The sequence below is a fragment of the Molossus molossus genome, unplaced genomic scaffold (genome assembly GCF_014108415.1).
Source record: "Molossus molossus isolate mMolMol1 unplaced genomic scaffold, mMolMol1.p scaffold_m16_p_4, whole genome shotgun sequence".
Lineage (NCBI taxonomy): Eukaryota > Metazoa > Chordata > Mammalia > Chiroptera > Molossidae > Molossus > Molossus molossus.
Genome location: NW_023425377.1, coordinates 31398553 through 31512812, shown reverse-complemented (window position 1 = coordinate 31512812; position 114260 = coordinate 31398553). Strand labels below are relative to the sequence as shown.

Genomic DNA, 114260 nt, shown 5'->3' with positions numbered 1-114260 from the left:
AGTCCTGACGGTCAGCTCTTTCTACTAGCAACCCCGCCAGTTCTGGGAATCTTGACTCACAAACATGATCCTTAGAAACTCTGGGGGCAACTGTTCTTAATTCTGTCATGTTCAAGTTATTGCAAACTTGAGCTTTTAAGGGAAGGTTTATGGCTTTATAATAGATGATTTTCTCTGTTTAAAAAATATGAAGTAGAGAAGAATACTGAATCATGGCATCAAAGCGAAGGCAACACAAAAGAAATGATTGATATGATCACATGAAAATTAAAAACTTCAGAAGAGAAAAACAAATCAAAAGATGAAAGTTAGAGGGGAATATTTGCAATATATGACAGACAAGAACTAAACTCTTAGTATAAAATACTCTTCCAAATTAGTTTTTAAAAAAAAAGACTTTGAAACATGTCCCAGGAGTATGTCTCCTCTCCTGGGTAACTGGATTGTAAATGGGCAAGGAGAGGATTGTGTCTCAAATGTCTTTGTACTGCCCACAGAACATTCCACATTGTCAGTACTCAGATTGAATCTGTTGATTTCAGCTCTTTATTTCAGTTCCAAAACTGTCTGCACCTCTTTCTGTTCCTCACCCTTAAGAATTCTCCCTTACTCAGAAATCTCATTAAGATGCTTCCTGTGCAGTTTGTGACTCACAGCTAGATTGGGCCAAACAGTGCTGATTTCAGCAAGAATCCTCCCCAAGGCATAGACTGGGTTCCTGCAATGCCCAAGGAGTGAATCCAAACTGGAGAGTGTTGGCATCCTCCTTCTTATGTCCTTACTATGTATCTGGAGCCATACTCTAAAAAAATATGTTTTTATTTATTTTTTAGAGAGCGAGGAAGGGAGAAGGAGAGAGAGAAATATCTGTGTGAGGGAGAAGCATCGATCAACTGCCTCCTGCACGCCCCCTTCTGGGAATCGAGCCTGTAACCCGGGCATGTGGCCTGACCAGGAATCGAACCAGTGACCTCTTAGTGCATGAAATGATGCTCAATCCACTGAGCCACACCGGCTGAGCTGGAGCCATATTTTTATTTTTTAATTTTTTTTCTTTATTGATTTTAGAGAGGAAGGGAGAGAGAGATAGAAACATCGATGAGAGAGAACATCGACTGGCCACCTCCTGCATGCCCCCCACTGGGGATCGGACCCACAACCTGGGCAAGTGCCCTGACTGGGAATCAAACCAGCAACTTATTGGTGCGTGGGTCGACGCTCAACTGAGCCACACCAGCCGGGCCATATATTTTTGATCAAAGTTTGTACTCACAAGGGAGAGTACAGACCAGAGGCCTGGTCAAGAGGAAAGGGCATGCACGGGCCGGGAGATCTGTATTTAGTGCCAGCCCTGCCTCTTATCTGCATGACCAGACTGACCCCTGCCAGCTCTGGGCCTCACTCAGTAGCTCCCTCTGTAACTGAGGGGGGCGACCAGGAGGTGCTACAGGCTCCTCCTGCTCTAACATCTGACGATTCGGCTCATTTTCCTCTTTCTAATGTGTGGGCTCTAATAGCTGTTTGTTTAACCTTATTTGAGAAGTTTTGAAAGTCCCTTGAGAGTCCTTCTCAGATTTTGGAACCCACTGAAAGTAAAATAGAAAATGCTTTCAATTACTGAGGCTGTTTCTCCATTTTCTGAAAAGATTCAGTTCCACTCATTTGGAAAAAGTCAACTTGCACAGAGTGAAATGACTAAGGAGGCCGTCATCAGGTTAGGCGGGGGGTCTGCCTGGTCCCCACGTGTGCTGCAGTGACTGCCCAGTACTGTCAGGTGCCTGCTGCTTTAACAGGGACTCGCCATCTTCTGTTATCCCAGGAAACTGCCCAGAGCTGCTGGCTCCCGACTCAGCCAGAGTATGCTGTGGGGTCCTATCAGGTCTCTCCAGCCCCACAGTGTCCTGTGTGTCTGCTGTGATGTCGGAAATTCCTAACACTAGAGCTTCCCCTTTGAATTAAGGTCTTTGGCAGGGATTGCTGTAGTTTCGGTTGCCCAGCGTGTTCCTCCCACTCCCTCGCCGTGTACATCCATTTCCTTCTACTGATCTAGCCACAGATGTGGGTGTGGGAGCCAGTGTGGGCCAACCGGCAGACGGCATGGCAAACCTGATGCTGGGGCAGAGAGGGTTCCTGTCCCTAGATCTCAGCTGCTAAGCTGGGAGGATGTCAGTCTGAGCTGCTGGCAGCCCTATTCTTGCACTTGGAAAGAACCCGACGTGGAATGAGGCCAAGTGGAGGCTACAGAGACAAGAGGTGCCGAGAGGAGGGGGCACCAAGGAAACAAGAAACAAGAGGGAGATTCAGAAAGGTGGGGGTGGGGAGAGTGAGAGGGGGACAGATTCACCTTGAAGCCTTGGCTCCCATAACTCCCCTTAGATCTGTAAGCACCCCACTATCTTCCCATAAGTAAATAAATCTTCTTTTTGCTTTAAACAGTTTGAATTTGAAAGTGTCCTGAATAATGTATTAGTATCTCTCCAAGAAGCTGTTCTTAAATTGTGAATGTGTTATCCAGAGGAATGATACATGAAACTAGTCATGCAGATTAGCTGTGAATAGTACATAGAACAGATACATTTTGACAAGATAAAGCAAGGGTATTGCTCGAGGAAGGAGATACTGCTAGAAAAGGGCAGGACCTGGTGCACTGCTGGTGTGAATGTAAAATAGTGCAGCCACTGTAGGAAACAGTTGGACACTTCTTAAATAATTGAACAGAGTTACCTTACAGCTCAGCAATTCTACTCCTAGGTATATCCTTGGAAAACAGAAAACAAATGTCCACACAAAACCTGTACACGAATGTTCATGGCAGTGTCAACAGAAGAAACATTCAAACCTGTGAAAACTGTCAGCAATTGCTAGGAAGCAAAATCTCAGCGGACTGAGATAATGCTCTAGAGAATGGCAATTTTGCATCTTATTTTATACATTACAATCAAAAGAGAAGACTCGAGTGAATTACATGAAATCCACTGGTGATAGATTAGGGAGGTGGGAGAAAGCAAAGTGGGGAAACCTCTGGGATTGGATGAGAAGTAAAGTGATAGACACACACATCTTTTACATATGTGGGTACAGGATAGTTAACTGTCAGCAATTAACTCAATAACAATGAGGGGATTTGTGGTCTCTGCAGAGCTGTGTTTGTGCTTTGAGGAGTCTGGAAAAAGGAAAATCACTTTGACATTCCAAAGATATGTTATCGTAGATGCAAAAAGACAATAGACAGGCTCAGGTAAGGTAAAGATTAACCTTTGTCAGGGAAGATGCTGGCTTAGGACATGACTACCTGCCATAAACTGTTTAAGTTAAAAAGTTTTCATTTCAGCCCTGGCCGGTTTGGCTCAGCAGTTAGAACATCAGCCCGAGGACCCAAAAGTCACAGGTTCAATTCTAGTCAAGGGCATGTACCTTGGTTGCGTTTCAGTCCCCGGCCCTGGTTGGGGTTATGCAGGAGGCAGCCAGTCAATATGTCTCTCTCACGTCAATGTTTCTCTTTCTCTCTCCCTTCCTCCCTCCCAATCTATTTGAAGATAAATAGAAAAATATCCTCGGGTGAAGATTAAAAAAAATTTTTTTTTTAATTTCAGACCATCCTTTGTGGTTACTTTAGGTCCCTGAGTCTGCAAGGCGGTCATGCTGCCTTTCCTGAGCTTGTCAAGTTAGCATGTGGCCCCTTTTTGTCCACAGCAGCATTATTTATAATAGCCAAAAAAGGGAAATAGTCCAATTTCCACTAACTGATGAATGAATCAGCAAAATATGATGTATCCATACAATGGAATATTATTCAACAATAGAAGGGAATGCCATTCCATTCATGCCACAACATGGATGAACTCTGAAAATATGATGCTAAGTTAAAGAAGCTAGTCACAAAAGGCAACATATTGCATAATTCTGTAATATAAAATGCCAATAAAAGGCAAACAGAAGTAGATTAATGGTTGCCAGAGGCTGGGGGAAAATGATCTGTATACAGTTAAAGGGATGACTTTTTGGTATGGGATACACCACTATTTTTTTTTAAACTATGTTTTTATTGATTTTTTTTAATTAATTAATTTTTTAATTACAGATATCCCTTCTTTTTCCCCCATTGACACCCTCATCCCAACTCCCCCTCCCCCATTTTTATTGATTTGAGAGAGAGAGAGGAAGGGAGAGGGAGAGAGAGATAGAAACATCGATGAGAGAGAAACACCAGTCAGCTGCCTCCCACATGCCCCCCCACGAGGGGTGGAGCCTGCAACACAGGCATCTGCTCTGACCAGGAATTGAACCAATAACATCCGGGTGGGTGTGTGGGATGATGCTCAACCAACTGAGCCACGCTGGTCGGGCTACATCTCAATTTTTTAAAAAAGATTACTCTTATTATCCTGGTCATTCTCATCTTTATATTGTACCATCCTGAGTACATTTTGTGGTTTGACTTTGATTCTCCCCCAGATATCCATCCTCTAGCCTTGACTCCTCCACAATATTTAGAATATTGCACAGTAGCTGACCTCCCTTTCCAAGGAGGTAGATTCTTTTTTGCTTGCTCAGTTATTTTTCTGGAGTAAAGGACCAATCTTATCAACTCAAAGGGGATAGACAGCAGTGGACTGAAACTAATTCACAATTTTGTTTAAATTTACTTTTCAAGGGCAGAAATATTCAATTTAATGCATACTCCCAATTCTCTGCACTGGGAGCAGATTTCCAGGAAGCAATTATGTAGAACAAAATGTAATGGGTAACAGGGGGTGCCTTGTGAATTATTCATAATCCAATAATGATTTAACCCATTTTTAACATGACTTGCTATTGGTGTTAGCTTCTGGAAAGTTCCCAAAGTAAGCAACAGAGGCTTCCTTTAGTTATGCTTATATAACCATAAACCTCCTGCCTTTCCCCAAACCACCTGAATAATTAAAATCAAAAGAGGCCTGGGATGTCTTTTCCTCCCCAAGCCTACAAAGCAAAGGTAAATGCTGCCTCACAGACTTCATTCCCTCACCCATCACTTCTCAGAGAGGTGGTGTGGCAGGAGGCCCAGCAGAGGGCCTGGCGCCCTGGGTGGGGCTCCCAGAAGACACACAATTCCTATTTGTTTGTGATGGTTTCAATGAACGAAGAAAGGAAGGAAGAGAGGGAGGGAGGAAATGAATGTATGGTGGCAAGAATGAGACATTTGTAGTAAAGAAGACTTGTGCTAAGGGCTTTGCTACCTCCCAGCTGTCTGATTTGGGCAAGTGTCTTACTCTCAGTTTTTTGTTGTTGTTTTTTAATCTGTAAAATGGAGAAAATAATACCTGCTTTGCTGAGTTATTGGAAGAATGGGAGAACAGAATAAATGTTCAATGAGCAATAACTGTTGTATGGTCTTTCTTTCTAGTAGCAGCCTCATAATTTTCTCAAGTATGGTAAACTGTGGAGAGTCAGCCAAAGCTCTCTTAGGAACCAGGGGTTCCCCAACCTGGCCTTGTGTCAGAAGCACTTGGGGATTTTTTTTTTCTTTTTAATTTTTTTTGGTACGTGCCCCTAGCTGGAACCGAACCCGGGACTCTCTGGTCCACAGGCCGACGCTCTAACCACTGAGCCAAACCGGCCAAGGCTACTTGGGGATTTTTTAAAAATACAATTTTCAGATTCTACCACTGGAGATTCTGATTCAGTGGGAATGGAGTGGGGCCAGAGGATATAGTTTTTAGTTTTGTTTTTTAAATTTAGGCAAAATTAATGTACAGTGCAATGGTCACAGATCTCTACAATAAAATTGGGTGGATTTTGACAAATGTATACAGATAGAACGTTTCCATGGCCTCAGAAAGTTAAATCAATTTCCACCCTGTGAAAACAACCTCTGTTCTGATTTCTGTCACCACAGATGAGTTTTGCCTGTTCCATCATTGGAATCATACAGTATGTATTTTTTTTGTATCTGGTTACTTTTGCTTCTTATAATGTCTTTTTGATTCATCTGTGTCGTTGCCTGTATCGTGTAACACTTAACTCCTTTCTTTTCTTTTTTTATCCTCACCTGAGGACATTGTTGCATTTATCTTCAGATAGAGTGGAAGGGAGAGAGGGAGGGAGAGAGAGAAAGAAACCTCGATGTGAGAGAGACACAGTGATTGGCTGCCATCTGCACAACTCCAACCGGGGCCAGGGACGAACTGCAACCGAGGTACGTGCGTGCCCTTAGCGGGAACTGAACCCGGATCTCTCTGGTCCACGGGCCGACGCTCTAACCACTGAGCCAAAATGGCCAGGGCTTAACTCCTTTCTTTACTGAGTAGTATTCCACCACATGGCTACACCTCAGTTTGTTTCTCTCTTCACCTACTGAGGGGACTTTTAGGAATGTTTTGGCTATTATGGATATAGTTGATATAGATGTATTTTTGTTTATCATGGGGGAAAAAAGAGTGAAAATGTTACATAATAGCATAGGAATATTTTAAAGTTTATTTCTTTGTTTAATTCACTGGGATGACATTGGTTAATAACATAATAAAGGTTTCAAGTGTACAATTCTATAATACACCTTCTGTATCTTGCATTGTGTGCTTACCACCCAAAGTCTGGTTCCTTTCTGTCACCACATATTTGACCCACTTTATCCTCTTCATCTTTCCCCTACCCCATTCCCCTCTGGTAACTACCATGCTGTTATCTGGGTCTATATGTTTGTTTGTTTGTTTGTTTGTTTGTTTGTTTGTTGCTTTCTGTTTTATATTCCACATGTGAGTGAAATCGTATGATTCTTGTCCTTTTCCATCTAACTTATTTTGCTTAGCATGATACTCTCAAGATTCATCCATGTTGTCACAAATGGCAGTATTCATTCTTTCTTATGGCTGAGTAGTATTCTATTGTACATATGTGCCACATGTTTACATTTATTTTTTAAAACCCTTCAAATGATACTGATGGTCAGCCAGATTTGAGACTCCCTGAAGTAGTGAAAGATCAACCCCGATAATCCAACTGGTGTTTTGTTTAGTGTTGGTTTCGTTGTACAGGGGTCGCTCTTTAACCAGGGAAATGCCTTCTGTTTTCCCTCTCCCAGCTGAGAAGCCCAGCTTGCTTCTCTCTTGCCGTCTCTCAGCCTGCGGATCGGTGCAACACAATGAAACTACAAGCACACGCTGCTTGGAGTGAGAGGGAGCTTTGCAAGAGAGCAAATGCTCCAGATCTTTGGACGCAATCCCATTTATTTACAGATTGGTTCCCCCAGGTTACAAGTGGATTTATGTAAATTATTTCCTTGAGATGGTGTCTCTGCAAACCATACAGCCTAGCTTTATCTCTTGCTTTTTATGGTGGAAAGAGACTTTGAAACTAAAAAATAACAAACACAGACATTCTTGAGTCCTGGGACCCATTAGTCCACCCATGCAAACCTTATCTTATTCACATGCAAATGAAGCAGTCAGTTGCACCTGGGCTGGCCAGATAGTGAGAAAGCATTAACACAAGGTTACAAATCGTTCATCTTCCAACCCCCAAGCCCCACACTCTCTTGCTTGCCAATTTCTTACCAGAGAAGAGAGTTCCCAGCCAAGGATCCCCATGAGTCTCTTTGATTGTGTCATCCAAACAGTTCCAGGAAGCAGTCTGAGGTGAAGGGAACCAGAGCTGCCAACCCAAAAGAGACTTGCTCTGACCTTGGGATTGTTGCTGAGGATGAAACACCAACCTTCCAGTCACTCAGGTGTGGGAGGGGCCAGCACCTTCCCATTAGGCTCCAGCTATCCCACACCTGATACAGGGGCAGGCCTGGGGTAATTTGGGACTGAGGCCTTTGGTAGACCACGTGAAACTCTGAGGTGCTTCTGAGGGAACAGCCAAGGGCAGGGCCACTGAGCCAGCTCCTCAGGCTCAGGACATTGGAGTCAGAGTTGGATCTGGAAGCTGGGATAGAAGAGAAAAAGTCAAAACACAATCATTTTGTTTCAAGGGTCATGCTAGCTGTTGGCTCAGGCAATTATATATGTATATATTTATCTGAAATTACTTTTCCTTTTTGGGATTATTAGAATTCCATAATAGGGGTGAAGACATATTTGGGAGCTGAAGTGATGGCCAATCCAGTGTTTCCCAAAGGGTGGTACATATGTATGGTACTGAGGATGGTTTTAGGAGTCATACAGATGAGTATGATTAAAAATAAATATTTGGCCTGGCCGGTGTGGTTTAGTGGATTGAGCATCGTCCCATGGACTAAGAGGTCCTGGTCAGGGCACATGCCCAGGTTGCAGGCTTGATCCCCAGTAGGGAGTGTACAGGAGGCAACTGGTCAATATTTCTCTCTCAAATAGATGTTTCTATCTCTCTGTCCCTTCTTCTCTTTCTAAAAAAAAGTCAATGAAAACATATTTTTATAAAAATAATTATTTGTTTTAGCAAATAGCAGAAAAAATAAACCTAGCACATTAAATACGTGATTTCATAGATATATTGCTTAGCATAAAGCCAATTTTAAAGGGCAATTTTATTTTATTTTTTAAAAACATGCCCAGCCGGTGTGGCTCAGTGGTTGAACATCGACCCATGCATCAAAAGGTTGCCAGTTTGATTCCTGGTCAGAGCACGTGCCCAGATTGTGGGCTAAATCCCCAGTGGGGGGCATGTAGGAGGCAGCCAATCAATGTTCCTTCTCATCGATGTTCCTTCTCATCAATGTTTCTATCTTTCTCTCCCTCTCCCTTCCTCTCTTTCTAAAATCAATAAAGAAAAAAATATTAAAACAAACAAAACCATTATATAACAGTACAGGTGGGACACAGGTGGGACAAAGCATATGGTAGAGATGAGTGATGGGTTAGGAAACTGCCCATCAGACAATACATCTAACAGATAAGAAAAGCAAGGCCCTGAGATGTGAGTGATTTGCTCAGGGTCAGACTTCATCGAAGTGAGGACTAGATACCCGAAGTTACCTGCTTCCTGGCCCCTTCTCATGTCCCTAAACCAGTTATGTCCAGCTTTTAAGAAGGGGAAGTGATCTCAAAGACCATGTAGCCCAGCCCCTAGATTCAAAGTCAAATGCATTTTCAGAAACAGCCTGCAGTTTACTCAGACCACAAAGTCAGAAGGAGTCCATTAATAAGTCTAGACTCCAGGAACCCTGAGTTAATGAGAAGGAACCAGACTTCTAAGGAATGAGCATCAAGATAATGGTAATTCTGCCCTGGCCGGTGTGGCTCAGTTGGTTGGGCATCGTCCCATGCACCAAAAGGCCACCGGTTTGATTCCCGGTCAGGGCACATGCCCAAGTTTTGGGCTTGATCCACAGTGAGGGGTGTGTGGGAGGCAACAGATCGATGTTTTTCTCTCCCTCTCTTTAAACGTCAATTTAAAAACATATGTTTTTAAAAAAGAGTTTGGTAATTTTCCTCATATGAAATCTTTGGGGGAAAAGAGGACAGAAGCAGAATGGGCAGCTTTTCTCTCCCACCTCTGCCTCCCATCCCTGCGGGAAATTTAAAAGGCCTTTGTGACAAGATGCTGGAAGTGTGCATGAGTGCCCTATGTGGGCAGGTTTTTCAAGGCCACAGAGAAGACTGTGGTTGCTCACAGAAATAGCTTCAGGCAGCTGGAAATGTGTAAGGGTACAGCTTTCCAGATGACTGTCAACCTTGACTCTTCACCAACCCAACAGGGGGATTCAGAGGGAACAACTTGGTTAGCATTCTAGCATTTGCTGATCCCCACAACACTGAGAGTAAAAAGGGCAGGCATTGGCAACGAGAGCATGGATTTGAACTTTTTCAGCTGGAAAATATAACTGACAGTGGGAGAGAGGGTTCCTGTTACTCTTTTTCTTCTCTGAAATAAATTTTGTGCCCCTTACTGAGGCATCCATGACCTCTACAGTCTGGTAGCTGTTCATTCTTCCTCTGTGTCACCCTCAGAGTGTTGGGCTAGTGTGAGACTTGCTGAGCCCATCCTTCAAAGGAGGCCAAGGGATCCGAGCATGCAACCCCCTCTAACTTCAAAGGCAACATAGTGGGATGTACCTTATGTATATTTTCCCAGTCATCCTTGCAAATGCTCAGCATTGAGGCAGACAGCACTTTATCCTGCGGCCAAAGCAGCGTCTGTGCATGAACCACTCCACCCCTGCCTCCTAGCCCTGAGAATTCGACAATGAATAAGTTAAATCAGTCACTTCAGTTCCAAAGCTTCTCCCGTCCTTTGAAGAGTCTTTGGTTTAGCAAAGCACCTTAATGTGTTTTCAGGATATGCCAGGGTAGACTCAGCACTCTGATTTGAGTGGAGGCAGAAAGCTGAATACCTCTTCACTGAAAAGAAACAGGGAGCCCTGGCCAGTTTGGCTCAGCGGTTAGAGCGTCGGCCTGCGGTCCGGAGAGACCCGGGTTCGGTTCCCGCTAAGGGCACGTACTTCGGTTGCAGTTTGTCCCCGGCCCTGGTTGGTCGTGTGGGTGGCAGCCACTCGATGTGTCCCTTCACATCGATGTTTCTATCTCTCTCTCCCTTCCCCTCTCTCCCTCCCACTCTGTCTGTACAAAAAGTGGAAAAATGTCCTCGGGTGAGGATAAAAAAAAAAAAAAGAGAGAAACAGGGATTTTGGGGTGCCTGCTGTGAGTGACCAAGGAGGAAAGGAAATAGTGTAATATCCGTAGTCTGAGCACTAAGGATTGAAAACAGTGAGAATCAATTCTATGGGTGGAGTTTTGAGCTACAGGGTCTTCCCTATCATTCACCTCCAAACCTTCAGAAAAAACTGCAGTACACAATGGCCAGGATTAGTGGTGACATGGGGTCATGCACAGAGTAGGTGGGATGACACATGAGGGTGCCTCAGGTGAGGCAGGAAGAGAAACCCCCAGAGCAGAAAGTGATCTTAAGAACTGGAACTAAGCCCTGGCCTGTTTGTCTCAGCGGTTGGAGCGTTGGCCTGCGGACCAGAGTCCCGGGTTTGGTTCCCACTAGGAGCACGTACCAAAAAAAAAAAAAGAATTGGGACTAACCTGGAGAACCAGCCACAAAGCTGCCTCTCAGGAACAGAATGGAGACCATAAAGGTGGGAAAGCAAGAAAAGGGGTGGGGTGAATGTGAGGGAGTGAGGGGCACACACCTGGGTGGGGTGGTCTGGGCTCTGGGATACCTACCTTCCTAACCACAGGGAGCTAACTGGGTAGGGAGTGTTCTTGTTAGAGCACTGACCCACCCTTGGCCCTCATTCATTAGTCCAGGCCTGGGAACCTCTGATCGTGGCCAATGCATCTCTTCCCTTGGAGTTTTGGTCTTAGAATGGAGGAATGCTTGAGGTCAGGCTGTCTTCCATGACTGAGTCTGTGGAAAGTAAAACTCGCAAGGTCTGTCAGCAGCCACACTTTCCATCTTGTGGGAAAAGCCACAGCAAGGAGAGAAGCAAGGAAGCTGATGGCTTGAGAGAGGGAGGAGATGGTGATGGAGTCCTGATGACTCCAGGCCTCCATCCCAGCTACATCACTGCCTAAAGGACCCTTTCCCCTAAGTTTGGTCTCTGCCATTTGCATCCAAGAGTGCCCCCTGGCCACCACGTGCCATCTGCTCATCCCGTCATCTGTATACCCTCCCTCTGGAAGTGGGAAGCTGAGATGAGGACAGAGGAAAAGTCTATCCTGAGGCTCGGAGCTTCTCAGCTCCTTAATCTTCACACTTACCACTATCCAAAATTATATGTATCTGTTGACCTGTTTACTTTTGTTTATATGTTTTTATAGATTTTTTTAGAAAGAGAGGAAGGGAGAGAAAGATAGAAACATTGATGTGAGAGAGACATGGATTGGCTGCCTCCTGCATGCCCCCTACTGGGGATTGAGCCTGCAACCTGGACATGTGCCCTGAGGGGGAATCAAATCGGGACTTCTCAGTCCATGGGACAATGCTCAGCTGAGCCACACCAGCTGGGCATTGACCTGTTTATTTTTATCACCCCTCTTCCTCAGGGAAACGCAAAGTTCTACTCTCTTATTTACTGTGGTATCCCTAGAGCCTAGAGCATAGCAGGTGCTCATGAATGAATGAATGAATGAATGAATGAATGAATGAATGAATGAATCAGGCTCGAAATCAGGGCACTGTAGACCCCCTACAAGGTCACAATTGCAGCAGAAAGATCACGGTGCCAGATACTAAGACCAGAATGTTCAAAATTTGTGTGTCCAAGCTATCTGCCCACCGGGGTGCACATGTATACTGGGGGCAAGCCTGGATACACAATTACTGCTTCAGAAAACACAGATAAAGAGCGAGGGTCCTGGTGTGACAAATGGGAGGAGAAGTTCAATGCAGATGACAAAGGTTTCAGGCAGGGCCAGGGAACTGGAAAGCAGCTGTGATTAGAAGGCACAGGCATTCAAAGCTGCCTGGAGGTCAGAGGGGCTGGGTTGGCAGGCTGGGGCACTTGGGCAGGAAATGGACACAGAGGCACTGCGGTCTGGGCTGATATAATTGGACAGAAATCAGCAGCCAGTTGCCATGGTAGCAGCCAATCCGAGGGGCTGCTTATGCAGCAAGGAGTCAAGGTTTCTAAAAAAGGGGCTAAAAGAGATGGTTTTGTTCCCTCTCTGAGTGAGTTGCTGTCAGATCCCTGTGGGGATGATGCGGCATGGGACCAGAGCCAACTGCCAGCCACCGTGCCCTGGAAGGGACCACACGAGGACCCAAAGGGCTGGCTGGGGTTGGGGAAGTGAAAGATGTCATTCCCTGTAGCTGTTTGTGCCTCCCAATGTAGAGCAGTGGCCACGGCTTGGGTCTCCAAGTCCGAGAGTGCAGCGTCCAGATGGCAGCGCAGCCTCTTAGCGGCTCTGCAACCCAGGAACAATGGAGCCTGCTCCTTACATGGAAAGAGGGACTACGAATATGTTTTTTCCAGGCGGTTGTAAAGATTGTGAGAAGTGATGCATGCCACACATTCGCTCAGTGAGTGCTAGATACTATTGCCATTGTTTTGACAAATAACACAAACTGTTTCCTGGCAGCTCTTAGCTTCTGGGGAGTAAAACTAAATTTAGGGGGATGAAAAAGCAGTCAACAGAGACTCCAAAACTCCAGGAGGTGATCAGTTAGACTAACAAAGTGGTATTCAGAAAGAGAACATGTGTAAGGCAGTCAGGCAAGCTGTGAGCCATCAGAGAATCCTTCCCCTTTGTTCTTCTGGCCAATCTGTGGGCCTGGACAGGATACAAAGATGAGGCCATCGGCCCCTCTCCTTCCACAGCAGGAGAGAGAAAACAGAGGAGAAGACTCTGAAGGGAGTGCTTCTCCTTCAGATGTTCAGTGAGGCAGGAGCACCAGAGGAGGGTGCTCTGCTGAAGAGAGCAGGACAGGCCAGGGGCAGACAGAGCGAGGTCACAACTACGGACAGACCCCCTCCTGCCCTTTGCCCTCTCCAGACGTGCTGGGAGATACCGATGTCCCTATTTGGACTCTGGTGCAGTCCTTTGTTGCTATAGCAACTCGGTGGGCTCTCTGGTAGGAGGAAGAAGGCATCGGCTGCGTGGAAATCAGCATTGGAGGCAGCAGCTCTGCCCTTTTGCTGCAGCGGTCAAGGCATTTCTGAGTGAAGAGGAGACATTCCTTCTGCCATCTCAGGAGGCCATGGGAGGCCCTGGGACTTCCGGGCTGTCACTCCTGGCTCCGATCTACTCCTGTCTCACCATGAGGTAGCTCCCTTGGGACTCTTTCCCTGGAGTGTCACCTTCAATCACACAAGTTCCCTTGGGGGTTTCCTCTTCATTTTTCTCATTGATGTATTGATTTGTTTGTTCATTTTTCAACAGGTATATACTGTGTACCTACTGTGCAAGGCGCAGGGGCAGAACAGGAAATAAGACAGACAAAGCGCCTGCCCACATGGAGCTCACTGCTTTGAGGGGAGCAGACAGTGCACACATGAACAGAGAGCCTGGGAAGGTGATAGCCCGGGCAGTGTGGTCTAGAGACAGTGGAGGGGATGGCCGATGCAAGCGAGTGGCAGGGAAGGCGTTTCTGCGCTGAGATTGGCAAGCTGAGAAGGAATCACTGGAGTTGCTCTGGGTGTGAGGACTGTTCCAGCGAAGAGCCAGGCACAGGCTCAGGGGGGTGGGGCATGGCATTTAGGGGAGGAGAAAGGAGAGCTGTGAGGGCAGCGGAGGATGGACCCGCAGAAGCAGCAGGGAATCCGACAGAGCCCGGCCAGCCTTGCCAGGGAGCCTGGGTGCTGCTCTGAAGGCCACAGGAAACACTGACAGGTTTTAAGCAGGAGAGGAAAGTGATCTGATTTATGTTCTTATATGACTTTGCTAGTCTGGTGGACGATGGACTGTAGGGAAGTGAGAATGGAAGCAGGGGATCAGCAAGGAGACTGCTGCAGTGACCCAGGTGGGAGCTGATGGTGGCTTGGCCTGGGGAGGTGGCGGTGCAGGTAGAGAATTTGCAGGTAAACCCAGAAAGGTTTGCTGGGGACTGAGAGCCGGGGATAAGGGAAAGGATGACTCCGAGGTGCGAAGGGAAGCGATTGTATTAAATCTCAGCTCCGTGACCTGGGTGGAGCTCATTTATATTGTCCCAGAGTTTCTTGTCATTTTCATCGTGAAGCCCCTGAGAATTAAAGCATTTCATAAGCAACACTTCTGAGGAGTTAGGCTGAAAGGATACTTTCTTACAACACACTCGTGGGGAAGAAAATAATTGCTTTAAAAGCCAACTGCTGGGTGTCCTAGGGTGGTGGCAGAACTCAGGGCAATATCTGCTCTTTTGAGAGGTAAACACCTTGGGGGTCATTTCCTGGCATGAAAGATGATATCCCCATGGACATGACAGGAACTAATGTACCAGTGCTGCGCTAAATGCTTTAAACACATTCTAATGTAACCCCTGCTACATATTAAGAAACTGAAGCTCAGGGAGGTTAAGTAACTTGCCAAAGATCACACAGCAAACATGTAGCAGAGCCTGGATTTGAACAGATGGAGACTGTTAACCACTCTGCAAGAGAGTTAAATTGCTGGCACAAATAAGAATAAAGCAATAGGAACTGAGGACTGTTCCCTGGACAGGGGAATAGGAAGAGATTTGGGAGATGGCAGAGGGCCCTTGGGAGAGAGGAGGTGACCTGGAGAATTGCCATGAGAAGCTCAGCCAGCAGCCCCGGCCAGGATACAGTGGTCAAGGAGTTTTCCGGAAAAGTGTTGCTTGTTATTTGTTGCAATGTTTCTTGTTCCGCACTCTATGACCCCTCTCCTTTACCCACAACCCTCAGTAAAATCGTTGGTATTTGGGAGAATAACGGTGATGATGAGCATGTGCAGAGGTGAGAACAGAGAGGCCGACAGCATGTTCAAGAACAGGACGTGATCAGGAGAACCTAAGCTACCCTGGAATCTGCAGAAATCCTAGGGAGGGAGCTGGCCTTGCCATCAGCTGTGAAATGGGGAAAGGAGCCATTTTATTTGGATGTTGAAGGAAAGGGTAATGAGTGAAGGCTGGAGAACTTGAGTAAATCAGACCACTCATGATTTCATTACATCACAATCTGAGGAGCAGAGCATCTCCACAAAGAGGCCCGGTGAAATGAAAAATTCTGTCTGCGTCAGTACAATTAGCCATTAGCAGTTTGCTCAAAGGGTCTGCTGACGGCAGCCTCCCTCCTGAGGCCTGTGTTCGAGCAAATATTCATCATGCTCTGCATCACTCCACCTGAAGCCCTGGCTGTCTGCCTTCCGTGTTTCCGTACTGCTCTACTGAACCAGAGAGCGGGGGAAGAGGAGCGGGGCCTGGAGAGGGAAAGAGTGAGGGGGCTGCTGTCCCAACAAGTCCTTTCTGCTGGCTGTTCTCTGCCCCCAGCCCTTGATGACAGTGCAGGTGGTGCTTTATTTATTCCGAGTGGATTTGCGTGCCTCTGTTTGCTTGTGGACACTGCATCAGTTTCAGATCACCATCTCCAAGGGTAAAACAACCATCTTGTCCAGCTCACTGTGTCACTGCCTAGAGGGGACCCTGAACTTCCTTTCTGGAGGGTAATCTGGGAGTATTTGAACATTAAAAAAATTTTTTTCCCTTTATTGATTTTAGAGAGAAAGGAAGGGAGAGGGAGAGAGAGACAGAAACATCAATGAGAGAGAACATCAATTGGCCGCCTCCTGCATGCCCCCCACTGGGTAACGGGCCCACAACCTGGGCATGTGCCCTAACTGGGAATTGAACTAGTGACCTCTTGGTGCATGGGTTGATGTTCAACCACTGAGCCACACCGGCCGGGCATTAAATGTGCATACCCCTCACTTCCAAAATTCTTCTTCTCTATCTTAGAGAAATTATTTGACCTATGCATAGTTGTCACATACAGCACTGGGTGTAACAACAAAAAATTAGGAACAACCTGAATGTCCATCAAGTGGCAATCCTCACATAAGCGATGTTACCTCCCTACGATGGACTCATAAGTGGTGGTTTGAAGCACGATAGGTCTGCATACTCTGACATGGAAGTAAGGCCAAGACAAAATGTTAAATGAGAAAAGCAGGTTGTGGAGTACATTGAGCATGCCTCTGTGCAGGAAAACAAAACAAAAACAACCTTCCCCATAAAACAAAAGGCTCAGAACACACAGAACACCACGTTGGCTCCAGTGGATACTTCTGGGTATAGTGGAGGTGGTTTGGAAGTCAAATGGGCTTTTACTTCAACTGTATTGTTTGACCTTTTTTCCCCCAGTGGGAATATATTCGGGTATTTTCTGTGTCATTAAAAATGATTTAAAAGCTCTAAAAATAAGTGTGCCCCTGAGTGATGTGCAGAGGGAGGCTCTGGCTGATTACCTGGCCCCAGGTCAGCCCGCCCTGCCCCGTGGGCCCCAGAACTGCCCTTCTCCAGGTGATGAGCTCCAAGGTCAGCCTGAATAACTACGGGCCCAGCTCCCCAGCCCCAAGTTTCAGTTTAGCTGCAGCCAAGTCTCTCATGCCCATGAAGAATCACCAGCACACGGCCCCAGCACAGCTCCCGACAGTCACGTGTAGTGAAGCTGGGTCTCAAGATAAACTGTTGACTAAAAAAGCGAGGTGGGGGGGAAAGCAAGGCACAGGATATTGTGAATAGAATTCCACTATTTGAATGAAAATAAAAACTGTGAACATGCAGACAGGTGTATGCATAAACTATTTCTAGAAACGAGAGCGGTGACTGCTTCTGGAGAGGCAACAGGGTGGCTGACAGATAGGGGTGGGAAGGAGCCTTTATGACAGGCACACTGTACCTTTGGAATTTTGAAATGTGTGTTGCTTAATTAATTAATTACTTTTTTTTCTTTTTTTTATCCTCACCCGAGGACATTTTCGCATTTATCTTCAGACAGAGCAGCAGGGAGAGAAGGAGGAAGAGAGAGAGAGAAAGAAACATCAACGTGAGAGAGACACATGGAGTGGTCACTACCCACAAGACCCTAACTGGGGCCAAGGACAAACTGCAACCGAGGTACAAGCCCTTAGCGGGTACTGAACCCAGGACTCTCCCGTCCACAGGCCAATGCTCTAACCGCTGAGCAAAACCAGCCACTGCTCTGTTGCTTCATTTAAAATAAGTACTTTTAAAAAAATTAAATTGGGCCACCATGAAAAAACTATTAGAAAGGGCCCTTTTCTAAATTCTAACATGGTTGGGAAATGTCCCTTGACCTAGGGACCTAGGCACCACTGCTAACACGATATTGATATATAGGCTACTGTCTTGGGTGATGACTCAGTTTCTCCTAAGGCCCCTTGGAATACCCTTTTGATCCAGAAATCATCCTGGTGCTATCACAGAGCACCCCTGCAGGCATCTCATCCCTTAGCGTCCTTTTGGGGGGTTTAGGATAATAAAACACTCATTTATCATTATTTTATACTGTAGTTGGTTCATACCACAGATTGAAGTTTCCAGAACGTAGCTGAGAAAGTTTCCTGTTGTTGCCTTCCCAGAAAACATATTGTATCTACACAGCCACTTCAATTACTTTGTGGAGCGAGGCAGAACCTAAATAAATAAATATAAATAAATAAATAAGCCTTTCTGCATATCAAATGGAGCCTGTACTAACATCACGTGCCAGTTTAAATATCGTAAACCCTCCTTTGCGAGAGTGTACGCATGCACGCTCCTGCACACACACGCACACACACACACACTTTCTCACAAGTGAGTGCTCTTCCCACAAGTACTAAGGACATCGGGAAGCTATTGGAGGTTTTAAGCAGAGGAGTAACGCGATCGGATATGCATTATTAAAAGATTTCTGGCTGCAGTGTGGAAAATGGAAGGGACCGCGGTGAGGCCCGAGTGGACGAGGAGGGCAGAGGTGGGAAGGGAGGCAGCCGCTGTGGTTCAGGCTACAAGTGGCGGTGGTGATGATGAGCGTGGTGGGCGTGGTGGAAAAAACAGATGTGCTTTGTGATTTAAATTCCTTACTCCTTTATGCAGGGACTCAAGGTGACCACCCTGTGACAGCCCTTTGCAGCTCCACCCCGAGCTGCAGTCCAGGCAGAGGTGACAGGCTCTCCTTATATGTAGCTGAGCAGGGGGATGCTCAGGTTGCCACGGCTCATGAAGTGAGAGGGGAACCGGAGTTGGGGCAGGAGCCCTGAGCTGCTCAGGATTGCAGCCTCTAACGTGTCACTGACAAAGGGCTTGCGGAAATGAAACGTAGGTGAAGGCAGAGTGAGGCGGAGTTTCAGACAGAGGCAGGACACCCCCTTTTTCCTTGAGTTTATTTCAGTGTACCTCGGCTCTCTTCTCTGGAAGTCCTGTGTTCAGTGCCGGACAAACTCTGAGAGAGCTGCTGACTTAGAGGCATGTGACACCCACGCAAGAGGGAGGAGGCCTGGCTTCTGGTTCTGACCTCATCACACACCATCTGTCATGAACCTGGGGCTCAGCCCTTCACTTCTTTGGACTTCCGTTCCTGCACCTGTAAAACTGTGCTTATCATCCTCTTGCGGAATTTAATATGAACAAATCATTAAATGTTGTTGTTCTTGCAATACAGCCACAGTCTCAAAGCAGCGATGTTCGGGCTGTGCTCCAGGTGTCTCGCGATGAGTGAGGAGGAGGGTCTGTGGGTGGGACTTTAGACCTCTCACTTCTTTGTTTTAACAAGGACAGCTCCACTCTTTATTTTTTTTACTTTATAAATATTTTTACTGATTTTTAGAGAGAGGGAGAGAAAGAGACATCAATGTGAGAGTGAAACTCTGATTGGCTGCCTCCTGCATGCCCCACACTGGGCATCGAGCCTGAAACCTGGGCATATGCCCTGACCAGGAATCTAAGTGGCAACCTTTCTGTGCACAGGATGACACCCAGTTTCAAAAGCTCTGTGATGGAGCATTCCTCACTCTGCAGTTCAGAGCTATCTGACCTGAACGCAGGAATGGCAAATAAATCACCCACCACTTTTGAATCCTGTGCCTGTGGCAGACATCTCTAATCGTCCCTGGCCCTTTCCTGCTGAACCTTAATGCAGCCTCAGAATGATCTGCAACCCAACACTTCTAGCAGCCAGCTCCACAGTGGGCACGGGAGACGAAACGAATTTTCCACTCTTTTGATTTTTCGCTGTAGGTTGACCTTGAGTGTTCAGTAGAATTGAAGATGATAGCTGCTCTAAAACTCCATTTAGATAGAAAAGTTTTAAAGTGAGTTGAAGTCTTTGCTTTTATCTTAGGTCGTTTGGGTTGCAGAACAAGATACCACAGACTGGGTGGCTTAAACAACATTTATTTCTTACAGTTCCAAAGGCTGAAGGTCCAAGAAGAGGGTTCTGATGAGAACCTTTTTCTCAGTTTATAAACGGTGTCCTTGCCCTGACCGGTTTGGCTCAGCGGTTGGAGTGTCGGCCTGCGGACCAGAGAGTCCCGGGTTCGGTTCCTGCTAAGGGCACATACCAAAAAAAGAAAAAGAAATAGATGGTGCCCTTTGCTGTATCCTCACATTGTAGAGAGACAAATCTCTCTCATGGCCCTTTATAAGGGCACCAATCCCAATATGAGGGCTCCACCCTCTTATTACTTCCCAGAGGCCCCACCTGCAAATACCATCTCACTGGGGATCAGAGCTTCAACATATGAATATTGGGGAAACACAGTCCTAAGCAGCTTTTATAACCTTGTTTTACCAACACATATATTAGAAAATAAGATTAGTTACTTTTGATCAGTTACAGACTGTTCATCATCCTAGTATGCCCCGCCCGCCTCTCATTTTACATATGCAAATCATACTCAGTCCTTTATTTTATCATTTTTTTTAAAGGTGGGTTTAAAAGTTTTTTTCTTTATTGATTTTAGAGAGAGAGAAAGGGGAGGGAGAGATAGAAACATCGATGAGAGAGAAAATCGATTGGCCACCTCCTACATGTCACCCACTGGGGATCGTGCCCACAACCTGGGCATGTGCCCTGACCAGGATCCAACTGGCAACCTCTTGGTGCACAGGTTGATGCTCAACCACTGAGCCACACCAGCCGGGCCATACTCAGTCCTTTAAATCCCAATTCAAATGCCACCTGTTACCTCCTTCATGAAGCTCAACTTTCACAGCATTTTATTTGCCTTGCTCGTGGCATTTAATGCCTTGCAGTATTGTTTTTTCCTACAAATCCTTTGTTTCCAACTACACAACAAGTTCCATGAAAGCATGATCCCCATTTCCCAGTAGTTATTCAGTAAACATTTGCTGAGAGATGAATCAACACAGGAAAATCTGAGTACTAGCCCAAAAGGCTATTTTATTTTGTTAAACTACCAACTGAAGTGTACTGGGGTTCTTTCTCATGGCGAAATGAAAGTAGTTGCTAAAATGTAAAATCTAGGAGGACAGGTGGTCTTTATTTGGCTCATGCTTCACTGCTGCCTAGAACAGTGCCTGGCATACAGTAGGCCCCGGATTTATTTAAGTGGAATAAATAAAAGAATGAATGAATAAATATGGTTTGAGAAAATATCACAGCCTGGCAATGACTTCTCTTGTGTGTATCTCGCGTGAGGTAAGGCATTAAACGATTATCAGGGTCTAGGCACTTTTGAAACCAGCTGAACAGTGGCTTTATTTCTCCAGGAACTTGCACGTTTCACATTTTCTCAAACAGTTAAGCATTACTGGGGTGTTATGTGGTTGAGGTGTGACTTTCACCTCTAAATAATAATTTACTTACTCTTGCCTTGTGGAAATATGACTATATTTCCTATACAGGATGAAAATAGTCTACATATTTTAAAATGTATATTTGTGATCAGAATAGCTCCTGAGAATTATGCTATTTATGCTGTGCATGGCAAATGAAGATTCCAGTCTTTCAGGGCCACCCTGCCAAGAGAGGTATTGTTGGGTTTTCGGTGTCTCCTTGGTAGGAGAAAGTGTTTGGTAATTTGCTATCTAACAGGATTAGTTAAAAGTTTGCTTTACTGCTGGCCTCTAGGAAAAATACTGACATCAGACAGGTGGCTTTTTAAAGTCCAATATTTGTAATCCACTGTCTGGCACAGGTACTTGGAGTAAATGTTGAATTCTTACATTTAGTCATTTGACAAATAATATATCCAATGCCTGTCCTCCACCTGAGGTTGCCAACATTAAATTCAGATTCTAAGAACATTATTGGTGTTGCCTCTCAGAGTCAAGTTGGCTAATTAATGTGGGTACGCTCTTATTTTCTTATCTGGCCTAGTACTGCCAAATGGCTCAATTAAAGCAATAAAACTGAAGAGGGCTTGATCTTCCTTTAACATTTATCATTAACAGGGACTCAGTTCTGTGTTAAAAAGGCCCTGATAGAGATTTTATTGTGTCCTTTGCCTACTCAGAAACGACTATATAACCATTAACTAGTTAATCCATATAGGTCCTCAGGGAGGCCTGGCAGAGCCATTATCTTTACATCACTGAAAGCCAGGCGGCTTGTTCAAGGCCGAGGAGTAAGGTCAGAGCTGGTTCATAACGGTTGCAGACCGGAGTCCAGCCCTTCTTTTCCAGGATTGATCAGCTGCCCCTTCCCCCGGCATTTGCACACCTGTCTCTATTTTTCCCACATGAGAGGAGCTCCGTTTAGCCATCTTCTAGCTGCCCACCCGTGACCTCGTTCTGACTGTCTTCTCTTCTCAGACATCCTGTTCCAAGGAGCCCTCTGGTGAAAGTGCTGGTCCCTGGAAGCGAGTCCTGATGGCCTTCCATTTCAGAAATTATGCCAAATGGCTGTGCAGACATCAAATAAAGCTTTGGAGGCTGGCAGCTTGAGTTCAAATCTTGGTTTTGTTGCTTAGTGGCCATATGACTTCAGGCAAGTCATTTAACCTTTCTCAAACCTCAGTTTCCTCCTCTATAAAATGGGGGTGTTAACAATAGTACTCACCTATAGCATTATTGCAAAAATTAAATGACGTAATGTCTATAAGCACTTAGCACATTGCCTGGCACATAAGTGCTTGATGTATAGTAGCTATCAAATTACTAGCCAACGCCCTGGCCGGTTTGGCTCAGCGGTTGGAGCGTCGGCCTGTGGACCAGAGAGTCCTGGACTCGGTTCCCGCTAAGGGCATGTACCTTGGTTGCAGTTTGTCCCCGGCCCCGGTTGGGGTCATGTGGGTGGCAACCACTCGATGTGTGTCTCTCACGTCACTGTTTCTCTCTCTCTCTCTTTCTCCCTCTCTCCCTCCTGCTCTATCTGAAGACAGATGTAAAAATGTCCTCGGGTGAGGATAAAAAATAAATAAATAAATAAATAAAAATAAAAAAATTACTAGGCAACCATTACACATTGCCTCCAGACAGAAAAATAAGAGACTTCCAAACCAGTCAGATGTATCTGATCTTTCCAACAAAGCTCCCCTGAAAAATCTGTAGAATAGAAACCAGGCTCTCAAAGTGAGATGGAGCAGATCTGACCCGTATACATCCGTGTTGGCTGAAACTTGGGGGGGAAATATGCATGTAGTGAAAAAGGAGTATGCCTTGTAGAACTTATTTACCTGGATGCAGCAAACTGAAGAGAAAGCAGACACACTTTGGAGAGATGCACTTATTACCTTTGAGAGGCTGAGCTGAAGTGCAGCTGAGTAACCAGTATTTTGACATTTATCTGTTTTCTTGATGCTTTATGGGCTCTATATAAAACCAGCCTAGTGACCTTCCTATCAAGGCTGAACGATTTGCTGATAGAGCTGCAGGTTTCTGTGGGCCTTCGGTGTGTGTGAGAGTGAGTGGCTTTAATTTCATTTCTGGAATAAAGGAAGTGCAAAGACATTAACTCGGAATCCATCAAAGAAAGAACTCTGTAATGGCAATCTGGCAACAAATGTGCTTGGGCTGTGTGCACTCTGAAAGCTAGGGATGATTAATCCTGCACATTTATCTGAGCCCAAGAACAGACACGCAGCTGCATCAGGCAAGAGAACGTCGTGTTTGATCCCTGCAGACCTAGGCCTGCTGTGACGTACATGAGCAGGATAAGATCAATCAGATCTCAGCCCAGAAATCTACACCTGTGCATCCACTATAGTAGCCATTAGGCCCACGTGGCTACTGAGCACCTGAAATGTGTTGAGCCTAAACTGAGATGTGCTTGAAGTGTAAAACACACACTGGATCTCGAAGACTTCGTGTGTAAAAGAGAATGTAAAGTATTTTTGTGTTGAGTACATGTCAAAGTCATCATATTTTGTATATATTGGGCAACATGAAATATATTATTAAAATTAATCTCATCTGCTTCTTTGTACTTTTTTACTGTGTCCGCAAGAAATTTTTCAGTGACATGTGGCTCACATTTGTGTCTCACATTAAGTTTCTGTTGGACAATGCTGCTCTGCAGTTGGACTAACAGGCGAGGCAGACACTTCTTGGGTTTGCTCCCTGGCCCCAAGGATGGACACCTGACTCAAGTCTGTCAATCAGAGGGCTTCCTTGGGATATTGGATTGGGAACTGGTCGTTGGAGCTATAACACATAAACCAGAGTGCTCCGAGTAGCCAGGGTGTTCTGCTCCATGGGTCAGAAAAGCAGATGGAGCTGATCTTCAAAGAGAAAGATAAGAACAAAGCACATGTGTAGGTTTAGAAAGAAAGAGATGAAGCGTGGGGAGCCCTGCTGATGTTTGCGTCTCTGGCTGCAATACGCATTCAGCCCGCTGGATTCTCATCCTTGGGTCCTGTGAGATGTCCTGAATCTTTATCATAAATGTCAACTTTTTTCACTTCACCTAACTTAGATGGGTTTCTGGCTACCAAAAGAGTCTGAGTAATTCATACTTGAAACCTGCTTTTCTTTCTTACCTCAGGTCTAAACATGAATAAGTTTTCTATGAAGTTTATGATGCTGAAGCTTCAGAGCCTCTCATTTGCAAAGTCCTCTTCCAAAACGTCATTTTGTATTTGTACTTTTGTATTATTTTTCTTAAAGAGTGTCTCCCAAATTTTATAAGAACTGCATATGCATTTCTTTCTGTGGTTGCAAATGCAAACACAAACCTTTGGTGATTTCTGGAAGACTGACTGTTCCTCTATAACACCAAACTCATACCTATCTTAGGGCTTTTGACAAGCCTCCCTCTGCCTGCCTGCAATGTTCTTCCTGCAGACCTTTGCAGAGTTGGCTCCTTATAGATCAGGCCTTACCTTCAGTGTCACCACCCCCAAGAGACCTTCCCTGAATACCCCACCCATGGAGCTCTGGTGTCTCTATCACACCATTCTCTTTTATTTTCATGACAATTTCTTGTTTATTTGTCTATTTGCTTATTGTTCATCATCTCCTGCTCTTTCTAAAATGAAAGTACCGTGAAAGCGCGAACACTGTCATGTTCATTGCTGTATTTCCAGCATCTGGAACAGTATTGTAGGCATTAAAAAACATTTGTTAGGATTATATCTATTTATCAAACACTTATACAGTGCTTCTTGTGTGTCAGGCATGATTTGAAGAACTTTACAAATGAATGAATCAAGTGTCTAACTTTCTATTATAGTCCATGCTCTGTGACAGATTTTCAATTCCTAATCCCTCTTACTGGGAAGAAGTCTGGATCTCATCGACAACTGTGTGTTAAGTTATACCTATGTTCCAGGCACAAGCCATCTTTTCATGATAGGTTTTCACAGTAATAGCATCTACCATTGAGCACTTCCGGTGTGTGATTTTCTTTATATGCATTATTTGATTTTGAAAATGGCATTATGTCTTTTAAAAAAATTATTCCTAATCATTGTAAAAAAAAAATTTTTTTTTCTTTTTTTTATCCTCACCCGAGGACATTTTTCCATTTTTTGCTCAGGTAGAGTGGGAGGGAGAGAGAGGAACAGAGAGAGAGAGAAACATCGATGTGAAAGGGACACATCGAGTGGCTGCCACCCGCACAACCGACCAGGGCCGGGGACAAACTGCAACCGAGGTACGTGCCCTTAGCGGGAACCAAACCCGGGTCTCTCAGGACCGCAGGCCGACGCTCTAACCGCTGAGCCAAACCGGCCAGGGCAAAAAAAAAAAAAAAAATTTAATCCCCAAAACTCAAGCAGTAGGAGAAAAAAAAACTAAAAACAAAAAAACTCTAGAAATTCCACCCCCAGAGAAAACCAAGGTTAACATTTTGGTAAACATCTTTCCAGACATCTCTCTTTGTAGATTAACATAGTAGATATGTGTTTAAAAACACAAGTGGGATCATACCATATGTTTTCCTGTAGAGGTCAGTTGTCCCAGCTAAGCATCCCAACAACCTTGTGGGGTAGGCATCATTTTATAGGCTTAGAATGGTAAGGTAACATGCCAAAGGGCACACAGTTAACAAGTGGTTATGTGAGGCTAGTTTCATTTTTACCTGAACTGATCACCCTGATTCCCTAGCAGAATTAGAATCGGACGAAGCAAAGGTCTCTTCCTCTGGAGAATTTAAAAATATGTATCTAAAGATGGTCCTACTATCAAGGTACCTTGGTGATAAGAAAGCGTGGCTGATTTAGTGGACTCAGCAGCTGTAGTGAATACACCCATTATGACTAAATTAAAGCCTTTGCAGTGCTGTAAGCCCTCTGAGATAGTGGTAATCCGAAGACTGCTGAAGCAATGCTGCGCTGACATCACCCAGGGCAGTGCCACCTGGCCCCATCACGTGACTGAGTCTTTGCATACTGTCAGTGTTTGCCGTTCATGATCTTCGCAAGTGACCTTCATTCTGGTACACTGCAAATGACTTTTCATCCCCCCCCCCCCAAGCTCTGCGGATGCTTTGCTTTGTGCTTGTATTTGCCAGATGTTGTGGACCAAGCTGACTAATTTTTGCAGCTGCAAGATTTTGAATGAATGAATGAACTAGGAGCCCCTTCTCTCTTATGGATGAATAGCATATCAACTACCAAGATGCACACTGAAGTCTTTAAAGATGTTTTGCCATTAATAGGATACTGGTTAAATAAATTATGACACATCCATATGTTGGGAAACCATGAGCTGATAAAATAAGGTGGATCAGGAAAGGATGCCGAGATGTATTATTTACTAAGAAAAAAGCACATTGTAGAACATAAAGTAGAGCACAATAGAATATATATATTTACACAAACATATATATGTGTATAAACACATAAATATACATATATACATAAATATATCCTTTTTCTGGAAGGACCCATAACAAACTATTACTAATTAATAATTGTTACCATTAGGAGGGACAGGAACAGAAGTCATCATTTGTTATTGTATACTTTAATGTTTAAAATTTCAAAATGTTTACATGTATTTATATGAACATGGCTGCTTCACTGGGCTCAGCAACTGTAATGACTATACAATTAATGTTATAATTATTGTATAATATCGACAGGAGTGGTCTGGGCAATGAGAACATGGACCATTAAATGTTTTATTTTCTGTACTTCTCCACACTTAAAAAACATTCACTTGTCCTGGCCAGGATTTGGCTCAGCAGTTAGAGCGTCAGCATGCGGACCAGAGAGACCCGGGTTCGGTTCCCGCTAAGGGCACGTACCTCAGTTGCAGTTTGTCCCCGGCCCTGGTTGGGTCATGCATGCGGGAGGCAGCCACTCGATGTGTCTCTCTCATATCAATGTTTCTCTCTCTCTCTTTCTCCCTCTCCCCCTCCCACTCTATCTGAAGATAGGTGCAAAAATGTCCTTGGGTGAGGATTAAAAAAAAAAAAGTTGACTTGTTAAAAAGATATTTTAAAATTGATTTTAGAGATAGAGGAAGGGAGAGGGAGAGAAACATTGATGTGAGAGAGAAACATCAGTCGGTTTCCTCCCATATGTACCCCAAACCTGAAACCTAGGTATGTGCCCTGATTAGGAATTGAACTGACAACCTCTCAGGGCACAGGACAACGCTCAACAAAATGAGCCCCACAAACCAGAAAAAAACTTATTTTTAAAAGTCTTTAAAAGATGTTTTCAGAGCGATTTCCCTCCTCTTTAAAGGATCCAGGGGCCCTCTCACTTCACAGACTTTCCATGTTGGGAAAATTCATAAAATGGTACTATATGTACAGGAACACCATCCAAGCAACAGTGCAAAACTGAATCCAGTTGGGGGGACAGATTTCTTTTTCTTTTTCAATTTCTGTACTAAATCAAGCAGGACTGCCAAATAGCACCCATTAAGTTCAGTTGGTGGTGGTTGCCTGAGAAGAAGCCAGAGGCCTTTTCCAGGCTTAGCAGTGGCTGAAGAGTTTGGGGAGCAAGCTTCGGGGCGTGGGGAGGTCACCAAGGGACAAGGTCTCTCCAGGTTAGTTGTGGCCTGCATGCCAGCACATCACAATGTGCTCCCCATAATGTCCCCACACCCCAGAGGGGGAAACAAGGTCTAATGGAAACATGAGAACAGGAAACCTGATGGTGCATGAAATTAGCAATGACCACTGGGAGACAGTTCTGTTTGTTCTGGGACAGGGTGAAAATCACAATCATTCCATCAGAATAACTAAAACTAGAGAAAATCTGAGTACCAGGTAATCAAAAGGACCACCACCACCCTTGCAGAGCCTCTGCGACTAAGAGGGAAGCAGGACTAGGGCTCTGTGCCGGCTGACACCAACAATAATTTAATCTTTAGAGTCTCAAGGGCTTTGTGACATGCCCAGGTAGAACCCTCTGAGGTGACAGCGAAGCTGATTACCAAGTACGTAGTACAAAAGGAGCCAGCCACTCACATCCACAACCCCTGCTTTCTGGTCAAGGCTGAGTCTTCTGTGGGATTTTTCAGGCACTTACTGGTGGAACATGCCACTTCTGCCTGACATGTCTGCCAAGGTCTAGCTAACAAGGGGCAAACAGGCCTCCTCCCAAAAGGGGCTTTTTGGACCTCCCTGTGGTTTGTCTTCTGGGTCTGGGGAGTAAGTACATGGCTGTGTGGTCCGTGGAGGTGCTTCTAGCACAAACCCGGTGTCTGCTGCCAGCAGCCAGAACAGGCAGACTCGGTGCTAAAATAGCAGCATTGAACGGTTGGCTTATTGTTTCTCCCAGAGCTGCAATGAGACAACACTGAGGGGTCGGGAGCCCCGGGAGGAGGGTGAGAAGTTTACAGTGCTGCATCTGCCCCCCTACAGCCACTTTTGGGGTTTGGTCAAGTCAATTTGATTTTGTATTTAAACTCTGTTTTTGTTTCTTGGTACAAACTGTAACCTAGAAGAAATTGTTTGTTTGTTTGTTTGTTTGTTTGTTTTTCCATAAATGGCAGATGAAGGACAGGAATAAATAGGATCATTTGGTTTCTGCTATTGACGCTATCCCCTCCTATCCCCAAAACACTACAGACAACCTTCCAACTACACCTGCCTTAGATAGATCACGATTTGAGAATCTCCCATCTTGTCTCTTAGAACTGGTGAGGCTGGGTGGGGTCTGTGGGGGAGCATAAACAATGGGATGGGAGGGGGTGGGTGGGACAATGGCTAGAATTTTTTTTTTAGTCCTCACCCAAGGATATTTTTCTATTGATTTTCAGATGAGGGTGGGGAGGGGGGAGAGAGAAAGAGAGAGAGAGACACACACACACACACACACACACACACACACACACGTCGATGTGACGTTTGGTTGCCTCACTCACAACCCCAACAGGGCTGGGGATTGAATCACAACTGAGGCACGTGCCTTTGACTAGAATTGAACCCTTTGGTCCACAGGCCTACACTCTAACTGCTGAGCCAAACCGGCCAGGGCTAGATTTATTTATTTATTTATTTTTTAATTTAACAAATAAATTACCCATATAGTCTGCCTACCACAAACAAGGTCCAGTCCTTATTCTCAAGAACTTAGAGTCTGGTAGGGGGAGGTAGAAGAGGGTAAAAGGAGTATAAATGGAAACAGAAGGAGACTCGATTTGGGGTGGTGAGCACACAATACAATATACAGGTGATGTATTATAGAATTGTACACCTGAAACCTATATAATTTTATTAACCAATGTTACCCCAATAAATTCAATAAATTTTTTTTTTAAAAAGAACTTAAGAGTCTAGTGGGGGAGTCAGGCCTGTTTTAAAAAACTACCTTTATTTTGTTTCTTTGATTTCTTTCTTTGAAACTTGTCTGTGGCAATCCTGTTAATGGCAGGATTTATAGGCAAAACCTATTAAATGTTTAAGCTAGTTTAAGAATGGAACCTCTAGCCCATAAGCAAATGGATGAAATGATCAGAATCTTATTCTTGCAAAGAAAATAACTTAATAAGTGTAATTAGAGAGTTTGTACTTCATTGTACTTAATCACTACCTTCATCATTATCGTTGGATCCTTCTGAGCGCCTACCTACTAGTGACTTTCACCACACTGCAGTTTTTCTTAATTACTTTCTTAATTGACTTTACTTCATAGCAGTTCAAATTAGCATAGACTGATTGGATTAAGGTCTCCACAAATAAAATTACATTTGTCTTTAAAAAAACAAGGCTTTGCCCTGGCCAGTTTGGCTCAGCGGTTAGAGCATCAGCCCACGGACCAGCGAGACCCAGGTTCGGTTCGCACTAAGGGCACCTACCTCGGTTTCGGCTTGTCCCCGGCCCTGGTTGGGGTCATGTGGGTGGTAGCCAGTGCATGTGTCTCTTTCTCATTGATGTTTCTCTCTCTTCTTCCCTCTCTCCCTCTCTATCTGAAGATAAATGCAAAAATGTCCTCTGGTGAGGAAAAGGAAAAAATGAGAGAAAGCGAGAGAGAAAGGGGGGCGGAGAGGAAGGAAGGAAGGAAGGAAGGAAGGAAGGAAGGAAGGAAGGAAGGAAGGAAGGAAGGAAGGAAGGAAGGAAGGAAGGAAGGAAGGAAGGGAGAAAGGAAGGAAGGAGGCTTCTAGCTGGGCGGGTGTGGTTTAGTGGTTGAGCGTTGACTCATGCACCAAGAGGTCGCCAGTTCAATTCCTGGTCAGAGCACATGCCCAGGTTGTGGGCCCAATCCCCAGTGGGGGGCATGCAGGAGGCGGCCAGTCAATGTTCTTTCTCATCTATGTTACTATCTCTCTCTCCCTCTCCTTTCCTCTCTCCCTAAAATCAATAAAGAAAAAAGAAAAGAAAAGAAACAAGGCTTCGAGCAAATAAACTTTGTAATCATCCTGAAAAGATAGTTCAGAGGACTGGTATTACAAAGTATATGACAATGCAAAATATAACGCTCCTTTTAAAAGAAGTGTAAAGTTCACAAAACGTGCACATGAAGGAACGTTCATCACAGTGTTATTCATAATAGCCAGAAAATCGAAATGACTAAACTGTCCATCTACTGATGAATGGATAAACAAGGTGTAGCATATGCATTCCATACAATATTCAACAATAAAAAGAAACGAACTATAGATGCACATGCTCTAAATAGGGATAAACTTTGAAAACATTATGCTAAGTGAAAGAAACCAGACTCAAATGGTCACATGTTATATGATTCTATTTATATGAAATGTCCAGCACAGGCAAATCCATAGAGACGGAAGTTGATTAGTGGGGCTGTGGGTGGTAGAGAAATAAGAATAACTGCTTAATGAGTTTGGGGTTTCCATTTGGGGTCATGAAAATGTTTTAGAACTAGATAGAGGTGCTGGTTGCACCGAATAATAAAGTACTAATTGCCACCGAACTGTACACTTTATATATATGTATATATATGTTTTTATTGTTTTTAAAGGGAGAGGGAGAGAGAAATATCCCATGAGAAAGAAACATCAGTAGGCTGCTTCCTGCACGCCCCCTACTGGAGATGGAGCCTGAAACCCCGGCGGGGAATCAAACTTGCAACCTCTCAGTGCATGGGAGGATGCTCAACCAGTTGAGCCACACCAGCCAGAGCCAAACTGTACACTTCTACATTGTTAATTTCATGTTATATGAATCTTATCTCAATTTTAAAAAAGAAAGAACATACAAATACATGTTAAATTATGGATGAACTTTGAAAACATTATGCTAAATTAAAGAAGCCAGATACAAAAGGCCACATATTGTATGATTTCATTTATATGAAATGTCCAGAATAGGCAACTCTATAGAGTCAAAAAGTAGATTAGTGTGTGCCCGGGGCTGGGGGGATTGGAAGGAAGGGAAGGGACTGCTGATGAATATGGGGTTTCTTTTAGGAGTGATGCAAGTGTTCTAAATTGACTGTGGTGAAGGTTGCGCATTGCAAATATACTGAAAACCACTGAATTGTACATATTAAATCGATTAATTGTGTGGCATGAGAATTATGTGCCAATAAAGCTGTTATTTAAAAAATCTGTATATCCCTGGCCAGTTTGGCTCAGTGGTTGAGTGTCAGCCTGCGGACCAGAGAGTCCTGGGTTCGGTTCCCGCTAGGGGCACGTACCACAAGAAAAAAATAAATAAATAAAAATCTAGCCCTGGCCGGTTTGGTTCAGCGGTTAGAGCGTCGGCCTGCGGTCCTGAGAGGCCCGGGTTCGGTTCCCGCTAAGGGCGCGTACCTCGGTTGCAGTTTGTCCCCGGCCCTGGTCGGTTGTGCGGGTGGCAGCCACTCAATGTGTTCCTTTCACATCAATGTTTCTCTCTCTCTCTGTTCCTCTCTCTCCCTCCCACTCTACCTGAACAAAAAATGGAAAAATGTCCTCGGGTGAGGATAAAAAAATAAATAAAAAAAATCTATATAATTTAAGCTTTTAAAAATGTACTCACTTCAGGGGTAATCAGAGCAGCTTGCTATCTGCAGCCTAAAGAATTCTAACTCTTTAGTCTATCTAATTTGTGAATTCAGTTTTCTAAAAAGCAGGACTCCAGCTGGGCCAGTGTGGCTCAGTGGTTGAGTGTCGACCCATGCACCAAGAGGTGGCTGGTTCGATTCCCAGTCAGGGCACGTGCCCAGGTTGTAGACCAAATCCCCAGTGGCGGGCAGGCAGGAGGCAGCCAATCAATGTTCTCTCTCATCGATGTTTCTCTTTCTCGTTCTCCCTTTCTCTCTCTCTAAAAAGTAAATAAATAAATAAATAAATAAATAAATAAATAGCAGGACTCCCAATAATATGTATGATCAGAGGCATGAAAAAGAATCAGGGATCTAGAAATAGGCACAAGTGTATATGAAGATTTTGTACGTGATAAAAGAGACTTAAAATGATTATTCAACAAATGGTATGAGATTTAGCTAGCCCTTTTTTTTTTTTTTAAAGCTGGACTCCTACCATATTCCTTACCACAAAATAAATTGCAATTTGATCAAATATATTCATGTACAAAAGAAAACTATAAAAGTATTAGTAGAAAATATAGGCAAATGTTTTTTCATGATCTTGGGGGTGAGGAACACCTCCCTAAATGAAAGCCAAGACGTCATTAAAAAAAGAGAATGAAACATAGATTTGACTACCTATTTTTTTTTTTTTAATCCTCACCCAAGGTTATCTTCCTATTTATCTACAGACAGAGTCGGAAGGAAAGAGAGGGAGAAACATCGACGTGAGAGGGACACATCCACTGGTTGCCACCTGCATGACCCCGACCAGGGCCGGGGATGAATCATAACTGAGGTACGTGCCTGTGACTGGAATCGAACCTGAGACTCATTGGTCTGTGGGCCGACGCTCTACCGCTGAGCCAAACTGGCCAGGGCTTGACTACCTATTTTAAAAATGCAAAAAAGTGCCCTGGCTGGTGTGTTCAGTGGTTAGAGCACCAGTACTCACACCAGGAGGTCTCTGGTTCTTCCAGGTCCAGGAGTGCCCTGGTTTCCTGCCCGACCCCCCAGTATGGGCCGTGCAGGAGGCAGCCAATTGATGTTTTCTCATTGATGTTTCCCTCTTTCCCTGTCCCTTCCTCTCTCTCTAAGAAAAAAACAATCAATAAAAAAAAAAAAGTTTTGCCCTGGCCGGTTTGGCTCAGCGGTTAGAGCGTCGGCCTGCGGTCTGGAGAGACCCAGGTTCGGTTCCCGCTAAGGGCACGTACTTCGGTTGCAGTTTGTCCCCAGCCCTGGTTGGTCGTGCGGGTGGCAGCCACTCGATGTGTCCCTTCACGTCGATGTTTCTCTCTCTCTCTCCCTTGCTCTCTCTCCCTCCCACTCTATCTGTACAAAAGATGGAAAAGTACCCTTGGGTGAGGATAAAAAAAAAAAAAGTTTCTTTTTAAATCAATGAAAAAAAAAAATCCTTGGGTGAGAATTAACAACAACAACAACAAAATTTTTCCAAAAAAGCTTCACCACAGCAAATACTATTCTCCCATTCTCCCTCCCTCCTCTTCTCTATTTACCAGCTCTATCCACATTTGATCAATCCTTCAGGATACTGCTAAAATTATCCTCCCCTGTGGCATCTTTCCCAACCACTCCAGCACATATGGCCGTTTCTTCCTTTTCTGAACTGTTGAACTTGGTAAAAAAAAAAATACGTGGATGGAAAGAAGAGATGGATGGATTGTGTTTTACCTGCCAGCTCCAGACAACTGGCCGCGACTGCTCAGGCACTGTGTTGAGAAGGATTCCTCGGGACACCTGCTCCTGGTGGGAGTGCTGTGCTCAATGACTACGGTCTGTCCTGGGCATGGATAGGTACGATGGGTTATATGTATGTCCCCTGTCTTTGGGCATTAACTATGTCGTGTAACCCCCAGGCACGTCTTACAGTTGTTGCTCTTAATGATGCCTGTGTGTTTGGGTTGTTGTTATTGCTATTGCTTTTATATTTCCTCAGAATCTCTCATGGACTAAGCATTAGAGTACGCAATAAATACTATAATAATAGTGTAAAAAATACTATAAAAAGAGTACAATGGCATTCTGAAAACAGTGCTTTCCAGGAACACAATGGTTCCCAGGAATAGAAAATATCCCAAAAGTGCGTTCTAGTTTATGGTGAAAGTCAAGGAGGGTGGCAGGGAATTGATGAAATGGAAATAGGGACATCTTATTTCTTGTATTTGAGCTAGACCTGTTTACCTTCAAGCTATACTCATGGTGTGTGGGCTTTGTATGTGGGCAGAAAATGGAGTGTTTTAAACAGAGAAGGCTGCCCATGGAGTAAGAATTAAATATCGATGTACTGAAATGGATGAATGCATGAATAAAATAAAAGAACTGAACACACCTCTAACACAACAAAGTGTTCCATGGAGCTCAAGCATTACCTGCCCCTGGCAAGAAGTTAGCAAACGTGTCTTTGTCTTGAGAGTAACTCCAGGTTAACACAGTGGCAGAGACTCAACTGGGAGGTCCTCCCATTGGCTGAACACGGCTCTCTTCCTGTCTTCTCAATTTGTTGGCTGATTGAAACTCATTCTGACTCATTCTAGCATCAACACCCCATTTTAGCTGACATGAGCCCAGCCTCAGAACTGCTTTTTTGCAGTGGTCCTAATCTCATCTCGGCACACAGGGAGTTACCCACGGAAAGCCCAGGCCAGGAAAACTCCCTGGGTCTCTGCGGCTGGAAAATCTGCGTTACCCAAGGTATCACAAGACAAGTCATCCTTTCTTGGAGCTGCTATTTTGAAGACGCAGGAACATGTGCAGAGGCACGTGATAGTTCCTGGTATTTGCAATTTACAAGGCACTTTTACATACATTGTCCCATTTAGTTGATCTTGAGGTAAAACACTAGGTCGGAGTCCCACACCTTCTTCCTTGAAGTCAGTTGGCTTTAGAAGAGCAATTTTTGCCAAAGTTCATAAGAAAGATTTTTCTTTTCTGCTGTCAAGAGATACTTCTCTTCCTTCTCAAGAAGGAAGTCTAGTCTCCAGGTGGGTAAAAGATTTATCCTTAGGCAGCTGCTGGGTTGGGAAGGAAGGGCTTCACTCCAGGAAGTAATATCTGTGTTTTGGAAAGGAGAAGGGAGTGACTTTTTTTTTTTTATCCTCACCTGAGGACATTTTTCCATTTTTTGTTCAGGTAGAGTGGGAGGGAGAGAGGGAAAGAGAGAGAAACATCTGTGTGAGAGAGACACATTGACTGGTTGCCTCCCGCACAACCCTAACCAGGGCCGGGGACAAACCGCAACCGTGGTATGTGCCCTTGACTGGAATCAAACCCGAGACTCATCAGTGTGCAGGCCGACGCTCTAACCTCTGAGCCAAACCTGCCGGGGCGGGCGTGACATTTTTAGGCTGCAAACCTCTTCTGGGAAAGCTGGGGACAGACCTATTTTTAGATGCATTCTCTGCTACCCACAAAAAACCCAAAAGGTAACCAAGTACCTGGCAGGTTTCCTGTGGGGAAAGTTATAAGGGCCAGAGAACTTCTGTGTGTTCTGAGTCATGAAGTTTGACATCATCATCAATCTGGTGCAGAGAGAGCAGGATACCCCTCCCCCCCCAACACACTTGAATCATAGTTTGGTTGTGTGATGACAGCAGACTTGGGGATGGCACACATCCTCAAATCATAAACGACTAGACCACGAACTCAGACAGCAGAAAGCCAGGGTGATGTGTGTGTAACCCAAAGTGGTTAATTGTATGGTTCAAGGATGAAATGAACCTTATTTTAGGTATCAGCTTAGCTTCTTCCTGGCTGTGTGATCATGGGCACATGACTTAACATCTCTGAGCTGTTTCCTTATCTATAAGGTGAAGAATCATCAAATGATTTCTAAAGGCCTTTTAGCCCTAATTTTCTATGACACATTGGCACAGCCAAGATAATTAGCCTCCATGTGACCTGTTCCCTCATCCATAGAATAGATATTCATATATTTATTGTAAGGGGTCAAGAAGATAACAAAAATAAATTGCTTGGCATAGTCCCTGGCATAAAGTAAGTACTCAATACATGGTAGTTATTAAAGCAGTGTTCTTGGGGCCAGCGACATTAGAGCATCTTTGTTAGGGCAATGAACAACAACAAATGTGCCTTAAGCCTTTTTTAAAAACATGTTTTTATTGATTTTTTTAGAGTGAGAGGAAGGGAGAGAGAAATGTCAATGTGAGAAAGGAACATCGATTGGCCACCTCCTGCGGGACCCCCACTGGGGATCGAGTCCACAACGTGGGCATGTACCCTGACCAGGAATAGAACCAGGACCTCTCAGTCCATGGGACTACGCTCAATCCACTGAGCCACACTGGCCAGGCCTTAAAACTTTTTATGGTAAAAAACATCAGTGGGAGTTTAAGCTGGTGTTCTGGATGTTTTGCAGACTAGTGTATTGACCATGATTGCTTGTGGAGTGACACTGGCTGAACAGGAAATGGAAGGACCAGGCAAGAGGCTGGTGTTTCAAAAGCCCAGATCAGCTTCCATTCAGCCACTTAGCAGGGGTCCTATTATACCATTTAAAATTGAAATCTGAATTTTTGTCACCTACTTTATCACACTCAACTCTGGAAAGGCTTTGTTCCCAGGGTGCCCTCCCACCTTGTACCATTACCCTATTATAGCCTCCAGGGGAGGAATTTGGCCAAGGAGGGGACTTGTCTTCCCATCTGTGTGCCTAGTTACTGAAGATGTGATGGGGGAGAGCCATACAGGATAATGTTAGAGACGAGTTCTTGAATCATTGGCCAGGAGTTCTACTTAAAAACGAAGGTATTATTTATTTCCTGGTCCTCATGTAATCTTCTTTAGAACTGGAGATTCTCTTTTGTACTTTGCCTGAGGCTGGCTCTTAGTCACCGGGTGGAGTTCCCTGAAGACCTGCAGGAACCAGCCTTCAAGCTGAGTTGAAGCCAACATCTGCTTCTGCCAGTGTCTCCCCTCCCACCCCCCACCCAGCCCCTTCTGGGGTGGGTGGCCTCTCTTCTGTGTCATAATTAGCATATGTTGTTTGTCCCTTGACACACTACCTGCAGTGCAGAGCTCCCAGCTTTAGTATTTCCCTTGTGTAATTGTGTTTCCTATAATAGTCCCTAAACACAGGAAGGAAACTACCATCCTGGGAAATGTGAGAAACCCTTTTCTTACCTCAAAATCCACCTGAGGGTTTAAGAGTGAAGAGCTTTCTCTACTCACCTTGTTCTTTTTTTCAAGGCACTTAGTTATCACAGTTGGTTGGTACATTGTGGCCAAAGATGAGGATCAGACACTTGATTTCCTTAAAGACACTTAGCTGTTCCTCTTTCTCCAGGACAGATCACATGCTAGGGCATAAAACAAACTTCAGTAAGTGTAAAATGATTAAAATAATATAACATGTTCTCCAACCATAATGAAGTGAAATTAGAGCTCAATAATAAGAAATTTGGGAAATGCACAGATATGTGGAAATTAAAACACACACTGCTAAATAACCAGTCAAAGAAGAAATCACAAGGGAAATTAGAAAATACTTTGAGATGAATGAAAATAAAGACGAAGCATACCAAAACTTGTGATGTGCAACTAAAATAAGTAAATAACCACCTTTAGCATTTCTTAATTTTATTTTGGAGAATAAACAAGAAACTATTATTTTATAGCTTCAGCTTCCAGGCAATATTTGTTGAATGAATGAATGAATGTGGCAAGAATCTGTAGTCCATGTTGAATTCCTACTCAGTTAACCTTTATCCTTGCACTTACATGTTTGCACAAGCTGTGTATGTTTTAAAATCTTTTATACATTCTCATCTTTTTTCCTTCCCTCTCCTGTAGGCCTTCTGCATTACCTTGTGGTTTAAACTTCCTACTCAAGTTCTTAGCACATGAACGTTTTGCCCTGTTAATAAGCTAAGAGGTTGGCAGGCTACTGCCTGGGAGCCAAATCCAGTCCACTGCCTGTTTTTGTATGATCTGAGAGTTAAGAATAATTTTTACATTTTTAAATAGTTGGAAAAAAAATCGAAAGAAAAATATTTCATGACGTGAAAACAATAGGAAATCCAAATTTCAGTTCCCATAAATAAAGTTTTATTGGAACACAATGCCAGTTTGTTTGGTATTGTCTATAGTTGTGTTTATTATAAAATGGCAAAGTGGAGTAATTGTGATAGAAAGCTTGTGGCTCATGGAGTGAAAAAAAATTGACTATCCCTTTACCTAAAAGTTTGCTGAGCCTTGTTCTGTTTTTATACAAGCATACTCCTGGCTTGGTTATGCCTTCCCTTTTCCCCATCCCAACAAAGCCTTTTCTCATTTAAAGTCCTTTCTCCTCAATTCTTATCTAATCATCCCTCCTGGTCACATAATACTCTACACTTTCTGCATTGGTCAGTAGAGTTCAACACAGCTGTGATTAACTTGTAATTTTCATATTAAAAATGCCTTGAGTATTAAAAAAATAAAAGAATAAAAATGTCTGAGCATGTGTTTACTATCTTCTCTATTTCACCAAGAAGACCTCAAGGGGGTGGACCTGGTCCTTTGATGTCCTGTATTTCCCTCCACACCCAGAGCAGTGCTCAAGATTTGCAGTCAAACATATCTCAGTTTGAACTGCGGTTTTACCACTCACCAGCTGAGCAAGGGATATACATTTCCTTAGCCTCTTCATCTGCAGCATGGATTTGTCATGAGGATTAAGGAGATAATATATTGAAGGGTCGAAGACACAGGAGGTACTCCACACACAGTAGTAATCATCAGTGGACAATTTCTTTATTTGTAATATGAAGATATTTCCTTTTGCCCTTAATGAAACTTGTAGTAATGTAGCGAGAATGAAAAGAGGTAGAAAGTTAGTAGAAATGGAACTCCATGGTTCAGTTGGAGCCCTGGAAAGATTAGTTGGAGACATTAAGGCTTGAAATGAGATATTAGACCAGTGAGGCTTTGTTTAAAATTTAACAAACCCTTCTTGGTTACTCACTGAGCTCAGTGCTGTGTGGGACTCAGGTGGATGTGAAAGACAGAAGACCTCATCTATCCTGGAGGAAATTTTTTATATAAACTGCAGAATAAAGAAAAACAAACATGAGCTATGCTCTTACTTGTCCATAATATTTTTCTTCTCTCTCAGGATGGATGATTCAGAGTCAGCAATTCACATAAAAAGTATTGCACATGGAAATTATTACTGTTATTCTGTGGGGAAATAAATTTCTAAGTGCAGCAATCTGAAATGAATAACTTTCTCTGTGGAAACTCTCTTGACAACATCTCAAGATGAAGCCAAAGAGTGCAGTTTTTACAGCCTTGGATTATCTTCTCTGTCTGCTTGGCTTGCAGCGGGCATGGATCCAGGAGTCGGAGATTCAGAGTTTTCCCCTTCCCTGTATACAATTTGCTTGTCAGCTGGAGACCTTATGCAGTGAAGACTCAATTTCTCAATCTCCCAATATATCCATCCATTGAATCAACACAAATCATCTCAATTTACTTAGTAAAGGCTTTGGGGAAAACTCAAAGAAAAAAAAGGAGTTAGTCTTTACTGTTAACACAAAACATTTTGGTTCAGGACATCAGAAAAGGAATACGAGAGAGAGATTGGAAACTGGAGATCAATTTTTTTCTTTCGAGAGAAAATATTTCTGTAAGAAAGCCCCGTATTTATGTTGTGATAAATATTTATGTCCATATGCAGGGAGTGTATATAGCTATTGAGGGAGAAAGTAGTTTAGGAAAGAAGTAGATGGGAAGGGTAGTAACTTTTCCACAAAAGCCACAGTGTGGCAGAGATGGCAGCAGCTAAAGTTCCAGTAGCCACATGTGGCAGCACAGAGAGCTTCTTTTTTTTTTTTTTTAGTGTAAGTTGAGAATATTTGAGCAAAAAAGTCTGGATTTCTACTTTCTATTGATGAGATTTAAAATTTTTTTCAAATTAGAGTTGTTTTCTCCTTTATATAACCCCACAAGGTAAGATGTTTTGGTTGGGATGATTCACTGTGCCTTATTTCAGTCAAAGTTTTATTTATTTATTTTTTCTGGATTAAAAACAACTGAGGGACAGAGTAAGAAACGTACCACTTTGAGACTCTCAGATCAGCATGTTGTTGGAAACAGGGACAGACAAGTAGGAGTTTGGATACTAGCAGAGAACTCAAAGTGAGGAAGATAAATATCTAGGATTTTTATTGATTACAATTGGCTCCTACGTACAGAAACAGGGTAGTTTCTTTTTTTGGGGGGGGGGGTTCAAATTAAGAGAGCTTTATTAGCCATGCTGCGACTGTCCCATCCTACACAGAGGAGAGAGCAGCCGAAACAGGGTAGTTTCTAAACATATTTTAAAATATGTGGTTAAGCCTGGCTAGTGTGGCTCAGTAGTTGAGCATTGACCCATGTCCCAAGAGGTCGCCAGTTCAAGGCACATGCCCAGGTTGTAGGCCAAATCCCCATTGGGGGGCATGAAGGAGGCAGTCGATCAATGTTCTCTCTCATCAATATTTCTATCTCTCTCTCTCTCCCCTTTCCTCTCTCTCTAAAATCAATAAAGAAAAAAATATGTAGTTGACTAAACTTGAAAATTAGAAGCTAAACCAAGAATCATATTAATGCCAAGCCTAGACTACCAACATGGAAAGGCAATCAAGAAGAAATTGTCACAAGCCTCAAGGATTAGGTTTTCTTCAGTGTTGGACATGTGGGTGGAAGCAATCCCAGATGGCTGGGTGTAATAGAAAGAAACAAGATACCTCAAATGCCTGCTAGATAAGCTGTACTGTGCTACATGCCATGGGAGATATCAATATGTAAAAAAGCAAACACTCTTGTTCACAAAGTTTATGATTTAGCGGCATGATAATGATTTAAAAAGCAGGCTTAACAGGGTTTACATTCCAGATTTACCCCTTACTAGTTCTGTGTTATTGGGTCAAATATTTAATATCTTCGGGCATAGTTTCCTTATCTGTGAAACAGTAATAATTATCTCCTGTAGGGCAGATATGCCTGCTTCCTTTCAGCTCTTCCACAAGGCAAGCTCTCACTTCCCTCACCACCTCTGCACACGGTCCTGCTACCTGGAAAGCTCCTGGCTGGCTCCCTCTTTGAAGTTTTGCCTTTCAAGTCAGCTCCTCAGACAGCTTTGGTTCAGGAGAGATTGTGTCTGTGTCCACGAATGAGGCTGTTAAAACACTTAAAGAACTGCATAGAAATGAGGATGCTATTATCACCACCCATCCTAAATAGGCTTTGCGATCTAAGATGTTTTCGAAGGTTTAGGGTCAATGTTAAGGGTCTAATAGCAAGTAATTTAGGATTTGTGGGTCATACTAAACGAATGGGAGCAGCTGTGTTCCGATAACACCTAATTTATGGACACTGAAACATGCACATCATTTCTTTTCCGCGGTCACTGGAACGGATTTGGCCTCTCCCCTGCAGTTAACTGACCCTTGACCTAGGAGGATGGCAGACAGGAAGGGAGTGGGTAGGAGCCGAGATTCTGCAGCCAGACACCAGGATCAGGGAGCCGCAGTGTAAGGCTGTCAACCCCCCGGGAGTAACGACCTCCGTCTCCTGGGGCCGCGCCCCTGAGTGTGATGAGGGCTAGTGAGAACACGCGCGCGGAGCTCAGTGCTGGGGACGAGGTGCTCTCCACCAGCGTGGCCCTGTCGGTGGTGGCCACTGAGCAATTCGTCTTCAGTGGCCTCGAATCCGACGCTTCAGCCCGGGAGACGCTGAAACAGGGGCGGACCCCACCCGACGGCAGCACCGCGGGGCGAGGGCGGCGGCGCGAGAGGAGGCCGGGCCGGGCCGGGCCGCGCCGCGCGAGTCGGGGGCGGGGCGACGGCGCAGCGTCGTCGTCGTCGTCCCCGCCTCCTCCCCAGGGGCCGTGTCCGAGCCTCCGCCGCGGCGGCGCTCACAGCCCGAGGAGAGCGGCTTGCCTGGAAGCGGCGGCCATCGCGACCCACCCGAGGCGCGACCCCTCGGCCTCCCAGCGCTCTCCGGCCGCGGCGCCCGCGTCCCTTCAGCTCGCTCGTCCTCCCTCTTCCCTGCGGCCGGCTGCGCCATGGCGTTGGCGTTGGCGGCTCTGGCTGCGGTGGAGCCGGCCTGCGGCAGCCGGTACCAGCAGGTGAGCAGCGCCGAGTCCCGCCCCGGGCCCGGGCCCCGGGCTCGGGACCCCGGCCCTGCCCTCCCCGCTGGCCGCTACAGGCCTTTCCAGCCCGGCCCGTGGCCAACTCGACGCCGCGGCTTGCAGGCCGCGCTGGGCCTGGGCGGCCAGTCGGGCCCCGGGCTCGGATTCGAGGCCGCCGCGGGCCGGGCCGGGCCGGGCCGGTCCCTCCGCGACCTCGGGCAGGACTCGGGCGGTGGGAAAACCTCTGTCCCGCCGCGTTCCCTGCCTTTCCCACGGCGGGCGGGTCCCCGGCTCGGAACCCGCCACCGTCCGGAGACATGGACCTGGGGACATTAGGTTTTCCTTTTTCCACCCTTGGTTTGATGTCACTGGGAAGGAAAAAAAAGAAAAAATTCAAGCATGAAATGGAAAAAGAAACTAGGCGGAGAGAAAAGATTAAAATCGCTGTAACTGCCGCCGACCGCTCCCCGCAGCGAGATGCGATTACTCAGGGTTTCGGAGCCTCTTCGGTGTGGAAACCCATCCCCCACCTCCGTTTTAAGACAAATTCAAAAATGAGGCGAGAGACAAGCTCGCATTTTGCAGTAAATTTGGGAAAGGCGGTATTTAACTTTGATGGTGTCCCAAAATGTCGAGCTACGTGGAAGGCTGCAGGGCGTGTGCCTGGGTGTGTGTTTTAATAGCTTGGAAATGACGTTCAACGAGGTTTAATAGTATAGCTGGGGAGAAAATGTATGGGGGAATGGTTGGATTATTATCTAGGGTATGATTTATAAATTGAGGCCCCGGGGGAAAGAGCTTGTTTCACTCGCCACTCTCTCTAGCCGGGTTTCTCTCGGAAATTCGGAGAGACCGTCTGCAGGGGTTTTAGAGGTATTTAACACATCGTGACTGGGAATTGAGCCAGGTAGTAACTGATGTTAATTGGGACTGCAAATAACTGCTTGTGTTTTGTCGTGTTTCAGATGCTTTCAGTAGTATAATTTGCGTAAAATGCCCATCGTGCTTCTATGACATGAAATGTTCTATGTATATTTTAGAAATAAGGAAAAACAAGACAGTTAATACATTCGAATTAACCCTGGTGTGGCCAGTTCCTGACTGGTGTGTTTTGCTGTCATCAGCCCTGTGTTGTAATTTTCTCCTGCCTCCAGCTGGACTCCTGAAATGACTGGTTAAGAATTTAGCTTCTTCGTTTCATCAACACGCCCAAATTTTGGCAAAGCAGTCTAGTCCTTAGATGTCTCACAGCCTGGGTCTGGCACATGCTTTTTTGTGTGACCTTGGGCAAGGCTCTGGGTTCCTCTGCTTTAATAAAATATGAATAACAGGTGTCACTTAACTGTCACCAAGGTGTTTGCAAATCACCTGTACCCCATCATGTGATTTAATTCATTGTTTTTATCTTGCGTTGGATAAGGCATGCAACCAAAATGCTGTGGCTTTTCTTTGTACTGCCATCTTCTTGAGCTGTTAGGTAGTGCTCACACACTGCTAGAATACAAAAAAAAAAATTGGTGAAGTGTCAAAATTATGCATTCCTTGGTGTAGTATTTAGTAGCTTTAAATACACAGAATTGAGGTATGTCAGGGAGAGCCCATCATTATTTTGAAGAAATAAGCTTCAAAAGAGAGCAGAAAAGAGAAATAATTTTCTTAGATTGGAAAATACGAAAGCCAAAACAAAACAAACAACCCCTAAAGACCACAACAAAAACCTATCATCCATAGATAACCAAAGTTAATATTTTGATGTGTATCTCTGTAGTTATAGCTGTGTAAATATATACAAGTATAGAATATATGTGTACAGATAGGGAAAGCTAATATTGATCTACTATGAGCATTTGCTATGCACCAATCACAGCACTAAGTGCCTTACCTCCATTATTTCACTTAATCCTCTCACAAAGCCCTTAGAGCCTGGGTTTGGTAACGTATAGATGACAGTGAAGACTCCAAGAGGCTCAGTAACTTGCTCAAGGTCACAGCTTCTAAGTAGTGATTACAAGAATAAATACATACTCATCTACTTAAAACACAGGCTCATGGTCCAAATATAGCCATATGCACATATATAGGCATATCTTTTTACACACAGGTGCAATTCCATGGGCTTCTGATTATACTTTATACACTTTGTACATATGTACACACCTGTATGTTTTATATACTCATATGTGCTTGTGTGTATCATGTTCACACACATGTACATCTACAATTTGCATGTATATTCATGCACAAGTATGTACAAAGGCACACAATACAGCTATATAATACAATAGGGTCACTGGGTTTACTTTTTTTCCTTTATTGATTTGAGAGAGAGAGAGAGAGAGAGAGAGAGAGAGAGAAACATCGATGAAAGACAACATCTGATTGGCTGCCTCCTGCATGCCCCCTACTGGGAATGGGCCCACAGCCTAGGCATGTACCCTGACTGGGAATCAGTTAGCGACCTCTTGATGCATGGGTCAGTGCTCAACCACTGAGCCACACCGGCCGTGCGGGTTCACTTTTTTATGTCTGTATAGCATGTAATTGTATGGCTACAGCATAATTTAACCAATTGCCCATTGTTAGTCACTAAGGATGTTAAAATTTTTTTTTCTTTCACTAAAGTTTCTATTACATACATCTTAATCGATTTCCTTTGTATAAATTTCTATATATGGAAATGCTTGGTCAGAGAATATGCATATTTAAAAGAATTTTGAATTGTAGAATGTTGGTGAATTATCCAGGCAACTTTATAACATGATACTCTTTAGTTGTTACAAAAGGCCATTCTAACTTCTGTTTGATCTGCTAAATCAAATTGAGTTTATCTTCTATTGAAGTAAATGCAATGAAAACTGTATGATTCATTTATAAATGCAGACACAGTTTTGCCCATAAACATCTTTTTATTGGTAGTACAGTATGTGTACAAATTGAATTTAGCATCATGACAGACTACACAGAAAGGCTGGGCTTATAGCTTCCTTGCAGCTTTAGTTTTTTTTCCTTCCTTTTTGCCCTTTGAAACTGAGATTGTGTGTCCAAACATTTTGAAGCACTATTTGAGAAAGGTCTAGGTAGACCCATTGTTGAGATACCTGTTAAGTGTTATGTTTATTCCTGTTCAGCCATTTCAAGCACTCTTTGTTTCACTGGAATAGATCTTTGTCTATATCATGAATTTTTGCCAAGTGCTTCCTGAAATGTTTTGAGATATTTGGTTTTGAACCCAGTAAAAGGGGGTGATTATAAAGTGCTATATTGGCTTAAAAATAGACTAGAATGTTTAGTTTTAACTTGACTCATTGCCTGCAAAATAAGTTGCCCACTTGTGAGTGCCATTAATACAATTGTATTGTAGTTTGATGATATTGTAGAGTGATATCTTTTTGGATAAGGTCTGTCAGGATTGTGGAAGAAGGGAAAGAATTTCATTTCCGGTAGGCCAAACCATAATTCATGTTGAGATAAAGTCAGATCCTGGAGGAAGGTCCAAATAGTGCCCAAATGGTTTAATTTTTTTAGTTTCAAAAGTTATAATTATGTTATGAAATGCCCCTTAGAATGTTATGTCAAGATTTTATGGTTATTTTGCTGTATTAGTATGGCCAGTAATCAAAGAAATCATAAAAATATTGGAAATCTGGGTAGAATTATTTCTTTAAAATTTAAAAAATTGTGGTAAATATATGTATATAAAATTTACCATTTTAACCATTTTTAAGTGTATAGTCTGTTTTAGTGCCATTAAATACATTCACATTGTTGGGCAACCATCACCACCATCCATTTCTAGAACTTTTTCATCTTCCCCAACTGAAACTCTATACCCACTAATCCTTCTCCAGCCCCTGACAGCCATCATTCTACTTTCTATGAATTTGATTACTCTAAACACCTTATATATAAGTGGAAGCATATAGTATTTTAGTATTCTTTTGTGACAAGCTTTTTTTTTTTAACATAATGTCCTCAAGGTTGATCCACATTGTATCAGAATTTTAATATTTCATTTATGTATATGCCTTTTTTTTTTTAATCCTCACCAAAGGACATTTTTTTGTTTTTATTTCCAGACAGAGTGGGAGGGAGGGAGGGAGGGAGGGAGGGGGGAGAGAGAGAGAGAGAGAAACATTGATGTGAGAGAGACATATCAACTGGTTGCCACCCACATGACCCCAACTGGGACCAGGGACAAACTGCAACTGAGGTATGTGCCCTTAGTGGGAACCGAACTCCGGACTCTCCAGTCCTGGGATCGATGCTCTAACCACTGAGAAAAACTGGCCAGGGCTGCCATATTTTGTTTATCCATTCTTCCGTAGATGGTCACTTGAGGTGCTTTCACCTTTTGACTATTTTAAATAATGATACTGTGAATATGGGCATACAAGTATCTCTTGAGTCCCTGCTTTAAATTCTTTTGAATATATACTCAGAAGTGGAATTGCTCCCCTGGCCGGTTTGGCTCAGCGGTTAGAACGTCAGCCTGCGGTCCAGAGAGACCCGGGTTCGGTTCCCTCTAAGGGCACGTGCCTCGGTTGCAGTTTGTCCCCAGCCCTGGTTGGTCGTGTGGGTGGCAGCCACTCGATGTGTCCCTTTCACATCAATGTTTCTCTCTCTCTCCCTTTCTTTCCCTTCCACTCTATCTGAAAAAAAAAAAAAAAGTGGAAAAATGTCCTCGGGTGAGGATAAAAAAAAAAAAAAGTGGAATTGCAAGTTTATATGTTAATACTATGTTTACTTTTTTGAGGGCCTACCATACTGTTTTTCATAACAGCACACCATTTTACATTCTCACCAGCAGTGCCTAAGGGCTCCAGGTTTTTTTTTTTTTTCCACATACTCATCAACACTTATTTTCTATTTTTCTTTTTGATAAAGCCATCCTAATGGGTGTAAAGTGGTATTTCATTATGATTTTGGTTTGCATTTCCCCAGGGATTAGGGATATTGAGCATCTTTTAAATGTGCTTATTGGCCATTAGTGTATCTTCTTTGGAGAAATGTGTATTTAACTCCTCTGCCCATTTTTGAATTGTGTTGTTTGCTTTTTGTTATTGAGTTGTAGCAGAGTAATTTCATAACATTTATTTGAATTTTCAACTTTTACTATGAAAAGTTCAAGTATATACAAAAATATAGTATAATTAACCTTATGCATCTATTGCTTATCTTCAGCATTTAACAAATGATCAGTCTTGTTTCATTTATACTTCCCACCATTTTGAAGCAAATCATAGAAATGATGACATTTCATCCATAAATATTTGTGTGTAACTAAAAATAATCACATATGTTTTGTTTTATTTATTTATTTATTTATTTGGTACATGCCCCTAGCAGGAACCGAACCTGGTACTCTCTTGTCTGCAGGCTGACACTCCAACCTCTGAGCCAAACTGGCCAGGGCATGACATATGTTTTAAGCAGGTATTGTCACTTGAGAAATATATCATGAGATCCCTTTCATAATCTGTTAACAGTAGAGAGGATTTGTGAGTGGAGGAGCTGCAGGTCTAACTATCCTTTGTATTTCACTCTTGGAAATAAGCTGTGTATACTCTCTGTTGTTTTTGTAGCAGTGATGGATTGCTATTGTTCCATTCTTATTTTCTTTCCAGGTCCTGCTGGTTGACTACTTGTTTGTTAGGGGAGATTTAATTGGTTTAATCATTCTATCTTTGCCCTGGAAACTGGGCAGAACACCCTGGTTTGGGTAGAAATCAAGGCCTGGTTGAGGTGCTCTAAATTGATACCATCCACTAGTTTGCCTACACATAACTTTATCCTAGACACCAATTATGTTACATTAAATTATACTATAAAATAAATCCTATGATAATGATTTTGTATTTTTATTAATAAAAAGAGGAAGGCTTGCCCTGGCCAGTTTGGCTCAGAGGTTAGAGCATCGGTCCTCAGACCGGAGAGTCTAGGGTTTGATTCCGGTCAAGGCCGTGTGCCTTGATTGCGATTTGGTCCCCAGCCCCTGTCAGGGTTGTGCGGAAGACAACCAATTGATGTGTCTCTCTCACATCAATGTCTCTCTCTCTCTCTCTGTCCTCCCACTCTATCTGAAGATAAATGGAGAAATATCCTTGAGTGAGGATTAAAAAAAAGAGATTTAAGTGACATCCTCTGATTTATCTGTTCTTCGGGGTTTAAAATAATTACTTTGATTTCTTAATGATTTATTTTTATGTTATCTTTGAACAAATACACTTTAGTGGAGCCATATTCTTGTAGTAATAGTGAATGCCCATTTATTTTTTTGTTGTTGTTGTTGTATTTTTTGTTTGTTTGTTTGTTTTATCCTCACCCGAGGATATTTTTCCATTTTTTGTACAGATAGAGCGGGAGGGAGAGAGAGGAAGGGAGAGAGAGAGAGAAACATCGATGTGAAGGGACACATCGAGTGGCTGCCACCCGCACGACCAACCAGGGCCGGGGACAAACTGCAACCGAAGTACGTGCCCTTAGCGGGAACCGAACCCGGGTCTCTCTGGACCGCAGGCCGACGCTTTAACCGCTGAGCCAAACTGGCCAGGGCGTGAATGCCCATTTAGATAATACAGCTTTTAACACTTTAATTAGAGATTAATGCTGTAAATCTGCTTATCTTTATTCTCAAGTAATTTTTGCCAATATGCTAGGCAATTGGCAAATATCATATGTCAAATTTACATCCTCTAGCCCTGGCTGGTTTGGCTCAGCGGTTAGAGCGTCGGCCTGCGGTCCAGAGAGGCCCAGTTTTGGTTCCTGCTAAGGGCACATGCCTTGGTTGCAGTTTGTCCCTGGCCCCGGTTGGTCCTGTGGGTAGCAGCCACTCCATGTGTCCCTTTCATGTCGATGTCTCTCTCTCTCTCTTCCTCTCTCTCCCTCCCACTCTATCTGAACAAAAAATGGAAAAATGTCCTCGGGTGAGGATTAAAAAAAAGAAGAAGTAAAAAAAAATTACATCCTCTAGTTGTGATTTTTTTTTTTTTAACATACTTCAGTTATAATTGCTTCCAGTGGCTGTCTAGATAGAAGTTCAGTATGATTGTTGCCTTCCACAAGCAAGTGTTATTAGCTATCACATAGCACACCCTGCTGTTACAGTTAGGCTTATTTATTTCTTCTGAACAACACAATTTTTATTAAAAATTCTAAATACTGATAGAATTTAAGAATGTCTCTAGTGGAATATTTTCTTACTGATTACAGAAGTTCCTGTCACGTGTATATTTGTGTATATTGCCCCCCCCCCCAGCAATTTAGTATAATCTTTGACAGTTTTTCTTTTAAATTCATGTATTACATTAATATTAGTTAGTAGTTGATCAGAGGCTTGAATGTGATTTGGAGGTCTTTCTGGAGATAGGATAGTTAATTGATAGAAATACAAGGGTTTAGGGAATGGGTTCTATTTAATAACAATTTAATTTTTATCATTCAGTGCTTAAATGTGGCATTTAAAATGAAACATTTCTTGTACAATAGTACACAGTTACAATTTTCATTTGCTAAAGTCAAACAGTAACTTTGTAAAGGAAAACTTGATTTCCTTCAAGTTTGGTGTGCATTCTTCTGGCTTTTTTCTTTGCTTTAAAAAGGTATGTATATATATATATTTTTTTATATTTTAAAATAAAATTTACTTTTTGTAATGTTTTAGAATTTGAGAAACATTGAGAAGATAATACAGTTTTCATATACCTCAGACCCAGTTTCCCCTATTAACATCGTACATCCCTATGGTACATTCCTGAAATGAATGAACCAATATTGATACATTATTATTAACTACAGTCCATACTTTATTTAGATCTTCAGTTTATCTAACCTCCTTTTTCTGTTCCAGAATCCCATACAGGTTACCACATTACATTTGGTTATCATGTCTCTTTAGGCTCTCTTGGCTGTGACAGTTTCTCAAATTTGCCTTGTTTTTTTTTGTTGTTTGTTTGTTTTTTGAGAGAGTGGAAGGGAGATGGAGAGAGAGAGAAACATCAGTGTTAGAGAGACACATTGATTGGTTGCCTTCCAGGGGGGAATCAAACCTGCAATCTAGGTATGTGCCCTTGACTGGGAATCGAACCTGAGACCCTTTGAGGAGTGGGCCTGTACTCTAACCACTGGACCACACCAGCCAGGGTACACATTTTTTTTGTTTTTGATGAGTTTGACAGTTTACAGGCATATTGGCCATTTATTTGTAGAATGTCCCTCAATTGGATTTGTCTGATGCTTTTCTCATGATTAGACTAGGGTTGTGTGTTTTGGGGGAAGAAGACCATAGAATTAAAGTGCCATTTCATCACATTATATCAAGAATGCATACTATATACATGAGTTATGTTGACCTTGATCACCTGATTGAAGTAGTGTTAGTCAGGTTTCTCTACTGTAAAATTACTCTCCTCCCCCCACCTTTTCATGCTGTACTCTTTGGAAGGAAGTCAGTGTACAATCCACACATTAGGGTTGGGGAGTTATACTCCACCACATCATTGAGTGCAGAGTATGTATATAAATTTGGAAATTCTCTGCATGGGACATTTGTCTCCAACATTAATTTATTCAGTGATATCAGTATGGACTCATTTATTTTATTCTTTTTTTTTTGCAGTGTAAAATTTTTATATTTAGAATTAGCCAGCTGGACTGAGTTTAGATGATTCCAATTTTGTTGGCAACATCCAAAGCATCATAGTCAGGAACCAGTCAAACATATGCCTTCTTCTCGCCATCAGGCCTGATCAGGGTGTTGACCTTGGCCACATCAATGTCATAGAACTTCTTCACAGCCTGTTTGATCTGGTGTTTGTTGCCCTTGACATCCACAATGAACACAAGTGTATTGTCTTCTATATTCTTCATGGCTGACCTGGTAGTCACGGGGAGTTTGATGATGGCTTAGTGGTCAAGCTTGTTTCTCCTAGGTGCGCTCTTAGAAGCCATGGCGCCAAAGGAGAAGAAGGAAGCCCTTGCCCCTCCTAAAGCCGAAGCCAAAGCAAAGGCTTTGAAGGCAAAGAAAGCAGTGCTGAAAGGTGTCCACAGTCACACAAAAAAGAAGATCACACATCACCCACCTTCCGTCAGCCTAAGACACTGAGGCTCCAAAGGCAACCGAAATATCCTCAGAGACCTAAGGACAGAAAAGAAATATATGTGTGTATATGTATCTCTAAAATTTTTCTATATGTAACCATCTATGTTAAACTAACCAACTCTAATCTATTACTACATGGATCACTCTAGCTTCCTCCCCTCATTTATCTGTAAACTCCTAGTCCAACAGTGAGAAATCTGGCTCCTGCTGTCTGCTGTCCACTTACCTTATTCTTGAATTCTAATAATACATGTGTAGCAGAATTGTTAACCCCACACTCCTGTGGAAAACAGTTTTATCAACCAGAGGACAGGGTATATGTACAGGCTCTTTTGCTTTTAGTCATACAGACTCTATTCATTTCCAAAGTTAACTTAGGTACTTAGGTCAGCACCTTTTCCCCACATTCTTCAGTGGGGTTGTTTAATACATTTATAGTACAGTTAGATTGTCTTGCCACATTCTGCCTACCATACTGGGAACCACTAACAGCCTAAATGTGTGTTGTTTTTTAAAAAATTTTTCCATATTAAAGTTTACTCTTAGTGCTTTAAAGTTCTATAGGTTTTGACAAATACATAGTATTTATTTTTATTCTTATTTTTTTGCTTTTTTTTTATTCTTACCCGAGGACATTTTTCCATTTTCTGTTCAGATAGAGTGGGATGGAGAGAGAGGAAGAGAGAGAGAGAGAGAAACATCAAGTGGCTGCCTCCCGTATGACCCAACCAGGGCCGGGGACAAACCGCAACCCAGGTACATGCCCTTAGCAGGAACCGAACCCGGGTCTCTCTGGACCTCAGGTCAATGCTCTAACCGCCGAGCAAAACCGGCTAGGGCTCCTTTTTTTTTTTGGTACGTGCCCCTAGTGGGAACCAAACCCGGGACTCTCTGGTCCGCAGGCCGACACTTTAACCGCTGAGACAGACTGGCCAGGGCCAGGGCTCTTATTTTTTTGCATTTTTAAACAATACTTTATAAGAAAAATGGTTGGAGTGAACTCTTATTATTTATTTTCCAAATTTTCTATTTAAAAATTCCTTTGAAAACTTGAATGGAAATAATTTCAAACTTACAGAAAATTTCAAGAACAGTATAAATTAATATCCATATATCTATTGCCCATATTCACCTTAAACATTAAGATTTGATTAACAGTAGATACAATCCTATAAAAATTAAATGAAGTACATACCCAGCCGGTGTGGCTCAGTGGATTGAGTATTGTCCCATGGACTGAGAGGTCCTGGTTCAATTCCTGGTCAGGGTACATGCCTGGGTTTGAGGCTTGATCCCCAGTAGGATGTGTGCAGGAAGCAACCCATTGATGTTTCTGTCTGATATTGATGTTTCTATTTCTCCCTTCCTCTCTCTCTAAAAAATAAATAAAAACATGTTTTAAAAAAATCTGGATGAACTACAGCTAAAATCTAAGTTCCTTTACCCACCACAATCCTTTCTCTATAGAAGTCAGTGCTTATTTCACTATTTACTTTGTTATCCAGTTATTTTTAATTTACTTTGTCCTTATTAAATTTATTTTATTTTATTAAGAAAAAAAATTTTTTTTTCTTTAGAGAGAGAGGAAGGGAGAGGGAGAGAGTGACAGAAACCTCAATGAGAGAGAACATGGATTGGCTGCCTTCTGCATGCCGCCAACTGGGGATTGGGCCCACAACCTGAGCATGTGCCCTGACCAGGAATCTAACCAGAGACCTCTTGGTGCACGGGTCGACGCTCACCCAGTGAGTCACACCAGCTGGGCTGTCCTTATTAAATTCAGATGATGTTTTGTAGGCTAAGGACTCAGGAATATTGTTTTTTAGTATTTTGAAGCTTTCCGTTTAGGAGCTTTATGTTAGAGCATCCTAACTTTTCATGTAACTGTGTGTTAATAAGCAGTTTTGAAGCTTGTGAATGTAGACTTTAGTATCTGGAAGGTTCACCTTGGGCCATGTCTAGAGACTAATTCAGGAGAACATAAAAGGGCTTTATTAAAACATTTAATCACTAATAGTCCAGCTTCTGTCATGAAGTAAGTAGTTGTGTGACTGTGGCCAAGAACTTGAACCTCCTTCTAGCCTTCACTTTCTTTTGTGAAATTAAGTAGTTGGACTAGATAATTTTAACCCTTCGCAGCTTTATAATTGTGTGTGTGTGTGTGTAGAAGCTGGTGGCCTTAATCCAGAGAGACAGCTCTCTATTGATGATTCAGCAAATTTCTTTCATAATAAATTATTATTTTATTTTTATTTTTTTATCCTCACCCGAGGACATTTTTCCATTTTTTTGTTCAGATAGAGTGGAAGGGAGAGAGCGGAAGAGAGAGAGAAACATTGACCTGAAAGGGACACATCGAGTGGCTGCCACCACATGACCCATGGGCCGGGGACAAACTGCAACCGAGGTACACGCCCCTAACGGGAACCGAACCCAGGTCTCTCTGGACGGCAGGCTGACGCTCTAACCGCTGAGCCAAACCAGGGCATAAATGATTATTTAAAAAAAATTTTTTTTTTCCTTTATTGATTTTTAGAGAGAGGGGGAGAGAGATAGAGAAACATCAATGAAAGAGAATATCAATTGGCCACTTCGTGCATGCCCCCCACCGGGAATCGGGCCCACAACCCGGGCATGTGTCCTGACCAGGAATCGAACCAGCAACCTCTTGGTGCATGGGTCGATGCTCAGCCACTGAGTCACACCAGCCGGACAATAAATGATTATTTTTAAAAGCAGTGTCAGTAAGTATAGATGGGTGAGTTTATGCCAAAAGAAAAAAGTTATGCATGATTTAAAAATATAGAAAGTATCTCCTTAATAGTACATTTTAAAAGAATGAGTCACTGATAAGTATAGAATGCTGTTTTGTAATTTTGCAATAGTGAAAACATTATGTTTATGTTTTATACTCTGGTCAACTTCAAACAAACATTGTATTATTATGGCCATAAATTAATAATGCTTTTAGAAATCAGAAAAATTAATAACTTTAAACATTTTAAAATTAATTTCAGAACAATTTTAGGTTCATAATCAAGTCAGTAATCTTTTTTTTTTTTTTCTTTTTATCCTCACCCGAGGACATTTTTTGTTCAGGTAGAGTGGGAGGGAGAGAGAGGAAGAGAGAGAGAGAGAGAGAAACATCAATGTGAAAGGGACACATCGAGTGGCTGCCACCTGCACGACCGACCAGGGCCGGGGACAAACTGCAACCAAGGCACATGCCCTTAGTGGGAACCGAACCCGGGTCTCTCAGGACCGCAGGCCAATGCTCTAACCGCTGAGCCAAACCGGCCAGGGCAAGTCAGTAATCTTTTAAAAGCAAGGAAATATTGACTTTAAAATTTTAAAGATTTTTTTAAAGTAGCTGACTTTTGATTTCTAGTAGTCTTTCTTTTATTCATTGCTTTTAGTAGTTGCATTTTCAGAAGTTTAGAAAATCTGCTTATATTACTATAGAAACAACATAAGATGTGAAGTATGATTTGAGAGTTGCCTGCAGCCTTGGAGATCTTATACATGGTTGAAAGTTGATAGAGATTGTTTTCTACACTTTTGTCCTTGTATTGCTGAATTGCATTTTCAGAAATAGTATTTTAAAGTGCGCTTACAGTCAGTTCTCAGTCATGCGTGTTTAGGAGCAGCTAATTCTTTTAAACATATTGGTCCAGTTTCATTTTAGGTGACTGAATTAATTGAAGTGATCACAGTTATGTGATCTGGTGAGCTTTACGGCCATCTTGTCACACTTTAGCTCTGGCCAAAATACTAGCCCAGTAGAGGGGGAGAAAATAAATTGTTAGGCATGAAAGGTAATCATTGGCTTATATTAACACCTACTATTGTTTGGAAGGTTAAATTAAACTATCTTTTATTTTCTGTGGATCAGATTGGTTTGACATAATCCAAATACCATTTTAAGTTTAAGACTTCACATTTCAATGAAAATGTTTAAGTGAGACTCTAATTGTGTTTGGAAGGACCTCGACAGTTACCGGGGTATACTTTCGAACACTGATTTTGTATTTCTCTTAGGTTGCTTAAATTATTATGTTACTGTCCCTAGTTAATGTTGTACTTATTTTTGAGAAATGAATTTTTTTTTCTCTTTCAAAAGTATAGACTGGCTTTCAAATACATTGATATTACAAAGAATATTTAATGATGAAGGATTATTCCACCATATAAGACTATATATATTCCCCTTAAAGGCTAAAAGGATATCTGAAAGATGGGATTGTGGGTGGTTTTTATTTTATTCTCTGTATTTTTATCAAGTTTTCTCCTTGTGAATTTATACATTTTGTAATCAAGAAGAAGAAAGTATTTAAGAAATCTCTCTGTTCTGTTTTTATTATTATTAAAAAAATGTTACTTTTGTGCTTGTCTTAGAACATGTGTAGAGTACAATGTATTTTTCCCCTCAAAATTTGTATCTTGGTTTTAAAAATGTCAAGCTACCATTCACCAAAGACTTTTCATCTTATGAGCCATTTATAATTTAATTAATAGGTGGCATTTATGAAGTGCCAACTTACATGTTTAAATACTGTACTGTTATGGAATGCACAAGGATGTGCCACAGGCCTTCCTGGTTATAAGTTTCCTAAGTACCTTTAGACTGCTTTGTTTATCTTTTTGCCTTTCCCTCTATTTCTTTTATTTTCTTCTTTCCCTTACTTAATGGTACCCTGCACAATTTTATGCATATAGTTACGTACTCATTAAATGCCTATTGAGTGACTCTAATCAATGAGAATGTATTATGGTATTATATAATATTAATTATAGTAATTCAGAGAATGAGATAATAGATAATTTAGAGAATAGGATAGTAGATAAAAGGCATTATTTTGAGATGGAAGAGATTACTTGGTTCCAGAGACTTCTGGGAAGCTTCTGAGAAAATGAAACGAGACTGGCCTTCAAGGATGGGTAAGCTGGACATGCGGAAGTCATGGACTTTTGTGGGAAACGGTGGATTCTCATGATCTGTTTGCTCCAGGGAACTTGTTCCAATTCCTAGAATGCATCATCCTCTCTGGCCTGGAGGCCTCCCCTAACTCTGTTTCCTTTATCTGGAATCCCCTCTCCCTTCGAGCCCCCACTCTTAGTTTTGGTAGTCTGTCCTAAGGGGAGTTTGAGTACCTCTACCTTCCCCTCATTAGGTTAGTTTCCCTGAGCACAGCATTTCCCTTATGTGACATATTTTGTAATCATATTTTTATCTTTTTATTTTACTTCCTTTTTTTTTTTAATCCTCACCAGAGGATATTTTTCTATTTATCTTCGGATAGAGAGGAAGGAAGGGAGGGAGGGAGGGAGGGAGGGAGACACAGAGAGAGAGAGAGACACATCCAGGTGAGAGGGACACATCGACAGGTTTCCTCCCCCACGACCCTGAGCAGGGCCAGGGACGAACCACAACCCGAGTACATGCCCTTGGACGGAATCAAACTCGGAACTCGGTCCATGGGCTGATGCTCTAACCACTGGAAAAAACTGGCCAGTGTTCTTTTTTACTTTTTATTTTGTTTTTATATCGAAGGTGTATACACGTAAAGGTTAGCGTCAAGTAGATCTTTTAGGCTTTTGATCAACAACAGCAGTCTTCTGCTTACCCCGCCTGCGTAGCTCTTTTAGCTATTTCTTTTGCTGTTTTGCAATTATCCATGTAGTTAAATAACGTAGTGTACTACTACTTAATTTTTCAGTTTTCAGCATTTTTTAAATTGACTTACCAATATTGGATATAAGGATTTAGCTCTCTTTTTTAAATTTAATTTTATTTTTTTATCTTCACCCGAGGACATTTTTCCACTTTTTGTACAGATAGAGTGGGAGGGAGAGAGAGGAAGAGAGAGAGAGAGAAACATCGATGTGAAAGGGACACATCAAGTGGCTGCCACCTGCACGACCAACCAGGGCCGGGGACAAACTGCAACCGAGGTATGTGCCCTTAGTGGGAACCGAACCCAGGTCTCTCTGGACCGCAGGCGGACGCTCTAACCGCTGAACCAAACCGGCCAGGGGATTTAGCTCTCTTTTGCCACCATCACACAACACTTCCTGTCTCTGTTTTTCTAATGTATTTATATCTATAATGTGGTTAGATCAGTGTTCAGCATTTATAATAGTTGAAAATTTATAGTATACTGTGGTTACTTTTCTTTGTTCGAACAGTACGTGATTTTCCCTGAAGTTAATTTTTTTGTTTGCTTAATTTTCTATGTACATATCATAAATTTGCCAGTAGTACTAATTCATCCTCAGGCTCTCACCTAATAATCTTAATAGTTTTCTGATATGTTCAAATGCATCAGATATTTTCTTGACTTCATTTAGAGAGTGTGGAGATCTTTTCTGACCCCTTGACCTGTTCTAGAAGGTTGTTCTCAAGGCTTGCTTTTTAGTTATCCTGGGGATTTCCTTTCCCTGTCATTTTAATTGTAGTGCCTTTCCTTGAGTCACATCTTTCTTGGTTTACTGCCTCATTTTCATGGAACACACCTCCAGTAACTTTCTGAGGAAGAATGCATGGGAGGTAACTTATCTTCACATTTACTTAGACTTCTGTGTTGGAAGCATTTTTCTCTAGAATTTTGAAGGCATTTGTTCCATTGCCTTCTAGAATACACTGTTGCTATTAGGAAGCCTGAAGCCATTTATGATGACTGATTCTTAAATGTGACCTACTTCCTCAACCTTTAGGAGCCTCCTTTTATCCTCAGTGTTCTTAAATTTCACTATGTTGTACCTTGGTGTAGATCTATTTTCATCCATTGTGCCAGGTACTTAGTGGGCTTTTTGGTCTGGAAGCTCATGTCTGTTAGTTCTGGGAAATTTTTTAAAGTATGTGTTTGATTTTTTTTCCTTTTTCTTTGGATCATGGAGTTCTCGTACTGATTCTTTACCTTTTTTAAAACCTCCTTTGTTTTTTATCTGTCTTTTTCTCTACTTTCTATGAATTTTTCTCAATTTTATCTTCTCAGTGATAAAATTTTAACTTCTGTTGTCATTTTTAAAAATATCAGTAGTCCCTTTACTTGATATTTTATGTTTTACCATAATATTTTTCTGGTACACTTCAAGATGAGACATTGTGGGCCCATTAATTTCATGTCCATATGTCTAATACATATTCGTCCAAGTGTATATTAAAAGAATTCAGATATTTGACAATTGACTATATATATATAAATCTGAATCTATATCTACAACCCTACTTGACCATAGAGTGCATCTCTCTATAGTTATAACTAATTCTAAAATTCCTCAAAATGTCTCTAATTTTTGTTGAATGTATTCAAAATTATATAGGTTTTATTTGTACAATTCTATGATACATCATCTGTATGTTATATATTGTGTGTTAACCACTCCAGTCTGTTGTCATTTTTAATTTTCAAAACTCTCTTAATTGTTCCCCTTCCTTTTTTTTTTTTCCTTTTAAGTAGCACCCTGTCCTTGTTTTATGGTTCTAATTTATTTTTCTTTTCTTTTCCTGAGAGTTTTTAAAGTTATTTTTTTCTTTCTTTTTTAAGTTTTCATCTTCAGCATAGTTGTTTCCTTTGTATACATTTACTCTCTTTGCTTTGGCCTTTTATTACCTTTTATGTTAGAAGCTTTCTTTTGGTGCATGGTGATCTTTGCCTGCTTGGTTAAGAGTGCATGGTCTGTACAGCAGTTTGGAAGCTGCTCATTATGCTTGCTGGAGTTTCTCACTGAGGCCTGTACATAGTGTGATCTGACTAGGCTTTTTCTTTGAGTGACAGTGCCTGTAGGTCTTTACTCGGGCTGGTCAGTTTCCCCAGTGAACAGGCCTGGTTGCTAACAGTGTGGGAGCTGATTGGGGGAAGAAGGCCAGGAAATCTCAACATTTAGTACATAAATTTCTCAATCACTTTCCTTCTGATATGCTACCCTTTCTCCTAAAACACTGTTTTTTCCAGCCCAGAAATCTCTGTTTTTACTCTCTCCAGAGAATAAACCTCTAGTCTTTAATAAGGATTCTGGGAGCTGTGTGTATTTAACTGTATCTCTAACCTTTCTCATTTTCACTCCTACTTTTACCTGGACCCCGTGCCACCAATTCTCTAGCGTTTTGGAGGTATAGTGCAAGACAGGTTGTTTTTCTACTTTCTGGTTTAGGATTCCATTTTCTTGGGTATACTGTGTGTTAGTGCTTCTAGCTTTCAGGATTTTATATTGCTGGTTCCTCTCCTGTTACTTGTCTTTGTGGTCTTTTACCTTAAAACTAACAAAATTTGAACATTTACATTTAAGAGGGTTTTGGAAGGAATAAGAGGCAAATGTGTGTTTAATCGTTAACTGAAACATTATAATTGTAATGACTTATTTTGATTGTCTTATTTTGCTAAATTATAGACTTAGTGAGGTTAAAAAAAAAACACCAGTCATGTGTTATTGTTGTGTCCTTGGACCCCACACCAGTCATGGCCTTACATGATCATTGAGTGGTGTTAAATGAATCTAGCAGCTAAACACTTGCATAATGGAACTTCTGTGATGATGGGGTAGAGGGAATGATATGCCTAATGCATTTCCCTTTTGGTTCTCTGTTTTTGTAGAAGGGGATCTCATGACTAGGCCTAAATTAAGGCAGGCTCTTTTGAATAGAATATCTTTCCCGCCATAATCTCTGCCCTAGCATGCTCTACAACCAGGCAGTGGTGGTGGCAGTGGTGGTATCATCATTGTTGTTATCATAAGCAAGTATAACTGTGAAACTTAGCCTGACAGAGAGCTCTGGTAGCTCACCGGCTAGCAGAGCCAAGCAGGCTGCATGCAGTCAGCACATGTCCTTGGGTTATATGTGTGTCCCTGTCACTTTCAGTGACTGTGCATTTGACTTCACTGTCTTTTTAGTGTCGAATATTTCATTTTTTTAACATGCCAGTTCATTATTTTTAATAAATGTGAACTGGTAAATTAAGATGGCATTAAGATTAGCTGCCATTTCTTCAGGTAGTTTTCTGTTAGAGCTCCACATCCTGCTTTGTCAACATGCCCTAAAAGGGTGTCCGTGATGTGCCGCTCACTTTTGAGTGCTGGGGTGAATACAGCTATAAATCATGCAAAGGTCCCAGTCTACAGAGAGCTCTCAGTCTACATCTCGAATCCTCCAACAGGCTCCTTTTCCCCCTTTCCTAAGTTGTTAGTGAAGTAACAACTTATATACAGAAACATACACAGATTATACATATACAGCTCAGTAAATTTTCACAAGCTGAAAACATATTTAATTAGTAGCTAGATCAAGAAACAGCATTTTCAGGACCCAAGTCTCTCTTCAGGCCTTTCAATCACTCCCTCCCTAGGATAACCACTCCCTGGCATGTTAGTTTTGCCTGGTTGATCTTTATATAATCATATGTACCTAAGAAACTACTTCCTTTGGTATTTAGTATAATGGTGTGTAGGAATAGTGCTTCTGTCAACAGATTTAATGAAAAAAGTATCTGGCCCAGCCAATGTGGCTCAGTGGTTGAGCATCAACCCATGCACCAAGAGGTTGCTAGTTCGATTCCTGTTCAGGGCACATGCCAGGTTGTGGGCCATATCCCCAGTGGGGGGCATGCAGGAGGCGACCAGTCGATGTTCTCTCTCATCGATGTTTCTCTCTCTCCCTCTCCCTTCCTCTCTCTCTCATTCAATAAAGAGAAAATTTTAAAAAAAGAAAAGAACAAAGTATCTGTCCTTGTTGACAGGTGTTGATTCTAAGGTACATAAAGCATCATTTAACAAATCTCATCAAATTATGTTTTTATTATTATTATTATTATTGATATTTAGAGAAAGGAAGGGAGAGGGAGAGATAGAAGCATTGATGAGAGAGGACATCGGTTGGTCGCCTCCTGCAGGCCCTCCCAACCCCCAGGATCGAGCCCACAACCTGGGCATGTGCCTGACTGGGAATTGAACTGGCAACCTCTTGGTTCATGGATCGACACTCAACCACTGAGCCACACCGGCCGGTCTGAAATTATGTTTTTGTTTTGTTTTGGATCCTCACCTGAGGACATTTCTGCATAGAGCGAGAGGGAGAGAGAGAGGAACATCGATGTGAGAGAGAGACATCGACTGGTTCCCACACACACGACCCAAACCGGGGCCGGGGACAAACTGCAACCGAGGTACGTGCCCTTAGCGGGAACTGAACCAGGGCCTCTCTGGTCTGCGGGCCGACGCTCTAACCGCTGAGCCAAACCAGCCTGGGCACTTACCTTATTTTAAATGTTATCACTAATTAATAATAGAGAACTATTCTTGCATGTAAAGAATTTTGGTGATGTTAGAATAACACAATTTATAGTCAATGTACAATTAAAATCTTCATCTATATATAATAGAAAATTTACCGTTCTCACAAATTGGCTGTTTTGAAACAACAGAGTAAAATAGCATACTCAGTCGTTTATGCAATAGCAGGGCCAGGTCTAAAGAAATGTGCTTGTTTACTTTCTGGTAATTATACTGTCTCATTTGGTAGGATTTAAAGAGTATGCAGAAGTAGTGGGTTGGTAATGATAGGTTTAAAAATTACATTTTAAGGTAAAAGTTTTATAAATTAACTCTAAATTTAGAAGTGGTAAATAACATTTAAAGCTAGAGTTTAGGCATTGGTCCAGGATTTTCTGAAACTTACTGATAAACACTTAAAGAAGGGATTTTTTTTTTTTTTATCCTCACCCGAGGACATTTTTCCATTTCTTGTACAGATAGAGTGGGAGGGAGAGAGAGGAAGGGAGAGACAGACAGAAACATCGACGTGAACGGACACATCGAGTGGCTGCCACCCGCACGACCAACCAGGGCCGGGGACAGACTGCAACCGAAGTACGTGCCCTTAGCGGGAACCGAACCCGGGTCTCTCCAGACCGCAGGCCGATGCTCTAACCGCGGAGCCAAACTGGCCAGGGCTAAAGAAGGGATTTAAAACTTAGGATAATTTTGTACGCTTAAAACCTGTATGATTTTATTAACTAATATCACCCCAATAAATTCAATTAAAAATACAATTAAAAAATACTTTAAATTTTCTTTCTGTTTAAGTAGGACTCAACCAAGAAAAAAGTAATGAGTAGTTTACAAATACTTGTACTTCATGGAATTTTTGGATAGTTCAGCATTATTTTCTACATGTTTGTTATATTCATGTGAATTGTGAGGTATATTTTGATAACTCTTCTTGTGTGTAAGGAATTATGTGTTGTTTTTTTCTCTTTGTTGTTTAGTAGGGTTTTTTGTCATCCTATTCTTAGTAAATAGAGAGAATAGAATCCAGTAAAGACTTTTAAGTGCCTTTAAGTACTGCCTTTGGTACAGTGGTAAATGTTGCTCCTTACTTAGGTCCAATGTTAGCCTTGGCTCTGCTGTTGCCTGAAAATAGCTCATTTTTGAATTGAAGATTATCTTTAGAACTACTTAGGGGAGGGAAATGAGGATGTCTTCTTGCTGGGTTGGGAACTCAAATGAGAATTTAAACCTGTAAGATATATGTCTTTAAGCTTTTTAATTTCAAGTTTGCTGCGATTAGTATCTAGAGCCATGAATTATTTCTGTAAATTTAAACTGTTGTTTAGCTAAAATGTCATATATTTATTTCTAATAGCAACAGTATAGATAGGATACAGAGGAATGTAGTAAGAAGAAAAACATTCATTATTTTAAATGTGCTATATTTCATAGGCTAAATATAAAGGGCAAAACATTATTACCACCTGTTTGTAAGTAAATATTAAACAATAAATTGAGGGTGATCAGGCCAAAACATATAACAACAGACTGTGATATATTTAAAGTGGGAACATGGACGAGTTTTCGGATTCTTCTAGGGAGCCATGACAGAGTTCACTCAGTCTAGAGAAAGAGCATCAGGAAAGTGGGAGTTGGGCACAGTCTGGTGTGTGGTAAAGAGAAAGCCCATCTAAGTGTTCGGATCATTGGATTATTCCTATCTCAGCAATGGAGATATAGGTAATTATGGGTAGTTTTGTATTAAATTTAGTGCTTTATATTGCTTACATAGGTAATTGTATAATCCTTTTTAGAGAAAAAGTATTACTTATTTAGAGATAAGTTAAATTGATTAGAATTGTTAAAAAAACAAACAAACTTGACATTAAAGAATCCAGCCCCCAAAAGGTATTTATTATCTGTCAGCTATACAATATAAGGATCCCCCATCCAACAGCACAGAGCAGGGTGAGAGCAGAAGGTCCTACCACTTTTCAAACCTGCCTCTCGCAGTAACCCCTATAACTAGGATTCTGTGACAGGTAGGTTGTACTCAGGCTCCCACTGACCCAGTTGATAGAGGAGACTGGGCATCTTTCCAACACCAGCCCCAAAGTGACAATGATGCTTATTTTCTGAGAGCCCCAGGGGAGAGCCTGAAGATCTCTGAGCCCCAGGGATGTGACAGGGAAGACTATACAGGAAAGGTTCTCAGGGACAGAAAAGGGGAACCTTAAAAATACATTTTGGAACCAAGTAGCCTTAAAAAGAAGCCTCACTCCAGTTCTAGAGCACATGTTCCACCCCCCACCTCGCTTATTAGTGTGCATGACTTATTTAGCTGGCAGAATCAAATTCATGGCCGTAGATGCCCCCAAAGTGTAAAAAGATGTATACTTAGGGATTCAGTTGTTTAGCAAGTTATTATTCACGCAGATGGTGGTCACTAAATGCTTTTTGAAGGTGATGGCCCCTTTTCCTCCTACATTGTAGTATTTTATTTTAAACACCTTTCTTGACGGAGCCTAAACTCATCACCAGCCTTATAGAAGACAAGCCTGTACATCCAGTTAAGTACTGGAATCGTCCCAATATGGGGAGCCTCTGTAGTCAGAGTGGGTGTTTTTTGTTGTTTTAGTTTTCAGTTGGAAATAATATTAGTACATGATTCTGAAGTGGTGAATTTTAACGGAGCAAAAAACATCACCTGTTAATGTTTCTTTTTTGCTCACCAAAGAGAAAATGGGGGTTTCTGAGACGGTTGGAATTTCTTTGCTCTGTTATCTGTTACCCTGGTGTGGGATGATCAAATTTCTCATTTCCAAGTTGCTAGGAAACAGGCAACCTATCTTTTAGATACTGGCATATTAGACCTCCATTCTTTGGAACTCTGTATTTCTTAGAATTGTCATGCTTCCTTTCTAAAACGTAAATTATGCAGAGGCAACATGATTATTTGACCAAGTTCAGGAAATATAAAACAAGTCAAAGATATCAAACTACATTTAAAGAACATTGCCAGGTTTAAAGAACATTACTAGCTACAGTATATTAGGGCGACATACTTGAAAAATCCATATTTGCCTCTGTTTTTGCAGCAAGCTCTTGCTTCTTTTAGCAACATTCTCAGGGCACAAGTGTGGTTAAGTGGGAATATGCTGAGAACTCCATCTCTGGAGCTTCAGATAATGCCAAAAGTATTTCAAGTGAACCCTGGCCCTGGCAACTCTAATTGACTGATTTAGTGTCATAGGAACATTGGCTTTACTATAGCTATTTTGCCCATATGTCTTGCTTTAAAAGGAAAATTCATCTTAGGTTTTAACACAGTTATTTTGGGAATGCTTTAAATTTAACATTAGATTACAAGTTTGTAAAAAATGTGATCAGATGATAGATACTGTGGAAATTTGGCACAGGATTTCATTTGAAATTGAATGCTTTGTAGAATTAATCAGAAAAGGTTCATTGGCTTCTAATTTTGAATAGTATAGGGATTAAAAACTGAGATGATTGGTTAAAATTTAATGAATTAGCCTGGCTGAGCATTGACCCATGCACCAAGAAGTCACCGGTTTGGTTCCCAGTCAGGGAACATACCCAGGTTTTGGGCCAAATCTCCAGTGAGGGGCGTGCAGGAGGTGGCCAATCGATGTTCTTTCTCATCAATGTTTCTATCTCTCTCTCCCTCTCTCTTCCCCTCTCTTAAATCACTAAAGAAAAAAAGAAAAACATTAAAAAAAAATTTAATGAATTAGCCCTGGTCGATTTGGCTTGGCAGTTTGAACGTCAGCCCTCGGACCAAAGAGTTGTGGGTTCAATTCCTGTCAAGGGCATGTACCTCGGTTGCAGTTCCATCCCCCTTCCTGGTCAGGGTCGTGTGGGAGGCAACCAGTGGATGTGTCTCTCACATTGATGGTTTCTTTCTCTCTCCCTCCCTCACCCCATTCTATCTGAAAATCAGTGGGAAAATATCCTCGGGTGAGGATTAAAAACGAAAAAAATTAATGAATTAGGGAGCTCTGCTTCATGTTATGACAAGTCAGTCTCTCTGTTTTTCTTTCTCAATTCAAGATAGAGTTCTTTGTTGCAGTTGGTTTAGAGGTTGTGAATTTTATAAGTGGCTTAGTTGGCTGTATGTATTACATTGATATATGGCTGGGATCCAGACCCCCAGTGAATACTCTGTTATTACTTTCAGATTGATTCCCATTCTTAGCCATTTTATCTTTTAAATGAGCCATAGTCTATTGTCATACTGGCAGTGGCAGGAAGACAAACTTTTTGTGTGCGTTAAAGTAACTGCTGCAGTAGATTTGACTAGCGAGAAAGTTGGTGAGATGTATTGATAGAGATTATATATAGAATTAGGTAGAATTTTATGTTTTAATTTAAGATCTGATTTCTGTGTCCAAACTGAATATAACGGTAAACCTTGGTTTGCTGTGATTTGTCTTTGTTTTAACAGATTATTTTAGATTATTTCTGTAACTTAAAAAATTATACAAGTGCCTTCCGGTCAAGATGGTGGCATAGGTAAATGTAGTACTCGCCTCCTCCGACAACCCATCAAAATTACAACTAAACTACAGAACAAACATCTTTCAGTGGTTGAGCTTTGACCCATGCACCAAGAGATCACTGGTTCAGTTCCTGGTCAGGGCACATGCCCGGGTTGTAGGCCCAGTCCCTGATGGGGGGGACCTGTGGAGGGAGGCCGATCGATGTTTCTCTCTCTTTCTCCTTCTCCCTTTCTCTCTCTCTCAAATCAATAAAGAAAAAATATTTTAAAAAATAAAACTGCCCTGGCTGGTTTGGCTCAGCCGTTGGAGCGTCGGCCTGTGGTCCAGAGAGACCTCGGTTGCAGTTTGTCCCTGGCCCTGGTTGGGTCGTGTGGGTGGCAACCACTTGATGTGTCCCTTTCACATCGATGTTTCTCTCTCTCCCCCTCCCTCCCACTCTTATCTGAACAAAATATCGGGGGGAAAAATATCCTCAGGTGAGGATAATAAATAAATAAATAAATAAATAAATAAATAAATAAATCCAAATTGTATGATGCATACTGTTTGGGAAATTTAGTGTTTTTTTTTTTTTTTTTCATGTAACAGTGTATAGCATAAATATCTGTGAGTCACCGAATTTTCTTTATTTGCATTGTTATGGCTGCTTTGTGGGCTTTTGTGAGATGAACTGTAATTTATTTAGTTAAGTTTACCATTTAGGTTGGAATTTAGATTGTTTCTAATTTTTGCTGCAGTTGCATTTACAGAGTTAGGGCAAAAGTAGGTTTACAATTGTTTGTATGGAAAATAAGATAATAATTAATAAATAATAATACAGGAATAAACTGTTTCGTGTACTCAAAATTGTAAACCTACTTTTCCCCATCCTGTATATCTACCTTTTGTCTCTGCCTGATTATTTCTTTAGGATAAATTCCTGGGAGTAGAATACTTTGTAAAGGATATGCACATTTTAAGGCTTTTGAAACACATTGCCAACCAGTTTTCCAGAAAGTTATTCCAGTTTTCAGGTTCTTCTCTATTGTACTGGCTTTCTGCTTGCATTAAAATGTGAAATTTTTATTTAGTTGCAGAATGAGGAAGAGCCTGGAGAGCTGGAACAGGTTGCAGGTGACGCTCCTCCTCCTTACAGCAGCATCTCTGCAGAGAGTGCAGCAGGTAGGTAATGGGCGAGGTGACCACTGAGCTCTTGAAATGGAATTAGCCATAGGCTTTTGTCTAGTATGTTTTTCTTTTCTTTTTTATTTCTATCCTCACCCAAGGACATTTCTCCATTTTTTTGCTCAGATACAGTGGGGGGAGGGGGGGGAGGAAACATCGACATGAAAGGGACACATCAAGTGGCTGCCACCCGCACGACCCATCCAGGACCGGGGGAAAAACTACAACCAAGGTACATGCCCTTAGCGGGAACCAAACCCGGGTCTCTCTGGACTGCAGGCCAATGCTCTTAACTGCTGAGCCAAGCCGGCCAGGGCTGTCTAGTATGTTTTTATTGTTGTTTACCTTTGCTTCAGCTTTCCTTAATGGTCTTTTTAAAAAAAAAAATTTTAATCCTCACCCAAGGACACTTTTGCATTTATCTTCAGATAGAGTGGGAAGAGGAGAGGGAGGAAGAGAGAGAGAGAGAGAGAGAAACACTGATGTGAGAGAGACACACTGAGTGGCTGCCACCCACATGACCCCAACCCAGGCCGGGGACAAACTGCAACCAAGGTATGTGCCCTTAGCGGGAACCAAACCCAGGACTCTGGTCCATGGGCCGACGCTCTAACTGCTGAGCCAAACCGGCCAGGGTCCTTAAATTGTGTTTGACATTATATTTAGTTTGTAACCTGAGGTGGCAAAAACTCATGTTACTGTTCTGAAAAACAGGTCAAACCCCATTTCAGTGTGGCTTTTTTATGGAATTCAATTTCATTCCAACACACTCATAATATTAAGGAAGTAGAAATTCAGGGATCAGGGAATGACCTGATTTGTTGTTGTTGTTATTGTAGTTTCCTCATTACCTGTTCTGCTCTTTGTGACTCTAGTACCTATGATGTGAAACACATATATGTTACGTTTCTTTTATGTGAATAAATTCTTAATAAAAAAGAAAGTAGAAGTCTCCTAACTCTTTCATTCTGTTCTTCTTGGTTTAAATGTCCCTCTTAGTTTAAACCCTCCTTAATTAACCTTTCATCTTCCCATATTATGCCAGGTTATCTTTTTAATTTTTATGTATATGTGTAGAAGGGATGGAGAAGAAAAAAGATCTCAATAGTAGAGGACTTTTGGAACTAGAGCTTCCTGATAATCGCTTCTGTTTTAATTGCTGAAAGTTGATCAGTTTTAATAGAACTTTTTCCATAGTCTCTAAAACAAGACTGGCAAGTACATGACTCATGGTGCCACAACTCAACCCAATCCACTCCCAGGGTGGTTAGGCAAGTTGAAGACAGCATTTATACCCAGCGGCCTCAGAATCCTTTTCGATACAGCAGTTCTGGCAGCTATTGTCAGTTGATGTGAGATTAAATCTATTGGTACTCTCTGTGACCCTGGGGCTGCCATTATAATTAGGAGGAATATAGAAAGTTTCTCACCTCTACTCTGGCTTCAAATTCTGAACCCTGTCTTCTTGTATTAGTTAAGGTACTTTTATTTATAAGTATCTGAAACTAACAATGCTAACTTAGGTTTTAGAAGAATTCTAGGGTGTCTCATGGAATCAAATTAAGATGACAACAGCAAGACTTGGGAAAGAATTACAGTGCTATCCCATATTCACCCATCTCTGCCTAGACTATCAGTGCTGGTCTTCCATTATTAAATACACTTAGTGAAAATTTCAACTGATTAATAAGAAATTGGATTTCTGTTTTATTAATGATAAAAGTTCTTTATATTTATAGGGGGCAATTTTTCCTGAATATCTTAGTTCCTACTTTGTGTAAAAATTTAAACCACTTTAGATAGAAATGTTTCTCAAACAATTCTTTCCCTTATTCACTGATATCTCATATTATTTGTCTAAAATTTTCTTTATGATTTAGGGATTACAACAGAAACAATCTCTGGAAGGTATTCTGTTCTATTCTATAGTGGTGATGCCCTTATTCACTGAGACTTATGGAACTTTTCGACTTAAGAATCAAACTTCCCCCTTGTTGTCAGAAGACATCTCCTTTTGCTTTTAGCATGAGGTCCTTCATCTCTCTCTCTCGTTCTGTTAATTTCGCTGTGGGCCTCAATAGCAGATAACAAAACTTTTTAAGATTGGCATAAAGGAATGGTAAACTAGAATAAGCCTGAAGAACTCTCTTGAATAAAGTCTTTGGGTTTTGTGGCATTTTACCCAACTACATAGAGGCCTTTAAAAACAAACAAAACAAAAACACACTTAACTTCCTAGGTCTGTATGAGCTCTTTTAGTTCCAAATCAAGGAACTAGGTTTTTAGAGATCATAAGTTACTCAAGACCATTCATTTTTTATCATTTATGAACTAGGGTTTTTTTCTGTTTTTACTTTTTTTTTTTATGGTTAATCCTCACCCGAGGATATTTTTCAATTGATTTTTAGATGGAGTGGAAAGGAGGGAGGGAGAGAGAGAAACAGATATAAGAGACACTCATTGATTGGTTGCCTCCTGCACAACCTTTACTGGGGCTAGGGATCGAACCTGCAACCCAGTTATGTGCCCTTGACCAGGAATCGAACCTGAGACCTTTTGGTCAACAGGCCATTCCTTTAACTAATCCCTGAGCCTACCCAGCTAGGGCTCTATTTTTACTTTTTTATTTATTTTTAATCCTCACCTGAGGATATTTTTCCATTTATTTTCAGATAGAGTGGTGGGAGGGAGGGAGGGAGGGAGGAGGGGGGAGAAAGAGAGAGAGAAATAATTTTTTCTGGAAACTTAAAATTTTATGAGATCTGTATGGATGGATTCCATTTTTAAAAACTCTTTTGAAATAGCAAAATAGAAATGTTCTTGTTTTTCCTCAGCTTAAGTAGTAGATATCAGTTTTATTTATGTATTAAAAATTACTATAGTAGTGGGCTAATTCATATTGTACATTTCTTTTTTTTCTTTTTTTTTTATCCTCTCCCGAGGACATTTTTCCATTTTTTGTTCAGGTAGAGTGGGAGGGAGAGAGAGGAACAGAGAGAGAGAGAGAAACATCGATGTGAAAGGAACACATCAAGTGGCTGCCACCCGCACAGCCCACCAGGGCCCGGGATAAACTGCAACCGAGGTACGCGCCCTTAGCTGGAACCGAACCCGGGTCTCTCAGGACCGCAGGCCGACGCTCTAACCGCTGAACCAAACCGGCCAGGGCCCAGCACTATTTCTTAAAAAAAACATTTTGTGCCCTGGCCAGTTTGGCTCAGCGGTTAGAACGTCGGCCTGCAGACCAGAGAGTCCCAGGTTCGGTTCCCGCTAAGGGCACGTACCTCGGTTGCAGCTTGTCCCCGCCCCGGTTGGTGTCGTGTGGGTGGCAACCAGTTGATGTGTCTCTCTCACATTGATGTTTTTCTCTCTCTTCCCCTCCCTCTCCCTAAAAAACAAACAAACAAAAAAACATTTTGTCCTGGCCAGTGTGTCTCAGTTGGTTGGAGCATTGCCCATACAACGAAAGGTCTCGGATTTGATTCCCAGTTGCAGGTTCAGTCCCCATTTGGGGTGCATAGGAGAGGAAACCAATCGATGTTTCTTCCGCACATCAGTGTTTTTCTCTCTCTTCCTGTCTTCCTCCCTCTTTCTCTCTAAAATCAATAAACATATCCTCAGGTGAGGATTTTTTTTAAATTATAAAAACAAAAACATTGTTTCTCTCTTGTTCCACAGTGCCCCATCTTTGTCATAAAATAGGTGACCATGTATATGGGGATCTATTTCTGGACTCAGTATTTTATTCTTTGGTCCATTCATTTTTCTTTGTGCCTGTGTCCTACTGTCTTAATTGTGGAGCTTTATAATCTTGATATCTAGTAATGTAGGTCTTTCAACTTTTTTGTTCTTCAAGATTGCTTTGGTTTTTCTTGGCCATTTGTATTACCATGTACATTTTAGAATCAGTTTGTCAGTTTTTATAAAATGGAACAAAACAAAAAAAACCCTGCTGGAATTTTAGTTGGGATTACATTGAATCTGTGGATCAGTTTGAAGAGAATTAACATCTTTATAGTGTTGTATTTTCCAGTCTGTAAACATGATATATGTCTCCATTTATTAAGATCTCCTTTAATTTCTCTGAATAATATTTTGTAAGTTTTAATATAGAGATCTTGCATATTTTTATTAGATTTATTCCTAGGTATTCAGTATATTTTGGTGCTATTGTAGTCTACATATAATTTTATTTTCTATTTGTTGCTGATATATGGAAATACAGTTGATCATTTATAATTATGTAGTCAAAGACTGCTAAATTTACATATAAATTTCAATAGCTTGTCTGTAGATACTCTTGGGTTTTCTACGTATATAATCATGTCATCCATGATTAAGGACAGTTATTTCTTCCCATTTTTATGTTTTATATTTTCTTTCCTTACCACATTGCATCAACTAGTAGGACCTCTGAGATAATGTTTGATTAAAATGGTGATTATGGGCATTTTTGTCTAATTCTCTAATTTAAGGGGAGAAGGCTTTTAATAATTCACCATTAATTATGACATTTACCCTAGAGATTTGTGATTCAGAGATTTGTGATCAGATAAAGTTTTCTTTTATTCTTTATTTGCTAAGTGTTTTATTATTAGTAGGTATTGAGTTTTATCAAATGCTTTTTCTGCGCACGTGAAGACAGTAGAATTTTTTTTCTGTTAATGGGGTGAATTGTATTGATTGATAATTTCAATAATTATAAAATTAATAATTTGATATAAAATTTCAGTAAAATGGAAGTTAGTTATAGTTAACCAAAGAAGAAGAAAAGTGTTATTCTTGATGAACTATAGGAATTTTTTCAGAATTCTTTTTTTTTTCCCAAAAATTGTATAGAAATTTAATCCATCCGTAAATAGGTTTTTTCTAATAATGAGTATTGACTCTTTTATAATAGAACTCAATGATAATGAAGGTAGAGCATTAAGAAGAGTAAGTGAAAGATTTAATGCAGGTAGACAATGGCGCTGTAACTGAGTAAGTTACCTTAAGCACACCATAGAAAATAATACATGGAGAAACGAATGGGGAAGAATGAAAGTACCAGAACAGAGCTGTTAACTTCGTTTTAAGTTGATTCGCATGTTTATAGATGGGAGGAAGCCGTGATACAGATTTACAAACACTCACAGGTGAACTGTTTTTCTAATGCCACTGTTAATATTAAATGGCTTTGTGGATGCACCACCTAACAATGGAAAAAAGTGTTCAAAGTACTTGGGAGAGCAGAGTGAGCCTAGAATTAAAGTAATTGAAAATTAGATACATTTAAAAATCATTCCCACTGTTTTATATTCATCTATAAACATCTTTGATTCAGTTATTTTATATGTGCTATTAGAGGAATGCCTAGTTTTTGTTTGCCAGAGTTAGTGGAAATCCTTTTCCCTTCAATACAGCTAGTTATCAGATAATTGTGGCTTCCTTTTAATTCTACAGTGTATTTTGACTACAAAGATGAGTCTGGGTTTCCAAAGCCCCCATCTTACAATGTGGCTACAACACTGCCCAGTTATGATGAAGCTGAGAGAACCAAGGCTGAAGCTACTATCCCTTTGGTTCCTGGAAGAGTAAGTCCATGAGAATCAAGTTATTTTCATTATCCATTTTGATTTATTACTTGTGATTGTATTGATTAGTAAAAGTACAACTAATTTTTTAAAACAAGCATATTTTCTTTTGGGATAATAAACTCTTATCTCTTCCTGAAAATGATGAGGTCAAAGGTACAAATGAACAGAAAATCACTAGTGAAGCCAGCTCATTTTTCTTGTATCTTTATAATACTACCACCACTTTCTCAAGTCTTCTGGTGTGGCTAAAATGTCTTGGAGCAGGAACTGATTTAGGACATAAACAGACTTCACCTTGATTCTGTACACTTAAATTTTTGGTGTTAGGTAGACAGCTGTTAGGGAAATGTATGGAGATAATAAGTAAGTGCAACTTTATGGAATAAAACTAATAAAAGGGACCTAACAATCATCTAAGATGCCCCTTGTGCCACCAGTCCAGATTACGCCACCTGTGGGGGCATAGTGAATTCAGATCCCATCTGATCAGATGTTAATTCACGGGAGTGCGGGTGGGTGTGATGAAAGCCAGTCACAGATTTGGGGGCACTTTTGGTTCTTGATGTCAGACCTGTAAATGATGTAGATGTGGTTTAAATATTCATCCAGGTTGAAGCTGATATAGGTAGGGCCCTGGGCCAGATCTTGGGAGAATGGGGAGCAGGATCCATTCCCAGGAATGTTGGGTGATCAGGGCTTCAAGACTCTAGTTCCAGCAGTAAACTAGAGTGAAAGATAAGAAAAAACAGAAGCTCAATCTGGGTAGTGCAGTGGCATAGGCCCCAGAAGTTCAGGCCTTAGGGTAGAGAACTCTTTATAGACCACACATTTAGAGGTGGGGCTCCTAAAACCACTGCTTGGCAGAAATCATAGTCTCTAAGGTATAGTCTAGGCCATTCTGCATGGTGATGTACATACATTCAGTTCTTGTAGTGCGGGAGAAACTTAATCCTGTGGAGTTTCTTGTCTGTGGACAAAACAGTCTTTTTTTTTTTATCCTCACCCGAGGACATTTTTCCATTTTTTTGTTCAGATAGAGAAACATCTATTTGGGAGGGAGAGAGAGAAACATCAACATGAAAGGGACACATCGAGTGGCTGCCACCGCACGACCCAACCAGGGCCGGGGACAAACTGCAACCGAGGTACATACCCTTAGCAGTCTTAATATAACTATTATGTTTTGGAAACAACATGCTTGATGCTTTTATATAGTATTTTGTATATTGTTTCCAGTTCTCACAATAACCTCACAGAGTAGGGATTATATTATCCCTATTTTATAGATGCAAAAACTTCATTTCCAGAGAGATTAAGTAGTTTGCCCAAAGTCATGTAGCTAATAAGTAACAAAGATGAGAGCCAAACCCAGATATTCTAGACTCCAAAGTCCCTGTATCTCTGTAGACCTGTTGGAATATATGGAAAAGGTTTTATAGAAATAAACCAGGATATTAGCTCTAACTAATCACAGAACTCTTAAGGATGCTTTTATTTCACAAGTGTAAGTACATATGTAGGAACATCTTAAAGGGGTCTATTATTCAGCAAACCTATATAGAGCACTTTTTTATACAATGTGAGTACTGTGTATTTTGAGATAGGTAGGTAGAAAGCTATGTGTAAGGCAATGTTTTGCCATATAAGATCTTAAAATCCAGCTCCAATACCCATATCGAAGCAGCAGCACTGAAGAGGTAAGCATAAGAACTGTGACTTTCTATTGTGTAATTGTGGGGGAGATGGAATTTGAAATGTGCCCTGAGTTTTAATGAATAAGAACATTCCAGAGGGAAAGCCCAGAAAGCCGGTGTAAATTCAGCCAGGTGCAGGGCAGGTTCATTTGATGTAAACTGGTTTTGCTTGAGAACAGGTTTGTAGGTTGCAGAATCTCCTGAATGTGAGGCTGAGGCATTTAGACTTAACGTGTAGGTCACACAGAATTCTTTATAGTTTTGGGGCAGGGGTAGATAAGACAGGTATGGTGTTTTAGAAACATTAACCTAGCTGCAATTAGTAGGAGGTATTTGCAATATTACAGACGCTTTTCAACTTTCAGTGTGAAGTTATGTCCCAATAAACCCATTGAAGGTTGAAAATATTGTTAAGTTGAAAATACATTTAATACACTTAACCTATGAACATCCTAGCTTAGCTAGCCAGTTTCTATTAATGCATATCACTTTCACACCACTGTGTAGTTGAAAAATCAAATGTCAAACTATCATAAGTTGGAAGTATTAAAAATTACTTCCATGTATATATATATTTTTTAAATATATTTTTCTTTATTGATTTTTAGAGGGAGAGGGAGAGAGAGATAGAAACATCGATGAGCGAGAACATGGACTGGCCACCTCCTGCATGCCCCCACTGGGAATTGGGCCCACAACCTGGGCATGTGCCCTGACCGGGAATCGAACTGGCAACCTCTTGGTGCATGGGTTGATGCTCAACCACTGAGCCATACCGGCTGGGCTCCATGTATTTTTGTAGTATGTATATCTTTACTATGCAAAAAAAAAAAAAAAGTCTCTAATTTGGCAAAGCCTTATTTATCCTGCTAATATGAAATGGAATACTAGGTATTTAGTATTTTTAAAACTAAAACACATTTTTGTAAACATTTAAAACAATAGAGGAAACGTGTTAAGTTAGAAATGGAAGCTGCCCCTGAACCTTCTCTTTTCTCTAGTTCCCACTTCCCAAGGGAAGTGTGGTTAACAGCTTTTTTGGATTCCCAAGCCCCTTTTCTGTGTAGGGCAAGTTTTGATTGGCCCTAAAGTTTTTTGTTAGTTTAATTTGAAGCATCCTCATTTGATTGTGTACAATCTACCACTTTTACTTTTAATCATATATTCATTCATTTTTCAATATCTCTACACATACCTACACCAGTTGAAAAGGAAGATTTTGTTCCTTCTAGACCCTGCAATATTATGTTTTCATGTTAGGATGGAAGAGAGCCTATCTGCCAATAAAATAGGAAGCAAGGTTGTTTCAGACTGTATTCCAGTATAAACAAATGATTTTGGAGCTGAGTAGTGGGCAGCCCTATAGACTCTTCATGTATGACCATGCTATCCCCCCCCCCCCCCCATGTCAATCTCATACAACACTTGAGCTACTCAATTGTATCTCCTTAATAGGCCCTGGATTACTAATCTTCTGGCCTGAAACAGGGCCTGGACTACTGACATTCTAGAATTTAAGCCAAATGTATAAGTGAATTTTCTGCTTTTTTTTTTTTTTTTTAAAGTATGTATATAAAAAAGGAACTTTGTGAGTTTTTACAGTTTTTGAAGTGTATTGTTAAGGACTTGAGTTATAAATGAAAAAAAAATCTTTCATTGAGAAAACTAGAGATAGAAAGATTTGCTTTTTTCTCTAATTATATCTTACTTTTAGGCAAGGAAATGAAAAACATTTTAATTAAAAATTTTAGGTATTTTTAAAAAATTTATTTTTTATTGTGGCAACATTGGTTTGTAACATTATATTGAGATTCAGGTGCAAAATAAAATTTAAAAGACATACTGAGCCTCCAATGCTCATAGTTTTGAATTGAACCGAAGCAGTCTACTTTCTACTTGGTACTACTTTTGTCCCTTTCTCTTTTTTCTAGATGTCTTTTCTTTGCCTAAAAATAATTCATTGTGAATTTACCTTATTTTTTCTCTTTTCATGTAGGATGAGGATTTTGTGGGTCGGGATGATTTTGATGATGCTGACCAGCTGAGGATAGGAAACGATGGGATTTTTATGTTAACTTTTTTCAGTAAGTACATACACATAGCAGAGCACTGCCCACAGACCAGAGTGCTTTGGGTTATTGGTGAATCTGACAATTAAAATGACTAGTTGAACTAATATTATTTATTTGGTGCCTTTTATTGAAATGTCAGAGCCTAATACACTTTTATCTTAATATGCTTTTTCTTTGTCTATATATGGAAAATATTAAAATAACTAAAGCAGTTACAGGATGCTGCATTTATGCATGAGCCAAGCTCATCTTTCAGGTCTACAGGGCCCCTTAGCCTTGCTCCTACTTACATTTGACCTGTAGAATAGGAATTAAGTGCTTTTATCTGATGAATTTTGTTTTTTGTAAGCATCTATTTTCTAACAGATCAAAGTCAGCGTGATTTTTCCCTCTTGATGTTATTTTGCATTTATCTTTCTATGTGCATCACTTAACGTGAGCAACCTGCTTTCTTTTATTTGTTGTATTAAAAAGATATGAAGGAAATAGTGTTTTCAGAGGTGACATTATGTAAGCTGTCAGAATTGATAGAAACAGGAGGATGAATGACTTGAATCAAATTAGTTTGGAGCACAAATTTAATATTTAAGGCATTTATTTTATTTACTGAATTATACATATACCACAAGTTATAAGTATACAGGTTGGTGAATGTTAAGGCATTTTGAAAGTGAACAGCAGTAAATACAATAGCAATCACCTGATATTCAGAGAGGATGTTTTCTTGTTTGCTTTGGGGAAGTGGGGTGAGAATTGTGGAGGGCTAATTGGGCTGTTTTTTATCCTTGGGAAAGCCATTTAAGTAGAAGCAAGTCTTGCTCTGTGGGTAACAGGACATGTCTGACATCTTTTTTCCTCTCTACTTTTACAGTGGCATTCCTCTTTAACTGGATTGGATTTTTCCTATCTTTTTGCCTGACCACTTCAGCTGCAGGAAGGTATGGGGCCATTTCAGGATTTGGTCTCTCTCTAATTAAGTGGATCCTGATTGTCAGGGTAAGTTGTACACCAGAAATGATAGACTCTGTAGAGAAACAATAAGTAGAATAACTTTGAGTATTTGATTTTTTTATTTGCTTTTTTTGCATTATGTAAACATTTAAAATGATTTTTGGTTTGTCTTCATCCTGGTATCATGAATTTGAACCTAAATCAGTTGCAATTGCTTCATTTGAGTTCTGTACTCAAATGTAGTGAATATTGGTGGTCCAGGGACATCTATCCTATAGATTTTTCACCACCTACTTTCTCTGTTTTTAATGTTTATGTAATGTGTTTGTTCTGAAATTAGTTGTTTTTATAATAAAAGGAAGGATATAACCTCCTTGTTGTCTTGTCAAAAGCTAGCATTCCTCTCATTACTTCTACTGAAGTTATAGTGTTCTCTTTCCCTCTCTTCTTTCCTCCCTGATTCCTCCCTCCTTTCCTTGCTGTCTTCATCGTTCCCTTTCAGGATTGGCAATCCTGAAAGGGATTGGCTATCACTGGTAATACCAAAATGTTTGGGGAGTCAAAACTGTTTAACAAGTGCTACTCCATTAAGGGTCTTATCTGTAAAGTAAATTAGAGATATCTTCATTGATTTGGAAATTAGAATTACATGAAGTAATTCTGAGTTATAAAAGATCTAGTCTCTTAAAGTGTCCTCTGATTTCAAATAAGTTTGTTGCTATTGACAATTCTATAGAGAAAACCAAATTATTTATCATAAATTGGCATTATTAATGAATGAATGAGTGTTGACTGACCACTAGAGATTTTCAAACTTGTTTATTCTAAAGAAATTGTTAACATTTTTTAGGATTCCAAGTTCCTTTGAGAATCTGATAAAAGTTATGGACTTTTTCCCCAGACAGCTAATATATACTCATATAAAACGTGGACTTTAGGTTAAGACCCCAGGCCCTAAAGAGGTTAATTCTTTCTCTAAATCTTAATAGTTTTTCATTAAGAAATAAAATACTATATTTTAATGCTCAAACTGTGTTAGATTCTTGAATATCAAAGCCCCCAATATAAAACAGAGATAACAGAGATAAAATTAATTACCAATTTCTTTCTTTCTTTTTTTTTTTTTTTTACTTAATTTTAAAATTGAATTTAATGAATCAGTTTTTATCAGTTAGGATGGCTTTGTCTGCAGATAACAGAAAAATTTAGTTCAAAATGGCTTAGAAAACAGTGTGAAATTTTTATTACCTCTGAAAACAAGTCCTGACATGGAGGTTAATTAAATCAGTGTTTCACTGACATCATCAAGGGACAGCTGACATTTCTGTTCAGCATGTTAGTATAGCTGCTCTTGCCTGAAGGTTAAGGCATTACATCAGAAACATAACAGTGCTCAACAGAAGAAAGGGAACTATATTGCTGCTTTTCTTTTTCTCTTTAAGAGCAGAGAAACCTCAGCAGCCTTAATTCCCATTGGCTAGAATAACATCATGTGCCAGTCCCTGGCAAAGGAATGAGATTATCATAATGTACATGAGAAAGCTTTCAAGGTCAAGGCATGGCTGGAAGAGTAGGAATAAAATCAGGGCTCATTAGAAAGGAGGCCAAATAGTTGGTTTTGGCACTGGATAAGCAAAGTAAAAGTATTATTAAAACATATTTCTAGAAGGATCAGTAGTATGTGGCAAAAGATTTGAAAAACCAAACAGATTTGAGCACTTTCAAAACAAGGAGTCTTTAAAGCTGAAAGCTATCATATTTCAAGATTGCTCTTCCAATAAAGTATATTTATGTTGTGAACATTTCATACCAGTAACACATAAAGTACTTTCAATTATTTTTAAGAGCTAAATGACAGTATTTATATACAAAATAAAGTCTTATGTTTTGTGTGCCCATAAATTAAAATGTGAAATTGTATTTGCTAAGCTGCTATGAAATGTTTTGCTTTATTTTTCAGTTTTCCACTTATTTTCCTGGATATTTTGATGGTCAGTATTGGCTCTGGTGGGTGTTCCTGGTTTTAGGTAAGTACTTTTAACATAGATAAAGGAGAGAAAACATAATGTTGCATTTTATAAGTGAAATACTTTTAGTAAACCCTCATATTGCTTACTATACAATAATATATTAGTCAGCAATAATAAGTATAATTTTAAAAATATTTCTCTTTTAAAAATTAGGCTACCATTAGAATAACATGTATGTTAATAAAATGTCTCTTAATAGTTATAGGTTTTTCCTAATCCATTCATAGTCACTTCTCAGGTTCCTCCATGTGACCAGTGGGACACACTGATAAGATGACTTTATAGTCTGGACTACCCCCTTTGTGAATTATTGCCATAAAGGGTTCATAGACTTAGCCCCAAATTGCTTATAAGCATATTATAACCAGTTGAACTACTCATGACTATATATGTATTGGATCTGTCAATAGAAAACAGAAAATATATAGCTTTGCTAAACATAACTTCTGGAAGAACCACTATTGGGTTTCCAGGATTCTTTAGTTTATTATTAGTGAGAATAAGAATTATTTTGTGATGGGCAGAAGGCTTTTTTTATTTTAATTCTCACCCAAGGATATGTTTCTATTGATTTTTGTTTGTTTGTTTTTGAGAGAGAGAGAGAAGGAGAGGGAGAGGGGGGGAGAGACAGACAGACAGACAGACAGACAGACAGACAGACATCGATGTGAGAGAAACATTGTATGCACTCTGACCAGGGATCGAACCTGCAACCTAGCTATGTGCCCTGATCGGGAATCAAACCCACAACTTTTTGGTGTACGGGATGATGCTTCAATCAACTGAGCCACCTGGCTAGGGCAAGGCTTTTTAAAAAATACCAGACCCTTCAAGTTGCTGGCCTTAAAATTTTATTTTTTACTCTAAATATTTATTTTAAAATGTTTTCTTCCAAGATATATTAAAGCAAAGAAATGAACTTTGAAAAGAATACTGTTGGCTTCTTTGTTCTTTGTAAAGAAAAAAATTTTTTTAATCTTCACCCAAGGATATTTTTCTATTTATCTTCAGATAGAGTGGGAAGGAGGGAGGGGGAGAGAAAGAGAAGCATCAATGTGAGAGAGACACATTGACTGGTTACCCCCCCATGACCCGACCAGGGCCTGGGACAAACTGCAACCAAGGTATGTGCCCTTGACCAGAATCGAACCCTCAACTCAGTCCATGGGCCAATGCTCTAACCGCTGTGCCAAACCGGCCAGGGCAAGAAAATATTTTTTATAATAATAGACCACCATCATTTTTATAAACAATATCAGGGCCATCCTATAGCTATTAAAGATGGTATAATTGTCTTGCTCTGCTTCTGTGACATCACTTTCTCCTATTTCCTGTTTTGGGCCTTTTTGTTGCCTCCTTAATTAAGATCCCTGATGGCTAATGGGTCTGGCTAGCACAGTGTTGCACTATGCCCAACAGGTACTTAATACATTCAGGGCCTACCTTCTTGGTCTCAGGGGACAACCATGCATTGCTGACCCTAAATTTTATTTGGAAAATACAAGTCATCCATCATGCCACTCCTCACGTGCCCAGTAGCATCATCTACTTTACCATTAGTCATAGGAATTCCAAGGAAAGAGGACCACTAATTCCAAGAAATAGTGATCCTCTCTCTCACGATTATTGATAAGCTTAATAATAAAAATGACCTAAAGGAGAGTTACTTTGGAGGAAGAGTTCCTTGGCTTGTTCATTCTCTAAATTGTGTCTTTAAGAGAAAGGCTGACTTCCCTTCTGCCCCCAAGCCTCCAGTCTAAGCAAATTCCTAAGGGACCAAAGAAGAGCCATTAAATGTATTTTCAGGTTGATTGTTGACAGCATAGATAATTTAAAGAAATTTAATGGGCTGATTTCCTTAAAGTTTTATGGTAGATAAATTTATAATACTTTATAATTGATCATTCTCTATCTTACTGCTTACTAGTAAGCAAAAAACAGTGAGACTTTGGATATGTACTTAGTGCATTAGGACCCAGTGTTTGGATCATTTTGGGAACTTCTCTTGCAGAGAGAACCAACTTTTTTGGAGTTTTTCCTGTGAGGACCAGGTCTACACAGAGTTCTTAAGCTCGTGAGCTACACCTAGACTAGTTGTGGTTTGTTTGTTCAATAGTTATTTTTAGAATCTTTTTAAATTAGTTGCCATCATTTAAAAATCAAGAGTTTTCACATAAAACATCTGAATTTTTTTACTCTTTTAAAAAATTGGAATATCTAGCAAAACTGGCCTAATTACCATATGGCACCCACTCTTTCAGAAGCTGAGTTGTAGCTTCCCCTCTATACAAGTTATGTACTCTCCACAGCATTTGAGTATTGTTGCTTTTTGCACCAAACAGAATGGTGTTCAGAGCTCAGTCCTGATGACTCTTGGCTACTGCCCCAAATCAGTTTTATCTGAGTACAAAGTTTTCTGACACTGAGTGTGTTTTAAAATGTATCCAAAAGAAGTGGTTGTCTAGAGCTGGGGAGAGGGGAGGAGGGAGGAGGGAGCAGGCAAATAGGGAGTGACTGCTAATGGGTACAGATTTTTTTTAGGGGTGATAAAAAAAAGTTCTAAAATTATATAATGGTTTGGTTGTACAACTCCATAACTATACTAAAAATCAGTGATTCATACACGTTAAATGAGGGAACTTTATGGTATGTAAATCATATCTTCATAAAGGTGTTTTAAAAATGTGTCTGAGGGCCCAAGTCCTTCTGATCGAGGCCCCCCCACCCCCCAAAAAAATGTGTCTGAGATTTGACCATCTGTGAAGGAGAAGGGCTGCGAAGCGTCTGAGCTCCCATTGCAGGGCACATCACCTTCCAGTTCACTCTTTCAAGAGGTGCAGACTCCTGTGAATGTGTAGATTTTGGTGTAGCCATACAAGTCAGCCTCACTCTTTTACCTGCCTGGTAACTAAATGGCAGAGTGCCCTATTTGTGTGTATTTTTTAAGAATAAAGGAGTAGGGTTTACAGTTGAGAATATAAGAATTGCTGTATTAGGTAAGGGGATCCTGACATCTAGTGGTCAACACCGTGTACTGTTGACAGAAAAAAAATTCCCATGACAAACAAGGATGAAACTTAGTTTATAACCTTTCTCTTATATTTTGAGTTAATTATCTTGGAATGCTTTTTTGGAACTCAGAAGGTAGGTTTTGATAATGCTTCTGAGGCTTTCAAATGTAAATGATTGGCCCCATCTTATTTCCTTTTTAGATCATTTAGATTCTGAATGTGCAAAAGAGACTTTTATTTGGCTCTTGAGATTATGTTTTCTCACTGAGAAATGGAAATTTGGTGTGGAAATCCTTTGGAAACTTTGGAGGAATTGCTCGTTTTGAAAACTTTTAGCAGACAAATGGTGAAATAGGGCTATCAAGAGGGACATTTTTGGGGAGGGGACATAACATGAAAATTATAAATTATTCCTGACTTTTCTTTTTTTAAATTAGGCTTTCTCCTGTTTCTCAGAGGATTTATCAATTATGCAAAGGTTCGGAAGATGCCAGAAACTTTCTCAAATCTCCCCAGGACCAGAGTTCTCTTTATTTATTAAAGGTATCAAAGAAAAAACAAACTATTCCAGTCCCAGAGTAATGATATGCTACATCGCAGATTTCTGTCCAGGTTTAGAGTGGAGCACACCTCCAGTGGTAGGGGTATAGAGAAGGTAAGGAAGCCACAGTCCTTGCCTCTTAGCGGTTTCTGGTTTAGTGGGGAGTGTTTCCACAAAGAGCTGTGGTAACAGGTAAGTTAGGAAAACTGCCACAGGGGGGAATGTTATCTCATGTTCTGACACAGCCGAAAAGTCATGGGTCATAGTAGTCATCAGGGACCTAGGATTTTAGGTTGGAACTCAGGGTTTAGATCTTTGAATCTTGAATCCTGAAGTCACTGCTTACTGTCCTACCAGTTCCAGAAGACAGTATCAGGAAGGAACCTTTCAGCTCTAATTTTGTAGGGCCCCTAAACCCCTAAGCTGGGAGAGACCATGAGGTTCTTTAGGAACTCCTTTTGCCTGGGCTTCTAACAAGCCCACTAAGACTTCTGTTCCTGAAAAAGTAGTTAGGGATGCCCTGGTGAATGTGGCTTAGTTGATTGGGCATTGTCCCATGCACCAAAAGATTGCTGGTTTGATTCCCTGTCAGGGCACATGCCAGGGTTGTGGGCTCAGTCCCTGGTAGGGGACGTGCAGGAGGCAGCCAATGGATGTTACATTCTCACACAGGTGTTTCTCTCTCAAACAAATAAATAAATAAAAAGAAATTTAGTCAGGGAGGCTTTCCTGGTGCCTTGTTTCAGGGGCATACCCAGATTTTACCACTCTGGTGATAGGGAGGGTCAAATAAAAGGATGGGGAGAAAGGGCTTTTCCCCTGCCTAGAACAGGAGAATTAAGCCTTGTAGAGGCACTTTGATTCACAGAAGTTTTTCCCCCTAGAGGGTGAGTCCATCTTAATATCATCAGTAGCTGCAAAAAAGAAGAGATAGTTAGTACCAGAGGCCTCTCTGGTACCAAGATCTAGTAGGCCTTGGACTTCACTCTTTGTTCCTTAACACTGTTGAGCATGGTGGATCAATCCTGGCCAAGCCCCAGGGTATCTTGAGCAACACCTAGGGGACAGGACTATTAAAGGCCTCAGGCAAGGCTTTGTAAAGGGTGTAGCAATTGAGATAAGCCTTAAATGATAGGTAGAATTTATATTCGTGGAAATTAGCTAGGGTGGGAAAGAGTTTTAGAATGACCTTAGGCAGAGTGGAGAGCAGAAATAGAGATTAGGAAATAGGAAGCTTGCTCCCAAGGGACAGCAGTTTGATTGTAGCATAAAGGAGTGTTGGAGGTGAAGGCTGGAAAGCCAGGTTGAACAAATAACTGTCCTGTTCTCAATATCCTGAGTACTAAGCCCATTTGCAATGGAGCAATAGAATTCATAGAGCAGCAGTTAAACCAATGACAGGTTGACTCAGTTCAAAGCTAACCCCATGTGAACATCAATCAGTTTGTTCTGTATTCGCTGTTGGGTTATAATTTATATAGCTAACCATATGCTAAGGGTGGAGTTCTCAATTTTGAAGATTCATGTAGGTCTCAGAATATATGTTTCTAGAAAAGAAAGTATTTACCATATTTAATTTGCCAGTTGGTGGGATATCATTTGAAAGTTTTTTTTTTAATCCTCACTTGAGGACATTTTTCCATTTTTTGTTCAGATAGAGTGGGAAGGAGAGAGAGGGAGAGAGAGAGAGAGAGAGAGAGAGAGAGAGAAACATTGACGTGAGAGGAACACATCGAGTGGCTGCCTCCCACAAGACTCAACCAGGGACGGGGACAAACTGCAACCGAGGCATGTGCCCTTAGCGGGAACAGAACCCAGGTATCTGTGGACCACAGGCCAACGCTCTAACTGCTGAGCCAAACTGGCCAGGGCTCATTGAAAGTTTTTAAGCAACAGAATATGATGAGAATTTGAATGTAACAAAATTTGTTTCAAGCGTGTACAGTAAAAACTAACACTAACTTTTTCACATATCTGATATTGTATTCAGCACTTCACATGTATAATTAAATGTACTTTTATGCAAGTGACAGAAGGCTTTAGTGATAGATAAGCCCAGATATATGCAGGGTGGAGTATATTCATAAGGCATTTCTTGTGAAAGTTAAAATATACACAGAACTTAGTCTTGTGTTGATTAAAGTTGTTTTCTTCAAAGGAATATGCACTTTTAATGGAAAGAAAATTGTAGTCACTAAGAATACCAGTGTGTGATTTTTTGAAAAGAAAGGTTATGTTTTCTTGTGTGTTTAAATTCAAGCATGTCCTGAATTTGAACTAGAGTGGAAAGTCTGGACACAGATGGACATTGGCACCACTGGCCTAGGCCCTAATGCTTACAATGGGTCTTTCTTTGTGTCTAGGACAGTGGTTCTCAACCTTCTTAATGCTGCCACCCTTTAATACAGTTTCTCATGTTGTATATGGGTGTATCTGTATGTGGGCGGAACCACCTGGAGACGGATAGAGGAGCGGTGTCTTGATTCCTAAGACCATCAGAAATAATGTGTTTTTCGATGGTCTTAGGCGACCCCTGTGAAAGGGTCATTCGACCCCCAGGTTGAGAACTGCTGGTCTAGGACATCTTAACTTGAAGAGGCTTATCAGGTGTTCTGTGCAGTTTTATGCAATTACCATTGTCATCTTTTTTCTTTTTTTCTCTCTGTCTTATTATATTTTATAGTCACTTCCAAGTTTTAGGTTTAACTCTTACCTACCAGAGATTCAGAAGTTAATTCTTTGGGGTTGCCACAGCTCACCTTCTTACAAAGGGCATTGAAATCACCAACAGATTTTGATTTTCCCTAATCCAAACTATACTAAGGGGACAGATAATTTTTTCTTAAGTAATATTTTCTCTAAGTCTAGTCAAAAGGTAGCTTTGAATTTCTAAGTGGATTGAGATCATAGCTCTATTATTTTTATTCTTCTGTTAGAGAGAAATTTTGATCTTTATTAGGGGATTGCATACCTTCTTCATCTTCCTTCTAATATTTAACAAATAACCAGGTAGAGAGAAAGCCTGAACTTCTCAGTTTTCCTGAATTGTTAGGGACTTTATTTAGGGTTCTATAAATATGTTGATTTTTTTTTTTTTTTTAATCCTTACTCGAGGACATGCTTAGAGAGAGGGAGAGAGAGAGAGACAGACATCATGGTGGCCTTCTGTATATGCCCTGATCAGGAATCGAACTGGCAACCTTTCGGTGTACAGGATGACACTCAACAAACTGAACCAGTCTGACTGGCTGGTTTTGTTTTGTTTTGATTTTCTGAAATCTCTGAAATGTTTCATGGGAGTATCTTAAGTAGAAAATGAAGCATCTTTAAGGTTATGGTTTGAACTAAGCAGTTCTTAGTAATAACGCTGTTGGAGCTGTGAGGGAGATTGTAGGCCTGCTTGTCTCTGTATTTGGAGTCAGAAGCCTTGGAGTGCTTTAGGAGTTCTCAGAGGTCTATGAGCATCCCTCATTGGAGGGCAGAGTAGGGTTTCTTTGCTTTTCTGACTGACTTTGCTATTATAGTTAATTCAAAATCATTCCTGACATGCCCAGAGAATTCAGAGCTCTAAATTAAGGGTTTGGGGATTTAGAATAGCATTTGGAATTCTAATGACTTCCTTACTAATTTTCAGTATCCCCAGAGGGGATAAACCATAATATTCCGGGAGACTGAATTTCTTTTGTTCATTGACAGGGATAAGAATTGTCCATCCAGATCCAAATGTAGAATGTTTTCTTTCTCTTGTTCAGAAGAATTTAGTTTAATTAAGTTTAAAGATGTGCTAGAAAACCATCATGTAAAAGAGTAAAGATTTTATTTTCTTTCATTGAGACTTCTTACTTTCTTTAATGGAAATGTCACTAGTTAAAAGGTAGCTGGAGGCTTACTTTTTGCCAGAAAGACACAGGTAGGGAATTTTTAAAATAACTGATATAATAAAATAACTTAATTTCAATGCTGTAGTAAGATCTAGCATATTACTAGAAAAAGGTATAAGGATAGTGACTTTTCTATTCAGGCTACCAAAAAGATACCCCAACCCCCCTCTTGAAATGATCCCGGGGCCTCTGTCTAGTGAGCCAAAGTAGATGTTACAAAAGCCAAGCACTGAAGCTCATGTGCTATTATCATAGGGTCAGCTCTCAGGTTCCTTTTTGAAGCCCATTTAAGGTTTAAAAAGGAAATCTGGTTACCTATCCCACAGCAAGAAAAGCCAGAAGGAACTTCGAGAGGTGGCACATTGGCATCAATGAGAAGTGTGACTGAGGAAGCAGAAAAACAGTTCCTACTGTGTTGTAAAAAAAAGTAAACAGATACCTTGTAGAAACATCTTTATCTGAAATGCTAAAAAGTGTCCTGCGTTCATACTTTTACTTATTTACCAGTGAACTGGAAAGTACATTTTTACGGACTATCACTTCCTCTGGTGCTGCCAGGTAGTTAATAGTAGCTATAAGGTGGTAACAAAGTTAACTGGTATCTAAACGCTATTGCATAAACACTTGTACATATGAAGCGTAATAGATTTTAAATTCTGTTATTTTAACAACATCTGAAATAGGAAGAAAGAATTTGTAAGCTCTGGCATTAATGAGATAATAGGGCCCTTTGTAATTAGGTAGTGATTACTCTGACATGGTGAGCTATATAGCGAGTAGGCATCAGATACTTTAACTTTTTCCAAATGTGTTTATTTCCCCTTTTCTATAATATTACCCCTCTTCCTTAATATTGCTCTTATTAGAGAAAATGCACCTTAAGTTAAAGTTTATTGTACTGTGTTATGAAGTAGCAAAACAGTAGAAATGTTTCCAGTGCAATTTTTGCTTTAACAAAAACCATAGTGTCCAGAAAGAAATGGTTGTCTTCTTCTTGAAATTAAATGGTTTGTAGGCTATTGGATTCCTTTTGTTTCTGAAGCATGATCTACAGTTTAGTAATGATGTCCACAGTCCCTAAGACCTGTCTCTCCTCCAGTTTATGTTCCACCATTGTTTTTGTAACAACTGTGATTCTAGTGGGTCTGAACAGGCCTCCAGGTCTTAGCAGTAAATGACTGTTTAAGCAGTCTTTTTCATTTGGTGTTTGTATGGTAATTAAGATCGCCTATAGCAACCCATCTAGGTCCTCATAGTGGGTTTTTAATGTTTGTTGAGTGACTCTGACTCTGAGAGATCTAGTAAAGCTAATTAACTTCTGTGGAAGCAGTAAGGAAAGTAGCCAGGTAGTCATCTGGACTATATTATATGTTCTTGCAAACTCTAGCGTTTCAACCTAGTAATTATTTCATTATTCTTTTTTAATCTGTTGATGGAAATAGATAAAACCGAAGTTACCTAGGTTTGTATTGAGTCTAGGCTCATTGCAAAAACCCCCATCTACATCACTCGATCAATTTTCTTTTTGCTTCTGCTTGACTTTTAGAATTCCTTAAATTCTTGCATCTTTGTCCCTGCACATTTCGAGGTCTCTCAATCTAAAGAAAAGTTGCACTTGTGCCAGTATCATTGGTTTACTTCAAATCAAAACAACAATTGAATTTGGAGTTTGGGAAACTATTAACAGTTTAAAAAGAATATGTTGATTTCCTCCAGTGTTGTAGCATCTCTGCATTTGTCAGCCTTTTAAAGATTTATACAATAGTCTAATCAGAAAAGATATAAAAGGACTACTGTGGCTTTTACAGTAATTTGAAAAGATGGAAAAGTAAGCTAAGGGCCTGCCTACATATGAACTCATCCAAGTCTAACTTGGTGCAGAGTAGCACAGAGTACTTTCTCAATAAATATTTAAGTAGTTAATGTATCTCTTTAGTGTTTCTTTTAGCATTAATATGGGGATTTACTTGTACTTTTCCCCATTATTTCCATGAGAACCAAAACAATTTATTATGCCAGTACAAAAATGCCTCAAAGTATTGGATAACTACATTTAACAAAATATATGGACATTATTTTTTAGAGCATTTATTTCAGTCATGTACATACCATTTTATTTTCTTTAATCCTCACCTGAGGATGTGTTTATTGATTTTAAAGAGAGTGGAAGGGAGAGAGAGAAGTTGCCTCCCACATGCACCCCAACGGGGAATGGAACCTGCAACCTTGTGGTGTACGGGACAATGCTCCTACCAACTGAGCCACATGGGCAGGGCAGTACATTCAATTTTAAAAAGTACTTTGGCCCAGCTGGTGTGGATCAGTGAATTGAGCATCATCTCATGGACTGAGAGGTCCGGTTTGATTCCCGGTCAGGGCACATGCCTGGGTTGCAGGCAGGAGGCAGGCGATTGATGTTTCCCTCTCACATCATTATTTCTATCCCTCTCTAAAAAAAATCAATAAAACATTAAAAAAAAAAAAAGTAGTTTAGGGATACAGGTGCCCCCCCCCCCCCCGAAATACGTGCCTCAAAATACATTGACTTTTTTGTAAAAAGTACTTGTGATACCTATGAGTTTACAAGTCATCTTTTAACTACCATGCTGTAAGGTATCACAGGATTTACTTACTGGAAATCTTGTGTGAGATCTGGCAGAATTGGCAGGGAAAACATTAGCTTCAGGTGTATTAGGAAAATGACCTATGTACTTGGATCTTACTGTCTCTTTTTCCCTAAACTTCAGTCATTGCTGTTGAGGTTGAGTGTGTGATGAAGTAGTTGCTACTTGCATTCTATTCTTTTGTTAGGAAGTTTGGAGAGTGAGACCCCTGACTTCACAGGTTTTAAAGAAAGTCTTCAAGTTCTTTCTAGTTCTAGAGTCCTTGATAACTTTAAGAAAATTTAATGTTTATTGAATGCTATGATGTCAGTGTATAGTAATCTTAAAGCTGTGTTAAAATGTACTTCTTGTGTCTCTAAACATCCTGCCTTCTTTTGTGACCACATCCTTCTCTCAGCCAAAATAACAAGCTAACTTGAGTTTCAATATTCAATATCCTTCTCTGGCAGATGTTTTCTGGCAAGGCCTTCCTGCATTTATGAATTCTCTCTCAAGAAGCAAGAGAACACCTGCAGGAAGTGAATCAAGATGCAGAACACAGAGGAATAATCACCTGCTTTAAAAAAATAAAGTACTGTTGAAAAAGATCATTTCTCTCTATTTGTTCCTAGGTGTAAAATTTTAATAGTTAATGCAGAATTCTGTAATCATGGAATCATTAGTGGTTAATGTTTGAAAAAACTCGCAATCAAGTTTGTGATGTGTTAATAATGCCTTATCTATTGTTTGTAGTTATTTTAAGTAGCATGAACCTTGTCCCTGTAGTCAGTAGGGGGCAGTCTTGCTTTATTCATCCTCCATCTCACAATGACTTTGGAATTAAATATTTTAGTGTAAGATATGTGTAATGCTGGCCATTTTAAAGGGGTTTTCTCAAAAGTTAAAACTTTCATTATGACTGCATTTCTGCACATAATTCATATTTGTTGTTAATCTAGAAATCAATTCAGTTGTACTGTGAACACCTGGAAACAAAACCATAGTGCAAAACACATTTAAGGTATGGTCAAGAATATGTTCTTAATTGGTAAATAGAAGCATTAATTTTTTTATAGTCTGTATTCTAAATTTTGCAGTACCTATTGTTCTTTGTTGTGTACCTGAGGGATTGTAAATGTGTTGTCACTGTATAAAATATGAAGGACAGGGACAAATACAGCTTACTTACTAAAATGCAATTCTTGACACTTTCTGTATAATTAGAGTCCCTATCCTTTTTTTTCTTTTTCTCTTATCTCCTGATGATTAGGCCAAGGGCTGGGAGTAGGGAGGGGATTAGCTACTAGGAGCAAAGAAAGAATTAGCTTGGGACTTTTGAGATGATCCCTAACATACTGTATGTACTACTTGCTTTTACAATGTGTTAGCAGAAACCGATGTTATAAATGTAGAATGATGTGCTTTCTGCCAAGTGGTTATTCACCTTGGTTTGCTATGTTAAAATTGTAAATAAAACAGAACATTAATAAATGTCTCTTGTGTAGCAACTTTCGCTGTAGATTAGTGTTTAATTTCTTGGTTTGCATTTGTTGATTGCTAAGGCAATATTTTCTAATCTTCATGCAGATTCATACGGAATCATTCAGTAAATATTTTAAAAATTGGTCTCGAGCCAATATTTATCTTTTTCTGCACAGGAAGTTCCCTTCTTTCATATCTTACTCAATACATTCCTTACAAGTATATGTGAAAATTGGTTCTGCAAAAGATAATGCATTAAAATAGGGAGGCGTTGTAGAGATCTTAAATCATCCTGGAATTCCCAATTATGCTTCATTTTTTAGACATAATCTTAGATAATTTTCAGTATTTTCTGCACTTGCACTTGCCCTTTTCTCAGTTGAACAGAGCCAACTGGTTTAAGTCCTGTGAATACCTCATTGCTCCTGATTTCTATTGTGTTAAATTTTCAGACCAGTGCTTCTTACAATGTCAGCCATTTGATTTTTCCCTTCTTCCACTTAAATAAAATATAAAGAAAAAAATACAGCAAAATGGTCAAGTAACTACACAAACCAGCACTCGGTGTGATAGCTGCACATGTTCGTTATCTGCTGCAGGTGAGCCTCTGGGCTCAGCATCAGAAGTCTGCTCAGGGGTGTCAGTGTGTAATGCACAGACCTGGAGGTTGTTTGAAAGCCAAACAGGGAAATCGAGAGCCTCTTGCACTGACAGACATGGCAATGATCATTCTAACTAATTTATTTATTATTGTAAGTAACAGGGTAGTATGTTCTTCAAAAGTTATATTTTGCAGTTGATAAGCATGGGCTTCATGAAAAATCTCAAGATTTTCTTATTTTGAATTAGATTATATCAACAATGGTTTAGAAGTGTATATAGCCTATGATGTTCTAAGTTTCAGAATGAATATCTCTCTAACAATCTGAATAAATGTGGACATGTGCAACAGAGAGAACTATTTACATTATCTTACAGGACAGCCTAGCTGGTGTGGCTCAGTGGATTGAGCATAGTCCCATGGACTGAGAGAGAGGTCCTGGTTCCATTCCCAGTTGGAGCACATGCCCAGGTTGTGGGCTCGATCCCCAGTAGGGGGAGTGCAGGAGGCAGCTGATCAGTGCTTCTAATTCTCCCTTCCTCTCTCTCAAAAATCCAATAAAAAATAAAAAAAAATAAATTTTTTAGTATTTTCTTTTTCTTTATTAATTTTTTTGTTACAGATATTTCTCCTTTTCCCCCCTAGACATCGTCCTCCTGACCCCCCGACCCCCCCTCCCAAATTTTTAAAAATTATCTTACAGGACAAAATAGAAGGCCCTAAATCACGTTAACGCAAACACTGTGGGCTTGCTTTGTGTTTATTCTTGAGGTCCTCCTGCTCTATTTGATTCTGTATATTCAGAGAACTGAGATATTTGGAATTCCTATTTCTACATAATTTGGTTTGTAAGAGTTTGTCAAATGTAAACCTACAGTTTGATATGCTTTCAAACTACTTAGGAGGATGATTTCTGTTTTAATGTTCTAAAAATTAAAGCCTTTTCAGATGCATAAAGTTGGTACTCTATGTCACCTATAGTCGTTATTTTCAGGATGGAAATGTTCATACTGCATACTTGTCATTTTTTCTTTCTCATTTTTTTTTTTAACATTTTCAATTTCTTGCTCACAGTTTACTTAATTTTGTTTGTTTTTGTTAATCCTCACCTGATGATACTTTTTCATTGATTTTTCAGATAGTAGAAGGGAGGGAAGGATAGAGAGAGACATCAATTGGTTGCCTCCTGCACGACCCCATCAGGGGCCAGGGACCAGGGACCAAACATGCAACCCAGGTACGTGCCCTGGACCCAGGAATCGAACCTTTGACCCTCTAGTCCACAGGCCAACGCTCTAACTGCTAAACCAAACCAACTAGGGCTCTTTCTCCTCCTTTTCTGTATCCCTTTGATGGGCTCATTAAGAATAATCTTCAGCCCTGGCCGGTTTGGCTCAGCGGTTAGAGTGTCGGCCTGCGGTCCAGAGAGACCTGGGTTCGGTTCCCGCTAAGGGCACGTACCTCGGTTGCAGTTTGTCCCCGGCCCTGGTCGGTCATGCGGGTGGCAGCCACTTGATGTGTTCCTTTCACGTCGATGTTTCTCTCTCTCTCTCTTCCTTTCTCTCCCTCCCACTCTACCTGAACAAAAAATGGAAGAATGTCCTCGGGTGAGGATAAAAAATAAAAAAAATAATAAGAATAATTTTCAGCCCAGCTGGTGTCCTCAGTGGCCGGATCGATTCCAGTCAGGGCACATACCCAGGTTGTGGGCCAAATCCCCATTGGGGGCATGCAGGAGGTGACCAATCAATGTTCTTTTTCATTGATGTTTCTCTCTCTCTCCCTCTCCTTTCTTCTCTCTCAAATCAATAAAGAAAATACTTTTTTTTTTAGGAATAATTCTTTCAGAAAAGGGGTGTGCCTTTAAAATGAATTTGAAAGGGGATATTGAGGAACCACTGTAATTCACCCAAGGTTATGAAATAAACTGGCTTTGACCCTGGGCTAAGGGACAACTAGGGCTCACCCATGACCACTCCCTCGTGTTTCTTAATTGTTACCATTTGGAATTATACAAACTATGTTTAAAGGATTCTGCCTAGCCATTTCATCTTTTTCAGAAAATTAGATTGCTTTGTGTAAGAATAAAAGGTCTTACTCAAATTTACTTGTTAAGAAATGATATCTTTACTAATGGGATAAGTTTTGTTCAGAATTTTAAAGAAACAGGATTTTTAGTTTGGCATTCTTGGTAAGTATAAGTTCTCTGACTTGAGCTGTGGTCCATCATAAGTCATTAGTAACACAGATGAAGTTTCTATTGGCCTGCTCTATATTCTTATGCTAGGATATACTCTTCTTAGCTATAAATTGTTTATGTTTAAAGGAAGAAATAGCCCTGGCCAGTGTGGCTGTGTTGGTTAGGGTGTCCCATACACCAACAAGTGGTGGTCTCAGGCCCTGGTCAAAGTACGTTCTTGGGAGGCAACCGATCTTTCTCTGTCTGCCCCCCCTTCTCTAAAATCATTAAAAATATTAAAAAAGGAGGAAATAACTAATAAGTTAATACAAGTAAGTTTCAGGACTAATAGAAGTTGTCGTTTAAATGGTTGCCTAAAAGATTCTTGGGTGAAGATCAACAAAAATACCCCACCAATGGAGCACTGGCCTCAGCTTTGAATCTAGCCCAGCCACCTCTTCCCAATATCTGACCTTACGGGTTGGCGTGGTAGAAAAATCACTTGGCTCTGGTTCTAGTAAATACCAATAATCAACTCTTAAAACATGCCAAGAATAGACATAGAATTGTATGTTTATGTAAAGTGTGAAGGGGAGTGTTTTATGAAAAAACTAATTACCATACTGAATCTGGTTCTTGGTGAAGCGTCAACAATGCAGCCAGGTAAATCATGTACAAAATGTAGTTTAACGATTTTCAGATTCTTCTAGTGTTTTTCAACAATTTAGATTTTTACCTTTTCAGGCTTTCTGAAGATGATTTGAGGGATGGTGAGACATAACAAAATGCAAACTATATTTCTGCAGATGGTTTGTGCCTTCTTAAAAATTCGTTTTGCATATTGGTAAGCTTAAATATAAGTCTGTAAGGTAGATAAGGTAGATTGAGGGAGAGCATTTGTTAAACCAAAACTAAAGTTTTTCTGGTTTCGATTTCCCTTTTGCCTGCACCTATATACTTGTGTATATGTGTATAGTTGTACTCATTTAGAGCACCTTCAAAAAGTGCTCTTTGACAGGTAGCCTCTGAATATTGGTTCTTTGTAGGCTCTGCCACAAAGTGGAGGACATGCCAAAGGAATAGACCAGGAATTCCCAAAGGGGAAGGAAAGTAAGTTCAGGTTGAGAGTAAGGTTTTCAGGAGGAAAAGATAGTGACAGAAACTGATTTTGGATCATCTCCATTCCAAAAAGAGGCTGTTCTATAACCCAGCTCATTGTATCACCTCCAACTTCATGGCCTATAGGCCTGCTCTAATGGAAAATCTATGAATGGAGAGTTGTCCTCTTGAGGACAGTTTCCCTGTCTATAAAATTTGACGTGTTCCAACTACTGTGTGGCATTTTGATCCCCTCAGCCCTCCAGTTATCCTCGGAATTTGTCACTTATACAATAGACATATTGCTCAAGTTTTGTTTTGATACCTGTTTTTACTTAAACGTGTGTGGTTTTTTTTCCTTTACCTAAAAACATGTTTTCTGGTGTTGAGAGTTTTAATTCTTCAGTTCATCAGTTGGTGAAGTAATAAGATGTAAACCTAAATGTAAAGCTCTTAAACCTGAATAGAGAATATATGAAATATAGGGAACTCTCCTGCATTTATGCAGGATTCCATACAGGTCAGAAACAGAAGCAATTGTGTGAAACAGACATCTCCCAACCCAGCTTCATATGTTGTTCATCCTGCTCCAAAATGAATTGTTTTTATCATTTAGGTGGGAAATAAAATGTTTCGTGGACATTCCTCCATCCATATGTGATTGCAGGTTTGTAGACACCAAAACTGACAAGAGCAGTTTCCTTTAAGACTTACAAAGAATAATGCTGGAGATCTGAGAAGAGAGCACTCGTTGTTCATTCATTGTCTGGAAGGTTCCTGAGTGGTAAGTCAAAAACCTAAAAGAAACCTCTCAAATAGAGAAGGTGATTTTTTGACACACAGCATTGTCAGCTAAACTATGGAACTAAGGAAGTGTGCTGCCTTCTGACTATGAAACCCAGCCTGAGTCTCCTGGAATTCATCCTGAGCTGCGGTGGTTTTTCACCTTGCACATTAGGCTTTGCATTCGTGTCCCCTACTGAGAGCTGCTTCCCCCTTGTAAGCCAGTTACTTCCTGAGCCAAGCAGAGAGCACTAGAGCAACCTATCATCATAACTCGGCTAGAGTTACACTTGATGAAACATCCTCCTTTTCATTTGCACAACAGTCAGGAATGCCTGAAATGTTCCCTTTAAATGAGGTTTTAGAAAGAATTTTGCCATCTGCTTCCTGATTCCATGTCTTTATTTTGACAGAACATCTCACAGGCTGTATTTGTCAGTCACTGGGTTTAGATGTCATTTTAGTACGTTTTTTTTCTCTGGTTATCAACAATGAAGTGTTTTACATCCATGAGTTATTTTCAGTTTACATTTTAACTGGGATTGCAGATAAATTAAGCGAGCCACTGGTTGGATCATGTTTTCACCAAACTTTTTATTACCAGCACCGTTTGGTACTATAAAGTTGTTTTTGTGGGTTTTTGTTTTGTTTTTTTAAAGGGAGAGGGCACTGGTAGTCTAAAGAAGCAAAATCAGTGCTCAATTTTTCCCCCAAGTCTGGCCCAGTGACCCTCAAACCTTAGATTTGTGTACCCATGGTCACATGTATAAGAAAAGCCTTGTTTGGGGTAGTTACGTATGTTGTTTCTGAGCCTGTATGTGTGAAATGGGGTTTAATCTACTAGGTCTATTTGGGGGCTAAAGCCCTTCTTTGATTTAGCAGTTCCCTAAATCAGACTTAGGTATAAATATCAGACTTTTTTTTAAGACCAATGTTTTTCCAACACCCATCCTGCAGAATTATGAATGGTCAGACTAGGTTCAGCAGAGCTTCCAAGTAAGGATGATAGATAGAAATCGTTCTGAATCTTCACTCTCCATAGAGGAAGGTTGTATAGAAGAAATGTAATGACACTTAACACAGTGAGTTAGTTTTTCATTAGAATATTTGGTTGGCATTAATTGTTGGGTAAAATTAAGAATTATTCTGTTTAGGCTCAGCTGGTGTGGCTCACTGGATTGAGTGTTGTCCCATGGACTGAGAGGTCCCTGTTCAATTCCCGGTCAGGGCACATGCCCGGGTTGCAGGCTCAATCCCCCGTAGGGGGCGTGCAGGAAGCAGCCAATAGATGTTTCTCTTTCACATTGATGTTTCTATCTCTCCCTCTCTAAAAAAAACAATAGAAACATATTTTTTAAAAAAAAGAATTATTCTGTTTTCATATATGTCTTCCCTGAGCTCACAGTTACAATACTTTCCTCTTCTTTACGCCAGGACTATGAGCAGGCACGTGTCTGCAGAGCAGTGGGGAGAGGCCATAGGGAAATTAATTTCTAAATATTTGCCTAAGAGTGATTGTGGACTCTTCCTTGGAGGTCCTTAAAAATAGAGTAGATCCTTCTTGTTTGGACTGGGCTAAGGGTAAAGGAAAAGGAATGGATTAGCAGGCCCCTTGAAGTCCCTAACAGCTCTAGAGGTTTATATGTCAGCGACAGATGGAACAGTAAGTTCGACAGATGTCACGTTTGCCTTTCCCAGGCTGTGCTCCCTTTAATGTGGTGACTTTCTGGGAGCACTGTCCCAAATAGTCTGCAAGAGAGAAAGGAGTGTGTCTAAACTTGTAAACCTAACTTGGGTGGCTTATTACCTACTGCTACATTTTTTCTTTTAAGAGCCAATGATCAAAAAAAGTTGCACTTTGCTCAGAATTCCAAGATGAGAAAACAAAAAACCACTCTCTAGTTTCTGGAGCCCCATCCAAACCTTTGCTTATTCTGAAGGGATTTTGTTTAGGAGGCTTTGCCTAATATGTCTTTAAGAATCCCTCTTCTAAGGGACCATGGGTGGAAGGGAGGAAAGAAGATTAGGTGGGTGAGGAGGGCCCTGGAGGAAATGAAGTCTGATTTGTTAAGGAAGGAGGGCTGATGAAGACTGGAGCAGATCGGGGCCTTTTGTTCTATGTTCCTGCTTTAATCCTTTAGACTCACAGGACAAGATTGCCAGCTAATTGCCAGGAGCCCCCATAAAAGGGCCTAAATTGAAGAATAAATTTAAAGAATGACTAAGGATTTTTAAAAATTCCTCCTTTATTTGGGTCACTTTTCTTTACATACGATTATGTCTCCAAGAAGTGGTTGGATACCCTCTCGAGAGGCTTTCTTTATAAAACAACAAAAAAAAGGAAAATAAATCCCTGAAATTCCAGACTCTTCACTCTCTACTGTAGCATTTAGGTAAGAGTATGATGAACTAAATTCATTAGACTGTAGTTTAAACTTTAAAAAAAACTAAAAGACTAATGTGTTTTGTGGTGGCATTTTTTACAAGTGACTCATTGGTAGAAGTATATGGACCATTTTAAAGTGCAATCTGATCTTTTGGGGAGACATTTAAATTCCCAGAGTACAGACACGGTACTTAGGACAAATTATTTTGTTTGTACCTTAGTGCCAATCTCAAGCATGTCCACATTGGGTGCTTATTTTCAAGTAATACTTGATCCATCCAAAAACAGTATACTAAAAATTGTCGTTAAAAACATATCAAGTTTTAATAGCAAACCATGGATACTTTTACTGCCTTTTATTTATTGCCGGGTGTATTTTATTAGAAGGAAAGGTAAATAAATGTGTTTTGCAGAAAATATGTAGTGTAAGTCAGCTCCGGTAGCAGTTAGGTTATTATTTTTTAACTAGATGGTGGAGCATTTACACACTTAGTTTATTAGTGACCTTCCCATAAAATTTTTAGGAACACAGGGCCAGACAGAGGTCATAAGTTTATCCAAGCTGGCCCTTGAGAGCACTGCCTTGGTGGCTTCAGACAGCTGAAGGGAAGCCAAGACACCTCCCTACATCTTCAGACTCCAAGCTGCCTTGTCTGTACCTCCAGCTAGAGTATTTTATTCCCCTCGGAAAGACTTACAGATGACATTTGGAAAATCACCTGTGTTAAGAGTGATGCATTTTTACTTTTGAAAAATATAGTTTCTATATGTTAGAAATACTCGTGTTCTGGCTTCTTTTTTTCTTTGTATTTATTTTAAAACCGCTTTTTGGAGACATGATTGACATACAAAAAGCTGCACATATTTAATGTATACAACTTGATGAGTTTGGAGGTAAATATACATCTGTCAATGAAACCTTCACCACAAGGTATGCCATGAACATATCCATCACCTTCAAAAATATCTCCCATCTTTATTTATTATTATTATCTTTTTTTGGTGATAAGAACACTTACCGTAAGATCTACCCTCTTAGCAAAAATTTTTTTAATCCTTACCCGAAGACATCCTTATAAAGAAGGGGGAGAGAGAGAGAGAGAGAAAGAGAGAAACATTGATGTGACAGAGAAACACTGATTGGTTGCCTTCTGTACATGCCCCACCCAGGGATCAAACCCACAACCCAGGTATGTGCCCTGACCAGGACTCAAACTGGCAACCTTTCAGTCACAGGATGACGATCACCACCTGAGGCTCTCTGGCGGGGCACATTTTAAGTGTACAATCCAGTTTTGTTAACTATGGGTACTATGCTGTACAGTAGCTTGCATGACTGAAATGCTCTGACTTCTTGCATAGTGTTGTTTTAGGCCTTCATTTAAGAAATTTTCACTTTTGTTAGCTGATTGATGTATATGGCCTTGCGCTGGCTGGCGTGTGTGCAAGATTTATACAACACAGCCCCTGGCCACAGGAGGCTCTGGGCTGGGGAGAGGGTTGGGCAGGACAGAAGACAAAGTGCTTTCCTGTCCAAGACATCTTAATATGTCATCATTTTATCTGCCTCATTTGTGTTGTGGTGGAAGAAGCTTTTTATACTTTTCAAGTTATGATTATCTGCCTCTAGTTGTCACCAGAAGGGGACTAAAGATCTTCATAAAACCAAATCCCCCCCCAAGGAAAGAAAGATAACTGCCCCTTGGGGAAGCCACTCTGGAGAAACCTGGAAGGGGGAAGGGGGAAGCATCTCAGGGAGCCTGGGACGGAGAGAACCAGCTGCGGAGGGAGAGGTGAGCATGAGCCGACTAGGCTAGGGCTTGCTCACCCGCTCCAGCTCTTACTCGCTGTACAATCTTGAGTCATTCTCTTGCTCTATCCAAGCTCTGGTTTCCTAACCTGTATACCGGAATATTTTCCCCAAGGGCCATCTTTAGTTCTAAATAGGATAATGCAGGCAAGGTGCCCGGCACATAGACGACAGCTCTAAGCCCAAACCTGTCATTCAAACCAAGGGCATTCATTTCCTTCTCAGGACCACGTCGCTTTCCTAAATTCTGCCCTTCCAAATCCCTTCTTTCCCAAAGGCCGTCATTAGGCCATCCATGATAAATCAGACCACTCCTCCTCCTAAATTTCTGCAGCCCCGATGAGAATTGACTTCCTCTTGCTTTTCTGGTAATGCCATCATGTGTTTACATAGGACCTTATATTTCTATACATGTTCATTTGATCCTTACCGATTACTATCAAAGGGATTATTATGGGTTCCTTACCAGCAGGCAAACCAAAGCCTCCCTCCCCCGGCAAATAATTTTTCAACACTCATCACATCAAAACTATAAATGCAATCAACTGACTCTCATGTCCTTTCCTGAGTTCTGATGGCCTCCTTCCTTTTTTCTTGGGCCATTCGTATTATATTGCAAAATCTGCCGTACACTATTGTTGTGTGGATTTAGGTCTTCAAGGCGTCCTTTGAACTTCTCATTCTTTGTCTTGTTTCTTTCTACACTTGCCTTCAATTCTTTGCTACTTCTTTTTTAAATATTTTTTTTATTGATTTTTTAGAGAGAGGAAAAGAGAGAGAGAGAGACAGAGTCTGCAACCCGGGCATGTGCCTTGACTGGGAATCAAACGGGGACCTCTCAGTCCATGGGACGATGCTCAATCCTCTGAGCCACACCAGCCAGGATCTTGCTACTTCATCTATGCTCTTAGCCAGCCTCTCTGCGCCTCCCCTGACAAGGTTTCCTGTACTTCTTATTCTACTTTCTTTGTCTTTTCCTGTCCTAAATTTCTACACATCTCTTTTCTACGATGGCAGAGAGGCCATTTTCTCAGTGGCACCCTCTCTTTGCTTTCTCTGAGTCTTGCATGGGCCGTGTCAACCCTCGTTACTTTCCACCTTCCTTCCCCATCCCATGAAGCCCCACCTGACAAGGAAATCACAGGCTTCGTTCTCCTTCCTGCAGCCCTCTGGTTCTCCTTCCTGAATGCTCCTAGGTAAACAGATGTTCCTAGCCCGTGTTTCTGTTCCTCCAAATCCAAGCCTGCCCAGGTACGACTGGCCTGTTTCCTCCTTTCATTTGGGATCTGGGAGCTTTCCCCAGATGTGGCCTTTGTCACAGTGTCCCTAGGCTTGCCACTTCTCCATGCCCCTCTGTGTTAGTCTGGGCTGCTCATTAGACAGAAGACATTGGAGTGTCCTCTGCTCACTGTTCACCATTTTACGGGAACATGAAGGACCTGTGCATGGGTCCATGGCACGCTTGGTGTATATGGAAAAGCACCCGGCAGATGGCTAGGCCGTTTTCATAATCCCCTCGGTGTTTCTGAACTACCTTCCAGTCAACACTAGGATTCTGTAAGCTTCTAACTGGAATTTTATCTTCTAAAGATATCTTCAATCATTAAAAACATAATACAATGTCTTTATTCAACTGTGTATTCAACCTATGTCATTGTCTGTGCTCTCATTTATAGAGCTAAGTGGAGCAAGGATTAAAATTCAACATATAAATGAATGTACTCAATAAAAGCAGCATTTTATCTGCTTCATATATTGGGGTCTTAACAAGATTTTATTAAAAAAACAAACAAACAGGTTCTGCAGTTTAAAAGGGGTTTGAAAACCACTGCCCTAGGTGAACCTCCCAACTCCTCTCTCCCCAAGCCTGAAACCATTAGGCCATCATTCATCCCCCCCCCCCCGCCCCGTTTATCTTCCAGGAGTTTATAAAAACACCTCAAGTTTGCAAAAATAACCAACAAATCTGAAAGTCACCTTTAATCCCACTACCCACCAAAATCAACTGTTTGTTCTTTTTCAGCCTTGTTTTTGTGCATTTATCCTTTTAATACAGGGCGGTACTCACCTACCAGTACAGTCTGGTGAGATGAGGTCTCCCACCAAGCCATCATGGCTTATGTCAGACATCACATTTTTTTACAGCCATTTTGCTACACTATAGACTATCTTGCCTTTTCCCACTTTTCAATCAGTTTAACATTCTTTTAAAAAAATTTTTATTCCTCACCTGAGGATATTTTTCTACTTATTATCAGAGTGGGAATGAGGGAGGGAGAGAGACACAGAGAAACATGGATGTGATAGAGCCACATCGACTGGTTGCCTCCCACATGACCCGACCAGGGACAGGGACAAACCACACCAGGTACCTGCCCTTGACCAGAATTGAACAGAGACTCATTAGTCCGTGGGCCGACGCTCTAACCGCTGAGCCAAACCTGCCAGGGCTCAGCCAGTTTTAATGAATCTTAAATAGTAATGTTTTTAAAGCCAATTGCTAATGCCTCTTCTTTCCACTGTGTCATGGCTAAGGAGAATGACTAGGCTTTTGCAGCAGTTATAACAAAGGCCTTTCGGTCTGCGGGCCGAACCGCTGAGCCCAACGGCCAGGGCAAGGATCCCAATCTTAACCACTAATTAATACTTCTTCCTTCTCCCCCTTCCCCACCTTTTTTCCCAAAGGTAATCCCTATTGATTATGGAAACATTTCAACTCTGGTTTTTGTAAAATCTGCCTTTATCAATAGTACTAAATCTGTAGTACTTTTTAACCTCTTAAAAGTGCCACAAATTCCAGTGTGTATAGCTGTGAGCCTTCATGGGAAGAGCATGTCGTAGTAGTCTTTGGACTTCTAAGAATAAGGCTGTTTTCATATCACGGAAGGGTGAAGCTGCCCAACCTATGTCATATACATTGAGCCATTCGTGAGAAGTGATCACTGAAAACAAAATTTATTATACTAACAGATCTATTCTTAGTCTCATTCTTTTAAATTGAACTTCATTTTCTTATATTCGATATTTAGGTTAAGAGATCTGTTGCAGATCTGAAGGAAACCACCCATACTATTTTATTAGCCTTTAATACACCTTTCCAGGAGCTTCACACATACTCGAAACAGTACTCCTCAAACCATGACATGTTTGTGAATTGTCTGGGACACTCATTAAAATGCAGATTCTGCTTTAGGAGGTCTAGTCTCGGGATTCTGCATGTGTACAAAACCTCTGAGATGTGCCCAAACTACTCTAATTCACTCTGTAGTCAAGAAAGAAGTTCACATTCAAAACTCTTACTTTACAGATGCTGTTCACTAAACAAGCCAAAACAAAATGGTTGAGAGAAGCAACCCCTGTCCTCTGGCTTCCTAGAAATCTGATTTTCTTGAGTTCTTTGGGCTTGACTTCCTTTTGGTTTACGTTAGTGCACGTGAACCCACCAGCTTCCTCTCTGTGGTCCTCTGTGAGTTGTCATTCATCTCGTCCTGACCAGTGTGAGGCGGGCAGCTCGAGGCCTGAACCACCAGCCCATATGCCCTGCTTCAAGGACCTGCAGTGAATTTTCTGCGAAAACATGTTCTCAGTCTCCACTGTTACAAGGTCTCTGTGAGGTGGGGCAGGGGCAGGGACAAAGATTCGGGGTTTCAGGGTTGCAGATCAGCTTGGTCCTGTCCATGTGACTTTGTCTGATCAAGTAGGAGAAAAGTGTGCTTCTCTCCCACCCTGACGCCGCCTCCCCTGAGCCTTGGCCTTGTCTAGAATGGACTCCGGATGGCAGTTGTGGATGCTCAGAGCACAAAAGGTTTCTTGTTTGCCCAGGAGTCTATCAGTGTTTAAATAGAACCGGCGGAAGCGCAGGCACATGGTATCAGCAGCTTATCAGGTCTACGGTTTTCCAGGTACATTGCTAGTCCCTTGAGTTTACCCAGTTCCATCAGCACTGAGTTAAAAATTGCAAGGTCAGGCTGTACTTTGCCGAGATAGGGCAGGGACAATAAGCCAGTTACTGAGGGTAGGGGTGTGTGGGTCCTCGGATCTTATTTGCATTCTGCCCTTGTAGAGAGTAAAGCTGTGGTGGCCTGTGTGTTAAGAGGCGCCCAGAGAGAACCAAAGTCCGGTTTAGGAATGCATCCAGGAGGTGGGCTGACTCCAGGCCTTTCTGGGGCAGAAGTAGGTGGAGGTACTTCTTGGTACCCTGGCTCTCCATCTAACTTACCAGTTCTGTAGTCAGCTCAGGAAGTGCTTAAAGGAGGTATCAACTGGGAATACTTTAAAACTGTACGCAGTTTTGGCATTTGTGAGTGTGTCTGCACACACATTTTTCTGGGAGTGGATCCAGGACCCACAGGGCTAAATGCCCTTGTACTGTTTGGGCTGCATCTTCTTAGAAGGAAATTCCAAGATAGATGGGCAGCCTGCTTTAAAATGAGTCCTTTCTGTTTATAATCATCACTCCTACTGTCCAAGCACTCGCTCTGTGCCAGGTGCTGTGGAAAGCACTTTATGGGTATCACCTCATTGAATTCTCAGAACGATCTTATGAAATAGGACTTTTTATTTCTATCTTACAGATGAAGCAACTGAGGTTTAAAGAGTTGTAATTTGTCCAAGGTCACAGAGCAAAGTAAACAACAGAGCTAGCATCTGAACCTGGGTTTTCTGACTCCATAGCCCTTAGCACCATGGAAGTTTTTTCTCTAATGTTTCAACATACTTGTTCGAGCTCCTCATGTACATTTAAACACCGGTGAATTTGTTTAACTGACTCAGAATTGTCTCAAGCTTTACCCATCTAAAAATTAGCTTCATAAATTTTGCCCTATTTATATACTGCCTATATTATTAAATTACTATTTAATTAAAATTTGTATCAGTAAATGTTATTAAATGTGTTATTACTTAGCCTCATCCTAAACAAGGTCCACGAAATAATCACTGATGCTCTGGCTTCATTTTTCTTGAATTCACACTGAAATAAGCGAGCTCCTTCTCCCCACCCCAATATATAACCCTTCGAATGAGAAATGTCCCACCTAACATCATTTATGAACCCGTGGCCCACGGTACCGCACCTGGAGCAGTTCTGAGGTAAGATGTGAAGGCTGCAGGTCCATACTGCAGCACAACTGTGGGTGAACTACAACAGCCATGACACCCCCAACCCAGGCAGCCTCTCCTGCCCAGGCCCCGCCTCCTCATGGAGTCGTGATGCTGGGAGCCCCAGAAGTGGCCGGGTCGACTCCAGAGAAGGAGCCCTCGTGGGGACCACACTCTGTATCCTTCAGGGCCTTTCACCGCTCTAGTGAGACAGTGTGCCCAGAAAAAGAATATTACTTAGCTTGCTCTGAGGGAGTTGAAGGATTCTGGGGGCTAGAATCTGTACTCAGTTGCTGTGTGCTCCTGTTGAAGAGAACTGCCGGGGTACTGGGGTGACGGAAGAAATGGTCTTGCCAGGGGCAGCATCTGGGTGGTAAAGGTCTCAGCCTAGGCTGAAAGAGGCCTCTAGCTAAACTCCATTTGTTCCCATTTCTGTTCTAACCAAATGCTTCTCCCTAAATTCCATCCCCTCGGGACAGAAATTAAAGTGATATTTGAAGTCCTGTGTTCTGAAACTGTGTGTACATCGGACCTACTTCGCCGTGTCTCACGATTAGCTAAAGAGAATTCCTCATTTCCTGGCTTCGCTGTTACACCAAAATGTTCTAAGGCCCTCAGTAACCAAGCGAGCTCCTTCTTCCCACCCCAATAAGGTTGCATTTACATGTTAGATTTCCCAGGCCTGGGTCTTCAGCAACTTTGTAATTTGGCAGTCCCCCTGACTGGCAAGTGAGCCAGGATGGCAGTGTGCCCATGTGGGAAGGGGAGGGGGGGGGGGGCTCCTGGAGTTTGTCTTAGTAGCCTGGAGGAATCAGCCAGTGGGAAAGGTTGTTTTTTTTTGTTTTTTGTTTTTGTTTTTGAGGACCAACGGGTCCTTGGCTCACTGACCCGAACCACCTGTAGCAGAAAAGTGTGATTTGTCTGCCCCACAGCCGACCTGGTATCATGATTATCTCAGACACAGTGACTGCCTGTCCATGGTGATTCTGGCTGTTACTGTTTCAGGTCAGGCATGCTTCCTTTCATTGCGCCTTGCTTTATTGCGTTTCACAGATGTTGCGTATTTCATAAATTGAAAGCAAGACCCTGCACCAGCAAAAAGATTGACCGCTTTACTACAGGTCTCGCTTTACGGCAAGATTCGCTTTACCGCAAGACTTGCTTTACGGCAGTGGTCTGGACCCTAACCTGCGGCGTCTCTGAGGGATTCCTGTACCAATATGTGAAAAAATAATTTTTGTATGTGTAAAAGAAAGAAGAGTCTGCTCCTGGACTGGGCTGGGCATTTCTCATTCTGACCGTCCTCATCCTTGTGGGTCAGCAGTAGCTGACCCGGGAGACTCCTCTGTGAACTGCAGTGGTTCTGGTCCCGAAATCAGAATTCTCTCTTGGGGGTGCGGTTCCTAGTCCTCTGCTACTGTCTAGTCCCCAGAATGGCCTGGCCTGGCCAGAGACTCACAGGTACAGTGTCTGTTGCCAGCTTCATATTCCGTTCTCCAGCCGCCCCTCCTCCGGAGCCGTGGCTTGAGTTTCCAGAAACACCAGGCACAGATGGAATGCTGCCAGTTTCAGGAGATTCCGAGAGAGATAAAAAGCACATCTTTGACCACTTCTTTACCAAACAGACCCGAGATGTGTAATTAAAGGCCCCGGGACTCTGCTGGAAATAGGTTTAAACTTGAGGTAATCCCTTCTGGCACTTCCTCTTCCTAATAACCATCAACAGAAATCAAACAAATCCACCTGGCTCCAGCCAGTGAGTCTGTAACCAGCAAAGGTCACAGAGGAGCGATAAGAGAAGAAAGCGGCCACAAACAGCATTACTGGAAACACATGTCGGGACGTGTTAGAAAGTGACTCCTGCCAGGACCATCCTGGCCCTGCGATGGGCCCGCTCTGCTGTGAAGAACTCATTCCTCCTGCTCAGGTGTCAGTGGAACCGAGTCAGGGTGCCTGCTGGTACCCCGTCCCTTCGTCTCTTCTCTGTAAGGTGTGACTCGGCCAGAAAGACTAGAGGTGAGGCAATTCTTAGCGTTCTTTTAAAGTTTTTTTTTTTTTTTTTCTCTTTCCAAAAGTAAGGCCTGGCCATTATTGCAAATACTACTGATAAGCAAAACAAAGGATGAAATAGTTACCCTAATTCCATCACAGGGTGATTGTCCCTGTGATCTTTTCAGTGCCTCTTCCGATCTGTTTTTGGTGCACACCCAAGTATGCAGGTGTAAAATACGCACACGTGTGCACAGAAAAGTTTTTTTAAACTTTCAAACTGCATTACGCCGAGCAAACTACTTTTAGCCTGCTTTTTGTTTCATTCTATCTTGAGCATCTTTTGTCCTAGTTTGGGGTCATATCATTTTAAGTGGCTGAGTGGTATTTCGTCACCTGACTGTATCAGAATTTACTTTAATAATCTCCTGTTATTGAATGTTTAGGTTGTGCCCCCCCCCCCCCATTAAGCTATGTTGTGGAAACATCCTGACTAGTGGGTTTTTGGCTGAAAGAGCAGGTGTCAGCTGGTTTGAGCCTGCCCAGGTGAGCTCAGCAACAGGGAGGGGAGGAGACTGGGTTTCTCAGAGAAGTTTGGACCCTCACTGGGTGAGCCCCTGTCCCATGCATCTTGAGGACAACCAGAGAAACCCTGGGGGTAAGGGCCATGCAGGGCCCTCCCTGATGTGGGCTGCAGAAGCCATGGAGGTTAATCCAGGATGACATGGTTTGGGGAGGGTGGTTTGCTGAGGGCAGTGAAGTGTAAAACTGCATGAGAACTTTAAAGAGCAGGAAGTGTTCACTCTCTTCCTGGTGTCTGTGGTCCTCTGGGCTCAAGTGGTGAGTCCATTCCAGACTGAGGGTCGTGATGCTAAAATATGGTTGGGTCACTGGTGAACTTGGCCCTCAAGGTTTGCAGACCCCATTCTCTGTGACATTTGTGTTTGTGTTCCCCCCATTCTCCATCTGTGACATTTGCAGCAGGAGATTGCAATTAGGGAAAACTGCAACATCAGGACAAGCAGAACAAAATGAGCAGTGAACATGTACAGAGCACCTACTATGTGTCAGGCCAGTGCATGTTACCATCCCCATGTTCCTGGAGAGGAACCGTATGTGTAGAAATGTTGAGTCGTCTGCCCAGGGCCCTACAGGTGGGAAGGTGGAGGTGGGATTTCATCCCAGGACTGACTCCAGGACCTGACCCAATCCATGGTGCCACACTGCCTCATTATGAAGCATTTACAAAAGCTTTCTACCCAGGCAGGTTTATATACCTGACTTCATTACAGGTAACAGGACAAACCAAGGTCATTGTAAAAAATGCCGTTGTTCAGTGGTATTTAGACAACTAGCTTTGCAAAAAGCTGGGGAAGGGGTTGGGGGAAGAAGGCAGATCCTGGAAGCATCTGTCCAAATAGTTTTGTATGAATTTATCACAACAGGAAGTAGGACTGATGAGGCTAACTGAATGTGTCTTGGAGTAGGATACAGCTTCAAGTGTTTACTATTTTGAACTGAATTTCTTAGTTGGAGTATCTTGAGTGAATAAATAGGTAACCTCAGAATTATTCAATCTAAAATTTGAGTATGCATGCCAAACATTGGAGTATAGCTCTTTTTTTTTTTTTATCCAAGGACATTTTTCCTAGCTCCTTTTTTTTAATCCTCACCTGAGTATATTTTTCCATTTATTTTCAGACAGAGTGGAGGGAGGGAGAGGTAGAGAGAGAGAAAAACATCAGTGTGAGAGAGACACATAGATTGGTTACCTCCCTCACATCCCTGACCAGGGTTGGGGACTGAACTGCAACCGAGGTACGTACCCTTGACTGGAATCGAACCGAGACTCTTTGATCTGTAGGCCGATGTTCTAACTACTGAGCAAAAAAAAACAAACAGGGACAGAATCTCAGTTTTGTGATTTTCAAAATTGTTTTCAGCCTACTAATAATTCTGACCTGATTGACCAAAATGTAAAGAGGCCTCGAAAGGCAAGAATGTACTCGGCACTGTGCGCATGTTGTAGGATCTAAGAACTGTGTCAATGAGCAGCATGCAGTGAGGACAACGGGGGTCATTATAGCTCGGAGATCTTCAGCGCCATCCCGGGAAGGAGGGAGCAAAGTGTGGCCCCAAGCCACCTGCCCACTCTGAATATGAAGTTCCAGCCCACTGAGGCACGGGCATTGAGAGAGAGAGATTTCCTTGGGAGTGGCTGCTGTTGCTGATTCCAGTTTGACCACCCATCCCCTCAGTGAGAAAGACAGTTGCACTGGGTCAGTGTGGTGATATTTGCCTACTAGATATACTTCGGGAAACCCCTGTCCTTGGAGCCTGAGGCACAGCCCTGTGTCATGCTCTCATCCTGCCAGAGCCCAGAAGTCTTGCTGAAGGAGCAGGCCTGACCCAGAAACTAGTCTTAGCAGCACTGCTGTGCACACACAGGGTCTTGCCTTGATTTGGGGGACTTGCTCTCTCTGCCCCTTTGCCCAGGTCTCAGGACTGCATTGGAGGCAGCGGATCCCATCTGCCTAGGGAGTCCCCATTATCCGTGGGGAAAACTGGATGGCCTAGAAGCCAGAGGCTGAGGCAGAAAGAGACCAGCACTGACAAGGTACCCACCTACCTAAGGAACAGGTGGGGCTCAGGACCTGGAGGGGGCTTTATGGTTCCAGCAGCGTCCTTAGCATCTGTGTGTGAGGCTCTGTCAAAAGTAACATTACCAGCCCTGGCTGGTGTGGTTCAGTGGTTAGAGTGTCAGGTCTCGGGTTCAATTCCTAGTCAAAGGCACATACCTGGGTGTGCCTCGGTCAGGGCGTGTGCAGGAGGCAACCAGTTGATGTGTCTCTCTCATCGATGTTTTTCTCTCTCCCTCTGCCCCACTCTCCCTCCTTTCCACTCTCTCTAAAAGTCAATGGAAAAAATATCATCCGGTGAAGATTAAAAAAAAAAAAGGTAACAGTACCTCCTGTTAAGGGAAGGTAGTCAAGGGGAGGAAGTGAAGGGAACCCAGGCCACTTATAGGATTCTGGAATGGTGGGCGTGTGAGAAAGGCAGCAAGGGGATTAGGACAATAGTGTGATTGGTTCCCAGGACCCAACCGGGCAGATAATGTGGGGAGTTGGATGATCTCTGCACACCTAGTCACTCTCTTTCCTACCTGCATTCCGTGGGGCCCACACCCTCTCTGTGCCATTGGGAGCCCATTGCCACTATACTGCAGAGGTAGAGGACCCTCTTTTTTTAAATTTTATTTTTTTATTAATTTTTTTTAGAGAGGAAGGGAGAGAGAGAGAGAAACATCAATGTGAGAGAGATACATTGATCGGCTGCCTACTGGGGACAGAGCCCACAACCCAGGCATGTGCCCTGACTGAGAATAGAACCGGGACCTCTCAGTCCATGAGATGATGCTCAGTCCTCCGCCACACGGCCGGGCAGGGGACCCTCTTTTTTGCACCATCATAACAGTGCAGTGTGACAAGCACAGCTGGAGGAGGGACCAGGTGCAAAAGCTAGTGTTGGTGCAGTGCTGCACCCTCTCGTGTTCGCCTTCTGCTACGTCTCCACAGATGGATTCTAAGTGCCTCTAGGCTAGAGACCAGGTTCTGCCTCTGGCTCCCGCAGGAGCCTCGCCCACTGCAGGGTCCATGGTAAGTGGTGGTCAGTGCTTTTAAATGGAACAAGCAGCCTTGAACCCTGTGGCAGGAGCGGAGGTGGAACTGAGATGTGTGGAGAATGCAGCCCCACAGTCTTTGTAGGGCTGAGGAGGCAGGAGAGCCTCCAGGGCTGGTCTGTTTAAAATCTGTCCCACACCAGCTGAGCTGCTTTGCATGAGTTACTAACCCTCTCTGAGGCTGTAAGAGTGGAAGGCAGTGGGACCTCCCAGGGGAGAGCTGTCTTTGGGCTGTGCCTGGCTGTAGGCACTCAGAGCGGGTATGGCTTCTCAGGACCCCAGGGTCAGAGTCTCTGTCTCCTTTCATCAGGCATCAGCTCTTTCTAGAACTGACCTCCATTCTGCTCTGAGCCAGATTCAGTAGAAGTTCAGAGAGGTCCTTAAGGATTACTTTTAAGAAAAGAAGGAGGATTTAAAAAAAATGCTTTGGCCTCCTGTAGGCTTTTTAAAAGACTTGGGGGTATAACTAGAAGAGAAATGACCAGGTGACAGTGTGTGACCAGATGGGTGTTTGTCTTTTAGAAAATTAATTATTATGAAAATTTCAAACAGAAGAATACAAAGAATAGTAATAGTATAATGAAAACCCACTACATAAGTTTTTTTTATTGTGGTAAACTATATGTATCATAAAAATGACCATTGTAACCATTTTTAAGTGTACAGTGGCATTAAGTACATTCACAATGTTGTATAACCTGGGAGAGTGGGGGAGAGAAGGGTGGAGAGACCAGTAAGGTTCGCTTCCAGTTCCTGCGTTGGTCCCATTTCTGGAATGAGCTGGGAGGGCCTTTGGAGGGGGGTAGTGTCATTTTTTTCTCAGGGGTTATCCATTCTGGCTCTCTCCTTGTGGGAGGTTATGGATTTCACTAGCATTTTCCTGAATGTCCAAATGTTTCTAGTCGTTATTTTTGCCCTTCTTTATTTGATTAATAATAGGCCAAATGGGTACCAATCCATCGTTCACTCAATACTTATGGCGCATTGTCTGTGAGCATTGTCCTCAGGCTAACTCCGGAGGAGGCAACCCTAAGGAGCTCACTGCCTAGTTTGGAGGAAAGACATACACAGGAAGTGGAGTAGAGAACAATGTCAACCCAAAGAGACTTGCAGAAATAAGCTCCAATAGCTTGTCTGGCCTGATGGCAATGATTTATCGAACACTTATTGTATACTAGGCACTTATCTTTATTCTTTTTTTTTTTTTTATCCTCACCCGAGGACATTTTTCCATTTTTTGTTCAGGTAGAGTGGGAGGGAGAGAGAGGAACAGAGAGAGAGAGAGAGAAACATCGATGTGAAAGGAACACATCGAGTGGCTGCCACCCGCACAACCGACCAGGGCCGGGGACAAACTGCAACCAAGGTACATGCCCTTAGCGGGAACCGAACCCGGGTCTCTCAGGACCGCAGGCCGACGCTCTAACCGCTGAGCCAAACCGGCCAGGGCTAGGCACTTATCTTTAAAATCCCTGGAAGATAGGTAGATATTCTCATCCTATATTTCAGATGAGGAAGTCAAGGCTCAGAGAGGTTACATAACTTCCCCAAGACCACACAGCTCTTAAATCCAGGAGTTCAGCTCTCTGTCTCAAAGCCGAGCGCATTCACCACACCATGGTGTTCTGTTACCTGATGTTAAAAGACAGGAATTTAGAGGACCTGGGAACCTAACTGCAGTTATTATCCACAAGACATTTATTATTTTTGAAATTTAAATGTTTCCCTTTTAGTATCAAAATAATATTGTGGTAGCAATGCACTAAATATATTATCACCTTAATCTAGTAAGCGCTTGTATTTTTACATGTTCTTCCCATCTTTGCCCATGAGTGTTGGTATTTCTACATAGTACATATATTATTTCATGTTTTCTTGTTTGGTTTTATATACATTGTAAACATTTTTATTAAGTCTTTATAATTTTAAAGACTGGCTAATATTCCATTGAGGGGATAAAGCATAACTTACTTAACCAAACTACTCTTTGGGGGCTCACTGGACAATTTCTAGATTTTATATATATATAAGCTGAAGTGAGATTCTCTGTGCATTTTTCTTTTTATCCTGTTGTGAATTGTTTCCATAGGAAAATTCCCAGGAGTTGGTTACCTGGTTCAAAGGTCTGAACGCTTTGGGGCACTTGACCCATTTTGCTGAGTGGCACTTCGGAAGGACGGTGCACCAGTCATTGCCACCAGCCCTGGAGGAGGTGCCAGTGGTCCCAGCCTTGCCAGCTGTGTATTACTCCCTGCTGATGTAAAAGGTTCCTTGGAGTTTTCAATGTACGTAGCTTTGATGGCTAAGTAGCTTCGCTGCTTCCCACCATATGTTTACTATTTTGTATTTTTTCTTTATGAATTGTGTGTTCCTAAGCTTTGTTCATTCACTTCTTGGGGCCTTTGTAATAGTGTATGTTTTATATAAGATGTTTGCCTCTATGGCACACTCAGCTGATAGTTTACAGAGCGCTGACTAAAGAAACAGTTTACAGCTGTGTGGGTGGGGTTGCAGGAACCAACAAGGGTGGAGCAGCCTCTGGATGAGCAGCCTGCCCTGACCACTCCAACACCTCAAGAAGCGCAGAGGGAGCAGGTAGCAGCCCCGATAAGGATTGGTATCTGAAGGGGGCTCCCTGACAGGAACTGTGGCTTTGGTGGAGGGACCTGGCCAGCCCCAGGTGACTCTACAGGAGAGAGCCAGGAGAATAGACACCTGCCCTCATTTCGTTCTCTCTCTCCCTCCCTCCTGCTGGGGCCCTGAGCTCTGAGCACTGAGCCCTAAACCTGCATTTCCCAAATCGTGAGGTGACTTTAAGAGGTTTGTGGATAAAGAGCTTTGAAAGTTTAATAGTTATGTATTCAAACACACACACAATAACATATAAGATCCATTATTTTATAGGTGTTTTTGTTTTTTGGTATAAGGCTAAATTATATATTTAAGTTTAAAATTGGACTTGATTTGGTGGACTCCCTAGAATAAAAGAATACAGGTGGTGTGGATGCAAAGCCAACAGACTGAAGTTTGGGGAAACAGGCCCCCCTACAGGGTCTCCCCCACAGCATCTGATCCTTTGATCTCCTGTGTTACACACACACACACACACACACACACACACACCCCCGAGATAACTATCCTGGGATGTCAAGGATTCTTGGTCACTTGTTCCTGATTTCCCAAGGTTACAGAGGGGTTGTAGGTCCCATCCCAGATTTCCCCTCATCTAACCAATAGAAGAGCCAGGAGGGGAGCCCTGAGGCTGACTGGGCTCATCAGGTAATGGCCCAAGTGCCGGTGGGCTGCCCCTGAGTCCTGCTGCCCTGAAACAGCCCTGGGCTGAAATGCTTCCCACAGCAGAGCCAGAGGGAAGGAAGAAAGGGGAGCTGGAGGGCGCGGTATTCTGGTCGGAGGGAGAACGAGAAGTATCTC

At 41.5% G+C, this 114260-nt stretch overlaps 1 protein-coding gene across 2 annotated transcripts; it reads left to right on the top strand.

The window, feature by feature from the left end:
* The first annotated feature begins 42095 nt into the window (after positions 1-42095).
* On the top strand, positions 42096-91234 carry NDFIP1 (Nedd4 family interacting protein 1). 2 transcript variants are annotated; one of them, XR_004956465.1, is made up of 9 exons: positions 42157-42312; positions 67269-67359; positions 72805-72935; positions 76629-76716; positions 77576-77700; positions 79616-79682; positions 83134-83239; positions 90192-90313; positions 90681-91232. XR_004956465.1 is itself a non-coding variant. In XM_036240839.1 (8 exons), the coding sequence occupies exons 1-7, from the start codon at positions 42250-42252 to the stop codon at positions 83235-83237; spliced, it is 669 nt and encodes a 222-aa protein (XP_036096732.1). In that variant the 5' UTR covers positions 42096-42249; the 3' UTR covers positions 83238-83239; positions 90192-91234. The 2 variants fall into 2 exon arrangements, 1 of the variants encoding a protein (XP_036096732.1); XM_036240839.1 differs by having other exon boundaries at positions 42096-42312; positions 90192-91234.
* Positions 91235-114260: the final 23026 nt, after the last annotated feature.

What these genes read in the sequence shown, in the direction of transcription:
- NDFIP1 (XM_036240839.1), top strand. Translation starts at nt 42,250, where the DNA reads ATGGCGTTGGCGTTGGCGGCTCTGGCTGCGGTGGAGCCGGCCTGCGGC. An exon ending in CTCTGCAGAGAGTGCAGCAG is followed by an intron (nt 67,360 to 72,804) that starts GTAGGTAATGGG and finishes TTAATTCTACAG; the next exon opens with TGTATTTTGACTACAAAGAT. An exon ending in AGTGGATCCTGATTGTCAGG is followed by an intron (nt 77,701 to 79,615) that starts GTAAGTTGTACA and finishes TTTATTTTTCAG; the next exon opens with TTTTCCACTTATTTTCCTGG.